This window comes from Schistocerca americana, chromosome 3 (genome assembly GCF_021461395.2).
Source record: "Schistocerca americana isolate TAMUIC-IGC-003095 chromosome 3, iqSchAmer2.1, whole genome shotgun sequence".
NCBI lineage: Eukaryota > Metazoa > Arthropoda > Insecta > Orthoptera > Acrididae > Schistocerca > Schistocerca americana.
The window spans coordinates 334,574,970-334,719,148 of record NC_060121.1 but is presented as its reverse complement, the minus strand read 5'-3'; the positions used below and the strand labels follow the sequence as shown (position 1 = coordinate 334,719,148).

Genomic DNA, 144,179 nt, shown 5'->3' with positions numbered 1-144,179 from the left:
ATAACGTCAAAATATTAGACATCCTGAATTTACCTGGTGAAATTTCAGTCATTATACCGTATGTGAGTCTTCAATGGACATTCTTGAAAAGCACGACCTTAAAGAGAAAGTGACTGGAATTTGAGCTCATAATGCAACACAAATTTTGGTGGGGTTCAACGTGAAGGGCTACTTCAAGACGGCTTAGGAAGAAAAATATGGTGTGGGGTGCGCAGCACACATTTCACACAACACTTTACAGACATCAGCAGATCTGTTACCAGAGGACGTCGAATATGTCGTTACAAAGTATATTCGTACTTTTATCTACACACAGTGCGTGTAGGAGCTCTCAAAGATTTTTGCGAAGGGCAAAGATGCAGTACAAAAGAATTTCGGAATTTAGTAAACCAAGATGGCTTTCACTTTTGCCTGCATTTGAGAGAATCTTGCAAATGTATGTAACATTGAAAACTTACTTTTTATTACAAGAAAAGTGTCCAGCTGTAATACGTGCAGTCTTCTCTAATCAATGCTCAGAGGTGTGGCAAAAATTCGTTCAGGTTCAGGCGGCATTATTTAACGATTCCAAGAAAATGATGGAAGGAGGCAAAATTACCTTGACGGAAGTTTCTCAATTGTTCATGGATCTGAAAAACACGTACACAGACCTCTTAGAAAACTATCATATTTCTCTGAGCATACGGAATAAGTTAGAAAAGCGTGTGGAGAGTGGGCAAATCGACATAAATTATTTTACGGGGCATGTACGCAACTTCTATCATAGCTGCATCCAGTACCTTCACCGATATATTAATCAGTACAGCGAATTCGAAACATACAATTAGACTGAGCTAAAACAGTGCTGAAATGGGCTGGCGTAGGTCAGACTTAGTTAACGCAGCGGATGCCTACATGGGCAACGACAATAGCAGAAGGTAACCTTTTCGATGAAGTACGCTGTGTATCCAATCACGTAGACCACTATGTTCTGAAGAGATGGGAAGAGATGAAGAGCAGTATGGAACAACGGTGGTTAGTGGTGTTCGGAAAACTTAATGAACAGCAAATACTACATAAAAACTGTCTGACCATTGTCCAGTACCTATTTTCATTCATGGATGCCGTGTGGACGCGTAAAAATCGTCACTTAAAGGTGGAACGCTAACTGCAATGCTCATTATAAAATTTAATGTGGGAACTTGTGAAAATTTTTATGATATTCTAAATCAAAACCCATAATTAATCCAAAAATATCACTCACGTCAGAAATATGAATTTAAGAATAAATGACCACATCAGTAACTTGTGTTTCATTTCTAATTTCAGCGCAACCGAGACACTCAGTCACTTAGCCTCACCCACAAAATGTCCCGCACTGAGTATTTGTAAAGTTGGCCGCATTAGCCCACAGCACCCTGATTCGAGGAGTCCGCAGTTCAGCCGTGACAGTGGCGCATCAAAAGACTAGTGTCTGTATGACTTCAGAGATGGAATACCTCATGCATCTGACACTAATAACCAGCCGCTATCTAATGGCGCTCATACCTCGCGATCTTACCCAACCTGCACTCCACTGTTTGGTCCCCTCCCCCCAGATCAACCAACCAACCAACCACTCCATTGTCATGCTGACAGCCTGTGCAAGGCCTGAAGGCACTACCGTCACATGATTTCCATATACCACGGCCACAGCAGCGAGCTCTCTCCAAGACGGCAGCTGTCTGTAAACGTTGGTGATCAATGTGGTATCGACAGCTACGATGCCACAACGTAGGTGCGCTCTCGTAGGGTGGCACTATGAGAGCGGACGAACGACACCGATCACAGCGCCCTCTAGCCGACGCTGTGGAGCCCGACGAACGCCGCTCCACATTCAGCCCATTTGATCACGAGTAGGCGACCAAGCAACATTGTTTCTATTTCATAGTGGGCGAGCCACTACAAATTTTGCCTTTCTAACTTCTAGTAGCTGTTAGCTTTGATACCTGTACGGCTTCGCACCTATGTGCTCATCTCAGCCAAAGTTAAGTATTTATTTATGTACTCATATGTTTGCTTAGAGTAAACTTGTAAAATCTACAGGCAGTTCCGAAGTACTTCACCTTTTCCTGCTCCTACTCGCGTCCTTCACTCTCGGCCTATTTTGCAGAAGCAGTTCACAGGAGCAGATCCACGCGCCGTCTATCCAGGCGGGATACAAAAATCAAAATACATGGTAACAGCGTTACTAACAAGACAGAGCCGCCCGATGGCCTTGTGCGTTAAACCACCGCTTCCGGGACTGGGAGGTGCGTCGGTACCAAATCTAATTCGCTCGGCGCATTAACGACGAGAGCCGGTCTGCCTACCAGCATGGGTGTGGTTTTTAGGAGGGGCATCCTACATCCCATTAGGCGAATACCAAGCTGGTAGCCAAGTCCTGCCTCAGGTACACGATTCGCAAATGTTTAGAAAACTTTCGATAACTTTCACATGAAAAACATTACACGCAGACAGTTGTGGTCCACATTTTCCATTCGGGGGGCGAGGGGTTGGGTAAAGGGCTGGCGACAGAGAGGGCATCCGACCATTCCTTAAATTAATCATGACAAATACGCATATAACCTTGCCGACACGGCGCCGGTGCAAGACAAAGGCACACAAAAATGAAGATTTACTGACAAGACACATGCAGGAAATTTGTTATTTGAAAATTTCACCATATCTTACTTGCACTTACCGCTTCACTGCTCAAGATTTAATACTTTGCACGAGCAGTGCTAGATTTATTCAACTCTTTTTTTTTTTTTTTTTTTTTTTAATAGTGAACAGTTCTGCAATCCATTTTAGCCTATCAACTGGTGGTATACCTCATTCCGAAGGCAATCATTTCAGTTGGGATGAGGGCTCGCTTCAGATCATTTGACTTCGGCTATTACCATTACGACATACAGCTCGGTTACGAACAGAGGCACTGTGATGCTGAAACTTAAAAAGCGCAATTTCACATTTTTATCAGAGCATGGATACTACATAAGGAGATAGTTCTTACATAACCCTTGTTCGACCGATACTTGAGTATTGCTCGTCTGCCTGGGATCCTTACCAGATGGAATAGATACATGAAATAGAGAAGATGCAAAGAAGAACATCGCGTTTCGTCATATGTTCGTCCAGTAAGCGCAAAAGCGATACTGGGATGCTGATCTAACTCCATTGAGACACGCTACAAGGAAGGCTATCGTTCCCTGTTAAAATTGCGACAGGATACATTCCTAGCAGAATCAACGAATATATTGCTCTCTCCAACCTCCCTCTCATGAAATGACCATGAACGTAATATGACAGAGCTTCAAGTCCGCGTGGAGGCCTACCAGGAATCGCTCTTCCAGTGCAGCATTCGTGGGAGAGGGAGGGGGGGGGGGGGAGGGAGGGGTGTATGGGGTTGGAGTGACAGTACTTGGTACATATGTGGTACGTGGTACGTGGTACATCACACACTATCAGCTGACTTCCAGAATGTAAATGTAGAATTCTCTTATATTGGCTAATAGGATTCGACAATCATGACTTCTCGAACCAAAGCAATCAGATCGAGACTAAACTAGGACAAATAGGCTTCCATCGTCAAATACCGCAATGAGAACAAAGAATTACGGTCAAGCATTCATCAGGTTCCACTTGTCCACACAATGTTGATGATTTGTGGCCACACTAGAATACCCCTAGAGTTATTAGAACTGTATTATACATTTGTAGCGAGAGGACGTCATTCATCTCTTTGATTCGCAGTCTGTTGGTTGAACTTCTTTGGTTGTTCGAATACTACACGCGCACTTTCTCCTGATTGCCTTAAGAGGGAGATGCGAGAAATGGAAGTTCCGCTCACACAAGGACTGTTGCAAGGATTCAGCAAATGCGGTGGGGATAAAGTCCTCCTTCCTCAAGTTTATGGCCATGCCTCACGTTTCTTAAAAAGAAACCCTTCCTTTTGTAGTTTTCTTCGTGGATTTATACACTGGACAAAACCAGACCATCCAAATGAAGAGCAAGACGAAAGACATATGTCTTTGGCTTTTCTACCTTACTTGCGAAATATTTCTTCAAAAATTGCCATAATAATGAAGAAGCACTTAGTGGGTGCAATCTACGACCAGCCTAAACGGCAGCTCTTTTGGTATCTGTGAAAGATGATCTGGTTTACGTGAGGAGAGTATATATGAAATTCCTTATCATTGTGATAAAAAGTATATGGGACAAACAATACGCAGACGAAGCGTCGAACAACAGCGACACACATGCCGTCTGCAGCCCAACAAATCTGAAGTGGTTGAACATTATATTTCCTCTACCTATTCCATTAACTACGGCAAAGTCAATATACTGGTCACAGCCTCATACTGTTGGGATTCTGTGGCCAAGGAAGCTGTGGAAATACTATTAGCAGACAACCAGCTGAACAAATCATGGAAACAACTCGTTTCACATCTGCGCTCTCAAAGGAACTGTTGTTCTGAGACTTCACTGCCTGGCATTTCAGCACTTGCGATCCATTTTATTACTGAACCACATAATTGGTAAGCACTGTGGATTTGCTGATTCTGCGCTTGCATCATCTTACTCCTAGGCGGATCAAGAATAACTATGACTGACGCTCTTGTTGCCGACATCGTTATCTCTGACGCACGCGTCTTTACTCGCAGTACTGTGTCAAGTGGTTTAAATTCGACAGTGACTCGCCTTGAAGATGGCTGCAAGCTTATCAGCCGAAATATCGAAAGAAGAAGTAATACTGTCCCGGACGCACGCCCGAAAGACGATGGAATAAGCTTCTCACCAAGTCTTCAGCAACTTTTTTGGAAAAAAGAGCAGGCTCCTTGAATGCGGAGCGTATGGGTGACAGCCACGGCAAATGCTTGTTCCAAGGATCTTTGAGACTGTGACCGGTTTGGAAGTTTTCACTGAAATCTCAGGCGTTTCTTAACGCACATGCTCACTGTTAACTCAAGTGCCACTTGGTGGCCCACTGGGCTCCCAGATTTCACACTTGCTTGGTGTTTTTGGTAGTCAGTTCTAGCTCGCTGAACTTTTGTTTTATTCGACAAACAAATCGTGAATCGTAGAGGCCAATATTCCTTACACTTGCCGTGGCAAGACAGTAGGGAAGATCGGGGCAAATTTCCGTGGATTTCTTTTCGGAATTTTTTAATTTTTTTGTTAGGTTTATCCTTTTTAAAATTGTTTAGTCTTATAACATGGTTGTTCAAGTATAACTTGATTTATTTACTTCTAACTCACCATCAAAATTTAAAAATTAAAAAAAATTTTATCTACGCTCAAGTCGAGTGAGTAAATATGACCCGGGTTTACGCACCTCGCTCCTATGTAGGTACGTTTACACATATCATAAAACAACAATAATCAGCAAAAAAACTACCAAACTCTTCAAAATATATTTTGTTGGCAGTAACCAAAAGTACAGTCTTACTTAGGCCAAGTAACGTGGTAAAACACAACAGTTTTACTGACAATAAACAATTTTTTTTGGCGAACTCCCACCTGTTAGCACAATATTTGAAAGTTAATTAAGAGTTCATTGATCATCATTGTCCGAACTGCAATTTACTTTTATGTTTACTGTAGCACAATCGTCGTGAACCGACCTTTTACCTCTAAGACACTGGGCACATTCTTGATTTCTTTTTAATTGGTTGTATAGTTTTAAGCAGTAAATAGAAAGGCAATTTTCATCCTCATCGTTACATTGGTACAGGTAATGAGAGAGATGAGGAAGAACAGGGTGGGACATTCTTTGAGATAGTAGTGCTTGTTAACAGACGCTTTGAAAGGACCAGCTTGTGGGAGCAGGTTGAGGGGAAGCGGGAGATACAAGGTGATAGGCGACGTAAAGAAAGGTAGAAGTTAAGTGGACCTGAAGAGAATGATAAAAAACAGGAGAACACGTGGAATTACCACGTGGAAATCTGTTTTCGGCAGAATACTAATGATGACATCGGAAGCAGGCCTGTCCACATATTTCTTGGTTTTTGCATTTAGCAATTTACTACCCTTATCAGTGATAGAATTAATTCATTCTGCCTAAGTTTCATTTAGTTCAAATACTTTTTTAGCAATTTCTGCGTTTTATTTCCCCATGTCTTTTTTTTTAGATTAAATTTCCATCTGCTGCTACCTTAAAGTTTCCTTGACTGGCGTGGCAATGCAAATAGTGCATAAATGTGCCCTCACAGAGTTGCGTAAACGTGCCCCATCGCCATGTTTGAATTAGTTAAAAGACTACAGTAGTACCTTTCAGGCTTTCAAATTGTACAACTGTTCCTTGGAAAGTAGAATAACCTCCTGTAAACTGAACATACATTTATCTATCTCAACTTTAAAATGTATGCTCCATAGAAGGTTCGATATTTAAGTAACAAATTTACTCATCTAGCACAATAACAAAAATGTGTTCTTCGCGCTAAGACATTAAATCAGATGGCGCTTTGGAGTTTGTGAGAGCCCTAAGAAGATGGCAGTTCTAATCCCCCTTCGTCGGTAGCGGTCTAGCTTGAATGGTTCACGAGGAAAGTGCTCCATGCGCAAGTGTGCCCCGGTCTCCCCTAGTCTTTCTTATTCCTATTGAAGCATTATTATAAGCTGCTTTCATTTGAACCCAGCTCATTCAGAAGATTATAGCGACTGTAGAACTTTCCATGTAAATACTCGCAATGCGAATAAGACTAGGGATTATTCTTTTGCCGTTACATAGCTACACTATTGGCCATTAAAATTGCTACACCAAAAAGAAATGCAGATGATAAACGGGTATTCATTGGACAAATATATTATACTAGAACTGACATGTGATTATATTTGTGTGCATAGATCCTGAGAAATCAGTACCCAGAACAACCACTCCGGCCGTAATAACGGCCTTGATACGCCTGGGCATTGAGTCAGACAGAGCTTGGATGGCGTGTACAGGTACAGCTGCCCATGCAGCTTCAACACCATATCACAGTTCATCAAGAGTAGTGACTGGCGAATTGTGACGAGCTTGTTGCTCGGCCACCATTGACCAGACGTTTTAAATTGGTGAGAGATCTGCAGAATGTGCTGGCCAGGGCAGCAGTCGAACATTTTCTGTATCCAAAAAGGCTCGTACAGGACCTGCAACATGCGGTTGTGCATTATCCTGCTGAAATGTAAGGTTTTGCAGGTATCGAATGAAGGGTAGAGCCAGGGGTCGTAACACATCTGAAATGTAACGTCCACTGTTCAAAGTGCCGTCAATGCGAACAAGGGGTGACCGAGACGTGTAACCAGTGGCACCCCATACCATCACGCCGGGTGATACGCCAGTATGGCGATGACGAATACACGCTTCCAATGTCCGTTCCCCGCCATGTCGCCAAACACGGATGCGACCATCACGATGCTGTAAACACAACCTGGATTCATCCGAAAAAATTACGTTTTGCCATTCGTGCACCCAGGTTCGTCGTTGAGTACACCATCGCAGGCGCTCCTGTCTGTGATGCAGCGTCAAGGGTAACAGCAGCCGTGGTCTCCGAGCTGATAGTCCATGCTGCTGCAAACATCGTCGAACTGTTCGTGCAGATGGTTGTTGTCTTGCAAACGTCTCCATCTGTTGACTCAGGAATCGAGACGTAGCTGCACGATCCGTTACAGCCATGCGGATAATATGCCTGTCATCTCGACTGCTAGTGATACGAGGCCGTTGGGATCCAGCACGTCGTTCCGTATTACCCACCAGAACCCACCGATTACATATTCTGCTAACAGTCATTGGATCTCGACCAACGCGAGCAGCAATGTCACGATACGATAAAGCGCAATCGCGATAGGCTACAATCCGACCTTTATCAAAGTCGGAAACGTGATGGTACGCATTTCTCCTCCTTACATGAGGCATCACAACAACGTTTCACCAGGCAACGCCGGTCAACTGCTGCTTGTGTATGAAAAATCGGTTGGAAACGTTTCTCATGTCAGCACGTTGTAGGTGTCGCCAACGGCGCCAAACTTGCGTAAATGCTCTGAAAAGCTAATCATTTGCATATCACAGCATCTTCTTCCTGTCGGTTAAATTTCGCATCTGTAGCACGTATGCAATTTGGCGCTAAGTACAGTTAGTAATCATGCTTTCGTTGCTTGCTGTAACTGCAGAAAGCATACTGCAGATGAATGGCACATTTCAGGAAAATTGACAAGGAAGTGTGGTAAGGTCTGATTGACGCAGCCCTGTCATGTCTTCAGTAGCCTTCACGCGCCTTGTCACTTTTCTTTCTCTGTTTTCCTTACTATGATGGATGCTCCCACTATCAAGTGTCAGTCTTAGTTTTGAAGAGCGTGCTCTTTTCCGAGAAATGTCGTAGGTAGTTATCAATAAGAGCAATAAATTTCTGAAATGTGCCCTCGTTAATTATGAAATTTTGCGACTAATGGCTTCCAAACCAGAGATATAGCTTCAGAAATAGATAAACGGAAAGACGATTACAACAAGATTTAGAGAACGCTACTACGACGGGAGCGGTAATACATCGACGACTCCCTTAAAAATGCATAAGCACAAGTTTGGTCAGCTACAGGAGTCGGACAAAAAAATGGAAAAACCGGGAGAAATGTATGCTTGAACATGAATTCAGACACTTACCGAGCTTGCAGCGTGTGCTGTTGTATTTGACCACGAACGGCACCTGTGCAACGTCCTCGATAGTTGCGTCAGTCGTGGTCAGAACAATGTCCTCTGCATCAAAGTACCTCCCATTAAGAATGTGGATTCACTCAACACGTGGATGCACTCAACGACTGATATGTCTTCCAAAATGATGGAGCACAGCAATCAGTTGTTCTTTCCTTTCAGGTTTTACGAGGGTAATCCCAAAAGTAAGGTATCCTTTTTTTTTATAAGTACAGAATTCTGTTTGTGTAGCAATTGGTCACACTGTTATGAATGAGTGCTTCACGCGCTGTGTGTTAACATGGGCACGCCGCGCGCAGGCGCTCAGTCTTGGGTTGGCAACCGTTGAGAATGGAGCTCCCGTTGGATGTTACCGCTAAGTGCGAATTGCGCGCAGTTATTCGATTTTTGAACGCAAAGGGCACTGCGCCGATTGAAATCCACCGCCAATTGACGGAAGTGCATGGATGTCAAAAATATTCGTAAGTGGTGTAGAGAGTTTGCAGCTGGTCGGATCGAAATTCACGACGAACAAAGCAGCGGGAGACCGTCAGTTTCTCAGGACACAATGTTGAAGGTTGAGCAAAGCATGCGTGAAGATCGGCGGATCAGCCTGGATGATCTCTGCACGTTGGTTCCTGAGGTTCCCCGAAGCACCGCTCACAGAATTTTAACGGGAACATTGAACTATCGGAAGGTGTGCGCAAGATGGGTGCCACGCATGCTGACTGAAGACCACATGCGGTAACGAGTTGATGCTTCCCGCGCATTTCTTCACCGCGCTGCAGCCGAACAGGACAACTTTCTGGACTGGTTAAAAGAACATTTGGCCGGAAAGCGATTCAGCTCCGACGACGAGGTGAAAGAAGAGATTCATAACTTTCTGAACAGCATGGCGGCGAGCTGGTATGACATGGGCAAACAAAAACCGCCACAGCGTCTACAAAAATGCATCGACAGAAATGGTGATAATGTCGAAAAATAGCTAAATGTTCAAGCTGTAAACTGATGTGAACCATTGTAGAAATAAACAGGTCTATGTGCTTATAAAAAAATAGGAGACCTTACTTTTGGGATTACCCTCGTATTAGGCAAATACTGATTTCGGATAGTGCCTAGACATTATCAGTGCACTATTTCGTAGTATCAATGCATGTCCTAGTATGTCAGTCCCCTGTTGTACCGGCCTCTGTCGACAGGACATGAATTAATACTATGAAATAGTTCATTGGTAATGGCTAGGCACTATCCGAAATCTATATTTGCTTAATAAAACCTGAAAGGAAAGGACAACTGATTGCTGTGCTCCATCATTTTGAAAGTGTTCTCTGCAGTTATGGGTGCATTATGTTGAAGACAGGTGGATTCGAGCGTGGGAAAAGTGTTAATGTTTGTGTGGTGGGTGCTTCCGCAACCAAGATAGCCGAAATGTTAGGTGTTTCAACAGGCACCGCATCGAACATTTATACTGCAAACAGGGAAAGTGGAAGACCATTGTCTGTTAAGTGACAACGCGGACGAAGGTGTGTGTTGAGTAATCGTAACAGATGGTCGGTGAAGATGACTGACGAAAAATAAGAGAACGGCAGCTGCAAGTCACTACAGAAGTGAATGTCACACTCGCGAACCCTGTTAGTACCAAAACAAGAAGAAGGAATTGCAGAATGGATTGGAATTCCAAACACTCATCAATGATGCAAATGCCTGTAACAGGGAGACATGGTGCCGAAGCGATAAAACGAGGCCTGTGGAGCAACGGAAAAAAATCATTTGGTTGGATGACTCTTGTTTCACTCTGTTTCCAACTTATGGCCAAGTCTGAGTCTAGCATACGCTATCCTAAGCCTTGGATGCAGACTGCTAGCTGCCTAGAGTGAAACATGGCGGAGCTTTGGTGATGGTTCAAATGGCTCTGAGCACTATGCGACTTAGCTTCTGAGGTCATCAGTCGCCTAGAACTTAGAACTAATTAAACCTAACTAACCTAAGGACATCACACACATCCATGCCCCAGGCAGGATTCGTACCTGCGACCGTAGCAGTTGCTCGGTTCCAGACTGCATTTGGTGATGGTTTTGGCACATTATTCTATGGGTCTCATGGGTAGTCTACTCTGCGAGGTCTCATCACTGTTCAGGATTACGTTAGTAGTGTGCCTGATCAGTTCCATCCCATGGTACAGTTATTTGTTCCACGACGACAGGGCCCCTATTCACATAGCACGCATCGTCCAGGAATTAGGTTGAGGGAAACAGTGTTACAGTTTTGTAGAACCACAACCATATACCATATGCCATTTTTCGGGGTGCACTCAGCCTCGTGATGCCAATTGATGAGCTACTTGACCGAATAGTAGAGGCTTCGGTCAAGAATACCATCACAACGACCTGGAGAGCGGTGTGCCGACCCCACGCCCCTCCTATCCGAATCCTCCTCTGAGGAGGATGACACGGCGGTCGGATGGTCCACGTAGGCCACTCGTGGTCTGAAGACGGAGTATATATATAACCCAGAGTCTTCAAAAACTCCACACCAGAGCAGAAGCCCCTGCTATAAAAGTTCCAGCACGGCATGCCCATACCGCTGACCATTTGCAGAAGATGAAGGATGCAAACCCCTGACATTCTCAACCCTCTGACCCAGAAGAACCAACGCAAATCTTAGAACAAGGTCTGGCTAATAACGCGCCTGAAGCACATGGTATTCTCACGAGCTTTTATAAGAGGTTTCGTCTTTTGTAGATCTATAACGAATTTTTAAATAGTATACCGTTACCGAAGACTTCCACTGAGGGAATCACTGTCCTTATAGCCAAGCAAGCCAAATCAACTATGTCAAAGAATTATAGATCTATCACGTGCCATAGCGTTTACATCAGGCTGTATACCTGTAGCTTAATGTAGGAATGCGGACAGCCCCCCCCGCCCCCCCCCCCCCCCCCCCCCCCCGCTCGCCACCCTTCTCCCATCTCTGCCCCAACTTCCCCTCTAATATTGGGAGAGTATCAGTCTAGTGCAGAACTGGGTCGATCCAAAAGGGAGGTTCTTTCACTATATAGAGATACTGTGTCAACAGTGTGCCATGTGAACATTTTCTTGCTCTTCACATTTTTACACTTTAAAAGTATTCTTACCTAAGACAATATCTACTGACTCACGGATGAGAGACCCAATTTGTTCAGACTATAATGGATGCATCTTGCACATCAAAACCAGAATCAGGGTCAATAAGTCCCACACATCTCATGTAACCTTCCACAGATGTCTGAGACAAGGCTGAGGTCTGGCTCCGTAGGCAACTGGGTTTATACATCTCAGCCAACCCTAAGGATACAAAATTCCACCATTTTGGATAACCTTACTGATGTGTCGGCAAATGTGCCAACACCTTGTAGATAGAGGCGGCCTAACTGCACGCTATCTAACGCAGACAGGCGTGAATTCTGGAACAGGATAAGTAGTGAATTCTCATAAGAAAAGTATGCAGCTCCTCGAATACTTATCTTTTATTCTCTGATGTGAGTACAGCATTCTGGATGAGACATTTCATACGAGAACTATCAAACTATGTAAGGCTAATGGCGCCTTGCTAGGTCGTAGCCATGGACTTAGCTGAAGGCTATTCTAACTGTCTCTCGGCAAATGAGAGAAGGCTTCGTCAGTGTAGTCGCTAGCAAAGTCGTCGTACAACTGGACGAGTGCTAGTCCGTATCTCGAGACCTGCCTTGTGGTGGCGCTCGGTCTGCGATCACACAGTGGCGACACGCGGGTCCGACATGTACTAAATGGACCGCGGCCGATTTAAGCTACCACCTAGCAAGTGTGGTGTCTGGCGGTGACACCACACTTACGATAACACTGACTGTGGTATTTTGACAGATTGCAAATGGTCTATTTAACAAACACCTATGCTTTACCTAAACTCCACCACATTTCATGAGGATTTCCCATCTCAGTCAGTCTAGTGGAAGAAATTCTGTGCCGGCCGCGGTGGCCGTGCGGTTCTAGGCACTGCAGTCCGGCACCTCCGAACTGCTACGGTCGCAGGTTCGAATCCTGCCTCAGGCATGGATGTGTGTGATGTCCTTAGGTTAGTTAGGTTTAAGTAGTTCTAAGTTCTAGGGGACTGATGACCTGAGATGTTAAGTCCCATAGTGCTCAGAGCCATTTGAACCATTTTTGAACAAATTCTGTCAGTCATTTTTTGGCCAATCTGTTCCTCTAAACACCTTCAAGTTACCCTTTCTAACAATAGCCACATCCATTTCCAAAGGCAATTCGGATTTGCGTAATCCTCTACTGCATTTTAATATTATTTACGTCAAACTATTTTCAGTTTCTTATCAGCTACTAGGTAGTCTGTAACTAACACCCTGTTCAACACCTCCAGGCCAGTCGCCAAGTCTCTGACAAAATTCATACCTGAAACAGAACCCCCGCCGCTTTATCTGTAGTGGTACTTCATTGTGGCAAGTTACATGGGGGAGGAATCTCTACAGCGTTTCACAGATTTTTTTCTTTTTTCATTTCAGTACTAACCAGTACATCCATTTTACAGGAGTTACCTGTCGACAGACTGGAGCAGAATTTGGTGAAATGTTCTTCGAAAATCAGATGTCAAATCCACCTGGTTGTATATAATCTATAGCAAGATTCCAACCGGATAGAAGCTACGCAACATCACTCTAATACCTAATCCTCGTGCAGATAGTTTCAGTTGGGGGCTACACGTAGATTCACGTGCTCACATGAAAATGCAGTTTGGTCGAGGATAAAGAAGAAATTGTCTTTAATTACCAGAACAAAACCTACCACATAGACTTGAACGTCATTATCTAGCCGGAAAGGCGCACGTTTCCGGTCGTATATTTGGTATGTGGTTCATATCACTCACTATCCGATAACCACAGCCACTCCGAACAAACAGGCTTTCAACCTTGTCCGCAACAGTAACACTGGATCATGCGACAAAGGTGCAGGGAAGATACAGTGAGTGGTTCCGAAAATTTTTAATAAACTTTCTTGATTTACACTGACAGGGAATAAATACAAATTGGAATTCAATGAGGAGCAAGGACACTCTTTGGAGTTATGATGGTCTTTACTGGACCAGAAAGAATATCCTAATCCTGAAGAAGGAACTTTTTTCCACTTTAACATGTACATATTTAATATCAAGAATTAAAATTAAAAAAGATAAAGTAGAGGAGGAAAAAAAGAAAACGTTATGAAATACGTAAAAAAGACATTAAGCGATCTATACGCTGTTATTCGCAAACGTGGAAGGCAGAGCCCAAGATTGCTTCATTATCGATTCTAACACTAGTAGAAGTCAGCTTATCTAGAAGAACCATAGACTTCGCAAATGAGTGCTACTTCACTGCGACTGCACAGAGTATTTTTGATCTCTACCGCTGGCAGTGACAGGACGCAGAACACCAGCAACCAAAGTCTTCCAATCGGTAGCGATGAAGAACTATAGTGTGCGAGCACTCATATGTCTGCCACAATTCTGTGGACATTCTTCGTATTGAAGCTAGCCGGTTCCAACGTTTGAAAATGCGTCAGAAGCATCGGCGTTCCCTACTCATCGATGTTGGCCCCTTGGACGGTCGAGATTGAGGAGCGAAATGGCATTTTTCTTATCACTTCACTACACCATTCCATGTCGAATGTGCTGTTTGAAAATTGCCTTTTATCTAGAAGATGGAACGACAATGGTTGGCACTAATCATCAGGACACAACCAGTTGCACTCGGCATCTACAATCATTTTCCGATCTCATCATTCTCATCAAAAACTGTCTTGTCCTATTTTTTTCTGTCATGTGCTGGAAAAGCTGAAGCAGACCAATAAAACAGTTCAGTGCAAACACAAAACAAGAGTGAACAGTGCCACAAGTAATAAACAACTTTTGGCAAGCACAGTACTGCAAAAGTAGCACAAACTGTCATGAGTTACTCGTGTAGAGCTGCTAAGGAACCTTCAGGTGGAAATGATGAAACAGACGCTGGTGTAGCATTCGAACTAAATTAATTTTCTGAATCTCCCCTCCCCAGTACTGCCACAAATTCTGACAAGGGCATTCCACAGCACCTTCTCGGTTTTTTCTTTTTTTTTCAGCGTTTGGATGACCCTTTCCTCATTCGTGTTTTCCAATAGCAACAGTTTCCAGTCAAGCAGCTCGTGCAAATAGGTACATTCATTGTTCGTCTATATATGTGCTGGAGATTAGGAGTCCTTTCGGCTTAAGATCTGAAAAAGCGCTTAGCACTTGTATTACGGTCACCTTAATCAGCTATAGGCATTGATATTTTCCTTGTTCGGAGACGTCACATAGTTATTGTCTTACTACTCCATATTACATTATCTGTAGATAACAATAATTGTACATTGGTGCTGACATCTGTCAGAAATTTATTTTGCTATCTGAGCAGAAAATCTGACTGGCAGCTACATTGATAGTTATGAACACAATGTGGAGTGTATTATAATAATAGTGAAAACTGGCACGGTTGAAAGTGTAGAACAACAGAAGCAAAAAGTCAGTAAAGTTGTGTCTGAAACGACACGTTTACGAGATAACGGCGAATATATGCTTATTTCAGTATTAAATATTGTTCTGTTTACGCAACATCACTATAATACCTAATCCTCGTGCAGATAGTTTCAGTTGGGGGATATACGTAGATTCACGTGCTCACATGAAAATGCAGTTTGGTCGAGGAAATGGGCAAAACTTAATCCACGATCACATGAGGGTATCGAGCGAAATTTCTGACTGGATTAATAATTTATTGGTAAGGAGGATGCCGTACATTATTTTGGATGGAACGTCATCGACAAAAGTAGAAGTAACTCAATGCGAACCCCTGGGAGTTATGTTGGGACCCTTGCTGTCAATGTCGGATATTAATGACCCAGCAGAATGTAGTAACAGCAACATCAGACTTTTTCCACATGACGTGGTTGTCTGCAAAGAAGTGCTGCCGGAAAAAACTGTACTTACATCCTTTCAGGTCTTGATAAGATTTCAGAGTGGTGCAAAGACCGGATACTTGTTTTAAATACTGAGAAATGTAAAACTGTGCAATTCAGAAAACGAAAAAACGTAATATTTTATGATTACACTCTTAATGAACCACAACTGGCATCAGTAAAAATATCTAGGTGTAACAACTGAGAAGCATATCGAATGATCACATCGGTAACACAAGTGGTAGACTTCGATACATTGTTAGGATACTGGAAAACGCAGTGAGTCTAGAAAGAAGGTTGCTTACAAAATACTCGTAGAGTCCATCCTAGAGTTGTTCAAGTGTGCTGGAGCTGGAATGATATCAAATAGGAATAATCGGGGATAATGAATGTCTACAAAGAAGGGCAGCATGAAATGACACACAGAATTGCTTGACCCGTGGAAGAGCGTCAAGCAAGCAAACAAATAAACACCGTCCGAACACGCCTTGAAGGCCCACTGGTACCGACCGACCGCCGTGTTATCCTCACCCTTAGGCGTCACCGGATGCAGATACGGAAGGGCATGTGGTTAGCACACTGTTCTCCCAGCTGTTGTCAGTTTTCGTAACCAGCGTCACTACTACTCAATTAAGTAGCTCCTCAATTGGCCTCATAAGAGCTGAGTGCACCGCGCTTGCCAACAGCACTTGGCAGACCCGGATGGTGACACATCCAAGTGCTAGCCAAGCCTGACAGCGTTTAACTTCGGTGGTCTTATGGAAACCAGTGTTACCACTGCGGCAAGGCTTTTGGCCGAAAGAGCGGCAAGGCGATGTTATAAAACCTTAACTGGCAGACGTTTGAAGACAACGCCCACTATCCTGCGAAAGCTTCCTTATAACTCATCAGTAAACGAAGAATCTAGGAATATACAACTCCCTTCGTATCTGGCACAGACCGAAAAACAAGTTACACTAATTAACAAATGCACAGAGACATTTAGGCAGACATTCTTTCCGCTCTCCATATGCGAATGAAATGGGAAGAAGCTTTGGTACATATGGAAGTACCCCCTGCACTTTAAAGTGGTTTCATTCGTATACAGGGCGAGTCACCTAACGTTACCGCTGGATATATTTCGTAAACCACATCAAATACTGACGAACCGATTCCACAGACCGAACGTGAGGAGAGGGGCTAGTGTAATTGTTTAATACAAACCATACAAAAATGCACGGAAGTATGTTTTTTAACACAAACCTACGTTTTTTTTAATGGAACCACGTTAGTTTGGTTAGCACATCTGAACATATAAACAAATACGTAATCAGTGCCGTTTGTTGCATTGTAAAATGTTAATTACATCCGGAGATATTGTAACCTAAAGTTGACGCTTGAAACCTCCGACGTTCAGTTGCGTGTTGTAACAAACACGGGCCACGGACGGCGAGCAGCATCTGCAGGGACATGTTTACGATGACGACCGTGTTTACGAGTGTGGCTGTAGTGCACTGTTGTGGTTTCGTCTAGCTGTCGCAGTGTGCGCATGTAGCGCTTGCTGCTATTGTTATTCTGCATTCGTCTCCGCACGCAGACCAACTGTAGTACACCGTGCTACCAGACCACTGTGATAGTGTAGTGTTATAGGAACTGTGACCATGGTGTATTCGAACTCTGAAAAGGCGGAAATGATACTCATCTATGGCGAGTGTCGACGAAATGCAGCTGAAGCCTGCAGGGCGTATGCAGAACGGTACCCGGACAGAGAGCATCCAACGTGCCGCACACTGCAAAACATCTACCGCCAACTGTATGCAACAGGTATGGTCGTAGCACGCAAACGGGTCCGTAACAGGCCCGTCACAGGAGAAGCGGGTGCAGTTGGTGTATTAGCTGCTGTTGCCATGAACCCACACATGAGTACACGGGACATTGCGAGAGCCGGTGGACTGAGTCAAAGTAGTGTCATGCGCATACTGCATCGTCACCGCTTTCACCCGTTTCATGTGTCGCTGCATCAGCAATTACATGGTGATGACTTTAATCATCGAGCGCAATTCTGTCAATGGGCATTAACAGAGAATGCGTTGCAGTTCTACCTGTTTACCGATGAAGCGGGTTTCACAAACCACGGGGCAGTGAATATACGGAACATGCATTACTGGTCCGTGGACAATCCTCGCTGGCTCAGACAGGTAGAGCGACAGCGACCGTGGACTGTAAATGTATGGTGCGGAATCATTGGTGACCACCTCATTGGTCCTCACTTCATTGCAGGGGCCCAAACAGCTGCAACATACATCGCGTTTCTACAGAATGATCTGCCAACGTTGCTCGAAAATGTCCCGCTTGAAACGCGTCGACGTATGTGGTATCAGCATGATGGTGCACCTGCACATTCCGCAATTAACACTAGGCTGACCCTTGACAGGATGTTCGACGGGCGTTCCATAGGACGTGGAGGACGCATAAATTGGCCAGCCTGTTCTCCTGATCTTACACCTCTGGACTTCTTTCTGTGGGGTACGTTAAAGGAGAATGTGTACCGTGATGTGCCTACAACCCCAGAGGATATGAAACGTATTGTGGCAGCCTGCGGCGACATTACACCAGACGTACTGCGGCGTGTACGACATTCATTACGCCAGAGATTGCAATTGTGTGCAGCAAATGATGGCCACCACATTGAACATCTATTGGCCTGACATGTCGGGACACACACTATTCCACTCCGTAATTGAAAACGGAAACCACGTGTGTACGTGTACCTCACCCGTCATGGTAATGTACATGTGCGTCAGTGAAAAAGACCAATAAAAAGGTGTTAGCATGTGGACGTAATGTGCTGTTCCAGTCTCTTCTATACCTAAGGTCCATCACCGTTCCCTTTGGACCCCTACGTAATTCGGTGCTCTCCGGTACACACGATCGATCAGCGGAGTGGTACTCAAGCGTCAACTTTAGGTTACAATATCTCCGGATGTAATTAACATTTTACAATGCAAGAAACGGCACTGATTACGTATTTGTTTATATGTTCAGATATGCTAACAAAACTAACGGGGTCCCATTTAAAAAAACGTAGGTTTGTGTTAAAAAACATACTTACGTTCATTTTTTTATGGTTTGTATTAACCAATTACACTAGCCCCTCTCCTCACGTTCGGTCTGTGGAATCGATTCGTCAGTATTTGATGTGGTTTACGAAATATATCCAGTGGTAATGTTAGGTGACTCACCCTGTATATGTGGATAGATATATTCACATTACGTGAAACACACCTGATACCAAGGGAATAATTTAAACGTTACCACAGTTTGTCAAGCAATGTGACTGTGCAATTCAAAGGACTCAGATAAAGATAAAACGGTTATATAAATTAGATTTTTTGTTTACAACTTTATTCACAAGCATTGGTTTGAGACTCTTATGATCTTTCACACTGTATATAGTATTTTGAAGCACTAAATTGGAATTAGCACACGGTATATCTGACGTACATGTAGTTTGTGTAAGAAAATCCATAAAATCTTTCTAATCCCTGAATAATGAATGTGCAATGTTCTCCAGGGAAGGTGGTACGATTATGAATCTCATACACAATGCCGGAAAAAATTAGTACATCTGAAAAGACGACATAGATTTTGATCTGATGATGGCAAATGGATGTACTGATAATGGTTTCAATGTCGTCTGCCAACAGACAGCATAGTAACATAGCTACCAGAGAGCCATCTGTTCAAATGGTTCAAATGGCTCTGAGCACTATGGGACTTAACATCTGAGGTCATCAGTCCCCTAGAACTTAGAACTACTTAAACCTAACTAATCTAAGGACATCACACACATCCATGCAGGATTCAACCTGCGACCGTAGCAGTCGCGCGGTTCCAGACTGTAGCGCCTAGAACCACTCGACCACTCCGACTGGCCCCATAGGTGAGGTCCTGAATGTCCACACAGCACGGACGCCAGAAAGGATTGTCATACTGTAAGGGCAGCAGTGTCAGATGGTACAGCTACCACAAGCACAGAAAAGGGCTTGTGAGCCCAGAAGTATCTACATGAACTGCTGTGAAACAGCTATTAGCAGTGGGACTATGGTCATGCACACCTCTAGCCGGTCTTCTGTTCACGCCACAGCATCGATGTACACAGCTCGACTGCTGACATCAGAGGATCACTTAGAAGATGGAATGGCACGGCACGATCTCCAGCGATGAAAGCAGATTCTGCCTGCAAGCAAGTAATCGCCGCTTGTGCACATGATGTAGACCTGGAGCCTGCTGTCTCGTAGAGTGTATTTGTTCAACATACTCTAGCCCCACCCCAAGTCAGGCAATAAGGTACAACTCTCGTTCGTCTTTGGTGTTTCTGGGGGGGGACGCTAACCAGCGTTTGGTACATCCAGAATGTTGTTAGACCTGTTATTCTGATGTTCTTGCAACAGAAAGGTGACATGTTGCTCCTATGGGATAATGCTCGCCCACACAATGCCCGTGAAACTCAATGTGCTCTGTAAGACGTGCAGCAACATCCCTGGCTAAGAAGATCTTCAGGTTTGCCTCCAATGGAGCACATGTAGGATATGATGGGTCGAGAAGTGACTTGTGTGACTCATCAAGCAACAACACTTGTAGAACTACGTGAACAGGTCGAGCAGGCGTGGCATAATGTATCCCAGGACAGTATTCGCTATCTGTATGATCGACTTGATGCCAGAGTCAGTGTATTTATTGTCACCTGAGGAGGCTACACTACGAACTAAAATGGGTGTTTCAGCATGGGTCAGAACCTAGTACCTCAGAACAGCTTGTGCTATTGATAACTGTAATCAGTTCATGTACTCTATATGCACTGTTGCAACAATAGATCTTGTGTGAATTGGAAACCTCTAAAAGGATGTACTAATTTTTTCCGGTGGTGTACGTGCAGTAATAATTGAGTCCAGGGATCTCCAATATACAGCCCATGGGTCACTCCTGGCCACGCTCGAGCGGAAGTTTTTCAAAACTGTGTGCAATTCTTCCCACTCATTTCTGACTATTGTTATTTGAAGTTTTCTTCCTTTTGGGTACGTGTGAAATACATCCATTCAAGCTAAAAACATAAAAGGGGATAATGAGCGCCTTATATTCAACACAACGTGGGGAGTGAAATATTTCGTTATAAACACAGTAAACCAATGAGTATTATCTATAACGTAGTTATTGCTGTTCTTAAGGAATACGATACTCGTCTCCCCTAAGAAAAACTGCATGGGGCACAGTTTGATAATGAGGTCTATTTTAATTACAGCTTAAGAACTGTTTCCTGACAAGGCCAAACACTGTAAACCAGTCACTATTTCCGGAAATGCAGAGGCGGTTTGAACTAAAGATATTGTTTGTAATTCATCCAGACAGTCAAGAAAAAGGGTATCTAGATGTTCTTGGTACTAAATAGCCCTAGACAAACCTACAGGCTTCTCCGATACTGCTCAAGTCTTTCTTTCTTTTTTTTTTTTTTAAATATATATATTAACACAGATTTCAAAGGTACCAGGGTACAGATGGGGGCCGAAATACAGAGATTGTAGAAAAATACGGAAACGCCGCGAGAAACGCATGCTTCAACATAAATGCAGATGCTAGCGAAGCCTGCATGCTGTGCTGCTTATTTGATCAAGAACAGCCCCCGTGAAATGTCCTCAATGCGTCGGAAATGTCAGTTATGGTCGGAACAGTGTTCTATGTAGTCACGACTACATTATATCGGAGGTAAGCGAACTTGAATTTGGGCAAATCGTTGGTGGTCGTTTGGTGAGTACTTCCTTAATCAAAGTAGTTGAAGTGTTTGGTGTCTCAAGAGAAATCGTATGTGATGCATATAGGGAAAGTGAAAATGTGTCATCCACTAAGTCACAACGCTGACACTAGTGTTTGTCGAGTGATAGCATCAGAGAGTATTGTGACGAAAAATATAAGGATGACAGCTACAAAAGGAACTGCAGAACTGTATGTTGTACTCGATAACTGTCACCATCCAAACAGCATGAAGGAAGCTCTATAAGAGGGAATTACACTCCTGGAAATGGAAAAAAGAACACATTGACACCGGTGTGTCAGACCCACCATACTTGCTCCGGACACTGCGAGAGGGCTGTACAAGCAATGATCACATGCACGGCACAGCGGACACACCAGGAACCGCGGTGTTGGCCGTCGAATGGCGCTAGCTGCGCAGCATTTGTGCACCGCCGCCGTCAGTGTCAGCCAGTTTGCCGTGGCATACGGAGCTCCATCGCAGTCTTTAACACTGGTAGCATGCCGCGACAGCGTGGACGTGAACCGTATGTGCAGTTGACGGACTTTGAGCGAGGGCGTATAGTCGGCATGCGGGAGGCCGGGTGGACGTACCGCCGAATTGCTCAACACGTGGGGCGTGAGGTCTCCACAGTACATCGATGTTGTCGCCAGTGGTCGGCGGAAGGTGCACGTGCCCGTCGACCTGGGACCGGACCGCAGTGACGCACGGATGCACGCCAAGACCGTAGGATCCTACGCAGTGCCGTAGGGGACCGCACCGCCACTTCCCAGCAAATTAGGGACACTGTTGCTCCTGTGGTATCGGCGAGGACCATTCGCAACCGTCTCCATGAAGCTGGGCTACGGTCCCGCACACCATTAGGCCGTCTTCCGCTCACGCCCCAACATCGTGCAGCCCGCCTCCAGTGGTGTCACGACAGGCACCATTCCTAGACCGGCAAGGGAACTTGCTGTTCCAACAGGACAATGCACGTCCGCATGTATCCCGTGCCACCCAACGTGCTCTAGAAGGTGTAAGTCAACTACCCTGGCCAGCAAGATCTCCGGATCTGTCCCCCATTGAGCATGTTTGGGACTGGATGAAGCGTCGTCTCACGCGGTCTGCACGTCCAGCACGAACGCTGGTCCAACTGAGGCGCCAGGTGGAAATGGCATGGCAAGCCGTTCCACAGGACTACATCCAGCATCTCTACGATCGTCTCCATGGGAGAATAGCAGCCTGCATTGCTGCGAAAGGTGGATATACACTGTACTAGTGCCGACATTGTGCATGCTCTGTTGCCTGTGTCTATGTGCCTGTGGTTCTGTCAGTGTGATCATGTGATGTGTCTGACCCCAGGAATTTGTCGATAAAGTTTCCCCTTCCTGGGACAATGAATTCACGGTGTTCTTATTTCAATTTCCAGGAGTGTATAAAGCGGGCTGGAATTTCAAAACCACTCATCAGTGATGCAAATACCTGTAAGATTAAAACCTAGTGCTGAATCTGTAAAATCTGCACTACAGAGCAATGAGAGAAAGTCATTTTGTCAGTTGAGTCTTGTTTCACATTGTTTCCAGTTTGTGGATATTCATGTTACGAGAGTGAAACATGGTGGGATTTAGTGATCTGGTCATCCATATTACAGTATTCCATGGGCCCCATGCATACTACATCTACATAAATACTCCGCAATCCACCATATGGTGCGTGGCGGAGGGTACCTCGTACCACAACTAGCATCTTCTCTCCCTGTTCCACTCCCAAACAAAACAAGGGAAAAATGACTGCCTATATGCCTCTGTACGAGCCCTAATCTCTCTTATCTTATCTTTGTGGTCTTTCCGCGAAATGTAAGTTGGCGGCAGTAAAATTGTACTGCAGTCAGCCTCAAATGCTGGTTCTCTAAATTTCCTCAGTAGCGATTCACGAAAAGAACGCCTCCTTTCCTCTAGAGACTCCCCCCGAGTTCCTGAAGCATTTCCGTAACACTCGCGTGATGATCAAACCTACCAGTAACAAATCTAGCAGCCCGCCTCTGAATTGCTTCTATGTCCTCCCTCAATCCGACCTGATAGGGATCCCAACCGCTCGAGCAGTACTCTACAAGGTGGCACTATTGCCTGGGATTATGTGACCATTTTAGCTGATCAGGACCATCACGTGGTACAACATTTGTTTCCCTGTGGTGATGCTGTATTTCAAGACGGTAGGCCTCTGTTCACACAGCTCACATCGTCCAGGACTGTTTTTGTGACCCTGAGGATGAATTGTCACATCTCCCCTGGCCACCATTATCACCAAATGTCAACGTTACTGAGCCTCTGTGTCCTACTATGGACAAAATGGTGAGTGATCGATGTCCACCTCCATCACTGTTATCTGTAGTTGCAACTATTTAGCAGGAAAAACTTTATAAGTTACCCTTCAAAACCATACACGACCTGTACTAGAATGCCAATGGTTTTCCTGGCAATACATGCAGCAAATATGAAGGTTTCACTGGGAGACCAAGTCATAATGTGAGGCAAGTGGTATTACCAGATTACCAGTGCTTTTTTGCTTAAAAAAGAAAAGGGTTAAGGGAACTCCGACATTGGATATAATGCAGCGAAAATTACTTATAACGGAAGCATGGGATACCACCTGTCTGCATTTAGCCATGACCCCATCAACATATCGAACTAAAAAAAGGTATCGGACTCTTCAGTTGACCTATAATACACCTCAAATGAAACAGTTGAGTCCAATCAACCCTCAACAGTCAATGACATCGCTTTTCCCACCAAAAACTGCGCAAGTATTGTTCGTATTGCAATTACCAACACGGGAAAATGAAATAAAAAATTTACGTCCGTGAAATAAATCTTTGGCACTCTTCCAAGTTCTCAACATTGTAAAAAAATTACTTGTCGACGAAAAAGTTTAGGGGTACGCATGCCTCAGCGTTCCCCCAGAAAAACAGCACTGGGTATTGCCAAACCATTTAATGTAAGATACACTACAAGGGTGGTTTGAAAAGTTCTCGGAATCACCACGAGAGGTCAGTGCTAGTGCAACGAGTTGTTCACGTGATATTCATTGAACTGTTGCCTGTGAACACATGCCACGTCAGTGCTCTAGGAAAAGAGCTGTGGGAGTGACGTGGGTCTTTTGTTGTTCCTGCGTAGTGATTTGCGAAGATGGAAAAAATCGAGATTCGAGCAGTGATTAAGTAATTCGTAAAGAAAGGTATGAAAGCAAAGGACATTCATGCTGAATTCCAGAATACACTGGGGGGCTCTGCTCCTTAATTATTCAACTGTTGCCAAGTGGACAGTTGAATTTAAATTTGGTCGAGAGAGCTTCGATGATGATCCGCACAGTGGTCGGCCAAGGTGTGTCAGTACTCCAGAAAACATTGCAAAAGTGCACAAAATGGTCATGGAGCATCGCCGATTGAAAGTGCGTGAAATTGCTCACGCTTACCAGATGTCATCTGAAAGGGTATATCACATTTTAACTGAAGAATTAGAAATTAAAAAATTATCTGCAAGATGGGCGCCGCGACTCTTGATGCTGGATGCTGGATCAAAAACGCATGAGAATTAACATATCGGAACAATGTTTGGCGCATTTTAGGAGAAACGGACAAGATTTTTTGCGCTAGTTTGTGACCACAGATGAAACTTTGATGCACTACTATACCCCAGAGGCAAAAACAACAGTCAAAGCAGTGAAAACATGCTGATTCGTCTCTCCACTGGGCAAACAATTACTGGAGAATACTATGCTGACCTCCTGGACTGACTGCAACAAAAGTTACGTGAAGAAAGGCCATGTTTAGCAAGGAAAGAAAGTCATCTTCTATCAAGAGAATACGCGCCCGCATATGTGCCGTCGCCATGGCAGAATTACACAAACTAAGGCATGAATTGTTGCCACACCCGCCTTATTCACCCGATATGGCTCCGCCAGACTTCCATCTCGTCCCAAAACCAAAAAATTTTCTTCGTGGACGAAGATTCACTTCAATCGAAGAATTGTTAGCTGGAGTTGACAACTATTTTGCAGGCCTGGAGGAAACTCATTTTCTGGGACCAAGGCACTGGAACATCGTTGGACCAAGTGCATTAATCTACAAGGAGACTACGTTGAAAAATTTTAAAAAATGTTTCAGTGATGTAAGTACTTTCTTTTTCTGTTCTGTTCAAAGAACTTTCCAAACTACCCTCATATGCTGCTCATCGGTAAGACCTTCGTGAAAAGTCAGTGGATGTGTTCTGTTTTGTGAAGGCTGTAATTTATGCTGTCAATTTCACTTGATCTCATGGACTCGAACGCTGTCAATTCAAGTCTTTTCTAAAAGAGGTAGAATCTTTGTCAAGTGATATCTCATACCACATGGCAGTAATGTGGTTGACATGTGGTAAAATTTTGCCAAGCTCAGTTCCTTTGAGAATAAAGATTGAAATATTTCTCAATGAGAAAAGCAGTCCTTTGGAAGTCCTGCCGGACAAAGAATGGCTATGGAAACTAGCTCTCTTGGCTGATGTTACACTGTGTTTCAATGAAATCGATAAAAAACTTCAAGGAGAGGAGAATATTACTTCTGATTTTTACACACACCTTATAGCTTCCAGACAGAAATTGAACACAATCTCAGGCACAAAATTTTCTCATACTTCATCAATTTCCAGTCATTGAATGCTCAACATTTCATGTTTTCCACTTTTGTTCACAACGAAATTTGTTGGTTATCTGAAGAAAGATTTATCTTCCATGTTCTCAGATTTAGGTGCTCACTCCAAGTTATTGAAACTGCCAGAATCTCTTTCCTTGCTAAGTGGAAAATGTTCAGGTAGCACTGCAAATGGCAATCATTGTTCTGCTAACTGATGACACCAGGAAGGGCAGGTTTAAAGAAGGAAATACTTTTAACATCACAAGTTTCTTCCGGAAGAAAAAAAAACTACAAGCTCAATGACCTTGTATGATGTATGTTATCTGTAATTGGTACTACCTAACTGCTAAAATTTACAACATCTAAATACATACCTAACCTCAATGATGGGACATTTGATACTGTACTCATACAACTGACTAAGTTGGAGCCTCAGTTTGAGAAAATTTTGAGTGCGAATGATAAATTTCATACCTCTCACTGGGTATAGGCGAGAGTGTTGTAGGCCTACCTAGAGGGTAGCGTACCAAAGAACACTTGATGTACTTCAGCCACTGATTTTGTCTAGTGTCTGATGGTAGAATCACATGAAGGAATGTGCACTAGAGACCACCATAAGCAGTTTTCACCATTTTCTACTGTTCTTGTTGCTGCTGGACATTGTGAAAGGTTGCTGAGACACTGCAGATAGGACTGTGGTTAGGGACAATATGGTGTTGACTGGCTCTGTTGCTAAAAGTGGGAAATGGATTGTGTAGTGTAGCCAAGGTGGTGAGGAGATGGAACCTTTTGATTCTTACCCCTCCTGCCACAAGGTAGACTAACAGGACACATCACAAGGCCGTGACGTAAACGACACTTGGCTAAAAACTATTTTCCCCTTTATAAATCAGGTTGATTTGTTTTACAAACATAACACATACTAGAGCACATGAGCATTGTTTCCTGTGCAAATGGAAACAAACAACATTATCAGATCTTACATTGCTTTGTGGTAGGAAGTTAAATACTGGAAGTAACTCAAAGAACCTCCATTTGAAAGTGAAGCCATTCATTACTGTCAAAATTTTCTTTATGAAGCAGCTGACTGTGGTAGAAAGACATTTGGTAGTTTGGTTCCTCAGGTTCTATTTTTTCCAATGCCTTTAAAATCCTCTAATCTACTTTGTCCTTCGTGACCAAGTAATGAAAAGAAGTTCTGCTTACCTCCATGTTACTGCCAGCATTTCTACTGACTAAATACAATTCTCCACTTTGGTGTTTTTATGCTGAATGGTATCTTTCAACTTCCCATGGAGTCTGTCAAAGGAAGTCACCAACATTCTGAAGTAATTGAAGAATTGCATATAGTAAGTACTGTTTTGTTTAGAAGAATATTTGTAGCTATGGAAAAGATTATGAATTGCTGATTTCTAACACAATCCGCTGAGGAAACCACTAGAAAGTATTTGAATAAACTACTTGACAAAAAATGCCTACCAGGTACAGAAAGTCCAAAAGTGCCACATTTTTTTTGTTAGTAATGCAGCATTTGGTTTACATAAACATCCACTATGGCCTTATGTGGAGTCATATTCAACGATCAATGGTGCTGACCAAGAAGGAATACTGAGTGCACTTCATCATCCTCGGCAACAAATGAAGAATATTCCATTGACCATTAAATGTGTCCAACCACAATTTGATAATGACATTATTACAGCCAAACAATGGAAAATCCAGGATGGAATGTAACAATATTATGATAAGGAAAGTTGCTACTCATCATATAGTGGAGATGCTGAGTCGCAGAGGCTACAGTTGCCTGAGAGTGCAGTTGTGTGTGTGTGTGTGTGTGTGTGTGTGTGTGTGTGTGTGTGTGTGTGTGAGTTCTATTTTTCACAAAGGCCTTACTGGCTGCTACAGTAGGGAGCCTCAAAGCAAACAATGTGAGAAACATTCCATGTCAATATTTTGTTTCGAGGCACTTCCTTGAATTGAAATAAAACACTTCACTGATGTTTGGAACAGAGAAAGACAATCAAACACATCTGCAATGTCTGAATACTGTCTCTGAAGTCTAGCAATTAGAGAAAGGTGTCACTGATAGACATCCCAGGGTTCAGTTGCTGATGGTCAACTCAGATGCTTCTGGAATAGGGTCCACTAAGCCCCATAAAATAGAGCCTTGCACAGTAGTACAGTGTTCCTCAAATAATTCTGTGCAATCTTCAACAAGTAGCTTCACTGTGGAGATGGCTTAAAGCCAAGTTTTAGCTCTCAACCGACATGTGCCATAACTGTAGATGAGAACATACAATACTGATATCTCAGTCAGTTCGAGACCCAAAAATACCATCAGGATATTACGAGGGCTGTGGAGGGCATGTACAGTATATACAAGGAGATGCCAACTAAGTTGTTAATTTTACACATTTCCAAACTTGTGGAACACATTCAAACTAAGTATTTAGTATTTGATGACTGATTGGTTAATTGTATGTATAGGGGTTTCAAAATTGCAGTAAAAGTGATTTGAGGCAAATATTGCTAGAATGTGTAAAACTACAGATTAAAAGGTAAAAAATGAAATGGAAATCTAATCCGCTTTGCTGCATTCTTACTCACCTGCACTCACTTTGTAGCACGGAAAACCAAAATACTTAAGAGACAGTCTTTAGTCACTATGTGAAATACACTGTTAAAATACACATTCTATAACAGCCCAATAGTTCAACGTACTTAAGAAGGAATTGTGACTGGTGGTCAATGGGGAAAAAACAGCATGACCCATTCATCCCAAAAGCAAATTAAAATCTTCTACCTAATAACACACATAGAAGGTACAAACTGCACAGAATCTTATAACACAGACTGCTCCTGTTTCATCACTTCTCAAAATAGGTGAAAGATCAGTTGGTAAGAAAGCTGCAGCCCCCTTTCTTAATAAGCTTAAATTAAGCTTACAGGAAATACATCCTGTTGCAATGTGGTGAGCAGATATCGGTAAACCACAAGAAATGCATTCTCATGGGTCCTCTCCCCCAGAATAAAATCACTGCATCACAGAAAAGTGCTCTCTCAGGATCACATTAAAAGTACTTCCTCCTGCCTTAGTGGTCAGAAGTAGGAATGCAAACACATTTCTCTGAGAAATTTTAATACCTGTGCTATCTGCCCTCTCCTCCAACTGTCTTATCTGTCGCAGTTCTCAAATAGTCACTGAGATTGGAGGAGAAACACAATATGGTACAGTTTTTCATTAACAATGAATATTGAATAGGAGACTTAACTATGAATGTACCACTTATTGGTAAGGAAAGCAGGCAAGCTTGAAATATATCTCTTATGGAAACCATTCTCCTGCTCAAATTGCCGCGCGGGGTAGCCATGCAGTCTGAGGTGTCCTGTCACAGTCCGTGTGGCTCACCCTGTCGGAGGTTCGAGTCCTCCCTCAAGCATGAATGTGTGTGCTGTCCACAGCGTAAGTTAGTTTAAGTTAGATTAAGTAGTGTGTAAGTGTAGGGACCGAAGACCTCAGCAGTTTGGTCCCATAAGACCTTACCACAAATTTCCAACTTTCTTTCCTGCTCAAATTATTCTGAGAGAGCATCACCAACCAGGGTAGACATTCTCAGAAGCCAAATTTGTGGAGCTGCCGGTACTCCTGTACTCCTGGCAGTACAGCACATAACTTCAGAAACATATGTGACAGTTTACTGCCTCATAGATTGTATTGACTAAGCTGTGCAGATTTTACAATCCACACAGCTGTTTTCTAGTCACCGAAGAGCAAACATTTACCAAATTTCAAGAGATAAGCTGTTAGCATGCAGAAGAAATCAACAACTACTAATTTACATAAACATAAACTAATACCATGTTGTAATTATTTCTCAAATCACACAATAATAGACAGGAAAAAGTACACAAGGTTGGAGGTGCATTGCTTGCTTTGTACAAGATAAACATGATGCAACTTCTGGTAACAACCTGAGCTTGTCTACTAATGTAATGTCATTCAGACTTGTATGATCCAATCCTTGTGGACCTGCGTAAATCAGCTTAAGTGGTCTTCAGTGAGAAGGTCTGACTTGCTCAGCCAGGCATAACAGGCTAACAGTTTAATGTGGAATGCAAACCACACAGCAATTAGTCATCTGTCACATACACAGAGCACTGCCAGAAATGAACATAATGATAAGTGATATTCATTGTCTGATATTTTGTCACTCAGCACAGCGTCACAAATTAAGCTTACAGCAACTCAAAAAATATTGTGATTTTCTACTAAAGTAAGAGAAGATTTCAGCTGGACAACTCAAATGTGATGGCATTTGAACAGCACATTTAATAGGGCTGCAAAAATTTAAGAACATTTCTGAGCAAATTTATAAATATTAAATTTCTCCCAAGTGTTGCTTAATGTCAGACAGCATCCTGTACTCGATCGATGCCATGTTTGTTCAACATACAATGTTTAATAATTGACCAGTATCATTAAATTGCTTGTAAACAGGAAAATGAGAGCTACTGAATATGAATCCTGTGTTGGAAACTAAAAACACAGTGCAAGAGATTTCAATACATTTAATGTTATATTAGTACCAGCTTCAGATGGACCTGGACCTCCCTTGCAGTCAGGAGACACCTGTCCCCTTCACTGCTTAATCAAGATGTATATTGATAACAATAGTCCTTCACCAATTTTTATTCATTTTCAAAGGTAACTATTTCTCTGTTGACTTTCTTGTCTCTCATTATCACAATGCATGTTAGATTTTTGTTAGTTGGAGCAAGTTTATCATTCTTAATCATTCTCTAATTTGATGGATAACTAGCATATTGTCATGAAAATTCCTCAATAGATTTGCAGTAACATTGTGATTGATGCTTCTGAGTTTCAACCTGCAATCAGATACAAAGTCTCCAGTTTCTTCCATATAAACATCCAAGAGCTACATCTATGATAACCATCAACACAGAACTTCTGGAAAGTCAAACTGAAACCCTATGTTTCTCACTTTACATAGTTGAAAAGGTAGTCAATTTTAATCTAGAGTGCAGATCGAGATTGCTGCCTCCAAGAACTGCCAGCGCTATATTTTGGAGGCATTTGAGTCATTCTTTATGAATCAGTTGCCTGCCTTAATGCATGTGCGGAAGATAAGTTTTCAGAAACACTACTTTCCTTTTAAAATTAGTACAGCTTGACCATGAGACTACTAACTCAGTCTATACTGGAGAGAAATGCACAAGTTGGATGACATGTCAGCAGAAAAGAAGCACCACACTCCCTTAGTTATGCAGAATCTGAGACTGAGTATAAAATTCATTCTTCATGTTAAACTAGTTTCAATATAAACTTTTCAGACAATAATTTAAATTGACCCCTTTTTATGCCTTCCTTTCGCTTATTTATTTTACTTTATAACCCTTTAATGTTATATGATTTTTCTCTTAGTTACTGCATTACACTGAGTATTTAATTTTACACACAGTGCATAAAATGTAGATTAGTCATGACCAGTCTTTTCAAAAGAAGGAAAAAATTGTTGCCCAATAGAGATACTAGTGGGGGGGGGGGGGGCGGGGGGCGAACTAGTTATATTCATTTTATTGGTAACTTTCTGCAATTACTTTGTCAATTGCTTCAGAAAGTAAGCCACGTAATAAATAACACGTAATTATACATTTATTTTTCTATTAGTTTATGACAGCGCTGTTCATTATATTTCACATCGTACTTACATTCCATTTTGCTACGACAGCAACAGAAACAAGCGTCACATAAGAACCACCTCACGAAGATAAATCAACAAAAAACACTTTCAGCTTTCTTTGCAACTACACATGTCAAAAGCAGATAAACCACTGTTGGTACCTTGTTAACATGGTAGTCAAACAGATAAATCTCAAATGATAAGAGCTTTCTCAATGCACCTCTCACAAACTGATAACTACTCAAGTGTCACTTTGCTTAAGATAATGTCAGTCTGGATCATAACTGCCTGCTTTGATTTATGCCATTCCTAATTTCTTTGTTGTACGTTTTCCTCAGCTTACAAAAAATGACTGGTAGAAACGTCAACACACAATAAACTTACTTGGTCCCCAGGAAAAGGCTTGATGTTGTATATAAAGAAATAACCAAAACTCCACTAATGAGGATATACATATAAATTTTAGTTGACCAGCAAACATTTCACAAAGATACCACAATAAATACAATACCATCATTGATGTTCAATATGTCTAATAAAATTTCCATGAAAATAGTCCCCTTTTCTCAAAACAAATTTCACCATTACAATAGAAATGCAGACCTATATTTCTGCACTATCAGCTGTTGATTTGTGGTGGCCAGTCCACCATTATATCCTAAAAAAAAGAAAGAAAATACCATTTAATGTCATTAATAAAATTTCAGCAGACACAAGCCTTTTTTTCTATGAACATCTAACACAAAAGTTTTTAAACATTTACATTCACCCATACAACTGACAGAAACATAATGAGAAAGTTATGGCAGAATGTAAATGATTTATAAGTACACCCGCCCCCCCCCCCCCCCCACACACACACACACACACATCCCTGCCTATGCCTTGACATTATCCCAGCTCACAATGCCAGGATTGCATTTTGGTAGATGGTCTAGGACGGGATGGGGGATTTGTCGGGTGGAGGGTGAGAGAGGTGAGAGGAAGGAAGAAGAGCTAAGGTGGGTAGCTAGTGGCTCAGAGGGGAGCACCAGGTTTGCTGGCCAGGAATGTGGGAGGGAGGGGTGACAAGTGCCCGCACTAGGCATGTTATGCAAGGGTGCCCGAGCCACGCAGTGGGGTGCAGAGCATGACGACGATGATGTGGACTGGGAGGGGTGACCGGACAGAGGAAGGGGAAACTCTTGGGTGGAGTAAATTTATAGCCTGAATTGGACACTTGAATCAGCCTCTACTGAGATCAGATGATGGTAACCCTGTTTTACCAAAACTGGCAATTGTAAATAAAGGATTTACAAATGTGACTTTCTCTGAGTTGTCTTCCTTGAAGCTGAATATTTACAGAGTGCCCCTATTTATTTTCCTGTCCTCGATATGCCAACATTGGTTGATTTGCTTTGGAATCTGATTTCTGTTGTTTTCTCAGACTGGTTAGCTGATGCTATGTTTACAGTTCCTAATGCAGTTGATTGCATTTTTGCAAACAAGATGGAATCCTCAATTCAGTTAAAAAGTGGAAAACACATGGTGTTCTTGTAGTTCTTACTAATTATCTTTTCTGGTTATGGGAATTACTGTTTGAAATCTTTCTGTGATTTATTTAGTAATATTGTGTTTAACAATATTGTATCTACCAATTTCTGTTAATTGTGATGTACTGGGAGGCCAAGATGTCTTTAGAATTTTCAAAGCAAGATTATATTGTTAGCCTGGGAACTGGTAGTTTTGATCCTCTCTGCATATTCGTTTGGCTCAGTATATGGAAGGCATCCTACTGTACCCCAATTGGGGAGGTGCCTGATGGGGGACCAACTACTACACGTAGGCCTCCATCTTCTAAAAGTAAAGGAACTTTTGTGTTCCAAGTTTCATATGAGTTCTATTATCTGTCAAAATATAAACACTGGAATTGTTTCTACAAAATTCCATATTTAAATACAAATACACAGTTAAAGATACAGCAAATCAGCCTGTTAAATTACAAACTTTACAAAATTAGCTGAATAATGAGTTAGTTATTTAGTTCCCTATCACAGTTGTACATATATTCCATATTCCTTAATGTAAATTCCTTAATGTAGACTATTTTTGAACTACTCATTATTGAACCACTCTGTACCCCAAAAAGTACATCATCAATGAAAAATATGAACGTGCCTCTTTATCATGTGGTTGTAATACAATTCCAATGTAATATATAAAAGTTTTGTTCTGTCTTTATGGTACACATTTCAACAGTCTGTCCTTGGCACAACTGGCTTCCTTACAGTAGGTCAACTTAGCAAATGTGGTTGAGTGTACTTGATAGGCACCATCAGTGTTCAATATGTGTTCATGTATCGGTGTGACTCTTCTTATTTCAAATAGTACCTCTCAGTGTGTGCCTCTTAATTTCACAATTACATTTGCATAGAGACATCACAACTTTTCCTATTGTAAAAGCTTTTAATATTATTCCAATTTTCATAAAGAGTAACTGTGAAAACTCCAGGCTGGAATATCAACAATATAAGTAAGAGATAAGATTAGTATTGACCGTAAAGATGACGTGTTAAGTTGCAGACAGGCACAACGAAAAGATACTTACACATTAGCTTTCGACTACAGCCTCTGTCAGGAAATAAAATGCACATTCATTCACACAAGCAAGCACACCTCACACAAACATGACTGCCATCTCCGGCAGCTCGGACCGGAATGCATTCTGGAAGCTTAAGTGTAAGTGTCTTTTCATTGTGCCTGTCTGCTACTTAACATGTCATAGAGGAGGAGATCAGCATTTGACATACTGTCAACAACAAGGTCATTAAAAATGGAGCTCAACCTCAGATTAGGGAAGGATGGAGAAGGAAAGCAGCCATGTCCTTTCGAAGGAACCATACCAGCACTTGCCTTAAGCAATTTAAGGAAATAATGGAAAACCTAAATCAGGATAGCCGGACACAGGTTTGAGCCATCGTCCTCCTGAACGCAAGTCCACTGTGCTAACCACTGCACTACCTCAGTCATCTTAACAGCAAATAGGAATCTATGTTTCCCTTATATTGTTTAACAGAAATTGTAACATTAAATATTTGATTAAAAATTAAAATATTATCTGTAGCATTATAGTACTGGCAACAGCCCCAGGCACTGCCAGAATTGAAAATTTTATAATTTCTATTTTGAAAACCCTTGAATCACTCCAAATTTTGTAGAAAAACAGCACTGTATAATTGGAAAAAATATTAAAACTTTGCACTGTGTTAACAACAGCATCATGTATTGCCGCAAAAATACTTGCAGCCTTCAGATCACTGTGCTTTTGCGCTATTACTGTCAGTTGACTGGTGTACTGCCCAAAAGTTTCAAATTTCATAAAATCTTCCATTATTTGAAACAGAAATGCAAAGAGATTTATGTATTCTCAAACAAATGCCAGTACTGAATCATTTAAACAGAAGTTGAGACAGATTATCAAAATATAATAAACACTACATGAAGCCACTTAAGGGTAAAAAATTTTATGAGCTGATGTATTGTGCCTGTATGAAAGAAAAATTAGCACACATTTTCCCTGAGCAGTACTAAGAAGCATTTCAGACAACAGGCCATTTGAGGTATAGATTACAACGTCGATCATGTCCTAATTTTAACAGTGGATTTAAGGAACATATCAGTCTGAACAACAAGACTGTTTTTGGGCTTCATTAGAGAAACACACAGTCCATAGTCTTGAAAGTACTACGAAAATTTTACTCACAGTGCCTAAGGGGTTGAAATTAGACATATTATCGGAATGGGAGATGTATAAATGGAAGGTGAAGGACCTGGTCAAATTAATAAATAAGTAGTCCTTATTTAAATATGATAGTTTCTTTACTTTATTTAATGAGGTCAGGGTGTATACCTCCCAATGAACCATGGACCTTGCCGTTGGTGGGGAGACTTGCGTGCCTCAGCGATACAGATAGCCGTACCGTAGGTACAACCACAACGGAGGGGTATCTGTTGAGAGGCCAGACAAACGTGTGGTTCCTGAAGAGGGGCAGCAGCCTTTTCAGTAGTTGCAAGGGCAACAGTCTGGATGATTGACTGATCTGGCCTTGTAACAATAACCAAAACGGCCTTGCTGTGCTGGTACTGCGAACGGCTGAAAGCAAGGGGAAACTACGGTCGTAATTTTTCCCGAGGGCATGCAGCTTTACTGTATGATTAAATAATGATGGCGTCCTCTTGCGTAAAATATTCCGGAGGTAAAATAGTCCCCCATTCGGATCTCCGGGCGGGGACTACTCAAGAGGATGTCGTTATCAGGAGAAAGAAAACTGGCATTCTACGGATCGGAGCGTGGAACGACAGGTCCCTTAATCAGGCAGGTAGGTTAGAAAATTTGAAAAGGGAAATGGATAGGTTAAAGTTAGATATAGTGGGAATTAGTGAAGTTCGGTGGCAGGAGGAACAAGACTTCTGGTCAGGTGACTACAGGGTTATAAACACAAAGCCAAATAGGGGTAATGCAGGAGTAGGTTTAATAATGAATAGGAAAATAGGAACGCGGGTAAGCTACTACAAACAGCTTAGTGAACGCATTATTGTGGCCAAGATAGATACGAAGCCCACACCTACTACAGTAGTACAAGTTTATATGCCAACTAGCTCTGCAGATGACGAAGAAATTGAAGAAATGTATGATGAAATAAAAGAAATTATTCAGATAGTGAAGGGAGACGAAAATTTAATAGTCATGGGTGACTGGAATTCGAGTGTAGGAAAAGGGAGAGAAGGAAATGTAGTAGGTGAATATGGATTGGGGCTAAGAAATGAAAGAGGAAGCCGCCTGGTAGAATTTTGCACAGAGCACAACTTAATCATAGCTAACACTTGGTTTAAGAATCATGATAGAAGGTTGTATACATGGAAGAACCCTGGAGATACTAAAAGGTATCAGATAGATTATATAATGGTAAGACAGAGATTTAGGAACCAGGTTTTAAATTGTAAGACATTTCCAGGGGCAGATGCGGACTCTGACCACAATCTATTGGTTATGACCTGTAGATTAAAACTGAAGAAACTGCAAAAAGGTGGGAATTTAAGGAGATGGGACCTGGATAAACTGAAAGAACCAGAGGTTGTACAGAGTTTCAGGGAGAGCATAAGGGAACAATTGACAGGAATGGGGGAAAGAAATACAGTAGAAGAAGAATGGGTAGCTTTGAGGGATGAAGTAGTGAAGGCAGCAGAGGATCAAGTAGGGAAAGAGACGAGGGCTAGTAGAAATCCTTGGGTAACAGAAGAAATATTGAATTTAATTGATGAAAGGAGAAAATATAAAAATGCAGTAAATGAAGCAGGCAAAAAGGAATACAAACGTCTCAAAAATGAGATCGACAGGAAGTGCAAAATGGCTAAGCAGGGATGGCTAGAGGACAAATGTAAGGATGTAGAGGCTTATCTCAGTAGGGGTAAGATAGATACTGCCTACAGGAAAATTAAAGAGACCTTTGGAGATAAGAGAACCACTTGTACGAACATCAAGAGCTCAGATGGAAACCCAGTTCTAAGCAAAGAAGGGAAAGCAGAAAGGTGGAAGGAGTATATAGAGAGTCCATACAAGAGCGATGTACTTGAGGACAATATTATGGAAATGGAAGAGGATGTAGATGAAGATGAAATGGGAGATACGATACTGCGTCAAGAGTTTGACAGAGCACTGAAAGACCTGAGTCGAAACAAGGCCCCCGGAGTAGACAACATTCCATTGGAACTACTGACGGCCTTGGGAGAGCCAGTCCTGACAAAACTCTACCATCTGGTGAGCAAGATGTATGAAACAGGCGAAACACCCTCAGACTTCAAGAAGAATATAATAATTCCAATCCGAAAGAAAGCAGGTGTTGACAGATGTGAGAATTATCGAACAATCAGTTTAATAAGCCACAGCTGCAAAATACTAACACGAATTCTTTACAGACGAATGGAAAAACTAGTAGAAGCGACCTCGGGGAAGATCAGTTTGGATTCCGTAGAAATACTGGAACACGTGAGGCAATACTGACCTTACGACTTATCTTAGAAGAAAGATTAAGGAAAGGCAAACCTACGTTTCTAGCATTTGTAGACTTAGGGAAAGCTTTTGACAATGTTGACTGGAATACTCTCTTTCAAATTCTAAAGGTGGCAGGGGTAAAATACAGGAAGCGAAAGGCTATTTACAATTTGTACAGAAACCAGATGGCAGTTATAAGAGTCGAGGGACATGAAAGGGAAGCAGTGGTTGGGAAGGGAGTAAGACAGGGTTGTAACCTCTCCCCGATGTTATTCAATCTGTATATTGAGCAAGCAGTAAAGGAAACAAAAGAAAAATTCGGAGTAGGTATTAAAATCCATGGAGAAGAAATAAAAACTTTGAGGTTCGCCGATGACATTGTAATTCTGTCAGAGACAGCAAAGGACTTGGAAGAGCAGTTGAACGGAATGGATGGCGTCTTGAAGGGAGGATATAAGATGAACATCAACAAAGGCAAAACGAGGATAATGGAATGTAGTCGAATTAAGTCGGGTGATGTTGAGGGTATTAGATTACGAAATGAGACACTTAAAGTAGTAAAGGAGTTTTGCTATTTGGGGAGCAAAATAACTGATGATGGTCGAAGTAGAGAGGATATAAAATGTAGACTGGCAATGGCAAGGAAAGCGTTTCTGAAGAAGAGAAATTTATTAACATCGAGTATAGATTTAAGTGTGAGGAAGTCATTTCTGAAAGTATTTGTATGGAGTGTAGCCATGTATGGAAGTGAAACATGGACAGTAAATAGTTTGGACAAGAAGAGAATAGAAGCCTTCGAAATGTGGTGCTACAGAAGAATGCTGAAGATTAGATGGGTAGATCACATAACTAATGAGGAGGTACTGAATAGGATTGGGGAGAAGAGGAGTTTGTGGCACAACTTGACCAGAAGAAGGGATCGGTTGGTAGGACATGTTCTGAGGCATCAAGGGATCACCAATTTAGTATTGGAGGGCAGCGTGGAGGGTAAAAATCGTAGGGGGAGACCAAGAGATGAATACACTAAGCAGATTCAGAAGGATGTAGGTTGCAGTAGGTACTGAGAGATGAAGTAGCTTGCACAGGATAGAATAGCATGGAGAGCTGCATCAAACCAGTCTCAGGACTGAAGACCACAACAACAACAACAGGGTGTATAAGCAGACAATAAAAAAGTTCCCAGATCTCATAGTCAAAAATGCATTTTTTTCCATGTGAAAATACACTTTTTCCATGTTAAGCAATAATATATATTCCCTCAGAGCTGTAAAACCTATAAATCCTTTGAATGGTAAACGTATAATATAATGGCATAGAACTTCCCGGCACTTTACGATATGAAAGCCAGCAAAAAACAACACAGTTTGTATAGCACTTTGATGTGCAGCAGTAAGTACATTGCAAATTTTTGTATTACAAAAGTATAAATATGAATTCCAATTACAGCATGGTAACTTTGAAAGCACTGAAACTGAGAATGTGACACCCTTTTGTGAGCCAATCATAGCTCATGTTATGTGATTCACCAGCCAATGACAGCAGATATTCAGAACATAGGACTTGTAATGTAGTCCGCCATTAGCAACATCACTGTTAAGTAGTGCGAACACACAAGTTAATGGTTTAAATTAATATACATTTAGTATAGCTACATGACAGGCCAAGTTTTTAACTACAATACTGGATGTCTGAGGGTGTGGTTATGCAGGATTCTAATAGCACAGCTTAAATTGCTGCAGCTGAATACTTCTGACAAGCACAATTATAAATTTCACTGGTCTGCACTGAACATTTTGTATATTATCTGTCTGAATAAATGTTCCGACGAGCACTTCATCGTTTCCATAGAAAAGTCAAGTATGTGTGGAATTGCTCAAAGATTCACCTCACTTTTTTGAAGGATAATTATAATTTTTGCCATTGGTCACACAATATTCAATCTATGAAAGAACCAAAATAAATATGAAAAACTACCCTTCAAGCTTGGTCTTTTTTAGCATGTTACCCTTTAAGATATATCAGACACAAATATACCAATAAATTTTAAATAATGGCATAAATGGTTGGTCTTCTGGGTGCAAAATTTTTGTCAGCGGCTGGTCCTCACAGTGTTATGTTTTGAATGAGAGTCAAATGCTCTATCATTTAAGAAACTAACTGCACATTCTCACTCATAACATAATTCGTCTTTCGTAAAAAGGAAATTTACTTTGAAAGTAATGCTTCTCAAACGACTAATCTCAATACTCTTCCTGCGACTTGTTATAAATGTAAACAGTTGTGACGCTCATCAAAAGCAGTTTATTGTTACAAAGTATTGCACAGGCTTCATCCTAAACCCTTTGACATATTTTGCTGTTGGCAGTGGCTTGTGTGTGCAGGTTGTTTTGTTGTAAATGGCACATTTTCTCTGCAACTACAATTTTATTTTGTTGTTTTCCTCTCATTTATGTTATCTTGCTGCAGTATTTTTTGGCAGTAGTGTGACAAAGTAAATTTTTTTGTTGGAGTATCTGATCTTACCAGTCAAAATTACAAAAATTTAAATGTAAATGAAATCAATAAAAATTTCCCAGAATTCTAAAAAATGCTTGTGTTTTTCTCAGATCAAAAAATTCCCAGATTTTTCGCAGATTTCCTGACGCATACACATCCTGGAGGTGAAATAATTTAATATAGCACCCAGCTGCTGGCCGTAAATAGAGATGGGCAAAACTGTTCTTCTCAGAGATCAGATCACAAGTGGTCATTCACTGCAATGAACTAATTCTTTTTCATGATTCAGCACTCACAATTCACTAACAGAAATAAGTAAAAGGAAGATGCATTGCCTTTTCAACTCAGGTCACTAATCCTGTATTTTTATCTGATTTGGCCCTATTTTGAAAGAACATATAAAAAGGAGTAATAATTGTTCTGGTGTAACCAGAAGCGCCTGAATGAAGGTGAAGAATGCAAGAGAAGACAAGGCAGTGGAACATTGGCGGCCAATGGTGTGCTGATTAGGACTGCACCATGACAGAAGTTGCCTCTACAAGAGGAGAATACAAGCAGCACTCCTGCCGGCCTTGGCTGCTCAGTATTTACATCTACATCTACATTGATACTCCGCAAGCCACAAACGGTGTGTGGCGGAGGGCACTTTACGTGCCACTGTCATTACCTCCCTTTCCTGTTCCAGTCGCGTATGGTTTGCGGGAAGAACGACTGTCTGAAAGCCTCCGTGCGCGCTCTAATCTCTCTAATTTTACATTCGTGATCTCCTCGGGAGGTATAAGTAGGGGGAAGCAATATATTCGATACCTCATCCAGAAACGCACCCTCTCGAAACCTGGCGAGCAAGCTACACCGCGATGCAGAGCGCCTCTCTTGCAGAGTCTGCCGCTTGAGTTTGTTAAACATCTCCGTAACGCTATCACGGTTACCAAATAACCCTGTGACGAAATGCGCCGCTCTTCTTTGGATCTTCTCTATCTCCTCCGTCAGACCGATCTGGTACGGATCCCACACTGATGAGCAATACTCAAGTATAGGTCGAACGAGTGTTTTGTAAGCCACCTCCTTTGTTGATGGACTACATTTTCTAAGCACTCTCCCAATGAATCTCAACCTGGTACCCGCCTTACCAACAATTAATTTTATATGATCATTCCACTTCAAATCGTTCCGCACGCATACTCCCAGATATTTTATAGAAGTAACTGCTACCAGTGTTTGTTCCGCTATCATATAATCATACAATAAAGGATCCTTCTTTCTATGTATTCGCAATACATTACATTTGTCTATGTTAAGGGTCAGTTGCCACTCCCTGCACCAAGTGCCTATCCGCTGCAGATCTTCCTGCATTTCGCTACAATTTTCTAATGCTGCAACTTTTCTGTATACTACAGCATCATCCGCGAAAAGCCGCATGGAACTTCCGACACTATCTACTAAGTCATTTATATATATTGTGAAAAGCAATGGTCCCATAACACTCCCCTGTGGCACGCCAGAGGTTACTTTAACGTCTGTAGACGTCTCTCCATTGATGACAACATGCTGTGTTCTGTTTGCTAAAAACTCTTCAACCCAGCCACACAGCTGGTCTGATATTCCGTAGGCGCTTACTTTGTTTATCAGGCGACAGTGCGGAACTGTATCGAACGCCTTCCGGAAGTCAAGAAAAATAGCATCTACCTGGGTCTCATGAACAAATAAGGCGAGTTGGGTCTCACACGATCGCTGTTTCCGGAATCCATGTTGATTCCTACAAAGTAGATTCTGGGTTTCCAGAAAAGACATGATACGCGAGCAAAAAACATGTTCTAAAATTCTACAAGAGATCGACGTAAGAGATATAGGTCTATAGTTTTGCGCATCTGCTCGACGACCCTTCTTGAAGACTGGGACTATCTGTGCTCTTTTCCAATCATTTGGAACCCTCCGTTCCTCTAGAGACTTGCGGTACACGGCTGTTAGAAGGGGGGCAAGTTCTTTCGCGTACTCTGTGTAGAATCGAATTGGTATCCCGTCAGGTCCAGTGGACTTTCCTCTATTGAGTGATTCCAGTTGCTTTTCTATTCCTTGGACACTTATTTCGATGTCAGCCATTTTTTCGTTTGTGCGAGGATTTAGAGAAGGAACTGCAGTGCGGTCTTCCTCTGTGAAACAGCTTTGGAAAAAGGTGTTTAGTATTTCAGCTTTACGCGTGTCATCCTCTGTTTCAATGCCATCATCATCCCGTAGTGTCTGGATATGCTGTTTCGAGCCACTTACTGATTTAACGTAAGACCAGAACTTCCTAGGATTTTCTGTCAAGTCGGTACACAGAATGTCACTTTCGAATTCAATGAACGCTTCACGCATAGCCCTCCTTACGCTAACTTTGACATCGTTTAGCTTCTGTTTGTCTGAGAGGTTTTGGCTGCGTTTAAACTTGGAGTGGAGCTCTCTTTGCTTTCGCAGTAGTTTCCTAACTTTGTTGTTGTACCACGGTGGGTTTTTCCCGTCCCTCACAGTTTTACTCGGCACGTACCTGTCTAAAACGCATTTTACGATTGCCTTGAACTTTTTCCATAAACACTCAACATTGTCAGTGTCGGAACAGAAATTTTCGTTTTGATCTGTTAGGTAGTCCGAAATCTGCCTTCTATTACTCTTGCTAAACAGATAAACCTTCCTCCCTTTTTTTATATTCCTATTAACTTTCATATTCAGGGATGCTGCAACGGCCTTATGATCACTGATTCCCTGTTCTGTACATACAGAGTCGAAAAGTTCGGGTCTGTTTGTTATCAGTAGGTCCAAGATGTTATCTCCACGAGTCGGTTCTCTGTTTAATTGCTCGAGGTAATTTTCGGATAGTGCACTCAGTATAATGTCACTCGATGCTCTGTCCCTACCACCCGTCCTAAACATCTGAGTGTCCCAGTCTATATCTGGTAAATTGAAATCTCCACCTAAGACTATAACATGCTGAGAAAATTTATGTGAAATGTATTCCAAATTTTCTCTCAGTTGTTCTGCCACTAATGCTGCTGAGTCGGGAGGTCGGTAAAAGGAGCCAATTATTAACCCAGTTCGGTTGTTTATTGTAACCTCCACCCATAATAATTCACAGGAACCATCCACTTCTACTTCACTACAGGATAAACTACTACTAACAGCGACGAACACTCCACCACCGGTTGCGTGCAATCTATCCTTTCTAAACACCGTCTGTACCTTTGTAAAAATTTCGGCAGAATTTATCTCTGGCGAGTTGGGTCTCACACGATCGCTGTTTCCGGAATCCATGTTGATTCCTACAAAGTAGATTCTGGGTTTCCAGAAATGACATGATACGCGAGCATCAGCATCAGCATCAGCTCAGTACTGGGACAGTATTTGCAGAGTATTAGTGTGGCCTAGCAGAGAGTGCTACAATAGAAGTTATTAGTGATTCACAAACTGTGTGTCAAACTAGCATAAACATTATATGTAGCAGAAGGCTGGGATTTATGATGCATGTCGCTCATTGCTTGCAACACTATTGTTATTTCAAAGTCAAATATTGTCAATGTGTTTTATTGAAATAAAACTACTAACGTTACTTGCTTGAATTGTTGTATAGCATTCCGAGAAAGCAGCATCCCTCAGGCATGCTATATGAAACGAGTGGGCAAGTCCCCACATTTGGTGATGAGTATCCTCAAAACCCAGTGCCCGATGGCCACGAACTTTTCGTTTATATAGTGCTGGCACCTTAATTCTCTCTTGTCTTTACTTTGCAGTGGCACTTAATTGCTTTAAAAGTTTCTTGTCATTTTTTCTAACCAGTATTTTCAGGTGGGCATTGCAGAAATTTTCTTTTCTTGTCCTTATTTTACTTGCTCGCCGTATCTGTTTTTGCATTTGTCACTTCCAACATGCCGACATCACCTGTCTCGCCCCATGCTGAGACACCACAGATGCAAGCATTAGATGCAACACAGCTAATGCAGATGTTTCAGTTCTAGACGCAGTAGATTTCTGCATTACTCAACACGGAGCAACAGCTACTGGCCAATGGTGCGCGCCTGCCGGAACAAGCACCGCCTACTACAGCTTCTATACCACCTTTCAGACAGTTTCTTGAGTGGTTGTCCCAGTTTGAAGCCCATACCCTCACTCAGCAAAATGTACTAGGTACTGTGAAACTTCCATATCTATTATCCACCATAGGAAGTGCACTGTTCAGATTAATTAAAAAACTTTGGGTGAACTGTCTTATGAGCAAGTAATCGCTTCATTAACTAACTTGGGAACGGGGGTGGAGGGGGGGGGGGGGGGATGAGGAATGTTCTGGTGTAACCACAAGTGCCTGAACGAAGATGAAGAATGCAAGAGAAGACAAGGCAGTGAAACATCAGTGGCCAATGGTGTGCTGATTAGGACTGCACCATGACAGGAGCGGCCTCTACCAGAGGAGAATATAAGTGCTGCTCCTGCCAGCCTCGGCTGCCCAGTAATCGCTCACTATCGGCTCACTATTGGGACAGTATTTGCAGATATTAGTATGGCCTAGCAGAGAGTGCTATGATATAAGTTATTAGTGATCCACAAACTGTCTGTAAAACTTGCATGAACATTATATAGCAGAGGACTCGGATTTATGTTGCATGTCGCCCATCGCTTGCTACGCCATTGTTATTTCAAAGTTAAGTATTGTAAATCTGCTTTACTGAAATAAAACTACTAATTTTATTTGCCTGAATTGTTGTAAAGCATTCTGAGAATGCAGCACCCCTTAGGCATCCTATACGAGACAAATGGGCAAGACCCCACAATAATTTTGTGGTATGTCCCTAATAATTTTCAGATACAAAAGTTTTAAATTTTGTCTGCTGCAGAAATTATTAACATTACAACAAAATCCTAAATATTTTTTATCAAGTAGAAAAAATTTAAGAATAGAGACTGAGTCCTGTTACATTTTAATACTTTTATTGAAAAAACAACTTAAAAATAATACCCACTATAAATGAAATGTACCTGTACTCATCATTTACAGTCATTATTAACATGTATTTTCCCACAAAGGAAAAATTAATCAGTCTTGTTATTTATAAATAAAATTTAACCCATTTTAGTCAATGAGTGTCTCTTTCTCTTGTCAGTGCACATTTGTCTTGCTTTTGAAAATATTAGTTCACAGGCCACTGACGTTGCTGTGACATGCAAGTGCTGGCCACAGCAATTTTCTTGTTTCCCATCAGTTTAAGGAATTGCTTTCTAGGCAAATATCTCTCCACTAAATATTTGTCCAGTCTGACAATTGCACACTTTCTGGGACGTGACTTGCTTGCAGCTGACTAATAGTTTCATTACTCTCCTCCGAGATTGAAGAAGTCGCATGTGTCACAGTGTTAACTGGTTGAGAAATGAGCTGTTTTTTCTTGTTGAACAGCCAACACTTTCATTTCTGCATTATCCTTCATGCAGCAGCCCTGGCATGTTTTGCCCTCTGAAAATCCTTGCCTATGAATGGGGGGTCCAGTAGCGTTGCCTGACTAATCAGTTCATTGGAGGAGGTAACCCCAAATCAATCAGATAACTCTTTAAGCAAGTTATCAACCAATGACTATTTCTTGAGGATATTCTGCATTTTTGTCTTTAAAAGATTTTAGCTGCCATTCCATTAATCTTGGCAAGATTTTCATCTTTAAAAGTGAGACTGTTTGAGGACACTTCTTTGGTTACATCATTGAAAACTTTCAAAATCCTTAAAGCCTGTTGCATTATCTCCCAGTCTGTACCTTTTTTAAGTTTAAGGTGATTGATTTTCCATGTAAAATAGCGAGGTAAGAAATTATATGATCTTTATTTAGAGTAAATCTTGCAACATTTCATAAATAACAGTTCCATCTAGTTGGGACATCTTATTTCAGTTTCAGTAGGTCTTTTTTAAAATTTTCTTGCATTTCAGCAACTTTGCTTAAAGCAAAGAGTCTCTTCTTGAGAAACATAACAACTCATTCGACCTCATCAGTGGTTTTCTGTATGGACTTCTGAACTGCGTGTTGTGCAGTGTGGTTTAAAGAATGTGCGAAGCATGGGGTATGTGGAAGTTTCAGAAGCATGGCAATTAATTTGAGTACAGTAGTGATTTGAAAGCTGATATTATATTTGGGATAACAGACATAACCCAGTTTGTGATGTTTTCTGCAGTGTGTCTGTCTTAGAATTGTAAGCACTCTAAAAGTATGACTTTAGTTCACTCTTCCCATCTATGAAATGTGCAGTGAGTGGATAGAAACTAATGTTATTTACACTCACTCATGCATTGGAAGAAAGGCAGATTGCCTTCGCGGTGGTCAAATAATTTTTAAGTTTATAAAATAACTCATGATACAAACTGGACATTGGAGAGTTTGACAACTTTTTTGACTTGGTTAATTATAATTTGGGCAATGCACATTAAATTCTGTATCTTCAACTATAGAGAAAGGACAGTATCCTCTGTCAATCATTTTTAAAAGCTCTATATCTAATGCTTTACTTTTATTCAATGTGAACGGCTTTATAACACAGTAAAACTTTCTCAAATTGGCACGTATATAATTCAGAAATCTGCCCAAACCATAGAAGTATTTCAGTCCCGATGCATTCAGTCCACTTTTATTTGCAGATTTTTTGTATGAAGTGGAACATACCTAATGCAGGAACAGAAAGCAAATCTCAGAACAAACTTAATAATTCATAGTATAATGCAGAAAAGAGCCTATACAGTACTACTGTATTGCATTTCATCAGTTATTCATGACTCTACAGGGACGTTACTTATAACACCTCTGTTAAGCGGCGCAAAACCGAGAAAAGAGGTTCAGTGCAGGGGCGGTGCTGCTGGTGTGGACCTAAAACCACGCTGCTCCGTGCGATGACGAATAAGTTACACTCAGTGTCAGTACAGTACATCAAAGGAAACAGTTCGTTTGTCAGCACTCTGTTTGTCAGCTTTCTCATTTTCCTCATTATTGACATACAGTGCATACAGGAACATTGTTGCGCATCTGCCCACACACTGCTGAAATGTGCTTGCAGTGAAAGAGGTGGGTATTATTCCATTAAACAGTGGTTCAACCCAGCAAAGTCATTATTTTCTGCCAGTTTCAGTTGATTAGTACCACTTTATGAGATACAGTAATATGATGTCGAACAAATGGTATGTGTCGTTAACACTAAACGAAAAGATTAATTTAATCAAGGCGAGTGAAAAAGACAAATTGTCTGTGCACAAAATTATGCTGCGTTTCAAATGCGGTAAAACGTAAATTTACGAGACTTTAAGAAATAATGATAAGATTCAGGATGAACGGATGAAAGGGAACGGGCAGATGAAAAGAGAGGTGAAGAAGACCGGAAATGAAGAAATTAACGAAACAGAGTGGGAATGCTTCGTAAGGGCGCGGGCAAAAAACTGATCTTTATCTCAACCCATGTGGAGTGAGGCTCTGAAGGTCGCTAAAGAGCTTGGATTAAGGAGTTCAAGGCATCCACAGGATGGCTGGACAATTTAGTTCTAAAGCTAGGCACAATATCGTGTGGAATGAAACGTGTGCGGAAGATAAGGATGTGCAGGAAGGTGTAGCAACAGAATGGAAGACAATACTGTCCAACTTCATTGTGAATTATGACCCGAAAGACGTGTTCAGTGCTGATGAAATGGGGCTGTTTTATCGTGGGCTGCCTTCAAAATCACTAGCAACTCGAGGGGAAAAGTGCACTGCAGAAAAATGACCAAGGAAAGGCTGACTGTACTGCCATGTGGAAACATGTTAGGTGAAATAGAGAAGCCACTGGTGGTCAGAAAGATCGCAAAACCACGAAACAAAGATGTCAGTAAGCTTCCAGTCACATGGCGAAGCAATAAAAAGGTGTAGATGGTGAGTGCTCTTATGGAAGAATGGCTGGGCTCTTTAAATGCCAAAATGAAAAAAGGAAATCACAAAGTTCTCCTTTTCCTAGACAATGCAAGCTGCCACCCAAAAGTAACGTTATTGAATGTTAAATTGGCTTGGTTCCATCCAGGATCAACCAGCCTCACAAAACCCATTGACCAGGAGGTTATATACACATTCAAGTGTCATTATATATGATTACTGATGCAGTCTCTTATTATTAGTGTTGAAGATGCAGAAAGTTTGTTTGCTCTTGCAAGGTCAGTTTCTGTCCTGGATGCAGTAAATTGGATTGGCTTGGCAGTGAAGGAAATAAAACCCAAAACTGTCACCAAGTGCTTCAACAAAGCAAGGTTTGGGGGGGGGGGGGGGGGGGGTTTAAGAACAAAATGCTTTTGTGGCCATCGAAGTTCGAGAAAATAAAGCAGCAATTGCTGAATTAATGAAAATGCGAAACATTTCATGTAGTGCAGATGATTACATTTGAAGTGATGACTTTCTGTAAACTCACTCCACTTTCACTTCAGCAATGGATTAATGGATTTAATAGAAATCTGCAACACAGAGGATGAGGAAGAAGAAACAAAGGAAGAAGAAGAGGAGCAAAATTATGTACCTAAAGAAATTAATATACCTGAAGAAGTCATTGCATGCATAAGCGATGTTATCCAATTGGCTGCACACACAAATTCTCCCAACTTTTTGGAACTATTGTATGGAGCAAAAAATTGCCTAGAAAAAAACAATTTTGAACTGGAAGTTAAAACAAGTATCCCTCCTTGATATGTGGCAAAAAAGAGAAACATAAAGCAAATAAACATGGGAATAATATGTATGTACATACCATAATAAACTAATTTAAAGTTTGAGTAAAAATATAGAAATGGCGTGTTATTTATCAATCAGTGTAATAGTCCAGTGTTCTATTGTCCAATATACAGCAAATGAATATCTACTGTGCTGGAGTGAAGGTACATAAATACAGTATATGCATAATTAAAATTTTTTACTTACTTTTGTCATAAATGATACCTAACAAATTTTACATAGCCCAGTGAGTTTTGTGTAATCCGGAAACTTGCCCTATTTCAAAAATTATTTTAGTTCCAGGCAATTCCGTTTTGAGCAAGTTTTACTGTATTAAAAAAAAATTCTTATTGGTTGTTGTAAATGAAAAGCAGTAGAGGGTGAGGCACCACAAAAGGAAATAAATCAGGACTTGATCCAGAATGTGATGACACGGATGGGCTGGATACAGCTTGAGACACAATTTGCCTTTCTGGGAAGACACCTTCACCCAAAGTGGAAGCAGACATCAGTGAGGACGGTTCACAAGAAATGATTTCTCACATTTCTGCATCAATTGATGGTGATCTTGATCTGTTTCGTGACCCACATCGTTCCAGAGGTACTGTACAATGCTTTGATTTTAGATGGCTCTTCAGGTTTCATGACGAGCCAGAAGCCATGGCAGTTATTTCCTGAGAGTAGCAGCATTTTCCTTTTTCTTCAATTTTGGTAAATGGTACCAAACATCACTCATAATTCTTCTACACAAAGACAATGTGGATGACATACTGTTGCGCAGCAGTGAAAAATACACTGGTAAAATTAAAATATTTACTATTAAGATACTCATTTTAAATTGCAAAATTTTAAAGTGAGAACAAACATACATGCAGTACATCCTACAATCAGAAGTTATAGAGTAGGATGTAGAATGTTACGATCTGCAAAATCTAGACCTACAATCATGAAGTTCGTATCATATATGAAATGGTCTGAAACAGTCATAGTGATTAAGAAACTCGTGAAGACAAGCCTGATAATATGAGAAGATTTCACTGCTGAGAGACAAAAATTTTGAATAATATGATATCCAAATTTGAGCTACATAGTGTGTGGACAAGAACTGGCAGGATAATGGTGAGGATAAAGGCTGCAAAAAACCAGTGCAACTCTAAGCCTGTGCTTTAGGAACTACAAACTTTTCTACTCATGCAGCCACAAGTTCTACTAGTGTATCTGAACTGTTAATGTAGAGCATATGTGATCATCACTTTAAACTCATTTCGACGAGCTCCAACACATATTTCAGAATATCAGCATCCATGTCTTTCACCTAATGCATGTGGACACTTAGCTCAAGCCAAGCATGTTCTCCGGTTACCTAAATATAGACTCCACTGTCCTAAGTCACTACAGACAGCAGGTGAAGTAGTGGTATACAAACACTTTGACTTAATACCAACCGTGCTACTCACATCCGTTAGTAATGAAGACAAACAAGCCAAATACATGTTCATAGATATCAAATCCCTTAAGAAAATTTGCCTAATGCGCATTCTCTACAGACCTCTGAAAGTAGGTGTGATAGTCTGTTTCAAAACTGCCTTTTTCGAAATTCAATTTGACTTAGGAGCATATAAATAATGCTAGGAACACTAACATAAATGTTCTGCCCCTTCATTGTGAATTTCAAGTGTGTAGTTTCTTCTTCAAATCTAATAGTATTTCAGCTTGCACCCACCCACAACGCAGCCTATACTCTGGCCCCCATACATATATTTGCCACGAAATCCACAAGCAAATCAATTCGTACCTGGAATATCAGCACACAATATCATATTTATGACTTACTCTTAAAATATGTAAGGAATAAACTGTGCCAACATACAGAAACTTTAAGTGTATCAGCGCACCTGAACTTGCAGCAAGACACAAGACATAATTTGGGAGACGACTTCCATACAATTCCTGAGCGTGAAAGACCAACTCCATCGATTTACTACCAAACTGACTCTATTACACAATAAATATGTTCCTCCAAAGACTGGAAACCAGAAGGGAAAACCTGAACCTTGGCTAACAGAAGAACTAAAACAGTTCATGAACCTTGGAGACACTGCACATTGGACCTACAAACAACCTCCTAACCTTGAAAATAAAACTAGAAAGCAAACAGTCAATCAATCTGAGAGAAATGATAACTAAGACATGCAAATACATTAACCTGAAATGTAAAGACCCGTTGCTCTATGGAAAAGCTTGTGTGGTCTAGGGAACAGTAGGCATAGTAGAAGCTGCAGCTGATCCCATTGTCCCAACCAAGAAACTAAATCAGTACTTGACTTTAGCGACAACCTTCACTGAACTGTAAACAAAATACACACTTACTGATTATTTCATGGAGCTACATGATGGTAGTCACGAAAAATTCTTTCTTGAATTGACAACACAGTTAAAAAATCCTTCAGCTCAGCATTACTGTACAGGACGACATCACAGTCCAAATGATCAAGCTTACTGTTGACCCACTACTGCTTATAATAACTACTGCTCCCTAGACCCTGAATCTCTTGCTTGGACAACACAGCAGAAACACTCATCCCCATCAGAATACAAGTACTATGGATCCGATTGTTAAGAAGAGTAGCTGAGTACATTCTGTCTGACATGAGAGTGAATGTAGACATCAGAAAAGAACTAAAAGTGAAAACATAAATGATCAGGTTAAAGAATACAGAAACAACTGAAAGGATTATGTCACAAGAATGGAAGATGACCAGGGTGTATACATGGACAAGAAAAAAAAAAAATCCCGGATTTCCCGGTTAAAAATACACTATCTCCCGGGTGAAAATACACTTTTTCCATGTTAAGTGACAATATACTCTTCCTCAGCACTGTAAAACTCATCAATTCTTTGAATGCTTATGTTTTTATATACTGATGTTTTGAAAGACCTTTGATGTGCAGCAACATGTACGCTGCATATTTCCATGTTACGAAGGAATAAGTTTGAATACCACCAAACACCACATGTCACTTTCCGAAGCATTGCAATCGAGACTGCGAGGTGCTTTTGTAAGCCAGTCATAGCTCATTGTCACGTGATCTCGCCAGCTGATGACAGCACGGACACGTGATATAGTAAGCAAATAGCAAGATCACTCTTCAGTAGCGCGAGCACACAAATAAGAAAAGTTAATGGTTTAAATTAATATACATAGCATTCACATATAATATTGGTCTCTAAGATTAATAAGCTGGAAGAGAAGCTGAGCTTCCACATATAATGTTGATCTTTTTCGAGTGTGTTACACTTTAAGATACATCACATAAATGTGCCAGTAAAATTTTTAATAACGGCGTAAATGTTTGATCTTCTGGGCTCGAAATTCTTCTAAATGGTCGTCCTCAAAGAGCTGATTTTTAAATGAGAGTCAAACATTTTGTGATTTAAGTAATTCATTGTACATTCTCGCGCATAGTTCATATTGCGTAAAAGGAAATTTGGTTTGAATGTAACGCTTTTCAAACCACCATTCGCAATATTTTCCTGTGACCTGTTAGCAGTTGGAAGAGAGCGCCAGATGATAGGCGTCACCGCGCATACGCAGCTACGATGACGCAGAATGCCCATATGTTCATACTGTAAAACATTAAAAGATTTTACATTATCTCATAAAAGAAACAAGACATCAGAGGATACTTCAAGAGCATCGGAATTTCGTGAACCATGCGAAAATGCATAATTCGGCTAATAATGCACGTTCCTATGTCCAGATTCGTACGTAAATTTTCTTGGAGTACCAGTACTGTATTATCTCATGTTTGGTTCTTTATTATGGCTCAATGCCATATATGCACTTGAAAGGCAACGAACAGTTGAAACTAGCCAATAGAGTGAAATTAAACACTTCATTTCAAATAAAACAGAAAAGATTAATGAAAGCCAAATCTCTTTAGCAAACCGACAATAATAACTTCATTGTTCTGCAAGGCGATTAATGCTTGACTGTCAGGAAGGTGGAAATAAAATCTAAAACTAATAACATATTTTAGCCTTCCGTAATCATGCGAACGTATTTTAATTCATTTGATAAGTCCTGACCGCAAAAATCCGTTTGTTATCATTTAATGTGAGAGCAATAAACTAAGAGAAAACAACAAAATCACTGAACGTAAACACAGGTCACGAGCAGACGATCCATCTCTCCACCACTACTCAGACTGTTCTGAGCATCAGCGCCAGATTTACTATATTTCCTAACCGGGGCAATATTAAGTAGTGGCGCCCAGCCATACTTCTGTAACCAGAAGCGAAAGAAGGTACTACTCATATGCGACTCAACTGCGCATGCACAAGAGCCCGCCCGCCACTGCTCAAACGAATCTAATTTCAACAGTTGTCACGTCACGGTCATCGGAGGCAATTTATTGTTAGGAAGCATTGCATAGTCTTCCTAAAGCCTTTGACACACTTTGCTGTTGGCAGACACTTGTACGAGCACTGTGTTTTGTTGTTCTATACGGTGCATTTCCTTTGCAACTTAAGTTTTATTTTCATTTTTTTTTCTCTTGTACATGTTTTGTTGCTGCAGTATTATTCTGCAACAGTGGGATACAGTAATATCCTTTGTTAGAGTGTTGGTTCTTACCAGTCAAAATGACAAAAATTTAGCTGAAAACTAAAACAATGAAAAATTCCCGGAACTCTAAAAAATTCCCGGGTTTTTCCCGGTTTTCTCCCGGATGAAAAAATTCTCCGGTTTTACCCGGATCTCCCGGTTGTCCTGGGTCGTATACACCCTGATGACAGACTGCCAAAACTGATTATAATTATTACCCAGTGGGCAGAAGATATTTAGGAAGACCAAGGAAAATCAACAATTTCAACCAAGAGGGCATAACAGGCAAATGACTGATACATGCAGAGAGAAGAAGAAGAGACACCATATTAAAAATATTATGATTTTTTTTAAGTAACTGTGATTTTAATAAGTTTTGTAATTATACATAAAACCCTGGTCAGATGTAAGAAGGCTCCTGTTCAGATTAAATGAATGAATAAAAAATTAAACATAATATACAGGTTGTCCCCGGATGAATGGTCAATATTCAGGGGTATGACAGGAACAATCATTTGAAGCAAAAGACTTCCTGTGGACATATGCACTATTCTGAATGGTTTCGGAGACAGAACATATTTAATGTACATTGTTACTTATTTTGTTTATTGTTCAGTACATTGTCACTGTCTACAATGTACCATAGTAGTGTAGGACATGTGATCTATCAAGTTGGGAAACTTGCGCAAGTTGGCTTACCTACACCTCCACACATGCACATCGCACAAGATTTTCTGTTTTCTCTCGCTCGCTTGACACAACCTGTAAGTCCTTGAGCAATGAATAGGAGCTTTTTAAAGGAAATATAATATAGTTTAATTTTATACTGTGACAAGTTTTCGCTAGAGGTCACAGATTTCGTTTTATTCAAGAAAAACATACAACGGCAACTTTAAATATGTTCCATCTCAGAAAACAACTGGGAATAGGGTATATTTCCATATATAGTTTTTGCTTCAAATGATTGTTCCTGTCAGATCTCTGAATATTGACCATGGCTCCTGAGACAGCCTTTATACATGGACTACCACTTACGCTAAAATAACTGTGTGTTATACGTACCATTTTTTTTTAGTATCCTGTCCACCCACAGTAATTAAAACCTACATAAATGCTAACAACACACCAACAACAGCAACTATAAATGCAAGAGACATAGAAGAAGACATAATAATACACCTAACAAGAACGCTCGCAACAACAAATCAGAGGAGCAACATCACAATACGATAACTAGAACAAATCAAATAAGCTTACAGAGAATAAAGAGCTGAATTTGGATGGAGAGGTGCTCAGTCAAGAAAGTGAGATGCAAGCTATATCACTTTGCCAAGAGCGTAGACAACAGAGTGATGCCGCAAGTCACCGTGTGGTCTGCTCCATGCGGTCTCATCCATTAGAGCAGCGTGGAGCAATGAGCTAGCTTGCGATCCGATCCATGAGAGTGGTGAGGAGTAGTGAGCTAGAGAGACACCCAGCAATCTAATTCTTGAGAATGGTGGGGAGTAGTGAGCTAGTGAGTTAGCCTAGTGTCTGACTGGTGAGAGTGGTAGGGAGCCTGAGCTGCTGGGAGGGGAGTGACGCCTGGATTGCTTTGCCCGAACAACGGTTGAAGACAGCAGCTTTTATGATCACTGGCAGTGCTAAGTCAAAGGATAAGAAGTAACAACTCACTCAGAAGTATGTAAACCTTTATTTAGCTTCTGAAATCTGAGATATTCTTTTGAAATCAAGAGCAGAACATGATGCTGGAAGTGTTTTCTGCCTTAAAGTATCGTAGTGAAGCACTTCTGTCTCGTTTTCCCCGGTAGCTGTGCAGTCAGTACAGCAGATCGTGAAGCGAAGGGGCCCACATTCCATTCCTGATTTGGTCAAAGAGGTTTTTTCCACTCAGAGACTGGATGTACCATTGTGTTATATTTACTTACATATCATCATAATTAGTATTACTATTCAGATGGTTCTATGGTTACCACCCAACAGCAAGTATATTGAAAGAAAAAATGAGCTTTCTTTATTTCCTGTCTTCATGGAAGAGAAGAGCATCATGTACTAGTAAGGTACGCGAATCCACATGTGTATAACACACTTTTTCTAGCTTGGGAAATGTTTTCTTAAGGATGTGGGGTGTGGCGCCATTGCAGCAGCCTAGCGTAGAATTTTCACCCCACTCATTACAGCCACCATAGACACACTTTGAAATCATTCGTTTTTTCTGAATCATCCAGTAGCCACTCTTTAGAAAGATCTGGCTTGCTGAATGAATTCAGCTGCAGACTGCCCATCTCTAGCCATACGACGACACAGCAATCTGCAGGGTATAAAGAATTGTGGTATTGATTGAGACTGTTGTCAGTACAATGTGAACACAATTTTATTTCAATTAAGCATGCAATGTTACTAATATTTTTTTATGAAATTTGGAATATTTTTAAAAGTACAGCAGTCAACTGATGGCCATAGCACAACAGCTCAATTGCCTGTGGTCACTACAACATAAGGTTCCTAATTTTTTAATCAAATATACAATTTTCTTTACAAAAGTTTGGAATGACTTAATAGTTCTTAAAATAAAAATTGTAAAATTTAGAATTACGGATGCACCTGCGGCTGTTGTCAGTACACTAGTGTTATGGATAAAATTTTAATTTTTTACCAAATGTGTAATGTTACAACTGCTTCTTATCAAGATTGGAATAATTTTAAAAGTTTTTAAAAAATGAAAATTTGTAATGTTTGTATCAAATATAATTGTGAAATTGACAGGCACACAACAATGAGAGGTACTATTTGAAATAAGTGAAATGACATTGGTGCTGTGGCATGACAAGAGTGTGCAGGAGCACAAATTAAACACTGGTGGCACCTATCAAGTACACTCAACTACATTTGCCAAGATGACCTACTGTATGGAAACCAACTGTACCAAGGACAGATTGTTCGAATGTATACTATTAGAACAGAACAAATCTTTTATATATCACACTGGAACTGTTTTACAAACACATGATAAATACACACATATGTCACAGCTGTTGTAATGAACTTCTGTGGCCTGTACACATAGCGCATACTTGAAAATGTTCGTATATTTCAACCTTTTGTATTTATAGTTTTCATCACTGATGTACTTTTTGGCATAGGCAACAGTTCAAAACTAAATGGACCATTAAGAAATATGTATGCAGCTGTGACAGGAAACTAAATAAGTAATAAAATATACTTGCTGCTCCTTTATGCCACCACAATGTCATTACTAAACGAATAATGTTTTTGTGAAGATTTCATTGTGAAACTTACCAAGACATCAAGCGCCAGTATGTCGACTTGCACACCACCAAGTAACTGGCCTAGGTCAGGTGTTGTTCGACCAAAATCGCCATGCACAAACTCCTTAATGTATGTTCCAGCCTGTGCCATCACCTCCAGTTTGAAAAGGCCTAAACAGGACCAGAAACCATTTTGTAGATTATCTTACTACCAAATAGTTACAGAGATTGGTAAGGTACAGTGACAAACTGAGTACCAGTCCTTCTCATTGTTAATTATGCTTCAAATGATACCAATTATTTGTGGTGACACATCAACAGAATGAAATTTCAGAAGCTAGCAGCAGCTAATTCAAGTAAAGTCAAACTGGCCACATTTATTTTATAATGAGTAACAACAGAGACAGTTGCTCTTGTAAAAGATTCTCCTGACACAGTGTGCACAATTAAAATACAGATTGAAGTAGTTGTGTGAGTATACTCATCTTCTACCATGATTATCAGCAATTAAAGTGTATGAAACTTTCTGGCAGATTAAAACTTTGTGTCGGACCGAGACTCAAACTCGGGACCTTTGCCTTGGGTAGCTCAGTTGGTAGAGCACTTGCCTGCGAAAGGCAAAAGTCTCGAGTTCGAGTCTCGGTCCGACACACAGTTTTAATCTGCCAGAAAGTTTCATATCAGCGCACACTCCGCTGCAGAGTGAAAATGTCATTCTGGCATTAAAGTGTATGTTTCCAAATTTTTGATACTCATAAGCCTATAAATAAAATACTGCCCCCTTCTCAATAGTTTCTTCCACAAATATTACGAGCACCAGAAAAAGCACAAAATATTTGTAAAACCATACAAGCGAATAGCTGCTTTTCATTTATTCCTCTTTATGCACTATAAGAGATACAAAAGTCACACTTCAACCCTTGATTTTCACATAGTATCCATGTAATATTGTGAACCCTCCCCCTTTCTTCCTTGTATCAAGAATGCTACTTTACAACAGCGGAAAATGTCCATAACTTATTGTAACACTGTCAATTATGATACTGCAATGCCTGTGTTGTTAAGAACAAAGCAGTGTTCCTTTGGACAAGCATGCTTATGTGAAAGAACAGGCACTGTGGTGACTTCAACTGTTATCAAATACACAAAATGTATTTGCAGGTGTGAATATGAACAACCATCAGTTGTATAAGGGAATGACAACAATGAAAATCTGTGTCAGACTGGGAGTCAGACATGGATTTCTCACTTTACATAAGCAGTGGACTTAATCACTTTGGCTTTAATGCACAACCCACAGCCAGACCCAAACTCATATGCCCACATTCCTGCATCACAACCTGTACTTGTAAATCTGTGCCAGACATACAAAGAGCTGATGGTTGTTCATATTCACAACAGTGAATACATTTCCATAGTCACTCCAGGAGAGCAAACATGTCTGAAGGAATACTGCAATGTTATTCTTAACAACACAAGTACTGAAATATCGTGTTCAACCCCCGATACCAGGTGGCAACTTTCAACTGAAATGTCCTCTCCTGCACAGGAATTATGTAATATGTGTACAAGTACAGGTTCTGATGCAGGAATGATGACATAAGGAAATCTGTGTCTGGTGCAAGATGTGGTTAAGGCTATCGCTTGCGTGAAGCAGGAAATCTGGGTTTGAGTCCCGGACCAGCACAAATTTTCATTATTGTCACTCCCTTACGCAACTGATGGTTGTTCATATTTGAATACATTCCATGTACTGCAAAATATATTGTTGATGGCGGTTTTTGTGAAACCTTCAATTCCAATATGCTGGTACACTACCTGTCAAAGATTTCATGCTTGTGGAAACTGGCATGACGATTAGTCACTGCTGGATTTTGAGAACATGAACTGTGGCGGTAGGTGTACACAAAATACATTATATCAAGAGAGTTATCTCAACACAAATGTTAGCTGCAAAAACTTACAATCCTTTTATGGCCACAAACTGTTGCTCCCAACTTGCTGAAGTTGTGAACATTCCACAACCACAATGAGCATCTGTAATTTAGGAGAGAAGAAGTAATATGATGTCCTTGAGTGGAGCACAACAGTGAGTTACGGGCACAGTCTTAATGTCATAAAAATGTGTTTGTTATTTAGAACAGAAGGAAGTCCACATGACAGAGTGTCATTTGCAGTGGCTTCCATGTAGAGTTTGCCTAACTCTGTTGTTTCATTGACACAATTTCACCGTTTCTGAGTCTTGATACTTGCTCACTTTCTTACTGCCTTGGCACATCTCATTATACCATGAGGTGACAAAAGTCATGAGATACCTCCTAATATCATGTTGGATCTCCTTCTGCCCAGGGCAGCGCAACAATTGGACATAGCATAGACTCAATACGTTGTTGGAAGTCCCCTGCAGAAATACTGAGCCATACTGCCTCTATAGCCTTCCATAATAGCAAAAGTGTTGCTGGTGTAGGATTCTGTGCACAAACTGACATACTGATTATGTCTCATAGATGTTCGATTGGATTCATATTGGGCAGCCTGAGTGGCCAAATCATTAGGTCAAATTGTACAGAATGTTCTTCAATTCAATCACAAACAATTGTGGCCTTGTGACGTGGCACACTGTCATCAACAAAAATTCCACTGTTGTCTGGCAAAATGAACCCATGAATGGCTGCACATCGTCTCCAAGTAACCAAACATACCAGAGGACCGAATCCATTTCAAATAAGCATATCCCACACCATTATGGAGCAACCACCAGCTCTTACCAACTCAAATCCGGACTCACCTGACCAGGTCACGGTTTTCTAGGTTTTCTAGGTCTAGGGTCTAAACAAAATGGACACGAACCAAGGAGAGCTGCTGCAGGTGATGTCATGCTGCTAGCAAAGGCAATTGCATCATCAGTCTGCTGCCATAGCCCATTAACACCAGATTTTACTGCAATGTCCTTATGGATATGTTTGTCATACGTCTCACATTGTTTTCTAAGTTATTTCACACAATGTTGTTTGTCTGTTAGCAATGGCAAGTCTACACAAACGCCACTGCTCTTGGTTGTTAAGTGAAGGCCAATGGCTAATGCACTGTCCATGGTCAGAGGTAATGCCTGATACTGAATTTGCTAACATTTTCTGAAATGCTGTAATCACTTTGGAAATGTTTTCACGTGAATCATCTGAGTACAAATGGCAGCTCAGCCAATGCACTGCACTTTTATATCTTGTGTACGTGACACTACTGCCATCTATATGTGCACATATCATCAGCCCATGACTTTTGTCAACTCGGTGTAGATGACATTATTTTCAAATTATTCTGATTATTATAAATTCAATTTGTATACTTCATACTCTCAATCTCCTTGATAGCATTTCTTAGGATTTCACACTATCCTCTATAGGTATGGCAGCAGTCTCTTGATTCTGTCACTAGTTCAGATACAACTCCCACTCTCGCGTGTGATATGTAGGGACTTTAAAAAGTAAATGACACTTTATGGCAAGCCGAGTACTTTTACTAAATGCTGCACTACACTTCAAAGTGACAAAGAAATGTGATATTATTTCTCAATATAGTCACCAAGTTTCCCTGTTAGCAACAGTCAGAACGTTCTGCCAACCATTCAACTCCTTGACAATAAAAATCTGCTCCTTGGTCATGGGCTCATTCAAGAACCACTGCGTGAATGTCCTCATCGTTGGAAAGTGTTTCCATGCCGATGTTCCTATAGTCTGCCAAAAAGATAGAAAATGCATGGTGCAAGATTTGAACTTCCCAATCAGGATCATCTGTGTCTTGTGTAGCCTTGGTCAAATTATTGGCATCATTCCTTACGGCTGGTGTGACATTGCATTTGGTCCATATATTGCCAATATTTAGTGAATCTGGGTGCAATTTTGACATTTTTCCCCACAACAATTACACTGTTCTGCATACTTTAATGTTGGAATACGTTTCCAGTTGCCGCACTATTTCATTTCCATATTGTAATGCATCTGTTTTCTGTACTACACCAGAACTCTCTCTGCAGGAAACGTGGAACATGTGCTCTCTTCTAACAATGCACCACTCTTGTCACACAATGTTCTTAGCATGGGACAATGTGAAACTTACTTTCTGAAGTAACCTACATACCTTTTGTCATATACAGTAGCACCCTGGCAAGAAAAGTGACACAAGTCCAAAAATGGCAGTTTTTAGTTTAGTCACTGAAAAATGTGTGTGAAGTGCCCTAAAGTGCACAAAAAGTCTAATGGAATTTACACCAACATTACTTACCTGAAATTTAGAGGAAGGTTATACTATTTCACCATAAGTTTTAAAGAATTTGTTCTTTACATTGTGATTTCTCAGGTATTGCTTTTCTGGGCTGTGTCACTGTTCTTGCCAGGGAGAGATATTTGATACTGATTTAATTCAGTTTCTTTTCTTTCAGTGTGACACCACTTCTACTGTACTTATACATTCAAGGATGTGCAGATTACATACAAAAAGGCTGATGTATCACTGTTTAGTTATTCATTCACTGTGCAACTAAAGGGGGGGGGGGGGGGGGGGGGAAGGACACATCTCATCCTCAAATTGTCATATGACCTCACAATACCGCAGGACTGGAAGCCACGTGTTGTGGAGACATTGAAGAACGTAAAATTGTACAGTAAATATAGTATTCTAAAATTAGATATCCATGTTTATCATTAACAATGCTGCTGTAAATAAACACTGTATTTTAGACAACTGCAATAGACGGCCACATCATACCTTTAAAAGTAGACTACTGGAACATATGAGCTTTCAAAGTTCTTCATCGGACAAGAGACAAAAATATACACATTCATAAACCCACAACTCACATACACATGGTCCTCTCATCTGTTGAATATGATATTTTCCAACAATCTAATTTCAAGTGTCCCTGTCTGCTAGTCAATCATATTTTAAGGCACGGAGATACAAGAGTTTGGATCACTGAGAGATTATTTTGTTTTGCATGTACTCTGCCCTAAAAAGAAAACTGAATTGCACAGAAGGGGAGGAGAAAATGAAATGAAACTTCACTTGCTGAGAGGGTATGTGATGCTATTACAACAAGTCTACAAAGAACTCGGCAGTATGAGCCCACTTATCAGCATGATGTTGTACCACGTCAGTTCTGGATGCATGCACTGATCCATTTAGAAAGGGAATCATAAAGCCATCATGCCCTCTCCTGAAGCCCACAACTGTTGTCCTTGATATCCTGGATAATGGTGCTGAGACAGAGTTGATGTCCGAGCCTATCCAACATGTTCCATCAGGGAGAGATCTAGAGTGTTATTGGCCACAGAGTACCTTAAATCATGAAGACAGTTCAAAGACATGTGTCGTGCGTGAATAAGCACTGTCCCATTGCAAAATAGTAATACGATACTGTTGCGTCGGAGCTAATATAATATGACACATGATGTCTGTGGACGTACCGTTATGTCGTCAGAGACACCTCAGTCGCAATCAACCATGACATGAAGTCATGCCAGAGGGCCCCTGCATCATTATATGAGGAGTAGCAAACTTGTATCTTTCAAAACGTTGGAAGGATGGGACCTGTCCTCAGGTTGGCACCATATTCGCTGTTGATAATCACCAGGGCAGGGCAGAACCATGATTCATCACTAAACGCAATTTCACATCATTCATCTGCAAGCCATGCTTCCCAGTCATGGCATCACTCCAAACGAAGCTGTTTCTGTTACAGTGCTGAAGGTAGCCTACCCTTGGGATGGTAGAACCTGAGCCTGCCTGCTACTAGTCTCTGACCTATGGTGCAGGATGACACAGAATTTTGAAGGGAGCTCATTTCAAGCACAGATAAGAATGGGATACAATGTGGTTGGTGCATGATATGGCGATCTTCTGTTGTGGTCAGACATGGTTAACTGGAACTTTGACAAATATTAGGTCTGCCTCCACATTACAATGCAGGCCAACACTGTGCCACTCTCACATTCGAACACCCTAAACCTCTAGGTACTGCACAGTTCGACAAGCTGGCCAAATCAACACACGCAATGAAGCCTTGTTCAAACTGTTGGGTGTTAATAATGCTGTCCCACATTAGTAGGTAGCACCTCAGTGTCCTTCACATTGATCACTTGACACCTGATGTTGTTCACGCCCATTATATACCCTACCAGGCCTGATAACAATCCTAACATGAAAACCACTTACACACTTTGGTGGCTGTCTTACCTGTCGCAGAGAATAGCAACTATTATCATTTACATACCCGACCTTGTGTTTGGGTGCTTCACTTTTATTTTGTCAGACAGAGTGTAATTAAAAACCATAGGGCATACTGCCACCCTCCATGAACCATGGACCTTGCCATTGACGAGGTGGTTGCTTGCATCAGCTATACAGATAGCCATACCACAAACGCAACCACAATGGGGCGGTATCTGTTAAGAGGCCAGACAAACATGTGGTTCCTGAAGAGAGGCAGCTACAGGGGCAACAGTCTGGGTGATTGACTGATGGATGATTGACTGATCTGCCCTCGTAACATTAACCAAACCAGCCTTGCTGCACTGGTACTGCAAATGGCTGAAAGCCACGGGAAACTACAGCCATAATTTTTCCCAAGGGCATGCAGCTCTATTGTAAAATTAAATGATGATGGTATTCTCTTGTGTAAACAATTCTAGAGGTAAAATAGTCCGACATTTAGATCTCTATGTGGGGACTGCTCAGGAGGATATTGTCATCAGGAGAAAAAAACCTGGCATTCTACAGATAGGAGCGTGGAACGTTAGGTCCCTTAATCACACACGTAAGTTATAAAATTTAAAAAGGTAAATGGAAAGGTTGAAGTTAGATATAGTGAGAATTAGTGAAGTTCGATGGCAAAAGGAACAGGACTTCTGGTCAAGTGAATACAGGGTTACAAATACAAAATCAAATAGGGGTAATGCAGTAGTAGGTTTAATAATGAATAAGGAAATAGGAATGCAGGTAAGCTACTATGGACAGCATAGTAAAAATATTATTGTAGCCAAGATAGACACAAAGCCAACACCCACCCCGGTACTACAAGTTTATATGCCAACTAGCTTCGCAGACGATTAAGAGGTTGAAGAAATGTATGATGAGATAAAAGAAATTATTCAGATAGTTGAGGGAGATGAAAACTTAACTGTGGTGGAGGGCTGAAATTCAATAGTGGGAAAAGGATGAGGAAGAAAAATTGTATGTGAATATGGACTGAGGGAAAAGAATGAAAGAGGAAGCTGCCTGGTAGAATTTTCCACAGGGTATGATTTAACCATAGCTAACACTTGGTTTAAGACTCATGAAAGAAGGTTGTTCACGTGAAAGAGACCTGGACACACTGGAAGGTTTCAGATTGGTTATATAATGGTAAGAGAGAGATTTTGGAACCAGATTTTACATTGTAAGATATTTCTAGGGGCAGATGTGGACTCTGACCACATTGGTTATGAACTGTAGAGTAAAACTAAAGAAACTGCAAAACAGTAGTAAATTAAGAAGATGGGACCTACATAGCTTGAAAGAACAGGAGGTGATGTAAGTTTCAGAGGGAGCATTAGGCAATGATTGACTAGAAAGAGGCAAGAAATACAATAGAAGATGAATAGGTAAGTTTGAGAGATGAAATTGTGAAATCAGAAAAGGATCAATTAGGTAAAAAGACAAGGCCTAATAGAAACCCTTGGATAACATGGGAGATATTGACTTTAACTGATGAAAGGAGAAAATATAAGAATGCAGCAAATGAAGCAGGCGAAAGGGAATACAAATGATACTGACAGGAAGTGCAAAATGACTACGCAAGAATGGCTAGAGGACAAATGTAATGAACCAGTCCCAAGCAAAGAAGAAAAAGCTAAAAGGTGGAAGGAGAACAAAGTGGGTCTTTCCAAGAGAGATAAACTTGAAGGCAATATTATAGAAATGGAAGAGGACATAGATGAAATTGAAAAGAATCTGACAGAGCACTGAAAGATCTAAGTCGAAACAAGGCCCTGCAAGTAGACAACATTCTGTCAGAAGTACTGATAGCCTTGGGAGAGCCAGTCATGAAAAAACTCTTCCATCTGGTGTGCAAATATGAGACAAGCGAAATACCCTCACACTTCGAGAAGAATGTAATAGTTCCAAGGAAAGCAGGTACTGATAGGTGAATATTACTGAACTGTCAGCTTAGTAAGTCACAGCTGCAAAATATTAACACAAATTCTTTACAGAAGAATGGAAAATCTGGAGGACATTGACCTCAAGGAAGATGTTTGGATTCCGGAGAAATGTAGGAACACCCGAGGCAACACTAACCCTACAACTTATCTTATAAGGTGTACAACTTTGCTTCCGCCATTTTTTCCCCAACATTTGAGGCTTTAATGAAACAAATTGGTCACACATGTATCATCCAAAGTATTTTCCATCACTGGCCACTACTTTCTCCCATCTTTCAGGCAGTGTACGAATCCCCTGTTGAAAAAATTGTTCATCTTTTGAAGCAATCCACGAATCGATCCAATTTCTGACTTCTTCATGAGATCGGCAGTGCTGGTCACCCAGGCCATGCGCCATTGATCTAAATAGGTCATAGTTGGAGGGAGAAATGTCTGGAGAACATGGCGGGTGGTGTAGGATTTCCCATTTTAATGTTTCCAAGTACATTTTGAGCTCTTTTGCAATGTGGGGTTGAGTGTTGTCATACTGCAAAATCACTTTATCGTGGCTCTCGCTGTATTGCAGCCGTTTGTCTTTTAATGCTCTGCTCAAATGCATTAATTGCTTTCGATAACAAGCACCTGTGATTGTTTCACTTGGTTTTAACATGTCATAGTATGTGATGCCGAGCTGGTCCCACCAAATACAGAGTATGATCTTGGAGCCGTGAATATTCACTTTGGTTGTTGACGTGGAAGTATGGCTGGGATATCCCAGTGATTTTTTGTGTTTAGGGTTATTATAATGAACCCATTTTTCTTCCCCAGTCACAATGCGATGCAGAAATCCCTTCTGTTTTTGCCTCTGAAGCAACAGTTGACAAACACACAAATGCCATTCGACATCTCTTGGTTTCAGTTCACATGGGACTCAAGTTCCTTCTTTCTCAATCACGCCCATGGCCTTGAGACATTTTGAAATGGCTTGCTGTGTCACTCCCACTAATCATGCCACTTCTTCTTGAGTCTGACACGAGTCTTCAGTCATCAATGTCTCCAATTCTGCAACTTTGAAAACTCTCTCTTCCGCCACTATGCCAGTCTACAACGTTAAAATCACCATTCTTGAAGCACTGAAACCACTCAAGACACGGTAGCACCTCCCGCAAATGACGAGAATTAGGCTCGTAAACTGACATTTTCAATCAAGAACAACTTTATGATGCAGACACAAATCGACTAATGTTTGAATGAGGTTATGTTGACCGAGGTCCAAGCTAACTGCCTGACATCTGCGATCTGTTTCTTTCGACCGCTACTTACCGCTGTCACCACCTATCTGCAAATGGCAGAAGCAGAGTTGTACACATTGTAGAAGATAGGTAAAGGAAAGGGAAACATATGTTTATAGCATTTGAAGACTTAAAGAAAGCTTGTGACAATGTTGATTCGAGCACCATCTTTGAAATTCTGAAGGTAGCAGGGGTACAATAAAAAGAGTGGAATGCTATTTACAACTTGTACAGATCCAGATAGCAGTTATAACAGTCAAGCAGCATGAAAGGGGACCAGTGGTTGAGAAGGGAGTGAGATAGGGTTGTAGCCTATTTCCAATTTTATTCAATCTGTACACTGAGCAAACAATAAAGGAAACCAAAGAAAAATTTGGAGTAGAAATTAAAATTCAGGCAGAAGAAATAAAAACTCTGAGCTTTTCCAGTGACATTGTAATTCTGTCACAGACAGGAAAGGACTTAGAAGAACAGCTGAACAGAATGGACAGTGTCTTGAAAGGATGATATAAAATGAACATAGACAAAAGCAAAATGAGGATTACAGAATGTAGTGGAATTAAATCAGGTGATGCTTAAGGAATAAGATTAGGAAACAAGACACTTAAAGTAGTAGATGAGTTCTGTCATATGGGCAGCAGGTAACAGATGGTGGCTGAAGTAGAGAGGGTATAAAATATAGACTGGCAATCGCACGAAAGGCGTTCTGAAGAAAAGAAATTTCTTGACACTGAATATAGATATAAGTGTTAGGAAGACTTTTCTGAAAGTATTTATATGGAGTGTAGCCATGTATGGAAGTGAAATATGGATGATAAGCAATTTAGACAAGGAGAGAACAGAAGCTTTTGAAATGTTGTCCTACAGAAGAATGCTGAAGATTAGATCGGTAGGTCATGTAACTAATAAGAAATACTGAACAAATTTGGGGAGAAAAGAAATTTGTGGTATAACCTGACTAGAAGAAGAAATCAGTTGACAGGGCATTCTAAGACATCAAGAGAAAGGGAGGGACAGCACAGTAGAGGTGAGGGATAGTAAGGTGCTACTTGTGGAAGCATTCAAGGATGAGGTGGAGAGAGGATAGGGCAGCTAGGTGCAGTCAGGAGGTTAGACGAAGGGTAGGGGAATGGAGGAGTAGGAAAGGAGAGAAATAAAAAGACTGTGGGTGCATGGCCATTGCATGTATAGTGACGAGCAGTCCCTCTCAAAATATACCAAGGATCTCCCTGAGGCCTTCACCGACTGTAATTAACCTTACAAAACTTGTACAGAAACAGATCTTCCATGCCTTACGTCTCCATTCACCCACCGCCTCCCAAAGTCCCACTGTCTGGCCACAGAGGCGCATCCCGCTTGTGATTCAGTACAACTCAGGACTGGAGCAACTGAATCACATTTTTTTCGACTACCTCTTCTGATGATGTGAAATGAGAAATGTCCTACCCATTATCCTTCCCATCCCTCCCACAATGGTGTTCTGCCATCCACACCTACATAATGTCCTCATCCGTTGTCCACACAACCCCTACTCCCAACCTCCTGCCTCATGGCTCATATCCCTGTAATAGACATAGATGCGAGCCTTGTCCCATACATACTCCCACCACCACCTATTCCAGTCTGGTTGCAAGCATCACCTATCCCATCACAGGCAGGGCTACCTGCAAAATCAGCCGTGATCTACAAGCTACGCTGCAGCCACTATGTTGTGTTCTAAATAGGCATGACAACCAACAAGCTGTCTGACTGCATGAATGGCCACTGACAAATTGTGACCAAACAACAGCTGGACCACCCAGTTTCTGAGCACACTGCCCAGATTGCACCATTGGGATCCTTCCCATTAACACCAGATTTTCTCAGCTGTGCGGATCGGAAATCTCTTTGCAATATATCCAATGTTCCCATAACTCTCATGCACTTAGTTAGTCATTGTCCTCCACCCACCCATCTCTTTCCCTGTTTCCACTCCATCACTACGCAGTCTTCTATTCCATCAAGGCACCTACCGTCTGTTTACTTCTCTCCTCTCCCCCACCCCCCTCCCTCCCATGCCCTCTTTCTAACTTCCCGAATGCAGCTAGCTGCCCTACCTTCTTTCCACCTCGTCCCTGCATGCTCCCACAAGCAGCACTTTACCATCCCCCACCCCCTATCCTGCTATCCCTTCTCTTCCCTGCCCCAGCCTCCTCCTTATCCCCACAACACACGTTGCTTCTCCCATCAAGCATAGCTGTTCGCAGCCTGGCATCACCAGAAATAGTGGTCATATGTGTGTGAGTGGCGTTTGTGTGAATATGTGTGTGTGTGTGTGTGTGTGTGTGTGTGTGTGTGTGTGTGTGTGTGTGTGCGTGTGTGTGTGTGTGTGTGTGTGAACAGCCTGGCATCACCAGAAATAGTGGTCATATGTGTGTGAGTTGCGTTTGTGTGAATATGTGTGTGTGTGTATGTGTGTGTGTCTAATTCAGTAATTCGGAAGAAGGCATTTTGGATGAAAGCTTACTTGTTTAGCAGTCTTATTGTTGTGTCTGTCTGTGACTCAACATCTCCACTATATGATGAGTAACAATGTACACTTTTCATAATACTGTCATTATAGATGGAATTAGTAGCTTGTAACTTGTTGATAATAATTAATTATTTTTCTTTATTTATGTTTTGTCATTATATATTGTGCATAATGTTCATATAAATGTTACCTGTCTTTTCAGGTGGTGTTGTAATAATTACTCTTGGACCTATCAGTTAGTTATTCTCGTTAAGCACATTGCATGAGAATGTGATCTATTGAAGTGTAGGCCTACTCTTTTAAACATTGTTCAAATGGTTATTTATCACTGAAATCACTCAAGGCCGCTGCATAAATAATTCTGCATGCGAACTATCTTGAAAACACTAGAATCTATCAACAAGTTATTGGCCCAGGTATAAAAAAGTGAAAAACTGGATACATCATATTTGCACGTTTTCTTAAAGAATTACACGAACATGTCAGTAATGCACAGCAAATTAGCAAATAGTTGAAAGTAGTGTCAGCTGTCAAGTTAGCATCACTAAATGAAACGCATAATTATTTTGTCAAACTTCAGTTACAAGGCAGCCAGGTAATTGATGTGTTCTATTAAGTTGCAATTGATGATTTAAACTAGACTTAACAATGAAGTCAAGAACGTCTTTGTCAGTAGCAACTAGACAGAAATTAAACCAAGAAGGAGAAAGAAACTGAATAACATACAAAGTATTGGATTGATACATATCTTGAGTCATAAATTTTTACAGGTTTGAATGTGAGCAGCAATATAGCCAGGAAAATATCAAATTGCAAGTTGGCCAGTAAAATGATTAAAAATTTAGAAACATTGTATGGCAAGAAACCAGATTAAATACAGTTCCTGTGTGGTTTTCAAAGGAATCTTATACTGTTCTTCCTGTTAAATAGTGGCAACTTCAGGTAATTATGATGGAGGCAGATAGCAATCACTCACCATTCTCTCCAAAGCAGACAACAAAAGCTCAATAATATTGAGCTCTGGTGACTGTGGTGGACAGTAGAACTGTGACAATTCAACCTCGTCCTCACAAGACCGATCATGGATGATGAGTTGTGGACAGAGGGCCTGTTGTCTTGGAACACAGCATCTCCATTGGGAAACAAACTTTGTTCCACAGGATGCACCTGATAAGCTACAACAGTCACGTAGTACTTGACAGAATGTGACCTTGCAGAATAACAATGAGACCATGGGATGTCACAATACGGCTGCCCAAACCACCTTTGAACCTCCGCCATGTTTTACTCTTGAGACCTGTCTTGGACAGAAGTTGGAAACAGTGTGAAACAATACTCATTGGGCCAAATGACACAATCATTTTTGTATATCCCTATGTTGGATGTCCCCAGTGACTTTCCTCCATTGCTCCATAGTCCTTGATTTATGGTTTTGTCATTATGTTTTCCTATTAGAGGTGTTGACACTAGTGATGAGTGGTTTTGGAATTCCAGCTTGCCCTGCAAATCCCCACTTATGGAGCTCCCTTCATGATGTTTTGGTGCCAACATGGTTCACGAGTGCAACATTTAGTTCTGCAGTGACTTTTGCAGCAATCAATCTATTTATTTTTCATCACAATCCCCTTCAATGAGCCTCTGTCATGATCACTCAAGACACATTTTCATCCACATTGTGACTTTTTTCGTCCACAATGTGACTTTGTGGATGATGTTTATTCGCTTTTACTGCACATGCTATAAATTTTCGATATGATGCCTCTTGAAACGCCAAACAATGGTTGGTTATGGAAGCACCCACCATACGAGCACCAATAGATTGCCCATGTTTGAATTCATTTAGCTCTGACAATAATGCACTCACAACTATGGAGAACACTGTTCTGATGACAGCTGGCACCTCCACTATATTGAGGACACTGCACAGGTACCATTCATAGTAAAATACAACAGCATAAGCATCAGGCTTGGCTAACATCTGCATTTATATTCAAACATGCATTTCTTGCAATAATTTCACATTTTTATGAAACCTCTGTATTTGTTGGTTGCCTCTACAGCAAACAACATAACAAATCTCATCCAACAAATATGTAGGTTGCTGAAAATACTCTGGTTAGGACTTCTTTGAAACGAATCTCATGTTTCTTAAAAGACATCATAGTCACCGTTGACTGCACAAAATATTTATTGTTACTATTGCAATTTTGGCCTCATGGCCATTTTCAAATAACACTGCAAAGTTACATTATGTCAGAATATAAAACTATCTGACATGAGTACATGTCATCATCAAAATGCAGCCTTTTGACTGAGAGAGTCCCACAAGATCTGATGAGTATGACACTTACTACATCGTAATATGTTGTTAACTTTGCAGTGTTACTTGAAAATGGCCATAAGGCCGAAATTGTAATAGTAACAATAAATATTTTATACAGTCAATGGCGACTATGATGTCTTTTAAGAAATATTATATGACTGTGAATCCCAACCATGAGAAGTTAATCGAATCTCATGTTGACAGGATGAGCAACGTATTTTTGTTGTTTCGAGATTTTCCCATTTCTGCATTGTTTATGTTCTAGAGATGAAAGAACAGCTTTTCCAAATTAGAAATGGTAAAAAAATCAGTTTGGGAAGAAAGTAAAATGTAAAAAGTTAGATAATGGGATCAAGATCAAGAATGCTCTCACCAACGGTCTTCTAGATGAATTTGGAGTTTCTCACATCAAGACTAACACTTGTACACCACAGCAAAATGAATGAGAACTTGTGGGTTGAAGTGATAAATATTGCAGTCTTCAAACCAAATCAAACTGGAAGAAGTTCAATAAAAGAAAAAAAGTCCTGCCGTAGTAATTTTAAAAGTTTTGGTTGTGAGTGCTACATTCTGATTGAGAATTGCAAACAAAGATACACTGAAAAGCAATCAAACAAAGGAACCTATGTCAGATACGGTTTGGATTTGACCCGATACAAAAATCTAATTACCTGATGAAAAAGATGTTGCCTCTGATAAGGTCATATTTGACAAAAAAATTGCAGGCACAGAAGAAGCTATTGTAGTCAAGACTTTCTCAAAGGGAAAAGAAGAATGAAATCGAGTATCCAGAGGAAACAAGATTGATAAATCACTCTGTGATGTCTCTGAAGGTGGCAGCATGTCACTTATCATATAATTCAAAAATAGTCTCACCACCAAAACTATGTGATTGACAAAACTTTAGGCTATCTATAAGATTTGCGGACTATGAACTGGATACTGTTTAAAACAGTAATAATTCGAACTTTGGCATGAGCAGTGAAGTTGAGGGCATTTCTATTTCACATGCCTTGAAAGACAAAAACTGGTGTAATGCAACAATGTCTGATGAATACAAACCTTTAACATAATTGAAAACGTGCACTCTTTTTAAAACTTCCAAAGAATGTAAAACTTTTAACCTGCATCAGGTTTGCGTAAAAGCGCACTGGATGTTATAAAGCCAGACTAGTTGCAGGAGGTTTTGAGCAAGAGGAAGAACTATATTACTCAGAAACTTTTATGAATCAGTTAGATTGTGTCTTAGTCTTGCAGTTATAAGTAAAATTAAAACAACAGATTTTTATGTAAAGACAGTATTTCTATACTGTGAGCTGCAAGAGGAGATCTTACCTTCAACAATGATACAAGTAGAGTTTGTTAGTTAGGAAGAGTTTAAATGGCCTAAAACACCCTCCAAAGAATTGGAATGAGAAATTGTCATATTATCTAATGACATAGGGATTTGTAAAGACCAGTAGTGTTCCTTGTATCTGTCACCATCAAGTATCATTATAGCTCTGTTTACTGATAATGGATTACTTATTGGAAGGAAGGCAGATACTTTTGAACAAGTTGAATCAAAAGTTTGAAATAACATTTGAGAGGATATTTCAAAATCAAATGTCATATCTTGGAACAGAAATTAAAATAAGTTCACATGGAATTTTTGTAAATCAAATTATGTTTACAAAGGAAATCTTGAGACGTTTTTCAAGGGGATTTAATAATAAACCACTGGTTAGTCACTCAAAAACAGTGAACACATTTTTCAGTACCTAAGTGAACTACGGAATCTAGGATATTCTTTGATGAAGACTGAACACTGTTCCCTATGCTTACTGTGATTATGGTGGGATAGCTCAAAAAGATGCTACATCAGCTGAGTTTTTATCATATTAGGAGGACCTACTGTTTGGTGCACTTGAAAGCAAGTGTTATGTCAACATCAAAGCTGCAGCAGAGAACAGAACTGCTGCTGCCTTTTTGATCCACAATAAATATTGGATATGACACCTTGGTGAACAACTCGAAATCTCAGGTTTGAATCAACTGACAGAAATATATATTGAAAATCAAGCTGCCATATATATGTTGAGGAATACCTATGGAAAAAAAAAGTGTCAATAAACATATTGAAATTTCACACAAATTCCTTCAGCAACACATAGGAAGGACTTTAAAATTAAACATGAACATGGTGTGAGCTAAAATCAACTTGCTTACACACTGACTAAACCACTGACTTGGTCGCAGGTTCGAATCCTACCTCGGGCATGGATGTGTGTGATGTCCATAGGTTATTTAGGTTTAAGTAGTTCTAAGTTCTAGGGGACCTCTGATGTTAAGTCCCATAGTGCTCAGAGCCATTTGAACAATTTGTAAAGTGTTGGAGAATTAAGAAGTAGAATAATTACGAAGGGTGCTGAGAGTTAATTACTTGTCTTTATTTATGGTTTTGTCACTACATATTGTGTCTAATGTTTATGCTCACATTTCTTGTCTTTTTAGGAAGTGTTTTAATAATTACTCATTGATCTGTCAGTTAGTTATTCTTTTTAAACATGTTGAATGAGAATGTGATCTATTAAAGTTTACTCTTTTTTGAACACTGTTCAAACAGTTGCTTCTGTTATGGCAGAAAATACAAAAGGGGCAGAAATTAGAAAATTTTATTAAGACTCATTCACACTGCTGTAGGCAAAATCAAGAGGCGGAAAGAGAAAGGAGACTGTGACAGAAAACCAAAGGAAATGTGACAAGGGTATTGTTTAGCTCATAAGACATGTTTCAAGGAACTCTATCTCTTTCACAAGAGCACACAGCAAGGAACTGGCACATCAGTTAACAGGCTGTTAAGAAAATATAGCAGAATTTGAGGAGAAGACATGCGATCATTACAAACTGAGCCTTACGTCATAGGCACATGCCAGCTCCTTTTAAATACTCCAGATCTCATCATTAGTTGATTATTGGGATTGATGGCAAGCACAGTAATAGCACTCGATTTCATGATTATGGTACTGTAGTGAATACATGTCCTAGATGCTTCAGCACAGTTTGTGAACTAGTCGAAGATGCATTCAAGATGACCAACTTCATGCTGCTCGCCACTTATCGCCTACTGATGGAGAAACTGACTGTCTTTCAACAACATCACATTGCACAATGCTGCCAGTATGATACTTCAATGCAGAGGCCAGTAACAGGACCTCCTGGACTCCACTTTCCTGTTCAACACACAGGTGCCTCCAGATGTTGAAACCTACCAAGGGTAAGGAGGAGATCAACCGACTACATGACTACCGACACCATGTGCATTACAGACAGGTCACCAAATGTCACTGTAGAATTCAGAGTGGGACCAAGGATACTCCAACAGCCAACATGAAACCATTCCGTGCTGGACACTGGTCGCAGCTGCTCGCCAGCAACACGCTGCAGTGTCAGGCATCACTAACACTGCCTGGGCATGTAGACACTGAGCTGACTCAATGGACGTCAGCTAGAATCCAATATGCAGCCGAATGAGCAACTGCCAAGGCTGGTGCAAAAGAATGACAACTTGTAAATTGTAAACTGAACTGCAATAATGTATTACTAGCATCATTGACACTTCACAGGTTCCCAACAGCTGTCCCGGCTTCACACAGATGTGTCTCCGCTCAGCCCTTCCTACTTATCCTTAAAATCAGTCAAAGATACTGCATAAATGACCTGCAAGTGAATTTCTTTGGTAACATCCAAATTGTTAAATGCTTGCCCACAGAAGCATAAGGCGCAGTCAAATGAAAACAAGGCAGACGAGAAAAAAAAAAGTAAATAAATTGTTAAGTTTTTCAAAAGTAATTGCTATAACTGATAATACATTGATCCCACTGTGAGAAAATATGGGCAATGCCTTCATGGAAAAATGTTTGCGATTGCCTAATCGCACGAACACACAATATAAGTAGATCAATACCAGATGAAATGTCGTGTGACGAGAGCCTCCTGTCGGGCAGACCGTTCGCCTGGTGCAAGTCTTTCGATTTGACGCCACTTCGGCGACTTGTGCGCCGATGCGGATGAAATGATGATGAGTAGGACAACAAAACACCCAGTCCCTGAGCGGAGAAAATCTCCGACCCAGCTGGGAATCAAACCCGGGCCCTTTGGATTGACAGTCTGTCGCGCTGACCATTCAGCTACGGGGGGCGGACGTCAATACCAGAAGCCTGAATATTTATGAAATATTGGTAGCATGAGCTCTTACACTAAAGTAAGTTATGCAGTATAACATAATCAATAATTTTATGTGTCAGTGGTCCATTTAACTTATAAAGTCAAGTTTGAAACTATGTTGTAATCAAAAACTATATGCATATTTTCTTCGATTTCAAAGTGTGTTATCAAATTCTAGCTATACAGTTTAGTTATTTTTGAGGATAGTAAGCTGTCAGAAGTTAGTAAATAAATGTAATTAAAGTGTAATTTAAAAATATTTTCACGTTATTATTTGCGAAGTATATTTTATAAATTTTGAATATAAAAAAATACTTCTAAGTAAATTCTGGCTGTAAGAAACTTGTTATTGTGTTTTGTAGTAACAAAATATCTAAGCAGTTTACCAACACTCTACAAATATTGGTTGTAATTTCAGTTTTGTTCATGTCTAAAGCAAACAATGTAATGAAAAATGGCAATGGTCATCATGTACTTATAGACAGCAGCAGCACCTATCGTGGGCAGTCAGTTAGTTGATCAGATGGTTGCTAGAGGTAGGTCAGAATCTGGTTATGCTCTATGTCAGAATAATTCATATTTTTTATCATGTATTTTCAGAGTTATGTGAAAAGAAGTGAGTGTAATAAACACCAGAAACAGTTTTCTGAAAACCTAGTGTCATCAACAGTACCTAGAGAAGCAATTTCACACACAGGATTATTGCAAGCAGGCAGCAGACAAGACACCCCAGTTTGTCGTGAAAGCCAACACCAAAAATCAGATGAGTATTTACAACTTTTCTACTTCATGATGTGCACCTGTAAAAAAGGGCTTGTCACTTGTGTTTCATACCTTAAATTTCAATTTGATTATTAGTCTCATAACAAGCTGAATTTGAAACTAAGGAACCATGACTGTAAACACGTGGCACCTCTTTGTCCGAAGCAAATTCACAGCCACAAATGTCATTCGTCAGGCCTCCACAAATATGGAAATCACTTGGGGAGGGATCACTACTATATGGAGGCTGTGTAAGGGTTAGCCAATGAAGCTTCTGCTACATAGTTGAAACAACCTAGGCAACAGAATGAAGCCATCTGTCAACATTTGGAACACTTGAACTTCATGGTGTGCTTCAATTTTTGCAAAGTGTCCTTGCCTTACACATCACCCATATAGTTCCGATCTCTCCCCATGTGTTTTCCTTATTTTTGAGCACTGAAGAAGACATTTGTGGCTGCCAATTTGCTTCAGACAAAGAGGTGTAAGCCCGGGTTCAACCATGGTTCCATAGGCAACTGCAAACATTTTACCATGAAGGCATTAACCATCTTGTCTCATAGTGGGATAAATGTATCAACAGTTATGGGGATTACTTTTGAAATAATAAACAGTTTATTTACTTTTTTCTCATCTGTATCATTTTCATTTGACTGCCCCTTATATTTAGAGATATTGAAGCATCCAGTACATACACATTGTGCTGTATATTATGAGACCTTATAAAGCATTTGATACTTTCATTTCTTTCTGTGGACATGCAGTATGACTTCAATGAATATGTAGATAAATACAAGTTTTTGGAGGAATGTTGTGGCACTGTAAATGTTGATTCATAACTATGCACGTTTCTCAATATGACAACTGGGAGCACAAAGTATATTTTTTTGACTAGATCAATGACTTTGTGAAACCAGCCATCTGGCTCCTGACTTCATCAAAGCACACAAATCATTGCAAACTAAAATTGTATACTTTCTGCAGTACATGATGATTCAGTTATCAGTGGGGCAAATGACACTGTATGGGGATACCGCATACGACTGTCTACAGGGTTTCCCAAGTTGAAGATCTTTATCCTTACCACTACTCTGTGATTCAAAGTAAACACCCAGTAGGCCACCATAACAGACTAGAATTCTGTAATTGGTTATGGCAACAGTGTGATGATAAGCAAGATTTCCTAACAAACATTTTTGAAACTGGCGGAGTTAAATGTACAAGGTCAAGTATTGTGAACATATTTAACACACATCACTTAACATCAGAAAACTTCTGTTGATCATGTTAACAGTGATTCCAAATCAATTGGCCCATTAATGAATAGAATCGTCTTGGTTTATGGGTCGCATCAGTTTGAATAAAACACACAAGCTATCGATGGCTGTGTCTACCATTGTCATCAGGAGTAAAAACCACAACCTTCTAGAAAGGGTCGAAATGTGCAGAAAGCAGAGTTGGCCAGCTTATGGTAGCTCTAGTCTGCCATGGGACCAATGTTGTCAGATGGTGAGCAGGGCCAGTGCCACCTTTTAATCTGCTGCTCCCATAAAAGTGAAGACAGATGCTTCACACTTATAGGGAGCTAGGAGTGGCAGTTCCAAACATGGCACTGGCCCCTCACACCACTTGACATTATTGGTCCCATGGCAGGCCAGTGCTGCTCTGAGCCACCCAACTTCACTATTTGTTTATTAACAATATTATGAAGACTTGCAAACATTATTATGTCAATATTAACTGAAAGAAATAGTGATCCTGCTAACATGTCTGTGTCAGGTCAAGCTCTGTCTAATAGTAATGTGTAAGGCTAAGAGCAGTATTATACATTTAGGCTTATATAAAGTTACTTAGCAGTGTGAAGTCTCACAGTATTTCTGAATTCACTGTGATCAGCAAAGGTATGTTTTTGCATGAAGAATGCTGTCACTAGTATTTGAATTTCTCGTGGACACACACACACACACACACACACACACAAATGCGCCCACATGCACGCGTGAAACTGTTTGTGATACCGACTGAAAAAGAACATGTTGGATGGTTTGTTCTTAACCACAACTTCCCCCTGAGCAAATGGTTCACCTATATCACTTGTACAATGTAATCAGTGCAGAAAAGCTGATATCGTAGCAGCAGTTTTATTTAAAGGGAGACTGCAAATTTGACACATTTGGATCAAAGATGGAAAGTGTGGCAAAACAATATAGGCCCCTGAGCAACATTATTCAAATGAGAAATAGCAATATTCATGGATTTTGTATTGCTTTATGACAAGAAACAACCAAATGGCCACACACTATGTTTGAATTGACAGCAATTGTTCATGCAGCTATGATTACCACTTACACTCACATGTTGTAAAATTCACAATTCTGAAACATCACTACCAACTGGAACTATTTTGAACAGTGCCTGTAAAGTGGTTCACTGATTTTATTTACATGTAAAAACTTCTGATTCGTAATGAGTTACACTTACTTATCAGTCCTACTGCACATCAACGTGGAAAATACATTAATATGCGCAATTGCAATAACATCTAATTGGATGTTGTGAGCCACCAGGTATAAGGTCTGTAGAAGTGTATCAGTCATTGCCTATGCCAGTTTTCTACAGTGATACATATGAACATTATGTGACAAATTGTGCGTTTCCTTGTACTATGCTTAATATGCTATTCGAATTCTGCATGTATCCACTGCCACTGGACATTGGCTTGAACTCAGATTGTAACAGATGTTCTTCACATGGTTTGATGAGTTAGCTAGCTGCATGACAACTAGCAATGTGTTCACAGTGAAGAAGGTTTCACTTCTATACACATAGGTAACATTTGTTCAGTAAGTGTCAATGTGGTCATGGTCAACCAGAACTTTATGACCATAAACTTATTACCAATATAAGCCCATCCAGCCAATAGCAGCATCACCTGGCGAGGAATGACTGCTAATCAGACACAGGCACGGTACATGTAGCATAAGTGAACGTGCTATTTGAGTGTAAAATGAGGAAGGTGCGCAAACTATCTGAGTTTGACCGAGGGCAGATTGTGATGGCTTGGAGGCTCGCCACAAGCATTTCAGGAACTGCACAACTTGTCAGATGTTTCAGGAGTGCTGTGGTGAGTGTCTTCAACACACGGCAAAACTAAGGTGAAACCATGTCCAGACATTGTGGGGCTGGGCAGCCAGCCCTTATTACAGATATTGAATGTCGTAGGCTGGCACACTGTTAAAACAGGACGGCGGTGAACTGTGGCAGGACTAACATCAGACTTTAATTCTGGGCAGAGTACAAGTGTGTCTGGACACAAAGTGCAACAAACATTACTAACAATGGGCCTCTGCAGCTGCCAACCCATGCATGTGCCAATTTTAACGATACGACATTGACAATTGCGAGTGAAATGGGCACTTGACCAATGGCACTGGAAATTGACACAGTGGAAGAGCATTACATGGTCTGATGAATCCCAATACCTTCTTCACCATGCCAATGGGAGGGTGCGAATCCATTGTCTTCCAAGGGAACAGCTCATTGACGTATGTGTGGGATGTGGAAACGCTGCTTCCTCTATGCTCTGCGGAACATTCACATGGGCATCTATGAGTCCAGTGAAGTTTGTACAAAGCATCATGACGGCCAAGGACTGACATACACTAGTTGCAGACTAGGTACGCCACTTCATGACAATCATGTTTCCTGACAGCAGTGGCATTTTGCAACAAGGTAATGCGCCACGTCACAAGGCCAGGAGTGTGATGGAGTGATTCGAGGAACACAGTGGTTAGTTCCCACAACTCGTCAGATCTGAACCCAATCAAACATGTCACGGATGTGACTGAGCATAGCATCAGAGCTCATAGCCCCCTGCCCCCTCCCCTACCACTAAACAGGAATTTATGGAAATTAGATGACTTCTGTGAGCAGATGTGGGCCAGCTCCCTCCAGCAACCCACCAAGGCCTCATTCCTTCCATGCCATAATGTGTTGCTCCTGTTATCCACGCCAAAGGTGGACATACTGGCTATTAGGTAGGTAGTCATGATCAGTGTATACATAAGCACACAATAGCAGATAAACTTCACCGATTTAACACAACTGAGGAAGAAGCTAGTTTTTATGTTTTCTTAAATACTAAATTTCTTGCTGATTTTACTACATTAAACTTAGCTTGAGTATGCAGAAATACTTTATAATAATTTACCAGTAGTTAGTTTCTAAGAGCTACTTCACACATTTCACGTCCCTGAAGGTTCTCCTTGATGATGGGATCTACAGAAAATTATGTATGAATGAATATACATGTTTATTCAGCAGGAAATAGGAGATGTGCCTACTTACTAACAGGAGGAGAGAGCAGTAAAGTAAAAGGGAGTATGTTGAGTCATTGCACCCGCTCTAGCCTGGATGTCTGGACTGATTCTTTTTGAGAGGGTATTATAAAACCATTCTATCCTCTCCTGATGCTAACTGATCCACAGCTTTAGTAACTGGGTCTTTATATCCCGGGTACTGGCATCAGGATGGAGCTGACAGCTAAGCTGGACCAACACAAGTTCTATCAGGGACAGATTTGGAGCTCTTGCTGCCACAGAGGAACCTCAACATTACATAGACAATTCACACAGACATGTGCGATGTGCAGATGAGCATTGTCCTGTTGAAAAACAACACCACATTACTATCCCACGAGAGTTAACACATGAGGACACAGGATGTCTGTGGTGTACCTTTGTGTCCTCACAGTTCCCTCACTCACTAAAACCTGTGACCAAAGTCATAACCGCCGGCTCCCCACACCACGATGTCAGTAGTAACACCGCTGTGACTCTCCAAAACAATGGCAGAATTTGACCTCTTTCCGCGCTGCCACCATATTCACTGACGATGATTATCTCGGATAGTGCAGAACAATGACTCAATGCTGAACACAATGTGACACTATTCATCAGCAGTCCATGCTTCCCAGTGATGGCACCTCTTCAAATGTATCTGTTTGTGTGGTGGTGGTAATGACAGCCTACAAATGGAATAGTAACTCCCTAGTCCAGTTGTTACAAGTCTCTGACTAAAGAGGTGGACTGGTACAGAATGTTCCAAGGAGTCCACTGCTTGTTCTCAGATGGAAGGCACAGACAAGAAGAAACTCTGTCAGGTGTTTATAAGCTGTCTCACATGAGTATGTGGCATCTCATTTCCTTCAAAAGCGATCTCTCACCCTCTGATACTGTCCACACCATTTATATACTGTATAGGCCTGATAAAATCTACTTACCAAGTGACAGCAGGAGAAAACACACATAAAAGATATGGAAACGTGCAAGCTTTGGAGCCAGTGGCTCCTTCTTTTGGCAGAAGGTAAAAGAAGAGTGTTGTGTCTAGACAAGACAGGCTAGACACAATGAGAGGAAGCCGAAGGGCACGCGCTAAGCTAAAGCTGGATGGCGAGAGGTCTGAAACAGGATACGTAATGAATGCTATAAAGAAAAGTACGTAGCTCCTGGAATACTTAACTTTAATCCATCCTTTTGGTACATCTGGAGATAGTGGCGATACAAGTGAGACTCTTTAGATACGTGCAATGTTACTAATGGCGCCTTGCTAGGTCGTAGCCATTGACTTAGCTGAAGGCTATTCTAACTATCTGCTCTGCAAATGAGCGAGGTTTCGTCAGTGTAGTCGCTAGCTACGTCGTCCGTACAACTGGGGCGAGTGCTAGTCAGTCTCTCGAGACCTGCCTTGTGGTGGCGCTCGGTCTGCGATCACACAGTGGCGACACGCGGGTCCGACATGTACTAATGGATCGCGGCCAATTTAAAACTACCACCTAGCAAGTGTGGTGTCTGGCGGTGACACCACAAAGAGGTATGCAGAAAAAGGACAGGAAAGGTTTAGGAAATGGGGACAGTTACAAAAATGTCTCTCAGAACCCCAGGTCAGGGAAGACTTGTCGCATGGGATGAGAAGGAAAGAAAGAGTGACTGTTGCTGCTTGCAGAAGACAAGATTTGAAAACATAAGAGCTTGAGGATGGAAGATAGGGCAATAAGCAAGACAGAGATTACTGAAAAACATCATGCAACAGTCAGTAAGACTAGAAAGCTAAGTGAAGTGCATTAGACATAGTAGATAGGTTGGGGGGGGGGGGGAGGGGAGGGGGGGCTGTTATGTTGTAGACCATGGTCTCCATCAGTATACTCTATGTTGCCAATACTACATGTTATCAGTCAGAAAGAGTGGACACAGATGCAGGGTGAACATCTACATCTTCATACGTACTCCACAAGGCACTGTGTGTTGCATGGTGGAAGTTATCCTGTACATGTACTGGCGACACACAATATCCTATTGCAGAGTATGCTCTACAACACGACAGTTGTGACCTCAGTGCCTATGTCACTATATACACCATCTGGATTCTCCGTTTTTATTCGAGTTTCTCAGGTTGGAACTGGCATTGCAACATGTACTTGGTCCCCACCACACATCTGGCCTACATTTACGTTAATTTCTGTGGTCTCAGAATTTATTTTTAGTAACTATTCCTTTTATTTGCTCTGTTTTATTTGCCTATAACTTTTATTTTCCAATCTCTCTCCCCCCCCCCCCCCCCCCCCTCCAACCCTCTCTCCTATCTACCACATATAATGCATTTACCTTCCAGGCCTCACTGATTCTAGCACATTGTGTTTTTTTCAGTAATATCTGTCTTGCTTGTTACCCTGTCTTCCACCTTTTGAGTTCTCATGTTTTCAGATCTATTCGGTGCAGGCACCAACAACAATCAGTCTTTCTTTTCTCCTCATCCCATCTGGTAAGTCTCCCCTGACCTGAGATTCTGGGCAACTTTTCTGCAACTCTTCCCATATCTTAAACCTTGCCAGTCCTCCTCCTTCATCCCTCTTCCCTACCTTTCAACCCTTCTGTCAGAAGGAGGAGTCACTGGCTTATGTATTTCCATATCTTTTACAAGTGTTTTCTCCTGCTGTCACTTGTTGAGTAGTTTTTTTATCGATCCAGTTACATTATGGCACAGAGAATTGTAACTCTAATTATTTACAAACCTGCCAACAGTGTGTACATGTAAAAGTTACACTGATATTCGACCATGTATTCTGGGTGGTTCACTTTTTTTGTCTGACAATGTACAATGTCAATTACATGAGGAACAAAAATCTTATAATGTGGTTATATCTCAGCATTTCATGCAATGACATCATGTGTTCTTGCCTACACTGCTGGCGAGGACAAAACTGGGAACACAAGAGGAAAGTGCAAAGACAGCATTGGTAATGTGTGTATTCTTTCCATTGTAACATAAATAAGTTCTGGTAACACCATGTCATTACATTTATGGTGGGCTCGGTGGTCTAGCAGCAAACTGCATGCCTGGAAACCAAGAGGTCTGGAATCGAATCCCTACTGGACCATGGAAATTTTTAGTCTGCCTTCAATCTAGACTGCATTTCTCAATAATGTAAAGAGTTGCCAGGAACAACATGTGGTCATGATTCCATATTAAACTGTAGGTTCCCCTTTTCCATATTGGATAACTGGAGGCACACACATGTGGCTGTAGTGGTGTCCAATTGAGAGACTTGTGCTCAGCTATGGAGCCTAATGCAATATTATTATTATTATTATTATTATTATATTTTTGATGAAAAAGCCCACTGCCAATCCAGTCTTCTGTGCTTGGGCACATACTCAAATCATAGTACTTTGATGTTGCTCAGACTGAGTTAACTGGTCTTAATCCTGAAGTACAACAGAATCATATCATCTTCCCCACAACAATATTGCATGCATTTGCTATGATGTAAAACACTGCAATATCTGCTGTGCAGCCTTTCATCTGTTGCTCATTGTAAACTGGCTTTTATTTTAATAACACTTAGGTTAATGTCATTCCATGATAATATCACCCAGAAAAATTTTATGTTACTTTTATGAGATAAATGGCAGTTGCTTAATGCAACTGAGGAAGAAGCATTGTTCTTTGAAGCAGTGGCTTTCCTGTTGATTTTACCAGTTTAAATGTGGGTTTAGTCAGCAGTTTAAAAATTGATGCAGTTTCTACAAGTTACTTCAATTTGTCAATTTATAACTTGATTCATTCCACATTCCTGTAGGTTTTTTGTCATGAAGGGACCTACAAAACATTACAGTTTAGTGAATAGATAAATGAATGCTGTGTTTCTTTAATGTTTTTGGTGATGTCAAGAAATGTAACGGTGACTACTGCTTTACAAAACAGGACTCAACCAAATGTGTATGACTGTGGTTCAGTCAGGGGAGGGAACTGACCTATTTGCCTGTTGGTGGCAGAATTTCTCTACATGAAGTATTCATGAAAAATGTTCAGAAAAAAAGATTTGCGCAGATTGATTTTGAGATGTGAACATTTCATAATTATTATAATTGCAGTATTTTACATGAAATGAGGAAATTACACCTTAAACTATTTGCACTAGTCCTTCGTTAGGTAGTCTTTAAACTGATACAATTTTCCGTACATCATCAGGGCATGCACATTAGATAATGCATTTCTGCCATTTGGTCTCCAGATCTGATGTGAACATGAAACTTGTTTAAATGTCCTGAATATTGTCACACCATTCAAAAGCAATTTGTAACTGCTAATTTATCGGAGCGTGGAATGTCAGATCCCTTAATCGGGCAGGTAGGTTAGAAAATTTAAAAAGGGAAATGGATAGGTTGAAGTTAGATATAGTGGGAATTAGTGAAGTTCGGTGGCAGGAGGAACAAGACTTCTGGTCAGGTGACTACAGGGTTATAAACACAAAATCAAATAGGGGTAATGCAGGAGTAAGTTTAATAATGAATAGGAAAATAGGAATGCGGGTAAGCTACTACAAACAGCATAGTGAACGCACTATTGTGGCCAAGATAGATACGAAGCCCACACCTACTACAGTAGTACAAGTTTATATGCCAACTAGCTCTGCAGATGACGAAGAAATTGAAGAAATGTATGATGAAATAAATGAAATTATTCAGATTGTGAAGGGAGATGAAAATTTAATAGTCATGGGTGACTGGAATTCGAGTGTAGGAAAAGGGAGAGAAGGAAACATAGTAGGTGAATATGGATTGGGGGACAGAAATGAAAGAGGAAGCCGCCTGGTAGAATTTTGCACAGAGCACAACATAATCATAGCTAACACTTGGTTTAAGAACCATGAAAGAAGGTTGTATACATGGAAGAACCCTGGAGATACTAAAAGGTATCAGATAGATTATATAATGGTAAGACAGAGATTTAGGAACCAGGTTTTAAATTGTAAGACATTTCCAGGGGCAGATGTGGACTCTGACCACAATCTATTGGTTATGACCTGTAGATTAAAACTGAAGAAACTGCAAAAAGGTGGGAATTTAAGGAGATGGGACCTGGATAAACTAAAAGAACCAGAGGTTGTACAGAGATTCAGGGAGAGCATAAGGGAGCAATTGACAGGAATGGGGGAAATAAATACAGTAGAAGAAGAATGGGTAGCTTTGAGGGATGAATTAGTGAAGGCAGCAGAGGATCAAGTAGGTAAAAAGACGAGGGCTAGTAGAAATCCTTGGGTAACAGAAGAAATATTGAATTTAATTGATGAAAGGAGAAAATATAAAAATGCAGTAAGTGAAACAGGCAAAAAGGAATACAAACGTCTCAAAAATGAGATCGACAGGAAGTGCAAAATGGCTAAGCAGGGATGGCTAGAGGACAAATGTAAGGATGTAGAGGCCTATCTCACTAGGGGTAAGATAGATACCGCCTACAGGAAAATTAAAGAGACCTTTGGAGATAAGAGAACCACTTGTATGAATATCAAGAGCTCAGATGGAAACCCAGTTCTAAGCAAAGAAGGGAAAGCAGAAAGGTGGAAGGAGTATATGGAGGGTCTATACAAGGGCAATGTACTTGAGGACAATATTATGGAAATGGAAGAGGATGTAGATGAAGATGAAATGGGAGATACGATACTGCGTGAAGAGTTTGACAGAGCACTGAAAGACCTGGGTCGAAACAAGGCCCCCAGAGTAGACAATATTCCATTGGAACTACTGACGGCCGTGGGAGAGCCAGTCCTGACAAAACTCTACCATCTGGTGAGCAAGATGTATGAAACAGGCGAAATACCCTCAGACTTCAAGAAGAATATAATAATTCCAATCCCAAAGAAAGCAGGTGTTGACAGATGTGAAAATTACCGAACTATCAGCTTAATAAGTCACAGCTGCAAAATACTAACACGAATTCTTTACAGACGAATGGAAAAACTAGTAGAAGCCAACCTCGGGGAAGATCAGTTTGGATTCCGTAGAAACACTGGAACACGTGAGGCAATACTGACCTTACGACTTATCTTAGAAGAAAGATTAAGGAAAGGCAAACCTACGTTTCTAGCATTTGTAGACTTAGAGAAAGCTTTTGACAATGTTGACTGGAATACTCTCTTTCAAATTCTAAAGGTGGCAGGGGTAAAATACAGGGAGTGAAAGGCTATTTACAATTTGTACAGAAACCAGATGGCAGTTATAAGAGTCGAGGGACATGAAAGGGAAGCAGTGGTTGGGAAGGGAGTAAGACAGGGTTGTAGCCTCTCCCCGATGTTGTTCAATCTGTATATTGAGCAAGCAGTAAAGGAAACAAAAGAAAAATTCGGAGTAGGTATTAAAATTCATGGAGAAGAAATAAAAACTTTGAGGTTCGCCGATGACATTGTAATTCTGTCCGAGACTGCAAAGGACTTGGAAGAGCAATTGAATGGAATGGACAGTGTCTTGAAAGGAGGATATAAGATGAACATCAACAAAAGCAAAACAAGGATAATGGAATGTAGTCTAATTAAGTCGGGTGATGCTGAGGGAATTAGATTAGGAAATGAGGCACTTAAAGTAGTAAAGGAGTTTTGCTATTTGGGGAGCAAAATAACTGATGATGGTCGAAGTAGAGAGGATATAAAATGTAGGCTGGCAATGGCAAGGAAAGCGTTTCTGAAGAAGAGAAATTTGTTAACATCCAGTATTGATTTAAGTGTCAGGAAGTCATTTCTGAAAGTATTCGTATGGAGTGTAGCCATGTATGGAAGTGAAACATGGACGATAAATTGTTTGGACAAGAAGAGAATAGAAGCTTTCGAAATGTGGTGCTACAGAAGAATGCTGAAGATTAGATGGGTAGATCACATAACTAATGAGGAGGTATTGAATAGGATTGGGGAGAAGAGAAGTTTGTGGCACAACTTGACCAGAAGAAGGGATCGGTTGGTAGGACATGTTCTGAGGCATCAAGGGATCACCAATTTACTGTTGGAGGGCAGCGTGGAGGGTAAAAATCGTAGGGGGAGACCAAGAGATGAATACACTAAGCAGATTCAGAAGGAAGTAGGTTGCAGTAGGTACTGGGAGATGAAAAAGCTTGCACAGGATAGAGTAGCATGGAGAGCTGCATCAAACCAGTCTCAGGACTGAAGACCACAACAACAACCAGAATATTTTGGAAATAATAAATCTTGAATAACATATTTGATGACATATTTACTTCCAGTTGCTAATCCTGATGTAATTGACTCATGTAACTCATTAAGTAAATATGTACGAACATAATATACTACATTCTTACCTGGCTGTCCACTGACCTCCTTTGCTGCCAGTGAGTGTATGGTTCTGACTCTCTCTGCCAGTGGTCGGCGATGTAAAACTCTTATAGGTGTCCACTGCTGCAATTGCAAGGGGGCTGCACTCGATAAGCAATCTAATTTCTCCTGAAGCAATGGTACATCATGGCAGATACAAAGGGCTTCATACAGTTTCTGTTTTTCTTGCTCACCTTTCTTGAGCTCTGCCAAGCACTCCCTGTAACAACATCACACTTTACGCAGAAGAATACTGACTGAAACACAAAATACAGACATAAATGAATGTTTAGTATGTTACAGACTGTAACTTTGTAAAAGGATTTTTCTTCTTGTGTGATACAGTCTTACGTCAATATGATTCTTCTTTCCTGCTAGAAAATCTTTTTTTATACTGATATCAAATTATGGTAAATAATTACATGTGTTGGAGAAACAAACGCTTCTGCACTGTTTTTTTATAAACCTATCTCAAGAGTATTACGAAGTATTTGACAATGAAACCAAACATTAATGTGGTCAAGTTTTATGATGCATTCTACTTTTTGTCATCACATGAGGTCCTGCATACACTTCTGCATAGTTGTTCTATAAACTATCTCAAGAGCATGACAAAGTATTTGATAATGAAATCAAATTTTTTGATGCACTCTACTTTTTGTCATCACACGAGGTCCAGGATAATTAAAGTTAGGGATCAAAAGTCTTGTTCATGGGTTTACTCCACACTACAAGTCAGAAGGAATACTTCTATATAAAGAACCTATAACAGAAACATGTAATGTATAGTTGCTGCGTGAGGTCTGGTCCGCAACAGCAAGAACTGGGGCTTGTTTCATCATCTCCCTTCCAAAATTGGTGTGCCTTAACTCCAAAAATAGGAAATAGCTCTCTAGCACACTTCTCTCTCACTATGTACCTGTTTCACTTCCCTCTGCTCCCATTCGCCCCCAGTCTGTATCTCTTAGTACTTCCTTTATTTTCTTCTGCAGCTTATTTATTCCTTTTATATGCTTACCATCCACATTAACTCTTTACACCAGTATCAGTCTTCATTTTCAGTATTTATTATTTAATGTTGTTTCTTATTTCTTTTAACAATCTTTTTCTCATAATCTGTCTGCCTCTATTTACATCTCTTTGCATTTTCACCCTGAGACTTCTTATTTCAAATTTAGGTCTCTTGTCTGTAATACCAACTATCTAAAGAGCCATATATTACTCTGGTTTCCAAATCTCTTTCTCAATGAATTGTTACTTTCAAACGCTTTCCTGGAATTTATTACTCTCTTGATTTACTTTCCCTCCAAATGCTGTAAGCTCTACTTTCTTCATTTTAAATATGGGGATGGGGAATTCCAATATAGGTGATGTGCAAGTAACCATACCATACAGCAATCAACAAATAAATTAAAGATTAAGGCTTGTTGTGAAGATCTGATATACACTAAGTTATTAAAGAATAGATGACCACAATCACAACTGTAATTAGAACTACAGTCTTTAATAGAAATGATTTGTAAGAGTGAATCCATACCTGCAGACTGATTGTGTGTCCCTTATTCAAGAAGAACAATCTCCTTGTGAGTGATAACTACAGAGGAATTGCTTCATTGGATGTCTCTTATAAAATCCTATCAATTTGCCTATTAAACAGACTGATCCCAATAACTGAAGAATCAGTTGGGGACTACCAGTGCAGTTTCTGCAGAAATGGATCCACATTAGATAATTTATACACTCTAAGGCAAACAATAGTCAAGGTGCGTGAATTCAATGTAGATGTCTACATATTACTTCTATATTTCAAAAAGACCTATTATAACATACACCAACACAAACTCCTGAATGTAATGAGGGGTTTTGAAATACCCTTGAATTTAGCAGATTAGTTAAAATGTGTATAGATTAAACTTTTGTCACCTGCGAGTGAAATGGAAAATTTTAAGGTGTACAATGGATTGAACAAGGGGACATCATTTCATTTACTTTATTTAATGTCATCTTAAAGAAGATAGGTAGACAATTTGCTAAAAGTAATCCACAAGGGATCCAGATGCATGAGGTGAACATTATTAGACTTACTATCCAAATTATGTACCATTAATATGTGGTTCCACACCAGAATTAAACAAATTGATGCAAAATTATTACAAAATTGCTGAGAAAACAGGATTATCTAGTCAAAAGAAAGAAAATCCAAATTGATGCACTTTTGGTTGTAGATGGATTAACTTTTAAGACAGTTGACAGCTCCAAGTACTTAGTCTTTTTAGTAACAACATCAGAATGGATATAAAAACAGATGCCTATCTAACAACAGTGAACAAAACACATTTTCGTTTAGGGAAAATCTTAAGGAAAAAAGAGTTCTTAACTTTAAAATCTGCTTGTTCCTTTCAACTGTTATACTGGTAACACTATAAGGACATGAATCATTAATATTTAGAATGAAAGATGAAGAAAAACTATTAATATTTGAAAGACAAATACTAAGGAATATTTTCAGACCTGTATATGATGAAAATAACATGGACTGGAGGATAAGAAAAAAAATTAAAGAATTGCAAGAGCTGTGCACACAAAGTAATAAGGTTGAAGTGTTACAGAAGAGAAGGTCAAACTAGGGAGGCCGTATACAGCAAGCATAGCGGAGAATAGACTACCTAGAATAGTATTCTACAGAACAATAGATGGAATGAGAGGAAGAGAAGACTCACAATTAGGTGGCAAGATAAGACTGGGGAGGTCACAGGCAGGATGAACACCAATGCCAATGGACAAACAGTGCACTCAGCAGAAAGAAACAGAAGATCCTTGTACAGCCCTTGCCACGTGCAAAGTAAAATAAGTAAGGATGAGCAAACCAGAAAGGAATATAAATCCGTTGAGTACATATAATTATAGTCACCAAACAGAGGCAGCATAGAGCAGCAGACATGTAAGAAATGTCAATATGCTACTCAACTTTTGGACAAAGTCCTTCAGCAGAGAGCTAGTAAACATACACAGCCACTAACTATCTTTATGCTGCAACTTATTAATCTGTTAGCTCTCTGACACATGACTGTCTTAAAGCTCAGCTTTAGCCTATCTGCTGCTCCACATATTGTCCTTTTTGGAGCATTCTCAGTGCAAAATCCTCTTCCATTCTTCTATTAAAACTCTTCCTTTCCACTAGATTAAATAATTATTTTTCCACAAAATTTATGTCTCTGACTCAGTTATTCATTTGTATTCAGCACTCAGTTATAAGCAGTGTATAGTAACATGATGTTTTCCTCTCTTCCTCGCAATCAGATGAAATATGTTTGTGGAAAAACATTGTTTAGGTAGTTACCATGCTGAAGACTTTCCACTGTGCCCACACTGGTGTGATGAACGTACAGAGTCGGAATGGGACATGCAAGACAGAGTGCCACTGAGCTGCAGCAGGGACTTGAAGTTTCCACAAGTTGTGAAGGAGTCACTTATGCTTTGGTGTCATGTCTTGTCAGTATTTTGGAAGGCAGAAAACAAGAGGCATTGCCTACAACAACAACACCCAGAAACAGTTGAAAGAAGTTGAACAGATATGTCATTCTCTTCTGTTCTGCTCGGAAATTCGGTTTGGAGATGATATTCTGATTAATAAGAGAACTGTTTGCCCAGTGTTGTAACTGTTACATACGAGGAACAAAATACAGAAGAGTTCTTTAAAAAGCAGTTATGTCATTTCGTAGCTAGAATACTTCAAAGATCTCTTCCAGTTCTCGACCGCATAGGGAGAAGAAGTCAAATGGGAAGAGTTGGTGGCATTGCATAGCAGGCCCATTGCATCAAGAGAATTCTGGAAAGGTGACCACACAATAGAATAATTAAGGTAAAAAGTATCATCAATAGTAACAGGGTGAGAGATCACAGGGAAGCGAATAAGTCTTCAGGGCTCAGTATAGCTGCAGAGGGGCACTGTTACACACCGTTTTGGCACCCTAAGTACAGGACGTGGGTAAGACGTGCAAAGAGAAGAGAGTTTTATCACAAATGAGAATAAGTTTCAAAAAGCAGCTGTAGAAAATATGACATTGCCTACAGCAGCTGAAGTAAACAGTAAAGAAGGCATAGGCAAGCACTCACTGTTTTATTGCCCAAAGTAATTACAATATTTAAGTAGCAATTTTGTGATCTGGTAAAAACAAAATAAGTGTGAACTATAACAACAGAAGGGAGAAATGAGATTAGTTGACCATAGCAACCAGGTCAACAACATGAAATATTTATATGTTGAAATAACTGTCAACAAAAGTCAAGAAACATTATATCGATGAAACAGAAGATTTTGATGCGCTGATCCCGAGGCTACAAGTGCAGCAGTGATGCCTGAGAGTGCCTTTGCAGCAGCCAACCAATGCAATAGCAGTGCAGCCTCACTTCGCAGTGCAGTGGCCATTTACTTAACTACACAATAACCACCAGGTACTGATCATGACATCACTTTGCCCTCGCACAACAAAGCAGCAGCGTGCAATTTTCCCAATTAGGTGAGCTGTAAACAGCCCCAAGCTGATTTTATTTATTTATTTTTTTTTTTTTTTTTTTTTTTTTTTGTGGTGATCTGTTTGTGCAGTGTTGTCAATAAATGTTCTACTGATCTTAAAACAGAATTACAGAATTTCAGGGCTCTTGGAATATATTAAATATTGTTGTGAATACTGTAAGCCCTGTACCATCTGCAACATGGAAACTAGTTTAGCCAAAATGTTAGAAAAGCTAAAACCATTAGACAAACTGTCAAATAGTGTCAAACACTTCAAACTCAACAGGTGGAATTGGAGGGAAGGGGGCGGGGGGGATCCTGACACTGAAACCATCAAAGACGAGTTGGTGGACAATATGAAAATTAGGAAAGTAGAGCTATCTAATAATATTAATGGCCAGGACAAGCATTAGATAAAGTATCTACAAAAGTAGATAAAATTTCTAAAATACAAGAAACTTTAGTAAAACTACCTAGGAGTTCCAGCATAAAATAGAAAAATCATGTGATTTAGTATGGAAAGAGATTGAAGAGCAGTTTAAAGAGGCACACAATGGATTGAAGACACTGAAGGATCAAATCTTAGGCATGCGAAATCATGTAAATGTGCTGAAAATTGGCTTTGACTAGTTCAGAAGGAGGCAAGTTCAAGTAAAGGTAGACACTGCCAGTGCTACACCAAATTCTGTGGGCAGCACTGTAGTATACAAGAAGGAATTTCTAAAGTTCAAACCAGGTGGTTTTGTACACCCAGCAGCATTTTTGAAGCAGTTTAAAGAAGTATTACATAAGGGTTGGGCAGACACCATGACACTAACTTTATTGTTAAACATTTAGAATGGGAAGTACTAAATTGGAGTTTTAAATACAGAAATAAGTTTAGACTTTGAGTCAATTTGAAGTAGTGTTCAAGTGAGAATTTGGTTCTATTCTAAAGTCTAAGCCTAATTTTGAAAAATATTCAAGATACAATGATGATTATTTGAGCTGTGGAAGCAGCATATCAGGGGACAGTACATGTAGTGATGCTAAATTGTGTCTGTATTTTAAGGTTTATTGCAATAAGTATCTGTGCCTTATGGATTACCTGTGGAAAGCTTTATGTTATGATTATGTAATATGTAAGCTGTCATGTCATTTATTGTACATTGGAGGACAAAAGTTTATTAACATTGAAATCCCTGCTGTATCAGGCATCCTACATTATTTAGATGTCCTGTACTTACTAAGAAGAAGTGTACTAATTAACACAGACATAGCTGGTACAGATTTACAATGCATTTTCTCTCCTGATCCAGGAGGTGGTTATAATAGTTAACCTAGAGGACATTACAACTTATTACGGATGTAGTATGCCTCATATGACCAATCACAAATCTGGAGAAACATACTTTTATTTATATTACTTACACAATTATATTTCCTATAATTACTTACCTAAGGCAAAGAAGGTCTTATTTGTTTGTTTAATGATTTGTGAATAAAAGAATTTAATTGAAAAGTTTACATATTTACATAACAGAAGGAATGTTGTTATGTATGCTGTGGCAGAAAATGAAGTGTTAAATACTCGTCTAATCACTGGTTCAGTAGCGCATAAGCCTATCCAACAGACACAAATGCGTTGATGCGTATCAAATCTGATATTCAATTTATTGAATCTGTATATTAAAGGAATATTACAACTGTTGGTACAAATATCTTTAATTATACCTGTTACTTTATTGTATTTCTAATTTGATTCTGATTTTAACTAACCGAAGCTTTACAGCCACACTATCTTTTATTCAATGCTTAGTTAAAGCTAAAGGAGATGTTTTAGATTATATTACAAACAAAGTGAATCATGCATTCAACTGTTACAAATCAGTTACAATAAGTGAATTAAACATTATCACTGGCACAATGGCTATAACACTTTAGGATTATCTAATCTCTAGTAGAAAAGATGCAGCATTTTTGGAGTAAATATCTTACACAACATTGATTTATTGAAGAAATTGAAATTTCCAGAAGAATTTGCACCATTTGCAAGTTTGGCAGATGACATCTGTAGGCAGTTCCAGTTAAGTGCTTCATTACTTCATATTTAGTTTTCCATGGAGCAATTCCTTCCTCTTCAACTATCCCCTTGCCTATAATTGACGTCCCTCCCTTACTATCCTATATTGCAGCATTAAGGCAATAGGAGAAGCTTGTTATTTGAGTGTTAAGAACAACATTATTAACTAACACTTATTAGGACTGTATGATTAGAAGAAAGGTAATGTTGTACATTTTGTACGTTGAATTTTTTACATTTCCTTTCCATTCCTATCATGAAAAATGGTTGGGTTTCGAATGTTTTTTATATGGGAGGTTAGGTAATATAAGATGTTAAGTAGTTAATGTAAGCTATTAAGTACAGAAGTACCTACAATCAAATACATTTTTTTCACAGTGATGAAATACTGTGAGAGACCACTGATTACAGAAGGATGACTAAAAGGCTAGTTACCAAGGACAACTGATGTGTTGTTACCCAGTCTCTACTGGCTACTGACAGTGGTCTAGTTAGGGTCAATATTATGGGACTGTATGGGTGAAACAGAGACAAGTCTGTTCTTTATGACATGCTGACCAAATTTTGTCCTATGGCATCTCAGTGAAGAACCCATTAAGCAGATTACCTTGGGCTGTGGTGGGGGATGGGGGGGTGGGGAGGAAGGGAATTTGTGTACTTTATTTCTTCGATCCTAACAAAGATTTGGGATTTGAAATCATGGAAAGGTGTGCAGAGGAAAATGTCAGCATGTAACTCCTTATTATAATTAAAGATATAAACCTTTTCTAAGTCAATAAACTTGAGAATCTTACACTGCTGTAGTCAATGATTTACATAAAGTAAGATGCAAATTATTTGGTAGGGCAAATCTCTTGTGTGTCTTCTTCATCAATAAAATTCTAACTATGTAATTATGAAGTAGCTGGAGGTAAATAGTAGTTTACGAAAGTGAGAGAGGACAGAGAAATGATCTTACACTGGTTGACAGGGTTTTCTTCGCAAAAAATTTGATTACTGAGTCTAGGGCATGTTGTTACATTGCTATTTTTACATCTGGCACAAGTTTTGTGACAGCTACACTTTAAAATTTGATTTTAGAATTCTCTTTGACCTGTCATATGAGTCTGATACCTCTTATGTAGTGATTTTAGTACCGTTGTATTTAAAGAAATGATGTGTAATGTCATGCCAAAGCACCACACGAGAAGACTGTGCAGACCTGTCAATCTGGTATTGTGATGTGTCAGTATTGAGTGACTGTGAGTGCGTTAGGGACACATATCACTAATGAAATATTATTTCCTTCCATTCTGTGTAGAGTGTATTGCGTCAATGAAACTCCATCAATACCTGTAGTGTGTGCCATTGATATGAATGAGAAATATGAGAATATGGAACTAGTTTTAGGGAAAATCCATTATGAAAAACATAAATGGAATATCTGTGGTGAAATAAAGGTCATTGCTTTATAGCTTGGTTTGCAACTTGGGTTCACCAAATTTCATTTTTTTTATTTTTTTGTGAGTAGAACAGCAGATATATGAAATCTCACTACATTATAAAAGCATGGCCTAAACATGAATCTCTTATTGCTGGCTAGAAAAACGTGTCACATTTCCCTTTAGTGAATATTGAGAAAATATATTTGCCTCCACTGCATATTAAATTAGTGGTTGTGAGAAATTTTTTGTCAACGCTATGGATAAATTTTCTGATTGGGTCTTGTATTTGAAATCGAAATTACCCAAAGTTGGTGATGCTAAACTCAAGAGGGAATTTTTATAGGACCTCACATATGGTCATTAATGACTGATGTACATTTTGAAGGATTATTAAATCTGCAGGAAAAAGCAGCCTAGCAGTTTTTCAAAAATGTATGTTGCAGTTTCCTTGCAAACCATAGTGGTTGATCAGCATTCTTATAAAGCTATGGGATGGAACATTTCCTTAAAATTTCACTTCTCGGACTCTCACTTACGAATTCTTCCAGAAAATCTCATGGTTGTTAGTGATAAGCACAGTGAGCATTTTCATCATCAAATTTCTACATTGTAAAAGAGATACCAAGGCAAGTGGAGTTCTCATATGCTGGCTGACTGCTGCTGAACCAAGAAGAGTTATGTTTCAGGTGGAAAAGATGCGTGAAAATCACTGTCCACCACTTTCTAGTTAAGCCAGATTAACTATGATATCATTTACAGCTAGATAGCTAGTTACTGATTTTATTACAAATTACCACACAAAGTACCACACAAAACTTCTACCTGATGGCAAAAACAGAACATGCATTCAGCATGACAAATACTTCCAGAATTTAATCTCACATATTTCTATTCTTGTGATAGAAAGCAGGTCAGTTTTGTCGACCAGCGTTATTAAAAAGACATTTTGTCCCTTAACTAAATAAGCATAAATATGTGCTAAAGACATAAACAAAATGGAAATACAATTGTTGTTGAATCTAGTAATGGCAAACTGCAAAGACAGAACTAAGAGACATGCTCGCACAAGTTTTGTATTGCGAAAGAATAAAATTGAGTTTGATTTTAATAAACTTTATTTAATTACAATTATATGTTAACAAATGTTGAAAGTTGTAAAATAATTGTAGTTAGATAAACAAGTAGTTTTATATGAAATCTTTCTTCTTAGTGGGGGTGTGTGTGTGGTGTACCATGATGTTCTACCTCTTCCTCGCAATCATATGAAAGATGTTTGTGTAATAAAGTTGCTTAGGTAGTTACCACATAGAAAACTTTCCACTGTGCGCAAGATGGTTTGTTGAATGTAGGTAGTCAGAGTGAAATGTATGAGCACAGAGTGTCACCAAGGCATGACGGCAATTGGCCATCTCCAACTGCTGTGAAGGGGTCACTTATGCTTTGGTGTCATGGCTTGGTGGTGTTTTGGAAGGCAGAGAACAAGTGGTGTTGCCTACAATGACAGCACCCAGAAACAATTGAAAGAAGCTGAAGAAAAATGTAATTCTCTTCTGTTCTGTTCTGAGATTTGTTTCAGAGATGTTCTGCTTAATAAGAGACCTGTACACCCAAAGAAGAAGTCACAGTGTAAGAGTTGGTGGTACTGCATAGCAGGTCCACTGCATCAAGACAATTCTGGAAAGGTGACCATAAAAGGAAATGGTTAAGGTAAAATTTATCATCGATAGCATCAGGCTGACAGATTGTTCGGAAGGAAACACATTTTCTGGGCTCAGTATGGTTATAGAATGGCAATGTTATATTCCAACAGAGATGTTTGATTTCAACTCGTGTTACATTTTCCTTAGACATGAATCGGTTCAATTAATACATTCAGATTATCATGAAAAACTAAACAAGGCACAACCTTAAAGATGTAAAATAAAGTTTTTAAAGACACAAGATAAATTTTTTGGTAGAGGCACGCAGCCCTATCTATTCAGCACTCTGAACAAATTATGGTCACATACCTTCACAAAGAATGTTTACCTTATGTAATTAATTTGTGTATGTGCCAACCTTGTAGCTAGCTGCTCCTGCTTATAACTTCTGTTGTATTTACAGTTTTTCCTAGTTTTTGTGCACCACATCTGTCTTAAGTTATTTATAATATTTTTTACCCCTCTTAATATTACCTCAACTTCTTTTTAAGTATCTATTCATTATATTCATCTCAATTGCCTTTCTTACTATTTCATAACTGTATTGTTTCTAAAACTGATCTTTGGCTTGCTTTTAGCCCTGTACTCTCCTCAAGAAATAAAATAATCCACAGTACTGAAGATCGTTTACTATCAAATTTTTGTGTCTGGCTTAACCAACTGTGAGGGGTCTGTCACAGCATTTTTTTAAAATGAATGTTATGTTATGTTTTAATGAATTAAATAGGACTACATCAAAACATCTATTCAAAAAACACACTGGGAAAATTACTTCTATTTGTTACTAACATGACACTTTCTGGATGACAGGTATAAGATGTAAAACCACTTTGTGACAAAGGATGTAGCACTGTCAGTATAAAAATATGATGCATGAATTACTGTTTTCTATCTTAGACATTTATTTCATAATACATTTAATGATTACAGGTGACTTCCTTATGAGGAAGATACCCTTAGTGGTATCAAAACCTGGTTAAGGTTTTTACATTAAACTTATGCAACTACTTGGCTGTAAACTTTATATATTGAAAATTAATTTATGATTGCTGCTGTCAACCATGTTTAAAATTGTGAGCTTCCTGATGAATGAATGCAATATCATGGCAAGTCCACTACTACTAAACAGCTTTGGTATCAACACTGTAATGACTATCAACAAGGACTTGATGTAAATATGTTCAGATAATCGAAATGTAGTGCAGTGCACTTAATAGTGCTAGACCCTATGGTTAAAGTTATGAAGACCAATGGATAGTAAACTGATTTGATGTATTGTGCCACAAGTCAAAGCAGGAAAAAGAATTGGGAAAAATTAGAAAAATTCGAATGAAAATCATGAGAACAGACAATGATTAACAAGAGGCAATGAGTGGGCGAGAACTCCCCCACCGAATTATCTGTGTCATCCAAGGATCTCACTTTCAGCCCTAAACCTGCATTTAACCATGATGCTCTGATGAAGAACCTACTTTCCTTTACATGCAATATCAACTGGAAATATCACTTTGCAACTCAATACCAAAACCTTTGCAATAGCAAACCTGACATTGGACCCTGCATAGAACAGTTCCAACCACAATCCCAACTTAATCCACCACCACTATCACCTCAGAATCATCCCTTACAAGCCTTACAAGAATTCTTCACATCCAACATTGCTTCACAACATTTCCTCAGGTACCTACAACATGACCCTAATGTGTCCTCTATAGAACACCAGGCTCTACGTTCACTTAAAGCTGATGACTTCATCATTATACTCCCAGCAGACCAAGGATCTGCCACTGTGGTACTTGAATGACAGGAGTATGTTAGTGAAGGTCTGCACCAGCTGTCTCTCACCTCTACTTACAGCATCTGCCATCAAGATCCCATCCCTGTGATTCAAACTGACCTGCATGCCCTCCTAAAAATCTCAGGCACCTCACAAGGACTTATACCTCAATCCAAAGAACTTCTTACCCCACCCAAACCATACACTCTCATCTTTTACCTTCGTCCTAAGATCCACAAACCCAATCATCCTGATTCCAAACCTATGTTATCCTTCTTACTCATCTTAATCAACTTTATACTTACCAATAATTATTTCACCTTTGAGGGACAGACAAACAAACAGATCAGGGGCACAGTCAAGGGAAGCAGGATGGCTTCTCCCTAGGCCAATGTTTCCAGGGGTCACACGGAGGGGGCTTTCCTGGGATCCATAAGCCTTCAGCACCTGGTTTGGTTTAGATACACTAATGACATCTTTGCTGTATGGACTCATGGTGAGGCTGGCCTGTTAAGATTCCTAGAATCTCTAAATACCTTCTCCCATTTAAATTTCACATGGGCATATTCCTAATCCTATGCCACTTTCCTTGATGTTGATCTCACCCTCCTGAAGGCCAGCTACACTCTTCCATTTACATCAAACCTACTAATAAACAACAGTATTTACATTTTGACAGTTACCATCCCTTCCATGTGCAAATGTATTTGTTTGGATGCAGATCCTTAACAGCAATACACCAGTACTCTCACTTCAGCCTTCACTGGACATAAGTATCCCAACAGCCTAGTTCAAGAGCAGATTTCCCGGGCAATTACATCCAGTCATGGTACTGCTGATCCCTCCAAAAAACAACTTCGGAGCACACCACTTGTCACCCAGTATTATCCTGGTCTTAAGAGTATTAATCAGCTACTTCGACAAGGCCATGACTTCCCAAAATCATGCCCTGTAATGAGAACCATCCTGCCTGACATTTTGCCCACCACACCTAGAATAGCTTGTTGTCTCCCTCCCAGTTTCCGCAATATCCTAGTCACACCCTATGCTCCTTCTGCACTCATCTCCCTACCCTATGGCTCATAGCCCTGTGACCATCCCCACTGCAGGACTTGCCGTTTGCACCCTGCTACCATCCCTATTCCAGCTCTGTACCTCGTAAAACATATACTCTCAAAGGGAGAGCCACCTGCGAAATGACACGTCACATACCAGCTGTTATGTGAATACTGTTCGGCTTTTACATCGACATGACTACCACTAAGTTATTAGTGAGGATGAATGGGCATAAGGCAGAGGGTGTATACAGGCAGCGCACAGTATCCTGTTGCAGAGCATGCTGTTCAACATGACAGTCATGACCTCGGTGCCTGTTTCATCACACGCACCATCTGGATTCTTTCCCCCAGACACAAGTTTCTCAGAACTCCGCAGGTGAGAACTACCACTACAACATGTCCTTGGGTTCTTGCCACCCACTTGGCCTGTTGTTGTTGTGGTCTTCAGTACTGAGACTGGTTTGATGCAGCTCTCCACGCTACTCTATCCTGTGCAAGTTTCTTCACCTCCCAGTACCTACTGCAACCTACATCCTTCTGAATCTGCTTAGTGTATTCATCTCTTGGTCTCCCTCTTGGATTTATACCCTCCACACTGCCCTCCAATGCTAAATTTGTGATCCCTTGATGCCTCAGAACATGTCCTACCAACCAGTCCCTTCTTCTCGTCAAGTTGTACCACAAACTCCTCTTCTCCCCAATTCTATTCAATACCTTCTCATTAGTTATGTGATCTACCCACCTAATCTTCAGCATTCTTCTGTACCACCACATTTCGAAAGCTTCTATTCTCTTCCTGTCCAAACTATTTATTGTCCATGTTTCACTTCCATACATGGCTACACTCCATACAAATACTTTCAGAAACGACTTCCTGACACTTAAATCTATACTCGATGTTAACAAATTTCTCTTCTTCAGAAACAGTTCCCTTGCCATTGCCAGTCTACATTTTATATCTTCTCTACTTCGACCATCATCAGTTACTTTGGTCCTTTACTACTTTAAGTCTCTCATTTCCTAATCTAATTCCCTCAGCATCACCCGACTTAATTCGACTACATTCCATTATCCTCGTTTTGCTTTTGTTGATGTTCATCTTATATCCTCCTTTCAAGACACTGTCCATTCCGTTCAACTGCTCTTCCAAGTCCTTTGCTGTCTCTGACAGAATTTCAATGTCATCGGCGAACCTCAAAGTTTTTATTTCTTCTCCATGGATTTTAATACCTACTCCGAATCTTTCTTTTGTTTGCTTTACGGCTTGCTCAATATACAGATTGAACAACATTGGGGAGAGGCTACAACCCTGTCTCACTCCCTTCCCAACCACTGCTTCCCTTTCATGCCCCTCGACTCTTATAACTGCCACCTGGTTTCTGTACAAATTGTAAATAGCCTTTCACTCCCTGTATTTTACCCCTGCCACCTTTAGAATTTGAAAGAGAGTATTCCAGTCAACATTGTCAAAAGCTTTCTCTAAGTCTACAAATGCTAGAAACGTAGGCTTGCCTTTCCTTGATCTTTGTTCTAAGATAGGTTGTAGAGTCAGTATTGCCTCACGTGTTCCAATATTTCTACGGAATCCAAACTGATCTTCCCCAAGGTCGGCTTCTACCAGTTTTTCCATTCCTCTGTAAAGAATTCGTGTTAGTATTTTGCAGCTGTGACTTATTAAACTGATAGTTCGGTAATTTTCACATCTGTCAACACCTGCTTTCTTTGGGATTGGAATTATTATATTCTTCTTGAAGTATGAGGGTACTTCGCCTGTCTCATACATCTTCCTCACCCGATGGTAGAGTTTTGTCAGGACTGGCTCTCCCACGGCCGTCAGTAGTTCTAATGGAATGTTGTCTACTCCCGGGGCCTTGTTTCGGCTCAGGTCTTTCAGTGCTCTGTCAAACTCTTCACGCAGTATCATATCTCCCATTTCATCTTCATCTACATTCTCTTCCATTTCTATAATATTGTCCTCAAGTACATTGCCCTTGTATAGACCCTCTATATACTCCTTCCACCTTTCTGCTTTCCCTTCTTTGGTTAGGACTGGGTTTCCACCTGAGCTCTTGATACTCATAAAAGTGGTTCTCTTCTCTCCAAAGGTCTCTTTAATTTTCCTGTAGGCAGTATCTATCTTACCCCTACTGAGATAAGCCTCTACATCCTTACATTTGTCCTCTAGCCATCCCTGCTTAACCATTTTGCACTTCCTGTCAATCTCATTTTTGAGACGTTTGTATTCCTTTTTGCCTGCTTCATTTACAGCGTTTTTATGTTTCCTCCTTTCATTTATTAAATTAAATATTTCTTCTGTTACCCAAGGATTTCTACTAGCCCTCGTCTTTTTACCTACTTGATCCACTGCTGCCTTCACTACTTCATCCCTCAGAGCTACCCATTCTTCTTCTACTGTACTTCTTTCCCCCACTGCTGTCAATTGTTCCCTTATGCTCTCCCTGAAACTCTGCACAACCTTTGGTTTAGTCAGTTTATCCAGGTCCCATCTCCTTAAATTCCCACCTTTTTGCAGTTTCTTCAATTTTAATCTGCAGTTCATAACCAATAGATTGTGGTCAGAGTCCACATCTGCCCCTGGAAATGTCTTACAATTTAAAACCTGGTTCCTAAATCTCTGTCTTACCATTATATAATCTATCTGATACCTTTTAGTATCTCCGGGATTCTTCCATGTGTACAACCTTCTTTTATGATTCTTGAACCAAGTGTTAGCTATGATTAAGTTATGCTCTGTGCAAAATTCTAACAGACGGGTTCCTCTTTCATTTCTTACCCCCAATCCATATTCACCTACTATGTTTCCTTCTCTCCCTTTTCCTACATTCGAATTCCAGTCACCCATGACTATTAAATTTTCATCTCCCTTCACTATCTGAATAATTTCTTTTATCTCATCATACATTTCATCAATTTCTTCATTATTTGCAGAGCTAGTTGGCATATAAACTTGTACTACTGTAGTAGGTGTGGGCTCCGTGTCTATCTTGGCCACAATAATGCGTTCACTATGCTGTTTGTAGTAGCTTAGTGCACTCCTATTTTTTTATTCATTATTAAACCTACTTCTGCATTACCCCTATTTGATTTTGTATTTATAACCCTGTATTCACCTGACCAAAAGTGTTGTTTCTCCTGCCACCGAACTTCACTCATTCCCACTATATCTAACTTTAACCTATCCAGTTCCCTTTTTAAATTTTCTAACCTACCTGCCCGATTAAGGGATCTGACCTTCCACGTTCCGATCCGTAGAATGCCAGTTTTCTTTCTCCTGATAACAACGTCCTCTCGAGTAGTCCCCACCCGGAGATCCGAATGGGGGACTATTTTAGCTCTGGAATATTTTACCCATGAGGACGTCAGCATCATTTAACCATACAGTAAAGCTGCATGCCCTCAAGAAAAATTACGGCTGTAGTTTCCCCTTGCTTTCAGCCGTTCGCAGTACCAGCACAGCAAGGCCGTTTTGGCCTAAATTTACATAATTCCACCTCAGCATTCCTTCACAGTAACTACTCCTTTCTTCACTCCATTTTAGTTCCTTGCATCTTTTATTTTCTGACCAGTCCATTTTTCACTGTCCAGCCTACCATCTCTGTTACATACAATCCACTTAGCTTTTCACTATTATTAACCCATGCACAATGTTTTAGTAGCAATCTCTGTCTTGCATGTTACCCTGTCTTCCACCTTTAAGTTCTCAGATTTTCAAATCTTGTCCGGTGCAGTCCCCAACAATCAGTCTTTTCTTCTCATACCATCCGATAAGTCTCCCCTGACCTGGGTTTCTGGGTGACTTTTCTCAACTGCACCGTCTTCCTTCCCTTTAAACTCTTCTGACAGAAGAAGGAGCTACTGGCTGCAAAAGCTTGTAAAAGAGAATACTTTGATTTTAAGGATTTTACGATGGTTACTACTTCTCTGGGAGACGAGAGTCTCATTTCCATTTTACTGAAGTTATTTTTAGAGGCTGGTCTCAGATATTTCACTGCTCTGTTTACTGAACCTGATGTCCCCTAGCTGTTGGAAACAGAAACAAAGTACCTGCTTGAGATGTTTGCAACATTACATGTGCTTGTTACCAATGTCTCATTTTATCTGTTCCTCTTCATTTTCAGCCCCACAAAGAAGGCTGTGAATGGAATATGCTAATAAATAATACAAATATTGACACTCAAGTTAGGAAAGGAAGACTGGTGTTTAACATACTGTCAGTGACAAGGTCATTACAAATGGAGCACAAGCTCAGAATGGGTAAGGATATAAAAAGGTAATCATGAAGCATGTCCTTTTCAAAAAAAGAAACAATTCCAGCATTTGCCTTAATTGACATAAGGAAAAGCTTGTAAAAACATGACTTGGACAGGTGGATATGAATTTGTGCCTCCTTGCTCAATCTGTTAAAACATACATTCCACAAATAGCTAGATTATTACTTTCTCAGAATGAAACAACAGAGGATAACAACAGTAAGTGAATCATTATGGCCCTCTGTCATAAAATATATAAAAATAATAATATATCTTACAGGCACATCAGGAGCACCTGATGATATCAGCAAGATACGTCAACACTTCTTTTGGCAGTCAAACATGATTATCTGGCTGAAAACGCAGGAATAGACAAATCTGCAAAAGGAGAGCACAAGATCTTGAAAGCTGCATTTTTTTAAAACTTGGATTTACCACTGCCAGCCTGTTGTTGTAGTGATCATAATTTCCACTTTGTTCAAATTGGTCCTACTGCCTCTCTTTCTCTCCCTAGTACATCTCTTATTAAGTAAAATTGTGGACATATATTAAATCTGTAGTGACTTTCACTATATACAGTGGTACAATACGGTAGTCTGTACGAGAGTTCCACCACTCCAAGCTGCATTGTGTTTATTCTTTGTTTTTTATTATTTAGTTACTCCATGTTTTCATCTCACTAATACTGAAAGTCATGCAGACTGCATACTTCTGTGTAATTAATTTACATGTGGAAATAAGTCTTTCCATGAGTTAACCACATATATTTGGCATCACCCGACATGATCACGCATAACAGTACTTCAGCACCGGCTGTGATGCTCTGCGCCACATCAAAACTACGATTGTTACCCCTGTGCCAGCCACATTGGTTTTTCATTCAGCACAAAGGTGAACACCTCGTCAGTGCCTACCAAGCCAGCCTTAAGTAATGGACTTATCAGCAGGGTTACGATCAAACCACCGCCTTTTTGACAACATAACCCGTTGCTTTGGTTCACGCAATTATAGAGTGATTTACAGCAGATAAAATTAAATTTAGTTATGTGGTAGCTGAGTTAATAGAAAATCTTGACACATAAATCTAAGACATTCTCACTACACCTCTGGAAACTGAACGATATGCTGCTATAAAGAATGTGTAGACCATGTGACTGTCCCATTCTGAAGCCAAATATCTGGAAAACCTTTTACAGACACAGGAATTAGGTGACAAAACTCCGTCCCAACTACTTTTTCGCCTGCATACTCTTGCAAGTAATGCTGTCAATGAAGATGTATTAAGCAATCTATGGATATCTTCCTACTGGCAGTTGCACAAAAGATTTTAACGGTTCAGAGATCTGAAGGCATTAGCACAAACAACTGATTGGATAACAGAAACGTATCAGATGACAAGCACCGCAACAATGGCTACTGCACAAGACAGCACAACCTCAGCGACTTTGTTGTCATAACAATCTCAATTAGCTGGGCTTACAATGCAAGTGACTGTGCTACAAAAAGCACATAAAAAGCAATGCACACATTGACAATCAAGGAGTTGAAATAGTTTACCAGTGACACACAACATATACCGGTACCCTAGAAAACTTGGCCAAGAGGCATGAAAGTGTATAACACCATGTAAAGTGAATTGTGATGAGGATACGGTAGCAGCTGGAACAACAATATTTTTTTTGTTTAAGACTGCCCCACAAAAGTGCAGTACCTGATACCCACCAGAGCAGAAATATCAGTGCCTCCCATGACCCCAAGAAACCATGTCACAGCCATGATGATGTTTGCCTGTATGCAGCAAATGACACAGAGATTATGACAGATGGACACGTCACTTTACTACTCAACTTCAGACTGCATCTACCTTTGAGTGGTGGTTAACCATGGCTGATGTATCACACCCCATACTAGGAGCAGACTTCCTGGCATTCTACAATTCAAAAATTCCCAGAGATCACAAAGCAATCACTAATGTTAACACATGTCAAACACTCAACTGTTCATCATATCCTCACTACCCCAGACCCGCCCTTGACGTTTAGCACCAGATAAATTACAAATTATCAAACAAGTGTTTCGTAGCACGTTAGTTCAAGGCATTTGTCACTTTTCAAGTAGCAGCTGAGCAGCCCCTCTTCATGTGGTACCAAAAAAGAAGAATGGCTGGTGCCCCTGCGGTGATTACCAGCAATGAAATGTGAGAACCATTCCAGGCAGATATCTTGTGCCACATATTGAGGACTACAAGACAAACAATTTTTACAACAATAGATTTGGTCAGAGCATACTATCAGATTCTGGTTGCTCTTGAAGATCTTCCCAAGACAGCTGCCACTATGCCATTTGGTTTATTTGAGTTCACGTGAATGCCATTCAGGCTCTGTAACGCAGCACAGGCTTTTCAGCATTATAACCGTTATGTCCACTTCTGAAGAGGAGCACATGCAGTGTTTGATGAAGTTGTTTGAATATTTGCATGTACAAGAACTAGTAGTGAACCCATCAAAATGTATTTTTCGCATCAACGAAGTCCAGTTTCTTGATACACAGTGGATGCAAGTAGCATCCGACCACCACAAGACAAGGTGGAAGCCATATGTGGATACCCACAGCCAGTTACAACTCAGTAGTTGCAAATTTATCTTGGTGTAATAAATTTCTACCAGCACTTTGTGTCGCATCATGCACTGATAATAGCACCATTGAATGAACTCTTGAAAGGTGCACATAGGCCAAATGATAGATTGCGATGGACTAGTGAGGCAGACCATGCTTTCCATGTTATCAAAACAGCAACAGCGGATGCAGCTCTACTAGCACTCCCTCATCAAATTGGCTGTTAGCATTACCGATCGAAGCTTCTGCTAAAGCAGTTGGAGGAGTGTTGCAGCAGATGATAAACCAGAGTTGGCAACTGCTTGCTTTTTTTAGCCAAAAGCTGTATCCTCACAACAGAAGTGGGCGACAGGCCATTGCAAACCATGACAACCAACACCATAGTAAAAAATTCAAGCATTCTTTGGAAAGCGGCAATTTCAGTATCTTTACAGGCCACAAGTTATTAACATATGCTCTCAAAGTGAAGCCAAGCAAGGCATCGCCAGGACAACTGAGGCATACTGACTACATTGGCCAATTCACAACCCACATCATATATGTGCAAGGCAAACTTAATGTCAGATTGAGGCATTGGCAGTAATTAAGCATACATCACTGCACGCTGAGGCCATAGATACAGCTATTGATTTTGATGCCATGGCATGGGTACAACAAGCTAATGAGGTGCTGCATTCAATGCTTGTGCAAAAATCAGGTTCCCAGCTATGAAGAGGAGCAATACCAGCCACAAACGTGCAGTTATAATGAGATGTCACCAAGTTAAAGTCTGGGCCATTTGTTCTGCAGCAATTTCAAGATCTGGTAATCACTTCGATACACAATCTAGAACATCCTGGAGTCTGAGGAACCACGACAAAGTATGGCCTGTCAAAAGAACAAAGTCACACAACATGTCAAGGCACTGGTAGGTACATTTATCAGGGTGTATATGTGGACAAAGAAAAAAAATTCCCGGATTTCCCGGTTAAAAATACACTTTCTCCCGGGTGAAAATACACTTTTTCCGTGTTAAGTGACAGTATACTCTTCCTCGGCACCGTAAAACTCATCAATCCTTTGAATGTTTATGGTTTTATATACTAACGCAGAATTTCCCGGCACTTTAGAAAACGAAACTCCAGGGGGGAAAAAACCTTTTGAAAGACCATTGATGTGCAGCAACATATACACTGCATATTTTCGTATTACGAAGGTATAAATTTTAATTCCACGAAACACCGCATGTCACTTTCCGAAGCATTCAAATCGAAATTGCTATGCACTTTTGTAAGCCAGTCATAGCTCATGTCACGTAATCTCGCCAGCTGATGACAGCATACGACACGTGATATAGTCAGCCAATAGCAAGATCACTCTTAAGTAGTGCGAGCACACAAATAAGAAAAGTTAATGGTTTAAATTAATATACACAGCATTCACATATAATATTTGTCTCGAAGATTAATAAGCTGGAAGAGAAGTAAAGCTTCCCCATATAACGTTGATCTTTTTTGTGCGTTAAGATACATCACACAAATGTGCCAGTAAAATTTTTAATAATGACGTAAATGTCTGATCTTCTGGGCTCGAAATTCTTCTAAATGGTCATCCTCAATGAGTTGATTTTGGAATCAGAGTCAAACGCTTTGTGATTTAAGAAATTCATCGTACATAGTTCATCTTGCATAAAGGGAAATTTGCTTTGAATGTAATGCTTTTCAAACCACCATTCGCAATATTTTCCTGCGACCTGTTAGAAATAGGTTCGTTTCAGCAGTTGCAAGTGAGGGCGAGATAACAGGCGTCACCGCACTTGCGCAGCTACGATGAAGCAGGAAGCCCATATGTTCGCACATTTTTTTTTGGTCATCAGTCTACTGACTGGTTTGATGAGGCCCGCCACGAATTCCTTTCCTGTGCTAACCTCTTCATCTCAGAGTAGCACTTGCAACCTACGTCCTCAATTATTTGCTTGACGTATTCCAATCTCTGTCTTCCTCTAAAGTTTTTGCCCTCTACAGCTCCCTCTAGTACCATGGAAGTCATTCCCTCATGTCTTAGCAGACGTCCTATCATCCTGTCCCTTCTCCTTATCAGTGTTTTCCACATATTCCTTTCCTCTCTGATTCTGCGTAGAACCTCCTCATTCCTTACCTTATCAGTCCACCTAATTTTCAACATTCGTCTGTAGCACCACATCTCAAATGCTTCGATTCTCTTCTATTCCGGTTTTCCCACAGTCCATGTTTCACTATCATACAATGCTGTACTCCAGACGTACATCCTCAGAAATTTCTTCCTCAAATTAACGCCAGTATTTGATATTAGTAGACTTCTCTTGGCCAGAAATGCCTTTTTTGCCATAGCGAGTCTGCTTTTGATGTCCTCCTTGCTCCATCCGTCATTGGTTATTTTACTGCCTAGGTAACAGAATTCCTTAACTTCATTGACTTCGTGACCATCAATCCTCATGTTAAGTTTCTCGCTGTTCTCGTTTCTACTACTTCTCATTACCTTCGTCTTTCTCCGATTTACTCTCAAACCATACTGTGTACTCATTAGACTGTTCATTCCGTTCAGCAGATCATTTAATTCTTCTTCACTTTCACTCAGGATAGCAATGTCATCAGCGAATCGTATCATTGATATCCTTTCACCTTGTATTTTAATTCCATTCCTGAACCTTTCTTTTATTTCCATCATTGCTTCCTCTATGTACAGATTGAAGAGTAGGGGCGAAAGGCTACAGCCTTGTCTTACACCCTTCTTAATACGAGCACTTCATTCTTGATCGTCCACTCTTATTATTCCCTCTTGGTTGTTGTACATATTGTATATGACCCGTCTCTCCCTATAGCTTACCCCTACTTTTTTTCAGAATCTCGAACAGCTTGCACCATTTTATATTGTCGAACGCTTTTTCCAGGTCGACAAATCCTATGCAAGTGTCTTGATTTTTCTTTAGCCTTGCTTCCATTATTAGCCACAACGTCAGAATTGCCTCTCTCGTCCCTTTACTTTTCCTAAAGCCAAACTGGTCGTCACCTAGCGCATTCTCAATTTTCTTTTCCATTCTTCGCACGTATAAAACATTAAAAGATCTTACATTATGTCATAAAAGAAACAAGACATCAGAGGATACTTCAAGAGCATCGGAATTTCGTCAACCATGCTAAAATGCATAATTCAGGTTAAAATGCACATTCGTATGTAAATTTTCTTGGAGTACCAGTAAGGTATTATCTCATGTTTGGTTCTTTATTATCGCATAATGCCACACATGCACTTGAAATGCAGCGAACAGTTGAAACTAGCCAATAGTGTGATATTAAACACTTCGTTTCAGATAAATTGCCTGCCTCAGCAGAAAAGATTAATAAAAGCCAAATCTCTTTAGCAAACCGGCAAAAGTAACTAATTGCTCTGCAAGGCGATTAATGCTTGTCTGTCAGAAAGGTGGAAATAATATCTTAAACTAATAACGTACTTTAGCCTTCCGTAATTATGCAAGCATATTTTAATTCATCTGATAGCTCCCGGCGACAAAAATCCATTTTGTTATCATTTAACGTGAGAGGCAATAAACAAAGAGGAAACAACAAAATCACTGAACGTAAACACAGGTCACGTGGAGACGACCCACCTCCCCACCACAACTCAGACTGCTCTGTGCATCAGCCCCAGATTTACTATACTTCCGAACTGGCGCAATATTAACTAGTGTGCACCCAGCCACACTTACGTAATCAGAAGCGGGAGATGATATTACTCGTACGAGACTCAACTGCGCAAGCGCAAGAGCCCGCCCGCAACTGCTCAAATGAATCTAATTTAAACAGTTGTCACGTCATGCTCATCGGCGGCAATTTGTTGTTATGAAGCATTGCATAGTCTTCCTAAAGCCTTTGACACACTTTTCTGTTGGCTGACGCTTGTACGAGCACTGTTTTGTCGTTGTATATGGCGCATTTCCTTTGCAACTTAAGTTTTGTTTTCGTTTTTTTTTTCTCTCTTTCATGTTTTGTTGCTGCAGTATTATTCTGCAGTAGCGGGATACGGTAATATCCTTTGTCAGAGTATTGGTTCTTACCAGTCAAAATCACAAAAATTTAATTGAAAACTAAAACAATGAAAAATTCCCGGGTTTTCCCCGGATGAAAAAATTCCCAGGTTTTTCCCGGATCTCCCGGTTGTCCCGGGTCGTACACACCCTGATTTATACTGCCTAACCATTGACTTTACCATGTCCAAATGGATGTTGTAGTCCCTCCATCAACGTCCGAAGGCTGCAATTACTGCCTTATGATTGTGGGAAGATACTCGAGATGGCCAGAAGCATTACCTACGGCAGACATCACTTCGGAGATAGTGGCAACAATGTTTTTCAGAGGATGGATTGTGTGTTTTGGCATACCATAGTAAACAATGACAGATCAAGGGCATCTATTTGAGGCATACCTCTTTAAGGCCCTTGCCACACTGTTAAGTGTCAAGCAAATAAGGACCACCACGTATCAACCCGCAGTGAGCGGCTAGGTGGAACTCCTACACTGACCACTGAAATCAGCCATGGAATGTCACGCAGCAGACAACTGGACAAGTCTACTGATTGTTTTACTAGGATTGTGGACAACCTTCAAGCCTGAATCACAAGCCACAGTGGAAGAATTGGTGTACCGCCAATTGTTACGTCTGCCTGGAGAGTTCATCTATGATATGGGTGATGAAATTATCGCAGTGTCAGACTTTGCCACCAAGTTGTGTTTACCACAGTTGCACTTCACTGTATCAAACCAGCATTTTAAGATTCATGGCCAACAGAAAAAGAATTGGCACCGAGAAACATGGATAAGGGAGAAGTAGCAACGAAAGATCCACCTAGCATGGCCAGCTACAGAGGAGGCTTGACGAACATCGTATGCTGCCACACAGCAAACACCAGCAGGCGCTACCATTTTGCAACTAGAAGAACACATTGATCCTAAGCAGAAGCCCCTGAGTTTCGAGAAAGGCGTGATGACCCGATCTGGATGGCATATCAAATTTAATGAGACATATCGCTGACACAGGAGGGGGGGGACTGTGTAGTGACTCCCACTATATACAGGGTGATTCAAAAAGAATACCACAACTTTAGGAATTTAAAACTCTGCAACGACAAAAGGCAGAGCTAAGCACTATCTGTCGGCGAATTAAGGGAGCTATAAAGTTTCATTTAGTTGTACATTTGTTCGCCATTTCAGCCAATAAAGTTTTTGGTCCCTTTTTCTTCGAAGGTGCTACTGTAACTGGACTACAGTATCTGGAGATGTTAGAGAATTGGCTGTTCCCTCAGCTCGAACAAGAAGCACAACACTACGGTATGTTGATGATTTTCACTTATGGACCGTCTGACAGCAACTGAATAAAACACAATTTTAGTGCCATACGCGTTTCGCCTTTATTTTCTGCAAGGCATCATCAGTGGCAGGTTGCGTAGACAGTTTCTTACATATTACGCTCCTGTTGCATTTTTGGTCTTGTTCTTCTTCCTACGAGCGCCAATTTGCTGCTTTTTCCTGCATTCCACAGCACTATGCACTGAACGCTTTTTTTAATTAATTTTTTGCCCGCGAAAGGCAAAGGTCCCGAGTTCGAGTCTCGGTCGGGCACACAGTTTTAATCTGCCAGGAAGTTTCATATCAGCGCACACTCCGCTGCAGAGTGAAAATCTCATTCTGGAAACATCCCCCAAGGCTGTGGCTAAGCCATGTCTCCGCAATATCCATTCTTTCAGGAGTGCTAGTTCTGCAAGGTTCGCAGGAGAGCTTCTGTAAAGTTGGGAAGGTAGGAGACGAGGTACTGGCAGAAGTAAAGCTGTGAGTACCGGGCGTGAGTCGTGCTTCGGTAGCTCAGTTGGTAGAGCACTTGCCCGCGAAAGGCAAAGGTCCCGAGTTCGAGTCTCAGTCAGGCACACAGTTTTAATCTGCCAGGAAGTTTCATATCAGCGCACACTCCGCTGCAGAGTGAAAATCTCATTCTGGAAACATCCCCCAGGCTGTGGCTAAGCCATGTCTCCGCAATATCCTTTCTTTCAGGAGTGCTAGTTCTGCAAGGTTCGCAGGAGAGCTTCTGTAAAGTTTGGAAGGTAGGAGACGAGGTACTGGCAGAAGTAAAGCTGTGAGTACCGGGCGTGAGTCGTGCTTCGGTAGCTCAGTTGGTAGAGCACTTGCCCGCGAAAGGCAAAGGTCCCGAGTTCGAGTCTCGGTCGGGCACACAGTTTTAATCTGCCAGGAAGTTTCAAGAATAAGGCCTCTTTAATATTCAAGGACATTTTAGTGAGAAAAAGAAAAGAGCTCCAAACAGTAAAGATCTCCTAGGCCAGTGACATACGAAAGTAGTAGGATATTCAACAAACTTCTGCAAGGCTTGTTAGCATTATAGCTTAGGTGGCTTTTGTAGGTCAATGGGAGGTAGTTTCCAGGTTTAATAAACTACAAGTGTCCTGAATAAAACTGTTCATCCCACCTTCCCCTACAGCACAGTGGTACACTGTTAACAGTTATCATTTATACCCCATACAAGTTTTTAGCTGCATGAAAAATCCAGACAGTCAAATAAAAACAGATACAACAAAGTTACCAATAAATACTTCAAAACGAAATGATCCTGAAATATACTTTATAATGTAACATTTAACATAAGCAAATAAAAATCTGTCTAACCTTGTAACAAGTTGCAGGTCTCTAACGATTACACTATCTGGACTTCCCATGTTAATATCAGCTTGAAGAGCACAGACTTCATCACGGGAGAAACACGTTCGGTGTGGATTCAGCAGCTCCACAGAAAATGGTCGACCACGTCCTAACATACGTACATCAACATCTTCACGGCCCGAAGAAGAAAATCGTGACCCTATAAAACAAAATTTATTGAACAAATATTGCTTAAGATTAGTTTTGTTGTTTTATTTAAAATTACAAAAGCTTTCAATTCAAAATACTCATCCATTCGGAAACAATTTCACATCATATGTTTATCTACTTTAACTGATATCAATAAAATCAAGCAGAAAAAGACATGCAAACACAACAAAAATAATTTACTATTAATTTTCTGTTCTCCTGCCACTAATGGGAAATGGGAGCAGGAAATAGATGGGAGAGGTAAGTAGTGCACACGGAACAGTAAAGACACTGAGCATCACAGCATTCATTGTGAAACAACATTAGAAAATTACCATGCTGAGCATTGTGCTCTTCATCTGGGTGGTCAAAACTTGCCCATGAGCATAGTTCATAACTGAACCTTGATATAGACCAATTGAAGGCAGCTCGTGAAGCTCACATAAAAAAATGTTACTGCATTCAGAGGTGAACTGAAAACTATGTTGCAAAATAACTTATACATCTCAACCCAGTATTAATTCTGTCAGACTGTAATTCAACTGATTTGTCACGTGTCAGAGCTATTTCTCCATGACAGCTACTCTTAATTCACAGATGAATTTCTGAATAGATGACAGTCTTTGTGCAGCTGTTTCCAGCAAATAAATTTAAATGTAGGTTTAGATTAATGTAAAAGCCACTTTTGTAAGTTTATTTATCGTATGGCAATACACAGTACATAGAATTTGGAAACATGCAAATATACCATTATATAAATATACCATATGTCAGTAGATAAGAGTAAGTACAGAAAGGAGGTAAAAAGAAATGTTAACTATTTTACATGCATATGTTACTGGTAGTTATACAGTTTTATATTAAATTTCTTAGTCCAGTACCATCAACCAGGTAACGACAGAACTGATTGATACAATCAGATGCTGCATTGGTCCTTGCTGGGCACTCTAACTTGCACTTGCGGCTAACAGTTTGTTCAGGTTCATTATAGTTACACTTTGCAGTAACTGATATAGTCCACCTATGCTTCATGGAGTTGCACCTCACATGTTCTGTTCATATTCTAATCCCCTTTGACCATATTTTCTTAAGAATATTCATTACCGGAAGTTGTAGTGTGGGATCTGTGATATCTAGGTGGTTGATATCTGTTGTTCATCTCCTCTTTCATTCTTTACTAATGCTGAAATTTGATTCTGTGCTATTTCCCAGTCTGGTTTCTGGGACTTCAATCAATGTTGTAATCAACTGTTTGCAGTCATATGGATGGCCAGGTATTGTGGTTGGTACGAATCATGGGATTTCTTTGACATTCACGAAACTGTCTGTCATCCTAGATCAGGTGGTGTAATGTTCTTGGGCACAGGTAAACACAGTGTTGGGGTAGATTTTAAGGTACAGGCTGTCATCACCATGGTTTGATTTAGTCGCACATCCAATTTTTTGATGTTTGCACTCTTGAACCAAATGATAGCACAATATTCCCAGGTTAAATAGATCAAAGCAGTTACTGTTATGAAAAGGGTTTTACTTGGACTATCCAAACACTGTTTCTAGTTTTTATTTTTTAGCTTGTACACTCAAGGTTTTCGTAACATCAAAGAGCAGTTTAGCACAAAAATGAGATGTTTAGGGTGGAAGCTGTATCATAATCTCTTTCAATAGGAAAGTAGCATTTAGTTGTTTAGCTGTCAGATGGTTATTTTGGTGAAATGCACACATCTCAGCTTTGGAGAAGTGAAGGAGTAACCTTAGATTTTATAATAGTTATGGAGTGAATCCAAATCTTCATTAAAATGTTCTTTCTGTCTCTGAGTGATTTATATAGACTTGGGATGGGTTGATCGTTTATGTACCTGAATTTATCACGTATAGTGGATGGCATGTTGCTGATCCTCAGGGCAGCCAATTTTTGAATTTATATAACTTGCAACTGTGACTTTGAAGGAGTGATTTATTCAAATATTTTAATCAGATCTGCAAGTTGTCTGCTAGGTACATATTGTTTGAGTTTTAGGGTTAGATCTTCATGCCAAACTGTCACACATGCAGGTTCAGAAGTGTGATACAGGTTTTAGGGCTATTTTGAAGTCCTCACTCTATGAATGAAATATATGCTAACACCTGCTGACATGTTCTACATCATAAGAAAATACTGCACATATGATCTACGGAACACACAAACATCTAAAGTGTACCAGGTGTATGATTGTACGAGATGTATGACAATAAAAATTAGAATGAATGATACAGAAAACATTTTAACCAATTAAATAAAATAAAATGCTAAATATTTCATTGGGATATGTTTCAGGTGCAAGATAAAAGTATGTTACCCTCTGATTGTGTTATTGCTTCCAGTTTGTCACTAATTATCTCTTGAACGGATGATTCCATTCTCCTTTCACCATCAATGAGCCATGGTGTCTGGCTGAGAAAGCGGGAGAACTTATTGTAGCGACCTGCATACAAAAGCAAATATTACTTCTAAATTAATGGCAAATGATCATGCAATATACAAGATGACGTTGTAGTAGACATAAGTAATGAATATGTGTTTGTACCAACCAACCTGCGAAGTAAATTGAGTTATGAGAACAAGCAACAGAAGTGATGGCAACTGGAACCTGTGGCACAGATGGGGGACAGGGAAAATTTTCCTTGAAAACTTTTGAATCAATGGTTGGTAGCAGCTGTTCTACTCCTTTTCGTGTATACAGTTCACCACGGAACTTCCGTCTCTGTGTCCGACGTTCTGCAAAGAACTTTTTACACATCTTCTGCCTGTTCAACAGAAACAGGTTTATGGTGCCAGTCTTAAAATAGTTCCCAATGTATCAAGCCTACTTTTTATAAAACACAACCAATAATTAAATAACCACCTTTAATACTACTTTAATCAATAACCCACTTATAAGTTACCAACAATTATGAAAAGGATACAGTGCTACTCACCGTTAAGATGAAATGTTGAGTTGCAGACAGGCACAACGGAAAGATTGTTCCACATTAAGCTTTCGGCCGAAGCCTTCATCAGAAAAGAAAAACACACACACATTGACATAAGCAAGCACACCTCATTCACACATGACTGCTATCTCTGTTTGCTTAGGCTCGAATGAAACTGAAACGTGTCAAGTGGGAGCAACAAACTGCAGTGGGGTGGGGAAGTGGAAGGAATAGCAGAGGCAGGGTTGAATGGTGGGATTAGGTTTACTTTGGATGTAGGGTTCGATGGCAAAGAAGGTTTCCCACTGCAGTGATTAGGAGGACAATAGATTTTTGACAAGTCCAGCAGGGTTAAACTGGGGTATACAGCTGAAGGTAAAGCATTTGGATAGAACTGAAATTTCAGTGGGGCTGAGGATTTTGGTGAAAAGGTTAACAACAGTGTTCAGGGATTGTTTTGGCTCTGGATTTAGTTATGAGTCAGAAGACAGCTTTGGGGGATGTGGCAAGTTGAAAAGGTCAGCTAAGAAGGGCCCAGTTGTTATGAGGGGTCGACAAGGAGGAGCACTATGGGTAGGTTAATGGTTGGATACTGGTGCCTGAAGGTGGCAACATGATTTCAGCAGGGTGGATTACTTATGGAGGTAGTGTCTCAAGCGCTCTTCCATGTGCTGCAGTGCAAGGGATTTAGTGTGAGAGACGCAGCTGAACATAACATCTTGATTTTAATGGCAGCTTCACAGCCCAGGCCATCTGGATCCTACCCTTCACCGCCAGCTTTTCCGAACTGCGAAGATGGGAGTTATCCTTACAACACATTCTCTACTCCCAAAAATCATCCCAGCCCTAACCTACAGTACCTACTGTCCCCACATCATCCAACCTCCTCCTAACTCACATTTCCTCACCCTTATTGTGCAATTCTCTATGCCAATGCACCCACTGGTCTTTTTCCCATCTCTACTACTCTCCTTCCCACTCCCATTTTTCCCTTCCCTCCCTCTCCCATAGCTTCCCAACACTGCACCAGGTGGCCCCTTGTCTGCCACCTCTAGCAGCTGCATGCTCTGCCTGGCAGCACTGTTTCCTCTTCTCCCACTGGTACCCTGCTATCCGTGCCACTTTTCCACTTCACCACAAGTTGCTGCTCCCATTCAATGCATTTCAGTTTCAGTCTGGCCTGAGCACCCAGAGATAGTGACCATTTGTGTATGAAAAATGTTTGCTTGTGTGAATGCATGCATGTTTTTCTTTCCTGATGGTGGCTTTGGTCAAAAGCTTAATGTGTAACAGTATTTTTGTTGTGCCTTTCTGCAACTAAATGCGGCATCTTTCTGGTGAGGATCAACCTATCTTTTCCATGATGGTTGATACTGCAACCTGGACTTTTCACTTTTTATTTCAGCACCTCCAGAATAACAAATGACGAATTTCCAAAAAAACACAATTTTATGGTGTACAAACTACTTAAATAGCTATTTATTACACTTAAGCAACACTTTGTTGCACCAAACCAAATGTACATAATTGTAGGCTACCCATTCTGGCACAACATTCAGACAAAGTTACTTACCATTATCTCAAGTGCTTTCTGTAGTTTGCCCTTATGAACAGAGCAAGTTAAATTGTAACAATATTGTGCCAATAAGACACAAGAAGCTTGTGGCGTGATCAAGAGGATATCATGCACCAACCAAACTGGTGAAATTTTGATCTTAAACAACATCTGTAACCTATCACATCATAATGCTGATTTCAATAACAGCTATGTTCTGAATAATTATAAATACACACAAACTTATGCCATAAAAGGAAATCAGAAAAAGCAATCATGGCACTGTACAAAAATTCACTTAGTCAAACATGCATTAGTACCATTATATTAATGATTGTTCAACAGAAAAAGTAAAGTTTCATGAAGAATTTAAGTCCCCCTCCAACGCAATTTCATATACATACAAGTCACAAAGAAGGGATTGGTTGGTAGGACATACTCTGAGGCATCAAGGGATCACCAATTTAGTATTGGAGGGCAGCGCAGAGGGTAAAAATTGTAGAAGGAGACCAAGAAATGAATACACTAAGCAGATTCAGAAGGATGTAGGTTGCAGTAGGTACTGGGAGATGAAGAAGCTTGCACAGGATAGAGCTGCATCAAACCAGTCTCTGGACTGAAGACCACAACAACAACAGCAACAACAAGTCAAAAAGAATGCTGCACCTAAACTCAGATTTTAAAAAAGTTGTTTGAAAAATATTTTATTAACTGCAAAAATAAGTGTTTCTTATTGAGGCACCAGTGTCCATAAAGAGTTAGGAAATGATGTTATGATTAAAACAATCAAATCACAAATTATGTGTAAAGAGAAGCAAAGATGGCATTCAGTGGATATTGCACTTAAACAATACAGAATATGCACAGAACTACAGGACCCATACAACAAGAATTCTAGAGCACAGTTTACATTTAAGCATGACATGTTTCCTCTAATCTAAATAACCATGTCAAAACCATCATGTATTTTGGAGGCAATAATGATGTGAGACACGTCTTTCTTTTCATTCTGGAGATCCAACAGGCTGTGTATAGTAAAGTGAAACATATTTATATATTTCAAAATCTTAAACATGGCTGTAAAATAGCAACTGTGTAAATCTGACAAGGTTGAAAAATCAGCCAACCAGTTGCTAATAAAGGTTTATTAGCCCTTGACCACGGTTTCGATATCTGTGAAAATATCTTCTCCAGAAGTAGTGGCCTTGTTACACCACATGATGGCACAATAGATTAGATGGAGCCGAATGGCTCTTGTCATAAACAAAATTGATAAAACAAGAATTATTGGAAGCCATGGCTTTAGATAGCACCAGATTACATATATCATACTTCAGAATGAATGCTCATTGGTAAATGTTTACAGGTAGATGCTCTTGTCAACATAAAACTGCAACAGGCCTCAAGGATAAAATATTTTCATAAGTTACTTGTACCTTATGCCAGAGACTAGAGCAGCTGGCCTTAGTCTCTGGCATAAGGTACATGTAATTGATGCACATGTACACTACATTTGTGGTGGAAACTAATATCTGGAACACAAGGCCACATTTCTGCTGCAGTATTAGTGCTTGCGTATCACCAGCACAGCTCAAAACTTGAGAGTCTGTCATTCTTTACTTCACACCAATGAAAATAACATACTCAACTAGCTGACAGGAATCTTCCTACAGCAAACATAGCCTTACACATTAACAGTGCTACAACACTGGTGCAACTCCACTTGGGCTTACACCATATTAAGGAAACCATCAATTTCTGGACCTATGTTTATTAGGATTATTTGTATTTTTTAATGTCCTCTACTCACCCCTCTCATCTGTACCTATAATAGTCAAATAAACTGATTAGTGTCAGTCTACACATGATGCCGATAGCAATAATATCCAACAGCTATCAAATACATCACAGACCATTAAATAGTTCTCCACAAACTAAAATTGTTTCCTGGATGTATGTGGGAAAATGTAACAACTGCGGCAAAGTATTCCCTGTTTCAAATAGGCATGTCATTAAAAATAACAAAAAGCAGTGTATTAGACATTTAGCAACTCACACGTGTTTACACATTTGTTCAATTTTTTATACAGTTTACAATATAATGTCACAAAAGACATCACAACTATAGTCAAGATGGCGTATGAAGATCTATGACAGCTCACACTGCTGTTGACAGATTTGAGTTGTGAAGCACTAACAGTTGCAGGCAAAAAAGTAGCTGTCTAAAGAGCTGTGACCATACTGATGTATTGGTACAGAGATGTTTATGAAATTGCATTAGATTATTTACTGACTTAGGCCTGCTAAGCTGCCACAAGCCACCACTGCATCTGTCAGGAATCAACTTATGCTGACTCAACTATAGGCCTATTTTTGGATGAAGTTATATAGTGGACCCCCCTTTGCATGGCTTCAAGCATGTCAGACACAGCATTTTCTCGGTAAATTGCTTAAAGCTTCACTTCAGCATTTGTCAACAAATCGAAGACAACAACATATTTTTTGTAATCCAGTACAAGGCAACCAAGAACACTAAAACTAAAAATAACTAAACTCTGCCATGAACGCACAAAGACACCGACTGGCTGCCATGTCATCCTCAGCCCAAAGGTGTCACAGAATGTGGACATGGAGGGGCATGTGGCCAGCACACAACTCTCCCAGTCATATGTCAGTTTATGAGGCTGGTGGCCAGCACACCACTCTCCCGGTCATATGTCAGTTTATGAGGCTGGAACAGTTACTTCTCAATCAAATAACTCCTCAGTTTTAACTCACAAGAGTTGAGTGCACTCCGCTCGGCTGACCAGATGGTCACTCTTCCAAGTGCTACACCCAAAACAGCTGATCTGCATGCCACATCTCTTGCAGTGTTCGTGTCCTGTTCACATCAGTGAAGTGACAGTGCTCTGCTGTAGAAGTGTTAACATTGAGATTGTACCTATATTAATGAAAGAAGGTATTTTTCATAGCTGTATCTGCCTCCAGATCTGGATCCTAAACAGCACATCTGGGCTACATAAAAAAAAAATCACTTCTTGACTCTGAATAACCTTTAAACTTTGTGGTAACTTGTCTGGGAAATTGGCAGCTTAGAAGCCACATGTGAAACCCATGTTAAATGTTACTCACTTGTTTGCGTACTTTAGCATGTTCAATTCAAGCATAATAATAGATACATTCATAGTAAACCCAATAAAGTATTTAACATTCTGAGATAGGTGCAGTCTCATTCTAAATGTTCGACTTCTGAGGTAGATAAATAGGACTTCTTTAGTCTCCCTCATACACATACAATACAAGATCAAAACTGAGAAAGTTAGTTACATTATGCACAGCAAAAGTATGACAGAAGCTATTTTTCATGCAGTCTTCGTGAAAGCAATTGGACATACAGTACAAAGCACTGCCAACAAGTACACTTTGCTATAAATTAAAATGTAGGTTACGTGGTATAAATTATGATACAACTGATTGCAGAGAAACATAACACAGAACATCTGTAAAATATATGCAGCCTGCACAACTGTCACACGATTGTTACATACATGTGTGCACATTCGTCTTCGTCATTGGCGTATTCCACATTCACGTTAACGAAGAAATTACATTTATCTCCAGAATCAAAACTTTTGTTGACTCGTTTGGCTATTGCTGGTACAACTGTCCACTTCCATACGTCTTTTACTGGCACCATATGAGTTTCATAACGTGCAAAATCAGAATCAAAATACTCGGGGAACTTGTCCCTTATAAACAACCACAATGAATGCGCCCTGATCTGGAAACAGACCGGCAGTGACAACGCGCAAGTGAATGTGGTGCTGTCGAAGGATCCTTCTAGTATTTTGTTGGAAATCTGGGGAATAAAATGTCAAATCACACTTCCTTGACACATGATTTTTTTTTTACAAAAATATATATGTCAGCAGATATTATCCAAAACAGTACAGTACCTTCTCAGTTATTCCTTCAAACAAATTATCTTGTAATAAACCCAAACAAGCTATGCATATGACTTCTGAAACATTATCTTCTCCACATTCATTAGTTTCAACAGGTGACTCGAGTCCTTTCTGTAAAACAATGCAGGTTAAAGCCGGTTCTCATGCCTCATGTTCTTTAAGTACTGAAAGTATGCGCACCTTTCTAAGTGTTTCTGGTACATCACTGTATGCTGTAGATTCCCTTTCACCGATAACTCGCAGACAACAGCGTTTACAACAACCAACTTCACGTAAACTTTTAAACACGTCTTCGCAACCCATTGTATATTGCCGCCAGTAGTCAAACGTAAACAATAACATAAACACAGACGTTGTTGGCACACACACAGTATCTTTGAAGCAAATACATTAATACAGTGTTGGCAAATGAAAACGGTAAAATAAACTCTGGGAAGTTAAAAGCCTGTGTATCTGCTTCGAAAATTATAAAATAAATTCGAAGAGAAAAGGAAGCAGACCTTCGAAATCGAGGTACCAAAAGCCATCATCTATGGTACTTGTGTAACTACTACCACTGATTCAAAAAAATGAATCACTGGTAGTGCTGTAGTCTACACATAAATGATTCATTTTTGGCAGTAGATGACAAAATAATAATGTAACTATACGAAAGATCGCTCATAGCAATAATGCATCCAACAGATGAGTTTGACTGAAGAGTTGCTCTTTACATTTAAAGAGACTACACAATACAGCAACAACACGTTTTTAAATGTAAATTAATAAATAAATATAAACACAACCACTGCAGATGAACACAAGCAGAAACCTACAACGAAATGATACCTGTCATAAGCTTGAACATTCAGTTCTAAATCAGGCAATAAATTACAAATATCTGTGTAATAGACTAGCTGTACTAGCACATGATTTACGACAATAATATCAATAAAATTTGCAGAAAATAGAATAGACTTCAAATGCAAACTGAAATCATATCAGCTTGAAACTCTGTCTACTCCAAAGAAGAATTTCTGTACAGGGAACAATGTCACAAGTTTGTGTGTGTGTGTGTGTGTGTGTGTGTGTGTGTGTGTGTGTGTGTGAGAGAGAGAGAGAGAGAGAGAGAGAGGGGGGGGTGGGTGGGAGGGGGAGGAGCTAAAAAACTGTTATTAGAAAAGTTAAGACAATCATATAAATGTTCAGCAAGTTACCATATTTTTTTGATGAAGTTGCTACAGTTGTACACTTGAAGAACTAACTAAACCCGCTCACAGTGAGAGGTCACAACTGTGATCCACAGAACATGCAAATAACTAACTCACTCAGCATCATTTTTTCTAAAATGAAAAATGTATTGGACAGTAAACACACATATCAATAGCACACTATGGCCTAATCTATCACATTTATTATAAATTATAAGAGCAGAAAAGTTTAGGAAAACATGGAATTATGTTATTTAATTAATATTTTTAATGTACATGTTACACAAAAGACAATTAAAAAAGAAATGGAATACAGTGCTGTTACTGATAATGAATTGATAAATGAATCCCTGTCAGAGTAGCACTTGATCAAAGAGGGTATGCAAGTCATAACAATGAATCAGGCAGATCTTAATAGAATTTTGGAGTAGTAAAAAGATTGCCAACTTGATTTAAATATTGAGAAACGTAAAATTCTGCACTTCATAAAACACAGAAACATAGTATCCTATATGAGTAAAACATCGATGAGTCACATCTGGAGTCAAATATATTGCAATAATACCTTGGTGTAACATTTTGTAGGGTTATGAAATGGTATGGTGTTAGAGGATCAGTCAAAGTTACAGCAAATGACAGACTTCAGTTCCATAATAAGATGCGTGAGAAATGCAGTCAGCCTACAAAGGGAACTGTCATGCATGTCACAGTAGCATGCAGAATGTGGATGAAGATATAGATGGATATCAGGCAGCGTGTCCAGTCATGGTTTTAATGCACAAAAATAACTTTTGTGAAAATTAGCTACACATTATACTTTAAAGCAAGTTCCTTGTATTTGTATACTCGAATTTCTAATTACGTAATAGCCAACATTGGAGTCCTACATTGCAGTCTCTAAATAACACATGTAGACCTAATATACTGAGTATTTACATGACACTGATACAATCTTTGAGTAATGATGGGAACTTATCTCGAATATGAAACTGGTAATTTCGGTTCAAATATGGGAAAGCAATAATTTTGTGCTCGTGTTTGTTGACTCCGAGAAAGCAAATAATTCTGTAGATATCCAATACTGATGCAAATTTTGAAGGATATGAGTTCCCATAGAAAATAAAGTGAACTGTTTAAATAGATATTAACTGGCCTAACATCCAATGGTAAGTACAAATCTGAATTATGTTACTCTAAGATAGCCAGAACGATAATGAAAAAGAAGATGGTGAAGAAGAAGAATAATTACACTGTAGAACACAATGTCTGATTTCTTCATATTGTGAGTGCCTATCGCTAAATGGTTGACATTGCGCGGATACCCTCTGCTTTATGCCTCCAGACAACATAATAACTGCAAACTTACCATGTCTACTTCTCAAGAACGTCTGTTTTCAAGTTGAAGTATACGGTCATTCTTACTTAGTGAAATGATATATCGAGTTAAGGAATTAGCAGACATAAAGTTTTGTGTACAAGAAGCAAATGGAAACTGTAAGAAGGCTGAAATGTTGTACACAGCCAGTACTTCAATAGAATTCATAGAACTTTCGTGCAATGATGTCATGGTGGCATAGGAACAGAAGTATGCTGCTTTGAGCTGCTGTTATTAATGTGGCACCTTTTGGTAGTTGTGCAGGTAAATTAGAATACAAGTGCGTACACGGATTTTTATCGTCAGCAGCAAAAGTAGTAATTTTAAGTGTTTTTACTTTTTGTTATAACTTTCAGCTCAATCATTTCTAGACCAGAGTTCCCTCCCTCAAACTGAAGCTCTTTTTATCATCCCTAAGAGATTGTCTGATCCATATATATGTAAATGTTCCAAGTTATGAACCTGAATTTGATTTTTTCCATAGGCTTATTTTTTGTTTGATAGCATAAATCTTGTCCACCATATCTGTTCCAAAACCATTCTCCCCTTGCATTAAGATACTTAATGAATTTATATAATTGATGATGTCGACCATAACAAATTTTGTCACCACTCTGCTGGCCTCTGGTGGCCGAGCAGTTCTAGGCACTTCAGTCTGGAACCGCGCGACTGCTACGGTCGCAGGTTCGAATCCTGCCTCGGGCATGGATGTGTGTGATGTCCTTAGGTTAGTTAGGTTTAAGTAGTTCTAAGTTCTAGGGGACTGATGACCTCAGATGACCTCAGATTTTTTGTCACCACTCTATTAACAATTCAGTTTTTTCCCTCTGTCTCTGTAAAGGACGACTTCAGTTCAATCTGCATCACTATCATTCGTCAGAAGACAAGTGTGTCACATCGTCTGTGTGGCTGGTGTTATAATGACATTCCAATAAAAAATTTCCAGCTCATAGTGGTGTGTTGAGATATTAAGCACTTCTCATGGCCTTTGAAAGATATGAGAAATAAGGCAATTCCCATTTGGGACTGAAAGCTATGCATTCTACATTTCTTCTTTTTCGGACAGTGCGTAGACGGCATTGTATTCCTAATTTAGAACATAAATCGAACCCAAGTAGTATTGTGATCAAACTGCTTGGCATCTGACAAGATGACTTCTTTGCCCTATAAACCATATGGCGAGAGAAGAGCTCTGACCGTTGACGCGGCCTTGGCGCACGTGCTTTGCGCATCCACGACGGCCAATCAGATCGGGAGCTTTTTTTACGTTACCGTGGCAACGCCCCAGTGTTGTGGTAGTGCTGGGCGACGGCTGCTTTCAGTCAGTCGCGCCATGTGCTACGTTGAGGTTTGTGTGTATACGTGTGCATTCCGCTACTTCTGCGAGTTTCTTGTAGTGTGCATAAGTGGAAAAGTGTGTATAAGTGGAAAATGGCTGCCCGTAGTGCAGAGAAGAGGGATTTTGGGAGGGAACCTACGCTGAAATCCCAAGCATGGGAATTTATTTACAGATTGCATGTTTACTTTGAAATGGAAAGGGACAATGGTGGGCTTTTGATATCAGTGAGAAAAGTGGTTGACAGAGTGGCAGATGCTATGAACATCTCTACAGCAACAATGAAGAGAGTCAGAAATGGATAAGAGGCCGCCAATCCAGCTGTGAGCCCTGTTATTGTGACGCCTGGAAAGTCAAGGAAGAGATCGAGATGTGTGACTGAAACAGACAACTTTGGCGAAAGTGCTATCATGCAACACATACACATGTACTACAGCAGGAAGGAGTATCCAGCACTTAAAACGTTGATGGCATCACTGTCAGACAGTGGTTTGTTCACAGGTAGAACGACAAGTCTCTCCATTTTTTGAAAAAAAGTGGCTTAAACTGGAGAAAGTTCTCAGGACAAAAGGTATTAATGGACCACGGAGACATTGTAGCTTGGAGATGTCATTTCCTGTGTGTGTTGCTAGCACTGAATCCGGTAAATGTAATATGGATTGACAAAACATACGCCATGAGCATTTCATCTCATGGACAGACGAGACGCATCATGGGACTATGAGTGTGCCAACTGGTAAGGGAGGGCGACTAATTATAATTCATGCTGGCTCTATTAACGGTTTTGTGCCCGGTGCTATGATGATATTTCAGTCGAAAAAAGCTGTTGATTACCACGAGGAGATGAATGCAGATACATTCAAAGACTGGTTTGTTACTCGTTTGCTACCAACCGTCTGTTCTGGTACTGTTTTTGTAATGGAAAATGGGCTGTACCATTCTGTACTATTAAATAACGCACCAACGGCTGCTGCAAAGAGAGGCGAAATAGTCAGAGCTGGTTGATAGATAGTAAAAAAGACTTTGAACAGAATATGCAGGAAGCAGAACTTCTGGAATTAGTGAAACAATACAAGGCACAGAAGAAGCATTATGTGATTGATACCTTGGCAGAGAGACACGGCCACAAAGTTATATGTCTTCCACTGTACCACAGCCATCAAAACGCAATTGAACCCATCTGGCCTCAAATAAAATCAGATATTGCAGAGCGATGCAAAACCTTTACATTGTGAGACACAGAGAGGCTTGTAAATGAGGCTATCACACGGATAACGCCAGAAAATTGGAAAAACGTCGTGAACTACTTGTGGAAAGAGATTACAAGGTCAAACATAGAAGAAGGTGTAAGAGAAGAATCCGTTCATATTATCGTAATTTCTTTATCAGTCGATGGGGACAGCAGCAGCGATGATACCGAAGACAATGTTGTTGTGACAGGATATGACCAATCAGATGTCGATGATCTTGGGGTTTCCATTCTCCCACACGAAAAATAGAAGTAGCGCCCTTATTCGATATTTTACGCGTAACATTTGTGCAAGTTGCTTTACCTTGTTAATACTGAAAATCTGATTGTGTGTAATTTTTATTTTGGCTAGGTCCTTAGTCATGGTAATTTTTTTTTTAATGATGCTACCGGCGTTTGAAGGTAATAATTTTCATTTTATTGTTATATGATCCAGAGTTCGACCATAGCCCATTTTCAAGTACAGTAACTTATTTATATGTCAAAAGATATCAGACTGGTATGAAATACAGCGAAATCTGAACGGTATAACAGTAAAATAAAAATTGTTGCAGTCAAATGGTTGCAACATCATTAAAGAAAGTATTCATGTGTGTGTTTGTGTAAGGTGACAGACACTAGTAGCGCATGTGAAAAAATATTCCATCAAGGAACGCATCGGTCAGCAGAACGCTGCCTCTACAGGAATGCTGCAATGAATAACACGACATTGTTAGGTTCTGAAGGAGCCGAGTGTTGCCGCAGGCCGAAGGGTGACACGGGAAGGTCTGTCGCCTCACTCCCCCCGCCATAGGCTCGCTGACCTTCCGTGTCGAATAGTGGCAACTGGGCTGCCAGCTGTCAAGAGCTGTTCTCTCGGCGTATGGAGTACTGCGGCGTCTGGCTGCAGCCTACATTTCCCTCTTCCTCTTCTTCCACCAGCCCCACTCTTCACGGCGTTGTGAGTGCTAAGCAGGAGCAAGGCCAAAGCGCTCGCGGAGCGCCGTTTTGCCGGGAGTGCCCTTAAGTTGCTTCACAATTTATCGTATGTTCTTTCTACTATATTACGGTATATAAGCACTAGAAGAAAAATTTCGTTATTTGCCATCCTTTTTGATGTTGTGGTTTTAATGACCAACGGTGTATATGGATTGCTTCGTGAAGAATGCATCCATTTCATGAAGCAATGACATGATAAACATGCCTTCATGCTGACTTCGCAAATTGAAAAAGAATAAACTGATTTCGTACTGTATATTAGGGTAACTTGTTTCTTATCTATTTGTTGTAAGATAATATTCCTTTTTAATAGGATAATTTTTATATGCTTAGTTTAGATATTTGTTTTCGTTTATGTTGGCTTATAATTAGATCTACACTTCTGGAGTCATCATTGGCATTCGTTGGCGCTACAGATGTCTCGCGATCACTGGACACAATCTCTCTGTAAATGTTCTCATAGATAACAAGTCTGATATACTCCTATTTCCATTTTTGATAGGGTTCCAAACCAACTTCTACATCTAAATGCCGGCCGAAGTGGCCGTGCGGTTAAAGGCGCTGCAGTCTGGAACCGCAAGACCGCTACGGTCGCAGGTTCGAATCCTGCCTCGGGCATGGATGTTTGTGATGTCCTTAGGTTAGTTAGGTTTAACTAGTTCTAAGTTCTAGGGGACTAATGACCTCAGCAGTTGAGTCCCATAGTGCTCAGAGCCATTTGAACCATTTGAACCACATCTAAATCTATATTCAACTCTGTGAATTGCACAGCAGAGGTCACTTCCAATTGTACCACATATTAAACTTTCTTGCCGTTCCATTTACGTAATGGGTGTGGGAAGAATAACAGTTTAAATGCCTCTGTGCACATTGTTATTTGCTCTAAACATGTGTTCACTTTCCCTATGGGAGCGATACATAGAGGACTGTGGCATATTCCTGTGATGGACAGTCTCAAGTTTTAATTATCACCTCAAAAAAACAAAGTTATGTAATGAAGCTTTTGTTCATTTACCGGTATATGTCTGCAGTGCTGGTACATACTGAAATCCCTGAGCCACTGCACTGTAGCACACTACTACAGAAGCTAAAACAAAACGGTATAGCCCATTGATAGAGTGGAATCACCTTGCAATAATTCGTTTGCTGCATTTACACTGAAGAGCCAAAAAAACTGGTACACATGCTTACTATCGTGTAAGGCTCCCGCGAGCACACAGAAGTCCCGGAACATGACTAATGTCTGAAGTAGTGTTGGAGGAAATCGACACCACGAATCCTGCAGGGCTGTCCATAAATACGTAAGAGCACGAGGGGGTGGAGATCTCTTCTGAACAGCACATTGCAGGGCATCCCAGATGTGCTCAATAATGTCATGTCTGGGGGGTTTGGTGGCCAGCATAAGTGTTGAAGCTCAGAAGAGTGTTCCTGGAGCCAATCTGTAGCAATCCTGGACGTGTGGGGCGACATATTGTCCTGTTGGAATTGCCCAAGCCCATCGGAATGCGCAATGGACATGAATGGATGCAGGTGATCATACAGGATGCTTACGTACGTGTCAACTGTCAGAGTCGTATCTAGACGTATCAGGGGCCCGTATCACTTCAACTCCACATGCCCCACACCATTACAGAGCCTCCACCAACTTGAACAGTCCCCTGCTGACTTGCAGGGCCCATGGATTCATGAGGTTGTCTCCATACCCGTACACGTCCATCTGCTCGATACAATTTGAATCGAGTCTCGTCCAACCAGGCAACATGTTTCCAGTCATCAACAGCCCAATGTCACTGTTGACGGGCCCAGGCGAGGCGTAAAGCTTTGTGTAGAGCAGTCATCAAGCCTTCGGCTCGAAAAGCCCACCTAGACGATGTTTCGTTGAATGGTTCCGACACTGACGCTGTTGATGGCCCAGAATTGAAATCTGCAGCAATTTGCGGAAGGGTTGCACTTCTGTCACGTTCAACGACTCTCTTCAGCCCTTGTTGGTCCCGTTCTTGCAGGATCTTCTTCCGGCCGCGGCGATGTCGGAGGCGTGACGTTTTACTGGATTCCTAATACTGACGGTACACTCGTGAAATGGTCGTATGGGAAAATCCCCACTTCATCGCTAGCTCGGAGATGCTGTGTCCCATCGTTCGTGCGCCGACGATAAAACTACATTCAAACTCACTTAAATCTTGATAACCTGCCATTGTAGCAGCAGTAATTGATCTACCAACTGCGTCGGACACTTGCTGTCTTATACAGGCGTTGCTGAGCCAAGCGCCATATTCTGCTCAAAAATGATTCAAATGGCTCTGAGCACTGTTGGATTTAACATCAGAGGTCATCAGTCCCCTAGAACTTAGGACTACTTAAACCTAATTAACCTAAGGACACCACGCACATCCATGCCCGAGGCAGGATTCGAACCTGTGACTGTAGCGGTCGCGCGGCTCCAGACTGAAGAGCCTAGAACCGCTCAGTCACAGTGACCGGAGCCATATTCTGCCTATTTACATTTCTTTGTATTTGAATGCACGTGCCTATACCCATTTCTTTGACGCTGCAGTGTAAAAGGAAATGACACTGCATCAATCTATTCTGAGTTGATGGGACAACAACGCATTGTCATATGTCAAAAAGGTTAGGTGGAGTAGATGCTTCCAGTGTGGTCAGAAAAGTCTGAACGAAGAAGTAGGCAACCTCTCTGTGAAGAAATAGAATTGAATCGCAAGAGAAGTGAACGCTCTGGTACTCGAAAGTCAGTGTATCGTAACAGACGCGATAGTACTCGACATTTCGCACACGACAGAGGTCGTCACCCAATGGGTTCCTCGACTGCTGGCACCTATCCAAAAAGCTCGCCGAACTGAGGCAGCTGCGGAAATGATGTAATAGTGTCAGCCTGACCCAGATGAGTTTTTGACGTGGCTAATTACAATGGATCACTATTCCTCAGTACGAAGTAGCGATGAAAGATCTGGAAACTTGTGGAACACAATCGCCGATAAAACGAAAATCCGACCATCATTCAGCAATACGATATTGCAGTGCCTGCGTTGCTCAAAAAGTACCATGCAATGTTCCTTCAGACATGCATGCAATGAACAGGCACTGCAGCGACTACAACCGTTATAAAACATGGACAGCCATCAACTGTATAAAGGAATGACGGCAATGGAAATTTGTGCTGGATCGAGACTCGAACTCGGATTTCCCGTTTATCGCGAGTGGTCGTCTTATTGTTAGGCTATCCAAGCATGACTCACAGCCAGATCCAGACTTTCATAGGTCTTCAAACATGTGTCTACAACCTGCATTCATACATCCATTATGTACACTACTGGCCATTAAAATTGATACACCACGAAGATGACGTGCTACAGACGCGAAATTTAACCGACAGGAAGAAGATGCTGTGATATGCAAATGATTAGCTTTTCAGAGCATTCACACAAGGTTGGCGCCGGTGGCGACACCTACAACGTGCTGACATGAGGAAAGTCTCCAACCGATCTCTCATACACAAACAACAGTTGACCGGCGTTGCCTGGTGAAACGTTGTTGTGATGCCTCGTGTAAGGAGGAGAAATGCGTACAATCACGTTTCCGACTTTGATAAAGGTCGGAATGTAGCATATTGCGATTGCGGTTTATTTTATCGCGACATTGCTGTTCGTGTTGGTTGAGATCCAATGACTGTTAGTAGAATATGGAATCGGTGGGTTCAGGAGGGTAATACGGAACGCCGTGCTGGATCCCAACGGCCTCGTATCACTAGCAGTCGAGATGACAGGCATCTTATCCACATGGCTGTAACGGATCGTGCAGCCATGTCTCGATCCCTGAGTCAACAGATGGGGACGTTTGCAAGACAACAACCATCTGCACGGACAGTTCGACGACGTTTGCAGCAGCATGGACTATCAGCTCGGAGACCGTGGCTGCAGTTACCCTTGACGGTGCATCACAGACAGGAGCGCCTGCGATGGTGTACTCAACGACGAACCTGGGTGCACGAATTGCAAAACGTCATTTTTTTCGGATGAATCCAGGTTCTGTTTACAGCATCATGATGGTCGCATCCGTGTTTGGCGACATCGCAGTGAACGCACATTGGAAGCGTGTTTTCTTCATCGCCATACTGGATTATCACCCAGCGTGATGGTATGGGGTGCCATTGGTTACACGTCTCGGTCACCTCTTGTTCGCATTGACGGCACATTGAACAGTGGACGTTACATTTCAGACGTGTTACGACCCGTGGCTCTGCCCTTCATTCGATCCCTGCGAAACCCTACATTTCAGTAGGATAACGCACGACCGCATGTTGCAGGTCCTGTACGGGCCGAGCAACTGGCTCGTCACAATACGCCAGTCACTACTCTTGATGAACTGTGGTATCGTGTTGAAGCTGCATGGGCAGCTGTACCTGTACACGCCATCCAAGCTCTGTTTGGCTCAATGCCCAGGTGGTTGTTTTGGGTACTGATTTCTCAGGATCTATGCACCCAAATTCTGTGGAAATGTAATCACATGTCAATTCTAGTATAATACATTTGTCCAATGAACACCCGTTTATCACCTGCATTTCTTCTTGGTGTAGCAATTTTAATGGCCAGTAGTGTATATTCCTGTACAGGGAACACATATTAATTGAAAGTCGCTTGGCTGGTATCGGCGGATAAATCCAATATAGCAGTGCCTGTGTTGATCGGACGTGCATGCACACATGCAGATATATAATGGATGCATAGATGCAGGTGGTAGACACGTAGTTGATAACACCTGGAAGTTTGGGTCTGGCTGACAGGCGAGCTCGGATAGCTTAATTATAAGGCGAGCACTCGCAATAAATAGCAAATCCGGTCAAGCACAAATTTTCATTGTCGCCATTCAATTACAGTGCTGGTGGTGGCGGGTATTCGCAACTGAGAATGCATGTCGTGTATTTCATAATGGCTGTAATCCCTGCTGTGAATAATTTTTCAGACATCCCTGCATGTCCAAAGGAACATTGCATCGTACTTCTGAACAACACAGGCTCCACAATATCATATTTATCCACAGAGATCGGGAAAGTGACTTTCAATTAGAATGTTTCCCCTGTACGGGAATATAAATAATGGATGTACGAGCGCAGGTTGTAGACACATGTTTGACGAAATGTGGAAGTTTGGCGCAGATAGCCTAATGATTGCCGGCACGGTTGCTCAGCGTGTTAGGTCGGAGGGTTAGCTGCCCTCTGTAATAAAAAAACAGAGTGAATGGGTCAACGAGGAACTTGAACTGGTGGCATAGAACAAATATAACGAAAAAAACGAACAAAACGAGATTTTTAAAAAATGGTAAGGTGGCTGCTCGCGATAAGCGGGAAATCTGGGATCGAGTCACGGTCTGGCACAAATTTTCATTGCCGTCATTCCATTTTATAGCTGATGGTTGTCCATATTCGCAACTGCTAATGCATTTCACGTATACCATCGAGCAAAGTGATGGGCGGTGATTTTTGGGACAGCCATGGTTTGGTGCTAACAGACTATGCTCGTAAGGGGTAAACCATCAGAAGTGCATAGCATCGAAATCTCATGGCGAGGTTTTTGGAAACTACCAAGATGAAGTGTCTTAGGGAGCTCTCCAAAAGACTTCTTAACTCCACGACAGCGCACGAGCACATTCTACATAGGACACAGTAACACATTCTGATTCTTTAGGCTGTCAAACTTTGCTTCATCTTCCATATTCTCCTCACATGGCACTCGGTGAGCTCTTCTTTTCATCTCAGATGAAGGAACCATTGCTATGCAGGCATTCCCAGAATGACTACGAGGTGATTTTTTCGTGGTGGAACTTCTCCTGAACAGCCAAAACGAAGACTTCAGCAGCTGAAGTCTCCGAAAACTAGTCCGCTGTTAGTAAAAATATGTTGTATGGAAGGCTGAACATGTAGAGATGGACGAACATCATCGCCAAATTTCACGATCACAGGGTACGACAGTTCGTCAGTGTTATGACTAGTCGTAACTATAAGCGTTTGGCCATAACTGTGGGCTTTTTGATTGCTCTGGCAGATGACTCATTGGAACTACAACGTATGATATCGGCCTATTAGTTCACTTTATTGGATGAATGGATAAAAATATTCATTTAACTCGATACAACGCTTTGCCACAGGAATTCTTGATAATTTACAACTACCATTGACTATTAAAACATCACAAGGTGCACTAGTTAACAAACTAATGTCTTGAAGCAAAATGTTCAGCATTTACAAAAGTACATTTCCATCTGAGACTTAAATAACTCTTTAGTCCTACTCGATGATGCTGACTGCTTCAGCTGAGATCACGAACTGGGTCAGAGTGCTTCCATTCTCGGCTCTACATTGACCTCTGTGCGAGTGCTCTGGTGTGCTGAGAGTGAGGGCCTGTCTTATTCATCCTCTTCCACTCATCGTCGTCGACTGCAGTGAGTCATCGCTAATGTCTATGGTATCGATGCACATTGCCGACCGAGCGAGGTGGCGCAGTGGTTAGCACACTGGACTCGCATTCGGGAGGACGACGGTTCAATCCCGTCTCCAGCCATCCTATTTAGGTTTTCCGTGATTTTCCTAAATCGTTTCAGGCAAATGCCGGGATGGTTCCTTTGAAAGGGAACGGCCGATTTCCTTCCCAGTCCTTCCCTAACCCGAGCTTGCGCTCCGTCTCTAATGACCTCGTTGTCGACGGGACGTTAAACACTAACCACCACCACCACCACCACCACATTGCCGACTGTGGTGTGGTACTGCGATATTTGGACGATACCACACTCAGAACTACTGATGTCCTTGGGAGAGCCAGCTATGATGACGCTATTCCACCTGGGGTGCAAATTGCGTGAGACAAGTGAAATACCCACAGACGTATATAAGAATGTCATAACTCCAATTCCAAAGAAAGCAGGTGACGACAAGTGTGAATATTATCGAGCTATCAGTTTAGTAAATAATGACTGCAAAATACTAGCACGAGTTATTTACACAAGAATGGAAAACTGTTAGAAACCGACCTCAGGGAAGATCAGTAGCCGGCCAGAGTGGCCGAGCGGTTCGAGGCGCTACAGTCTGGAACCGCGCGACCGCTACGGTCGCAGGTTCGAATCCTGCCTCGGGCATGGATGTGTGTGATGTTCTTAGGTTAGTTAGGTTTAAGTAGTTCTAAGTTCTAGGGGACTTATGACCTCAGCAGTTGAGTCCCATAGTGCCCCGAGCCATTTGAACCATTTTTCAATATCAGTAGGAAAATGCAGGGCAGTACTGATCCTACGACTTCTCTTAGAAGATAGGTTAAGGAAGGGCAAAACTACATTTATAGCATTTACAGAATTTTGACATTGTTGACTGGAATATACTCTTTGAAATTCTGAAGGTAGCGGGAGTAGAATCCAGGGAGCGAAGGGCTATTTACAACTTCTACTGAAACCAGACGGCTGTTACAAGAGTCGAAAGGTAACCAGTGATTGGGAAGGGACTGAGAAGTCATTGTAGCTCATCCCAAATGTTATTCAATCTGTACATTGAGAATCAAGTAAGGAAGATCAAAGAAAAGCTTGGAGAAGGAATTCAAGTTCAAGGAGAAGAAACAAAAACTTCGAGGTCTGTCGATGACGTTGCAATTGTTTCAGAGACTGCAAAGGACGTGGAAGAGCAGTCTAATGGAATGGACAGCGTCTCACATAACTTTACACACGGCCCAGTCACGTCACTGTGACCATTGCCTATGTTCGACATTACCGTCAATAACCACTCACTGACAGATGGCAGCACTATCAGTGGATGGTGCATAAACAGTGCAGTCGATGTCGTAATGCGGAAAAGGAGCGATTTAGCTGATTTCCAAAAGGGAATGACCATTGGATTTAGAGCCAGGGGTGAAACCGTTTCAGAAACAGTTAAGTTTGTAAACTCTTAGTGTGCCGCCATGGTTAAAGAATATGTGAATGGCAAAATGGCGCTATCCAAAACCGGCGCCAGGGCAACTGTGGTACACCATGGGCCATAGATGACAGGGATGAAGGCCGGCTGCGGTGATATGTAGAGGCAAACAGACGTGCAACCGCTGAGCAACTGATTACAAAGATGAACCGAGGGACCACCTACCGTGTCTTTTCAACGACAGCTCATCGAAAGTTACTGCATATGGGCTTCCACAGGAGGCGCTTTGTTCATGCACCCAATCTGACTGCGTTCATCGGCGACGAAGGCTGGAATTTGCACGGCACTTCCGCAAGTGGACGTTCAATGAGCGGCAACAGGTGGCCTCTTCAGAGGAAACGTCTGAAAGCAAACACCTTGCAACAATCGTCGGAAGTGTCCAGGCTGGAGGAGGGTGTCTTATGGCCTCGGAAATGTTTTTGTGGCATTATCTTGGTGATATTGTCATTCTGGAAGCCACGATGGATCAGCAAAAATATGCATGTATTTTTGGGGACCATATCCACGCCTACATGCAGTTTTTTTTCCCTTGGCACTATGGCATCTACCACCATACTCCCCTGCCCGTCAAACTCCCGGATTTAAACCCAAATGAGAATGGGTGGGACCACCTAGATCAGATTATTCGCGCCGTGGATTCTCAACCGAGAAATCTAGCGCAGCTGACCACAGCATTGGTGTCGGCAGCGCTCCACACTCTTGTCGGTACCTTCCAGAACCTTCACGTCTCGCAGTGGTCCAACCAGTTTTTGACAGGTGGTCACATTAATGTGAATGGACAGTGTAAAAAATGGTTCAAATGGCTCTGAGCACTGTGGGACTTAACATCTGAAGTCATAAGTCCCCTAGCACTTAGAACCAAACCTAACTAATGTAAGGACATCACACACATCCATGCCCGAGGCAGGATTCGAACCTGCGACCGTAGCGGTCGCACGATTCCAGACTGAAGCACCTAGAAGCGTACGGCCACTGCGACCGGCATGGTTAGTGTAGATTTAATTTTTAGGAAGCCTGTTCTGAAGGAATTTGTCTCGAGTGTAACCTTGCATGGAAGCGAAACGTGAACGATAAACAGTTCAGGCAAGAGGAGAATGGAAGCTTTTGAAATGTGGTACTACAGAAGATGATTGGAAATTAGATGGACAGATCAGATAATGAGGAGGTGCTAAACAGAACTGGGAATATAAGAAATTTGTGGCACAGCTTGACTACAAGAAGGGATCGGTTGAATGGACACGTTCTGAGACATCAAGGATTCCTCAATTTAGTACTGAAAGAAATGTGGGGATAAAAATTGTAGAGGGAGACCAAGAAATGAATATCGCAAGTGTGTTCAAAAGGATGTTGGTTGCAGTAGTTATTGGAAGTTGAAGGAGCTTACACAGGATAGAGTAGCATCGAGAGGAGCATCAAATCAGTCTTCAGATTGAAGAGCACAACAATAGTACAACAATAATTAAAACTTTATGACTACCCCTCGTAAATTTAGCTCCCCATACAGTACTTGTTCTTGAAACTTTATAAGTAGGCTAACGAATAGTTGACATCTATCTTCGGATCAGTCAAACAAACCTGTGACTTCTTGAATAATAACCGCTTGGCAGCTCTCGTAAATAATTTATTTAACGACGGGTTTCGTAGCCTAGAAGCCGCATCATTAAGTTAAATTACAAAAATTTCGCTACAGTTGTGGTAGAATTACAATAGAGAGAAATAGAGCAAATTGCTTGCATGGTGAATCATGACATTAAAGTTGCAACATGTGACGGGAGAGAACATTCGTCGTCTATGAATAAATGACGCACTCGGCTTGAAGACCCGTGGACCCATACTTCAACGACAGCTCAGCGAAAGTTCCAAGAGCACCTACACCTGCGCTGTGCAATGCGGTCGCCATTGTCATCCATTAAAATGAAGTCAGGGCCGAATGCATCCCTGAAAAAACGCACCTGTGGAAGCGGTACAGTGTCACATAACGTCAAACCGTGAGTGTACCGTGTCGAAAGATTATAAGGTTAGTACGCCCAGGCAACATTATGCCTCCCTACACTATAACAATTAGACCACCAAAACGATCGTAGTCGATAATTTTTATGGGTGTATGGGTGTATTACGTGTTCCCACCTCTTGTCATAAGAGGGTACGTCCAGAATCACTACTGATAGTGAATGTGCTTTCAGTCGAGAACAGCACATGACCCCAATACTCGTTGGTTTGGTCCCTGTGGTCTTGGCAACATTACAAATGGTGGCGCCGATGTGCGTGTGTCAACTGAACACAATGAACTGGTCTTCGGGTAAAGAGGCCTCTCCCATTCAGTCGCCGTTCCATCGTGGAGAGTGAGATTCCGTGTCTTGTAGTCCTATTACATATTGTTGCAATTGCAAACGCTGTTTAGCGTGGGTCCCTTCTGGACTGTTTCACAGTGTAGCGGTCACCTGCTGCTGAAGTTGACCGTGGTCGACCACCGGCTCTGCTTCAGGCAGCAGTGCCTGTAGTTCGGAACGCTCTCTATGCGCGTGAAACAGTGCTGTGAGCAATACCAAACTCCTGGGCTTCACTCTACACACTTCGTCCTTCTTCCAGTTTTCCAGTGATTCTTCTCCGTGTGAAGTCATCCAGATGTAGTCACCGGACCATGCTGAAGTGAAGAACACCGCTACAGTAACTACTCCCTGATTAACACACACTTTCTTTCCCCGTTCTTCCAGCTACCTCGTGTCGCGGGGCCAGACCCATTTGGCGCTATAGTCACGCTGGTACCACGTCATGTGACGTCCACCTTTCCGTATACGACTGGGACATTTCTTCACTTCCGCCCAGCAGTTAATATGTTATGGTACTTTCTTATCTCGTCCTTATGTTTTGCAGAGCAATGTATTATTGTACTATCGAACTTCATCCCATACTGCAGAAAATATTCACTGAAATCATTACCACACACAGAGAGGAAAAAGCTTGGACAGGCAAAGTTATATAAAAAAATAAAGGCACTGGGAAATGATGAGGTTGCAAATGGAAATTATTAGACCAGAAGGATGAGCAGTAAAAAACGAACTAGCACACTTATTTATGCATTCTTTGCAAAAGAAGACGAATCTTAAAAAAGAGAGGAAAAAAATTAATTTTTGGTTATGTGAGCTGGCTTTAGAAATTAATATTGCACAACAGACCATTTACAAGTCATGAAAGAAACTATAGAAAATTATAGAACGGAACAATGAGTACTACTTCTCGCTTGTTTGCAATTCATAGATAATGAGAAACTTTTGACACAATTTCAATATAACATGTATTAGCAATCCTTAAGAAACAAGACACAGATTCAACCAATTTTAGTACTCTGAACAACATGCTTCAGCTTCCTTTAGATTTCATCAGGATGACGAGAGACTCAGGACTGAAGGAAAAGTCAACCAAGGAGATTTCGTACCACAGTTCTCAGAAGGATCAGAAAGAAATACAGGTTACTTTAATACATCTGAAACACCACTGGTTTGCTAATGGCATTGCATTGGTTTTGTCTAGTGCAAACAGATTTCACCAATGGACTGAAGAATGTAATAGGATAACTGGCAAGTAGATCTGAAAGGCTATGAAAATGTATTTAAAAATCTTAAAGTCGTTATGAATATGAGGAAAGGGCACAGAGATGTTACTAGTGACTATCTGCAAAGTGACAATCATACAAAACAAAACCACTGTCTGACGGAAGAAATCGGGTAACTATTACGGTATTGTACAGAAGGCGAAACAATAAAATTATCACAGAGAATAACTTCCTCGTTAAGCAACGGGGAAGGACGTGGACTGTATTGTATTTCACCACTGCAAATTCCAGCATTGCATCAAAAGCCTAATGACGCTGTAGTTATGACAGACACACTCGCACACACACGAATTAGAAATGAAATTCAAAAACATTTATTGAGTAACAAGAGATTTAGAAAATCGTGATAGTTTCTCCCTTAACGTGCTGCTCGGTGACACACGTTACCTTTGTTTGTTAAGTAATGAGTAAGTTGTGCCTTGCATTATTTACTTTCGTTAGCTAATGAGAAGAAGGCTCAAAACATTACTGCTAAAATAATAGCAAAAACTGACCCTCCTCTCAGACTGCGTAAATAATGATCTGAAGAAAAGAAAACTAGTCAGTTGAATTAATCTGCATAAAATTGGTATACACTGTTAAAGAGCAGTTGCCTGAAGATAACTGCTTTAAAGTGGATTAATATTTACCTTCAGGTCGAGCGTATAATTGACACGATGTTATTATATCAGTATTTTTGTCATCTACCGGTAACATATTTACTTTTGTCACTACTACCGACATATGAAAACAATGATGAGCCAGAACATCACGACAACCGCCCTCTATCGATATAAACCAGTCCATGTGATAGCAGCACGGTGTATGTTGCATCATTGAGCGTGCTGTCCGTGTGTAGAATGGGGAAGACGCTCCATCAATCTGAGTTTGACCGAGGGTAGACTGTGATGGCCCTGAGGCTCGGCACAAGCATTTCGGAAACTGGACGACTTTTCGGATGTTCAAGGAGTGCTGTGGTGAGTGTCTGCAACACACAGCGAACCCAGGTGGAACCTCGTCCGCACGTTGTGGGGTTGGACGGCCATCCCTCATTACAGATGTCGGACGTCGTAAGCTGGTCAGTCTGGTAAAACTTGGAAGGCGGCCAACCGTGGCGGAACTACACCCCTGGAAATTGAAATAAGAACACCGTGAATTCTTTGTCCCAGGAAGGGGAAACTTTATTGACACATTCCTGGGGTCAGATACATCACATGATCACACTGACAGAACCACAGGCACATAGACACAGGCAACAGAGCATGCACAATGTCGGCACTAGTACAGTGTATATCCACCTTTCGCAGCAATGCAGGCTGCTATTCTCCCATGGAGACGATCGTAGAGATGCTGGATGTAGTCCTGTGGAACGGCTTGCCATGCCATTTCCACCTGGCGCCTCAGTTGGACCAGCGTTCGTGCTGGACGTGCAGACCGCGTGAGACGACGCTTCATCCAGTCCCAAACATGCTCAATGGGGGACAGATCCGGAGATCTTGCTGGCCAGGGTAGTTGACTTACACCTTCTAGAGCACGGTGGGTGGCACGGGATACATGCGGACGTGCATTGTCCTCTTGGAACAGCAAGTTCCCTTGCCGGTCTAGGAATGGTAGAACGATGGGTTCGATGACGGTTTGGATGTACCGTCCACTATTCAGTGTCCCCTCGACGATCACCAGTGGTGTACGGCCAGTGTAGGAGATCGCTCCCCACACCATGATGCCGGGTGTTGGCCCTGTGTGCCTCGGTCGTATGCAGTCCTGATTGTGGCGCTCACCTGCACGGCGCCAAACACGCATACGACCATCATTGGCACCAAGGCAGAAGCGACTCTCGTCGCTGAAGACGACACGTCTCCATTCGTCCCTCCATTCACGCCTGTCGCGACACCACTGGAGGCGGGCTGCACGATGTTGGGGCGTGAGCGGAAAACGGCCTAACGGTGTGCGGGACCGTAGCCCAGCTTCATGGAGACGGTTGCGAATGGTCCTCGCCGATACCCCAGGAGCAACAGTGTCCCTAATTTGCTGGGAAGTGGCGGTGCGGTCCCCTACGGCACTGCGTAAGATCCTACGGTCTTGGCGTGCATCCGTGCGTCGCTGCGGTCCAGTCCCAGGTCGACGGGCACGTGCACCTTCCGCCGACCACTGGCGACAACATCGATGTACTGTGGAGACCTCACGCCCCACGTGTTGAGCAATTCGGCGGTACGTCCACCCAGCCTCCCGCATGCCCACTATACGCCCTCGCTCAAAGTCCGTCAACTGCACATACGGTTCACGTCCACGCTGTCGCGGCATGCTACCAGTGTTAAAGACTGCGATGGAGCTCCGTATGCCACGGCAAACTGGCTGACACTGACGGCGGCGGTGCACAAATGCTGCGCAGCTAGCGCCATTCGACGGCCAACACCGCGGTTCCTGGTGTGTCCGCTGTGCCGTGCGTGTGATCATTGCTTGTACAGCCCTCTCGCAGTGTCCGGAGCAAGTATGGTGGGTCTGACACACCGGTGTCAATGTGTTCTTTTTTCCATTTCCAGGAGTGTATCAACAGACTTTAATGCTGGGCACAGTTCAAGTGTGTCTGAACGATGGGCCTCCGCAGCCGACGACTCATGCAAGTGCCAATGTTAACACCACAACATCGGCAACTACGACTTAAACGGGCATGCGATCATAAACACTGGACGTTGGCACAGTGGCAGAGCGTTGCTTAAATCCCAATACCCTCTTCATCATCCTGATGGGACGGTGTGAATCCGTCGTATTTCAGGGGAACAGCTCTTTGACAACTGTGCTACGGGACAGAGACAAGCTGGTGGCGGCTCCATTGTGCTCTGGGGAACACTCACGTGGGTATATATGGGTCCAGTGGAGCTCGTGTGAGGAACCATGACGGCCAAGGAGTGCTGACCACGTAAACCCCTTCATGAGGATTACGTTTGCCGACAGCCGTGGCATTTTTCAACAAGGTAATGCGCCATGTGACAAGGAACACAGTGGCGAGTCCCAATTGATGTTCTGGTTCCCCTGAGCGGCAGATCTGAACCCGATATATATAATATGGTATATAATAATATGGTATATAATATGGTATATATATGTAATATGGTATGTGATTGAACGAGGCGTCAGAGCTTATCGCCCTCCTCCCTGGAATTTGCAAGAATTAGGTGACTTGTGTGTGCATATGTCATGGCAACTCCATCCAGCGACCTACCAAGGCCTCACTGCTTCCATGGCATGACGTGTCGCAGCTGTTTTCCGTACCAAAGGTGGACATACCGGTTATTAGACAGGAGGTGATAATGTTCTGACTGATCACTACGTATGTTAATTTCATTCAAAACACATCAAGAATTTAGCTGTTGGTTCCTAATTATTGATAATTAATGATAGTGTTGAAACTTCCTGGAAGATTAAAACTGTGTGCCGGACCGAGTCTCGAAATCGGGACCTTTGCCTTTCGCGAGCACGTGCTGTACCATCTGAGCTACCCATGCACGACTCACGTCCCGTCCTCACAGCTTTACTTCCGCCAGTACATCGTCTCCTTCTTTCCAAGCTCCACAGGAGCTCTCCTACGAACCTTACAGAACTAGCACTCCTGGAAGAAAGGATATTGCGGTGACATGACTTAGCCACAGCCTGGGGGATGTTTCCAGAGTGAGATTTTCACTCTGCAGAGGAGTGTGCGCTGATATGAAACAGGGGGCGAGTCGTGCTTGGGTAGCTCAAATGGTAAAACACCTGCTCGAGAAAGGCAAAGGTCCCGAGTTCGAGTCTCGGTCCGGAATACAGTTTTAATCTGCCAGGAAATATCATATCAGTGCACACCCCGCTGTATAGTGAAAATCTCGTTCTGGAATGATAGTGTTGTTACTACTGGATTAGGTTCATGAACAATGATGAATT

At 40.8% G+C, this 144,179-nt stretch overlaps 1 protein-coding gene across 1 annotated transcript; it reads right to left on the bottom strand.

Annotated features, from left to right (window-relative positions):
- Positions 1 to 32,219: 32,219 nt before the first annotated feature.
- Positions 32,220 to 123,063, bottom strand: LOC124605792 (tRNA pseudouridine synthase Pus10). Its single transcript, XM_047137684.1, has 9 exons — positions 122,762 to 123,063; positions 122,573 to 122,692; positions 122,165 to 122,475; positions 116,685 to 116,896; positions 116,449 to 116,574; positions 113,930 to 114,122; positions 87,807 to 88,039; positions 56,926 to 57,065; positions 32,220 to 32,435 (listed from the first exon to the last, which is right to left on the bottom strand). The coding sequence occupies exons 1-9, from the start codon at positions 122,921 to 122,923 to the stop codon at positions 32,397 to 32,399; spliced, it is 1,536 nt and encodes a 511-aa protein (XP_046993640.1). The 5' UTR covers positions 122,924 to 123,063; the 3' UTR covers positions 32,220 to 32,396.
- Between the last annotated feature and the right edge of the window lie 21,116 nt (positions 123,064 to 144,179).

Excerpts from the sequence above, each read along its gene's own strand:
- LOC124605792 (XM_047137684.1), bottom strand. The coding sequence starts at position 122,923 with ATGTTATTGTTTACGTTTGACTACTGGCGGCAATATACAATGGGTTGC. Across the intron at positions 122,693-122,761 it reads TACCAGAAACACTTAGAAAG|AAAGGACTCGAGTCACCTGT; the intron begins GTGCGCATACTT and ends ATTGTTTTACAG. Across the intron at positions 122,476-122,572 it reads TTGAAGGAATAACTGAGAAG|ATTTCCAACAAAATACTAGA; the intron begins GTACTGTACTGT and ends TTTATTCCCCAG.